A 137,628-nucleotide genomic window follows, 5' to 3' on the forward strand; every position below is an offset into this window, starting at 1 on the left:
TTCGCCCTGCTGTTGTTTATTTGATACTGAAACTAACGTGAAGCAAAACCATCTTCAATGTACTTTATCAAATGCGCTTTTCGTGGATCAATGTGGTATGAAAACAATGAGGGGGGGTGGAGAGAGAGAGAGAGAGAGAGAGAGAGAGAGAGAGAGAGAGAGAGAGAGAGAGAGAGAGAGAGAGAGAGAGAGAGAGAGAGAGCAACACTTAAAAGACCATGACATTGACAATGAAAATTCTTATTTAACGAGGGTAATACTCGTAGACGGTGAGCAGTGATCTGCTTTTTTCTCACAGAGAGAGAGAGAGAGAGAGAGAGAGAGAGAGAGAGAGAGAGAGAGAGAGAGAGAGAGAGAGAGAGAGAGAGAGAGAACAAGAACAAGAACAAGAACAAGAACAATTCTTTATTTTACGAGGGTAATAGAGTAAGCAGTGATCTGCTTTTTTACATCTGGCCCTCGCCCTAAAGAGGGACTAGTCTAAAATTGCTAAAGAATAAGCAAGTAAAGAAAACAAACTACTGCTACATGATTATAATAGAAATGAAAGTAAGAACATATCATCAATTTACATACAATACATTGCTTAAATGAAAAATGTAAGTTCATTTGACATGAGTTAAGAATTATAGAGTAGATTGCACTGACGCAACAACGTTGTAAGTGCCATGCCCATTGACATACACTGCATTCGAAAGAATCAGTGTATATAAAAATAATAATACATTGTTAAAAAGCACCGGTTGTTCGTTTTAACAACCATTCTAGCGACAACAGATGTTTATTTATACTTCATGAGATAAGACGTATATCTGGTCTTAAAAACGTTTGTGCTGCTAGTTTGCCGTAGGATTGTCGGAAGAGTGTTCCAGAGACTGCTACCTGAATAGACTAAACTAGATTTGAATAGGTCAATCCTAGGCAGAGGCATGTTCAGTCTCATCAATTGGCGTGAAGTTTTTAACGTGAATTTGGAAAATATGGTTTGAGGTACACATCCATGAATAATTTTATGCATAAGGGTACCTTTATTATAACTTAGCCTTGCCTTCAGAGGAAGAATGCCTAAGTTCATGTAGTCTAACTCAGATAGGGTTGTTTTCTTTAATAAGACTACTTTAAGCGCTCGTTTATGTAATCTAATTAGTGGTTTGAATGAATTTTCACTTGCCGAGTCCCACAAGGTAGACGCGTAGTCAATAACAGACTGAATATGAGCATTAAAGAATAATTTCCTGGCTTCCAAATTCAGAAAGTGCTTGATTCTAGATAATAGATAGACCTTCTTGGACACTTGTTTAGACAATTGTTCGATGTGGTGTGACCAAGACAGGTTGTTATCAATGGTCACTCCCAAAACTTTATGATGGTCGACTTTTTCAACAAGTTTATTATTAACCGTTAGATCGTGAAATATTGAGGTTATGTTCTGGCGTTTTTGCCTAGTTGTTATAAAGAGAGAGAGAGACACACACACACACACACACACACACCGGGCGTGCACAGCCCCGCCCCCCGCCCCCCCCCCCCCCCCCAAACACACACACACACACCCCCCGACCCTCCTCTCATGCCTTTGTTTTCCTCTGTCATACCTTTCTCAGTTTTGCTGTCATTCTTGTCACGTTTTAATTGCTTCAGTGTTTGTTTCTACGCGTTATTTATTCTGTTTTCTTTTTGCTCTTTGTTTGTTTGTTTCAAAGTGTTGGTTGGTTTATTTTATTTCCCATTTTCGATTATGCAAGTCAGTGTACATGCTTGGGTCTGGTTGACTCGGTAAACTTCACATTTCATTACTTCACTGAGTTAGGCCTACCCCTTATAACCGCAGACAATCCAAACTTGACTGACGATCTGTTCGTAAATTCACTGCACAATCCAACAAGTAGCACCTTGTGACTTTGATGACCGAATTCCTAAAAAGTCTTTCACTAAATGTTCATTCTTATGACGTCAGCAGCCACAGAAATGCAACGGCGGCGCGGGGACCAGAATGTTGATCTGTGACGTCAAGAACCGTCACTCACTTCACCGCAACAACGCTGACCTTCAAATTAACAACCCTGCAAAGTTATCACTGTCACGTATGTCCGCAAAGAAAGAAGAAGGAGAAGGATAGGGAAGGGCGGGGGTTGGGGGCGGGAATTTGTTGCGACGAAACAAAAGTAAGTGACCGAAAGGTACAAACAGTGTCCAGGGGCGGATCACATCATTTTTAAAGGGGGGGGGGGGGGGGTCCAAATTTCTTGTAGGGACAATTCGGCGACGCAAAGCGTTTAGTGTAGGCGACGCGAAGCGTTCGAACCTCCTATGCTCCTCCCCCCCCCCCCCCACCCCACCCCCCCCGGAAAATGTTGATAAAAACAAGGAAAATGGACCAATCTCGTGCAATCTGAGCCAAGAAACTTCCCCAAATACACCTTACAAAAAGGAAATTTAAGAAGACAAATTTAGGATGAAAACAAGAACAATTGACCGATCTGGTGCAACCTGAGCCAACAAATTACCCAACTACTTTCCCAAACCGTGACTTAGAAGACAAAGGCCGACTCCTAGAAGAGTCCGGGGGAATGTCCCCCCGGAAAATGTTGATAAAAATCAAGAAAAATAGAGCAATCTCGTGCAATCTGAGCCATCAGTTTTTCTTGATTTTCAATTTTATTTTAAATTTGTTTAGGCTAGGGGGGATCCGGAAACCCCGAGAGAAAAAACACCTGGATCCGTCCCTGGTGTCAAACTCAAGAAGCTCTAAATCGAATATCTGTCTCTGTGTCTCTCTGTGTCTGCTTGTCTGACTCTCTGTCTGGGTGGTTCGTGGAAGTCGACACAAAAAAGTTATCAATAAGTGCAAACTCAAGAAAGAGCTTCAGATTCTCTCTCTCTCTCTCCCTTCCCGTCCAATAAAATAAGATCACTAGTGACGCGCGTGAATCCCTCTCTCTTCTTTTTTTCATTGACTGACCATTTAATCAAAATGTTTTGAAGTACACTTTACCTTTTTATTTGTAAGTACAGTTATAATGTGTAAAGTTTGCTCTGACCATTTTGTTTTGTTATTATTTATCTGTTCTAAGTTGACCCTAAAAAACCATATATTCTTGCTTATCGTTTACCCTCAATAGTCAAGATTTTGTCTTGTCTTGCCCCCTCTCTCTCTCTCTTCTTGACTGTCACTCTGTCTGGGTAGGTGAATGGGGGGGGGGGGGGTGGACAAAAGGCAGAGGCCGGCCAAAATGTTTAAACTTGTCTCTTTCTCTCGCCCCGACCCTGAATAGTTAAATCACGTAAAACTTACTAGTGATGTGCTCTCTCTCTCTCTCTCTCTCTCTCTCTCACTCTCTCTCTCTCTCTCTCTCTCTCTCTCTCACTCTCTCTCCTCTTTCTCTCTCTCTCTCTCTCTCTCTCTCTCTCTCTCTCTCTCTCTCTCTCTCTCTCTCTCTCTCTCTCTCTCTCTCTCCGTCTTGCATCGTTCATCACGAACAGATCCCAGCGGGTATATCTAAATGGTCAATATTCACAAGATGGTGTTCTAAATTGCGGAGTTCCTCAGGGGTCCATTCTTGGCCCACTTTTATTTAGTATCTTCATAAACGACCTACCTTTGCATATTACGAATAAAAATGTATCTTGTGAGCTTTTTGCTGATGATAGCTCTCTTCACTCATCGTCCAAAAAAATAGTTCAAGTGGAGGCTGACCTTCAGCAGGGAATCAACGACGTTGAACAGTGGTGTAGTAACAACAAAATGACCCTGCATCCCAAAAAATCCAGCAGTATGGTAGTCACATCTAGACAGAAACATCAGAGAGCGCCCCTTCTCCTCAACTTAAAACTGCACTCAGATCCTATAGAACAGGTTTCATCACACAGAGTACTAGGAATTGAAGTTGACCAGGAGCTTAGGTGGAACATACACGTTAAGAATATCTGTAAAAAGCTGTCAAGCAATCTCCATCTCTTATCTAAACTAAAACCCTTTGTAGACAAGGAGGGACTGAAAATGTTTTACGTGGCACACTGTCTATCATATATTAATTATGCCTCCACGGTATGGTGCGGTGCCAGTGAAAATATAATGAAAAAACTAAACTCCTTGCACAGAAGAGGTGCTACGCTTATTGTAACCAATCCTTATCTGTCCACGTCAGAAAAGTTGAAGGTAGCCAATATTCTTCCACTTCAACAGCAGCTTGATTACAACATCTTAATTCTAATGTACAAGGCGCTCAATGAGCTGGCCCCACCATACCTAAATGCATTCTTGACTAAAGCTTCCGAGCGCTATGTGTCAAACAAATCTATATATATATTACCAAGGACTCGCATAGATCTATACAAAACTAGCTTTGCTTTTGTGGGACCTTCACTGTGGAACTCTCTTCCTTCGAATGTACAAACGTGCCGTTCATTGAACGCATTCAAAACCTCCCTCAGGAAACACATACTGAGGTCTTCATAAGTTACGCTGCCGGTATTGTAGCTAGCTTTGTTAATTATAATTATTTTATTACTCTGAAATATTGACTGCTGCATGCCTAAATAATGCTAAATCTACCTGTCTTGGTAGGCTCACTGTGTGCTTGTTGAATGGCACTTAGTTGTGTGTATGTTATTATTAGTATTATATGTGTTCCTCCTTGTGCGTCTGCGTGTGAGTGCGCAAGTGTGATTGCGTAATTAATGTTCCATTCTGTAATTGCTTTATTGATGTTCCATTCATGTATTTTCTACTACTTTTCTCATTTATTATTACTGTATGTTTGATGTTTCTATGATTCTAGTCGGGCGCACGCGTGAATATGTGTTTGTGTGAATGTAAAGGGCACATTGTAAGATTAAGCCTATGGCCTAAAATGTCTACCCTTTATGTGAATAAAATGTTCTAAGTCTAAGTCTAAGTCTCTCTCTCTCTCTCTCTCTCTCTCTCTCTCTCTCTCTCTCTCTCTCTCTCTCTCTCTCTCTCTCTCTCTCTCTCGCGTGGTGCGCGAATCCTTCTGTCTGTCTTTGCCTTCAACTAAAATAAGTTGTGTTATTTTAGTGATGTGTGCATCTTACTAGCCGAAGGTTAAGAAGTAGTAAGTAGGTTATTCTCACAAATAAACCACACTGAAAGGCCGTCTAGGCAAAGTCTCAAAATTCGTGTGATCGCCCCCTAAAATCTGAGCTCGGTGATAACAAACAAACCAACAACAACAACAACAAAAATCAGCAGACTTATGACTCGGATCCACCCCGTTGTCTTTCGGTTGCACTAGTTGCAAAGCCGTCTTGGTGGCAAAGGCACAGCGAGCCTAGCACAGTCCGTCCACTTCCAGTGTAAACGATTCGGCCTCGGCTCACCAATAGTCTCACATCTGGCCAGAATAGCGCTTTTACGCGGGATAAACATTCTGGACACATGATCAAAATCAACAGCCTTGATGCTTTATGTGCAGAATGAATTTTGTTTAAATGAATAACTGAATTACAACAGTGCCATTCGGCGGAATTAATTCACCCCCCCCCCCAAAAAAAAAAAAAAAAAAAAAAAAAAAACCATCTCTGCATATATAGGACGCTGTCAAAATGTTGATATTTTGGTATGCTTCCAAGTGGATGGATAGTCTTATCCCATGGGCAGATTTAAGACAGTGAGCAAAACGGGAGGTAATGGGCCTTTGAGAAAAGAGCAAGTAATTGTCACGAGTTGCTAGTCGTGTTGCAGACGGTCGTGCACGTGCATACTTCGAATCCACCATGATGTCATTTGCGTCACAAAAACACCGGCACTTCTTTTTAAGTCAAGTGACCCGGGGTAGCTTAGGGGCACAAGCACATGATCTTACAAGCCCCCAACCACCATTACCTTCAGTCGACGCGCGGTGATACATATGCCTTTTGACCTTTTCTGCCACTGAATAAACGGGGAGTATCCCGGACTAGAAATAGAATAGGCCTACGGGATTGTTGGACAGCCGTTCAAGGGCAGTTACGATATTTAATACACAACTCAAACCCTTTGGAATGAATTATGAATAAAATACCAAAATTACGAGTTCAGAATTTAAAAAAAAAGTAACTTATTCTTGCCAGGGCCAGACTAGGCTAAGAGGAGAGGGGGGGGGGGGGGGTCGCCAGTGGTGGTCCAGGGGGAGGTTCCCCCTGGCGGCGACAAGGGGCAGAGCCCCTCAGTGTGGGGGTCAGGGGGCGAAGCCCCCTGTAGCTGATGGGTAGGTCATATTCTGAGATAGGAAAATGGTCGCTCCTTGCATGAAACGGCATAAAATAAACAATAATAAAAAATTTGTTAAATAAGTGAGGTAGTCCGGCCCTGCTTGCGATTCCAACCTGTGACCACCGGGTTAGTGGGCAAGTGCTCTACCAGTGAGCCAACCCGGCACAGTTACTGGGGTGAAAATTGAAATTTGAACTTTGAATATTACCGTACACGTGAGTTCTCGAGGCGGAGCATGTGTCGACTCGTCGGTTTCCGAGTTTCTCCGTTCGTATTTGTGAACTGTACGTTCTGTCGATCTCACTGTTCGAGGTAAGTTAAGTTGATAACTAACCCTATACTCCCGTTCACTTGGTATAAGTTTGTAAAGCAATTTCAAGTAGCGTTATACTTTCAAGTGTTACCGACGTTATGTTTTAGCGGTTCGGCTCCGCCGGAAATGCATTGACCAATCGCCGAAACGCGCTGACGTCATAAAAGGATTTCTCTACCAAGAATTCCAAACGGTTTGGGGGATTTTGAAGATTTAGTTCGGGACCGACGACGCTCTATGGTCGGTTTATTATATAGTCTAGAGGGAAGCAAGCGGTTAAAAACGGGCGTCGACAGGGCCAATGAAGGCTGATAGGACCTTGTAGATAATATACCTGTGCCGGTTAGGGGGGAATCAGTACCCTCAAGTGACCAGCAACACAACTGGCAACTCAGTCTTGAACTGCTTGAAACGTAGGTTACCGTCTTTAACAACAAATTATCTTTCCGAATTATGAATTGTGAATTTCTAAAATGAATATTGGGAAAGATTAATCCGAATAAATTACCATTTCCTGGCCTCACCCTACCCCACCTCTGCTGTGTTTTCGTAATATTGCAACCCAAAAATAGAACCATGCATAGCTTTTGGAGTGATTTGAAACAGTGTGATTGGTCGGAGGGCGGTGGGGGGTAGAAAGAGAGCTCGTGATGTCAAGATTTCTACAGCCGCGATACCCTTCCAGATGCGGAGAGACTGGTGCCTGAAAACACACATGTTGTTATATACATCACAACAAACTGAAGCTTTGATGGCTTAAAAATTAATGAATGACTTTGGTCATTAAAAATCTGAAAATTGTAAAAAAAAAAATTTTTTTTTATAAAACGATCCAAATTTACGTTCATCTTATTCTTCATCATTTTCTGATTCCAAAAACATATAAATATCAGTAGGCTTACTCTGCTAACTCGACTCGTTACTCGGCAGTCACGGACTATGATACTGTGACGGACTGACTGTCGGAACTTGATGGCCCGGGTGGCCAGCCCAGTCCGTGCCGTGCGTCCGAGTTGCCCATTCAATCGCAAGTATGTTGCGCTACTTCGCATCGAAATGTTCTGTTTGTAACAAATCGTTCAGTACTCAACCCATCTCGGCGTCCGTACCGAGCATCGGACGTAGTCACTGTAATACAGGCTGATAAGACTCGGGCGAAACTTGACCGGGCCGCTGACTCGAGTGTCGGCAGTTTCGTTCCACTACCGCGGTTCAGTCAAAGCCTAAGTGGATTGACCATCCGGCGACAGACAAAGAGTCTTAGAATTTCAGCAATGGGCCCTCACCAAGACGACGCCGGGACGGGTCGGGTCACTTTGTGCCCCGGACTACCCAGGACTACCCAGGACTACCCCGGACTACAAGAAATGTTTGGACAACAAAGACAGATCTATTGATCTGTGTTTATTTACAAAACCCTTTGTGCCCCAGACTACCCCGGACTACAAGAAATGTTTGGACAATGAAAGACAGATCTATTGTGTGTGTGTGTGTGTGCGCGCGCGCGTGCATGAGTCTGTACTCGTGTGTGTGTGTGTGTGTGTGTGTGTGTGTGTGTCAGTGTGTGTGTGTGTGTGTGCGTGTAAGAAATTGTTTCAATTGTCAGCGTTATGGCGGAACAGCCCCAAAAGCTTTATGGACTCTCTAGATTTTATAATAAAATTCAATTGTTGGATTCCATGAGAATCCCCAACTAAATTAATTAACAGGTTGGGCAATTAACTATCTACCGCACTATTCTGCATGGCTTGTCGATTTCACTGCCTTTGCCACGAGCGGTGGACTGACGAAACTACGAGTATGTTGGTGAAAAAAGCAGTGCGTTTAGTTTCATTCTGTGAGTTCGACAGCTTGATAAAAAACGCTCGCGCTGGACCCGAGTACTCTTCACACACACACACTCTCTCTCCCTTACTCCCTCTCTCTTTCCCTCTCTCTTTCTTACACACACACACACACACACTGACACACACACACACACACACACACACACGAGTACAGACTCATGCACGCGCACGCACACACACACCGTGGCACACACACACACTCACACACAAACAGTAACCGTCTAACACATGTGCACAAAATGACTGAACACACACACACACCGCGCGAGAGAAAAAGACTACAGGGAGGCATGACGTCATGATGAACTTTTGAACGAACTGCGCCCAATAGTTTCCCAGCAATAAGCTGTTAAGTCCAGACAGACAGACAGACAGACAGACAGACAGACAGACACACACAATTAAAGTCTGCTGAGCCCTAGTTTAAGCGTACTCGGGGATAAACACAGATCAATAGATTGTGGCATCACATGATCTGTCTTTGTTGTCCAAACATTTCTTGTAGTCCGGGGTAGTCCGGGGCACAAAGTCTGGGTTTTGTAAATAAACACAGATCAATAGATCTGTCTTTGTAGTCCAAACATTTCTTGTAGTCCGGGGTAGTCCGGGGTAGTCTGGGGCACAAAGGGTTTTGTAAATAAACACAGATCAATAGATCTGTCTTTGTTGTCCAAACATTTCTTGTAGTCCGGGGTAGTCCGGGGCACAAAGTGACCCGACCGCGCCGGGACTCGACTCGGCTCAGTGACGGCGGTGTCCGGTGGGACAGCTACATGATCATAGTAAAATATGTTAGTGTTTTGTTGTTGTTGTGAAGTATCTTTACGACACTTTTGAAAGAAACAAAGCCCATGTGCACGAATCAAAGCGAACAAGGTCTGTACAATACAAGTTTACAGAACAGTGCGTCGACGAACAAAATCGAAAGTTGATTAGCGGAGTACATATTTGATCCAGTACGGAGGAGCCAACATTTAACGCAGAGAACTGCCATAAGGCAATACTCTGGTCCAAATTTCGGTTACCTTTTACTGAAAGAGCAGTGTATGGAGAAGTTCTCATTGAAAATATGCTCTTAAGCCGTTTAATTTAACCAACTACAGCTAAGAAACGTTGGCGAATATCTCCAAACAAGTCGCCGCCATCTTGGGATACGCATGCGCACAAGCCAAAAAACATTTTTCCCAACATGCTTCACTCGCTGATAACCCCACCCAGGCTGTCAAATTGATGTGTGCTGTGTCTATGTCGGCACAACTAGAAGAGTGAACGCTTTGATGAGCAGCCGTGGCGATTCAGTGCTAGGGCGGCCATTTAGTGCCCTTTAGCCCTGGCCTTGCTAGAGTGGGCACAGAGGCTGTGTTATATTCTGTGAGGATACCAGTTGCTGAATTGTTGTGGAGTCCTCCTTCCAAACTGGCAAAAATAGCTACCATTCTGGACAGCATGGGGTGCTTTCGAAAGAAAGAAGACGAGGATGATAAAATGCGGAAAGAAGCAAACAAGCGGATTGAGAAGCAGCTGCAGAAGGATAAACAGTTATACAGGGCAACTCATCGCCTTTTGCTGCTAGGTTAGTATTGCATATGGGTGAATTTAGCGTGTTCCGCGAAGACGTCTTGAGACCTATTTCTCAGCTCAGCCATTAGAGATTATTCTAATATCACTTGCCTAATGAGCTTCCATTCTGTTTTCCTTTTTAAGGTGCTGGGGAATCTGGCAAGTCGACAATCGTGAAACAAATGAAGATATTGCACGTTAATGGATTTGGTGCAGAGTGAGTATTTTTTTATCATTTGTTGTGTTTTGTGGATTTATGCTAGTCACTATGATCAACGGTTGGAATCGGAGAGATCGTATTATGCATGCGTGACTGCGTCCAAATTGTGCTGCGGGGGTAGGCGGGTTTGTTATATGATATGTGTGGGTAGTGTTTATCTCGTTTTTGTTGGTTTTAGATGGAAATTAATATGGGAAATTCTTCTTCTTTTTCAGCGAAAGGAAACAGAAAATCGAAGATATAAAAAGAAACATTCGTGACGCCATTTTGGTAAGTAGACGTACATTTCCATAACCTGTCACCCCTTTCGGTTCACCCAGCCTTTCAAGATGGCGGATATCAAAGTTAGTGGATCCAGTTACCTAGCATAGCCGAAAGGTGTTGTTTTGTCCTTTCTTCACGAAAATTAAGGACACAACTGTTCGTTATGATTATATTCCCGAGTCACAATTTTACTTTGCGCTTAAAATATCCCATGTTGTTTATGTTTGTGGGAATGGTTGCGTGCGCAGCGTTGATTTTCTGCCAGAATGGTAGAGTCTATCTTGGTATGCGTGTGTACACACGCATGCCGGTCAGTGTTGATACGAACATGTTAGTATGTTTTCTCTATGTATGAATTTAGGCGTGTGTATGCAGGCGTGTTTTAATAAATTCTTATCATTGAGTTGATTTTAAACTAAAAGTAAAATAAACAACAGGCTGACACTGACCGTCTGCTTTGTAGGATTTAGCAGAGGGAGTCAACAGTCTCAAAATAGGGGTTATGGGTTGTGGGCATGGGAAAATAAGATTTGTTACCACTGTGATGTGTTGCTGGAACAGGGGAATGCTTTAAATGTACAAGATTGCAGTTTGAAGAGGGCGAACATACTGGATCAAATGGTGTTCACAGACAAGTCAATGTATTGTTATTGATTGGGCATAACTAGAAGACAGTGTGCACATTAACTCTTCATTCATAGAACATAGAAACACATCTGTCTTCCATCATCTGGTGACCTTTTATTATAATACGTAGTTTAGATTCAGACCAACTTCTCTTGTCAATGACAGTGCAGGGGAAGACATTGATATGATTGTCTGTGACTATGAACTTAATGTTCAGAACAGTTTAAATGTTGGCAAGCGATTCACAGAGCGCGGCGTGTTGTGCAGCGCAGTGATTCACAGAGCGCGGCTATTGCTCTCACCAGCGCAGATTGTTGATGTGCTTTATTTTTGTATGGGACTGTGTGGCCGAGTGGTAACGCACATGTTTGCGCTCGGAAGCGAGAGGTTGCGAGTTCGACCCTGGGTCAGGGCGTTAGCAATTTTCTCCCCCCTTTCCTAACCTAGGTGGTGGGTTCAAGTGCTAGTCTTTCGGATGAGACGAAAAACCGAGGTCCCTTCGTGTACACTACATTGGGGTGTGCACGTTAAAGATCCCACGATTGACAAAAGGGTCTTTCCTGGCAAAATTGTATAGGCATAGATAAAAATGTCCACCAAAATACCCGTGTGACTTGGAATAATAGGCCTTGAAAAGTAGGATATGCGCCGAAATGGCTGCGATCTGCTGGCCGATGTGAATGCGTGATGTATTGCGTAAAAAAATTCCATCTCACACGGCATAAATAAATCGCATGGAAAAAAAAAATTAAAAAAAATCCCCGCTCTTAGAACTGTACCCACGGAATACGCGCGATATAAGCCTCATATTGATTGACATGTATGGTTATCAGCAACATTTTGAACAATTGATTGCACCTACCTCTATTATATTATCTCAAGTGAATCTATACACCAGTTAGTTCCAGCGCTTACATGGAACGAAGAAGGAACCCGAAAGAAGGAAAAACAAACACTCGGAAAAAACCAATCTGCGCGTGCATTCAAAATCAACCAGAAAAATCGCGTATAATTTGTGTGCCCGATGTAATCCTAACATTTACACTCTTTCTTTGGACACTCAAAAGCAACTTCAGGGCTGCAAGACTACAAAATTGCACTTTCTGCAGACTGAATATATACGCGTTCAACCGGGGAAAAAAAACCACGAAAAAAAACTATCTGCGCATGCGCGAATTCCAAAATGGCTGCTGAAGCGTTAACTGGTGTGACACCGATTAACAGCAGTTCCGCGGCACTGTACTCGGATACTTGTTTAAAAACGTCATCCTAGTTTAAAAACTCAGCTGCTTTCCATATATAGTAGAAGCCATTGCAATGACATGTAGTGATATGACTGCCAAGTATTCAAGGCCTTAACTTAGGCACGTTTTATATCGGCGCAGCGATATATGGTGAACTCAGTTGAAAGAGTGAGAGAGAGAGAATGGAGCTCTGTTTTTCGTTTTATTGACCGTTTTATTTCTCAAATAGATCAGATAGATGTAGCTGTTGTAAACTTTGCGATTGTGAAGGAAATGTAACAGCAGAATACATCGCGCGTCGTGAATCGCAGCGCGCCTCGTAGGGTCGCGCGTTGTAAATCGCAACGCTGCACAACGCGCCGGTGAATCCACTTGGTTAAATGTTAGTCTTAGTGTGGCTGCTTATTGATGTGGTTACTTGTGCAGTGGTAGTTCCCCTTTTAAGACCACCACAAATATGGGAATATTGGGTCTTAAAATGGAGATCTATACATTTACACAAAATTACAGTGGCTCTGAAGTGAAAACAGAATCCCCCCCCTCCCCCCCAAAAAGCAACAACCCCAATCTAGTTGCATAAGTTGATCTAAAATTAAAAACATTTTGTCAGTCTTCCTGAAACTAAAGATCAACACTTGACAGTAAAACAAACAGCCAACACCAACTTTGACCAAGACAACATGTACTACTACTAGTTAATGCTTTAATAGCCAAAACTCAAAGACTGAGAAGGTACAAGCTCATCTCCGGGAAGCATGCAGCAAACATAGAACCTAATCAACCTATTTAATTGTGAATATGTAATTTCAGAGTAAAAATGGCTAATTTATATATATATGCTAATTTATATTTTTGGATTCTGGAAATGGTAAAGAATAAGATGAAATTATTTTTGAATTGATTCCAAAACCTTTTTTTTTTTTAAAGATTTTTAATGACCAAACTCATTGATTAATTTTTGAGCTTCCAAGATGAAATGCAATCCCATAGTCCTGCTTTCTTCAAAGATAACTTTACCAAAATTTCAATCAATTTGATCTGGAAAAATGAGGGAGTGACAGTGCCACCTCGACTTTCACTAAAAGTAAAAGTGAAAGCCGGGTATGACATTATCAAAGACATTGATCGGGGGAAAAAAGGTCTGGGAAATCACCTGGAAGAATTTGTATGCAGAATTTCATGAAGATCTGTCCAGTAATTCTCGGAATTGCTCTTCACACAGACAAACACGTACAGAGGCACCACCACCCTCCCTTGATTCCCTGTCTATGTTAAAACATTTAGGAGGTGAATGATAGACTTAAAGATTCTTGTTTGATTTTGGGATATGTACAGGGTTTGCCTTACTTGGATTATCATTAGGCCTGCAAATCAGGTCTTAAGGTCAATTCACAATGAATTCAATAGGTGGGTTTTTGACTCACATGCGAAGCAAAAGTGAGTCTATGTACTCACCCGAGTCGTCCGTCCGTCCGTCCGTCCGGACGTCCGGAAAACTTTAACGTTGGATATTTCTTGGACACTATTCAGTCTATCAGTACCAAATTTGGCAAGATGGTGTATGATGACAAGGCCCCAAAAAACATACATAGCATCTTGACCTTGCTTCAAGGTCAAGGTCGCAGGGGCCATAAATGTTGCCTAAAAAACAGCTATTTTTCACATTTTTCCCATTTTCTCTGAAGTTTTTGAGATTCAATACCTCACCTATATATGATATATAGGGCAAAGTAAGCCCCATCTTTTGATACCAGTTTGGTTTACCTTGCTTCAAGGTCAAGGTCACAGGAGCTCTTCAAAGTTGGATTGTATACATATTTTGAAGTGACCTTGACCCTGAACTATGGAAGATAACTGTTTCAAACTTAAAAATTATGTGGGGCACATGTTATGCTTTCATCATGAGACACATTTGGTCACATATGATCAAGGTCAAGGTCACTTTGACCCTTATGAAATGTGACCAAAATAAGGTAGTGAACCACTAAAAGTGACCATATCTCATGGTAGAAAGAGCCAATAAGCACCATTGTACTTCCTATGTCTTGAATTAACAGCTTTGTGTTGCATGACCTTGGATGACCTTGACCTTGGGTCAAGGTCACATGTATTTTGGTAGGAAAAATGTGTAAAGCAGTTCTTAGTGTATGATGTCATTGCTAGGTTTAGGTCAAGCATGTGAGTCGTATGGGCTTTGCCCTTCTTGTTTGTGGTTTTTTTCCCCCCACAAATCACCTTTGAGTTTGACTTATCTCTGCTTGCCAGAAATTAAATGGGTCAACATGACAAGTCATTTTAAGTTTGAGGTTAGGCGGTGCAGCTGTGACTTATGACAGACTGACATCTGGTGTGATATATCTGCTCACAATTAGTGAATTACAAATAAACTTAACGTTATCAATCAAACCACTTTAAGTTAACCCAATGCCCCCTGACAAAAAAATGGCAGGCAGCCTTCTTAATCCTGAGCAAAGGGAAACTACTCCGTACAACATGCACACATACAAAACAAAACAATTCATATAAAATCATAGAGTACTCACATTTATATAGAAGATGGCAGAATAACTCAAGAATACACTATAGTTTCATATGCAAGTATGTTCTGTCCATTTCCGATGTACTAAATGTTGTTTAAAAAAAAAAAATCCAGCAAGTGTTCTTCAAAAACGTCCAACGTGTCAGCCTTACACCAATATATGTTGAAAACTCCCAGAAAAATCCTCCCGAAAGTCCTGTTGTCGAATAACAACACCCAGATCGATGTCAGACTCATCCCCTTTCAAAGTAGAAAACCTTCGAAAGGCGTGTCAGAATCGTCATCTGAGTTCTCCATGAACGAACACCATACTTCCAAACCTTCGTTCAACGCCATTTTGTCAGACAAAAAAATCTCAAACTTTGAAAATTCACAGCTAACACACTATCGCATCGATTCAAACTCTGCAAACGCTAGAATGAAGCAGCCGGAAGGAAGTGCATTAATCACATCCGGTCGCAAGGCCTTATGGGTAAGGCTCAAAGCGAAAGTGAAAGTAGGTGACCTAGTGTTTTGCGGGCCATGCCGGGCGTTTCAGGGATTTCATAGGGCACTTCCGGCGGGCCATGCCGGGCGGTTCAGGGGGCATTGGGTTAAACAATAACCAGGGATGTTGCCAGATTTGATTTTCTTCAGCAATAGTCGATGTTTTGAAATAGCTCAGGATTTTCAAAGGCTGTGGTAGAGTTGCACCCTAAACAGTGAGGCAAGCGAGTTGAAGCTACAGCAAGCTGCTGGACAGCTTAGACACACAGTCACAGCGAACAACTAACTCTGATGTGTATGCTAATTGCTATGCAGTGTGCACTCGATATGCAGCAATGTCGTTAGACGTTGGACATCGGTCATAGTTCGATGAACTGCCTCAAATGTCCAAATCATAAGCTACTCACAAAAAGTTAAGGATCACTTGCACACAAATTCATAACTTTTGCAATAAGAAAGCCAATGCTTTGGTATTTGGCAAACGTTTAATTCAATGCTTTAGTGATAGCGATACAACATTTCCTTCCATTTCGAGCAATCGTTTGGTCTGTACATTTTATCAAAGTGTGTACGTATCGAAATTTAATTTCACAAAGTCGTTGAAATCACAAGACATGGCATTCAGATGCTCCCAAAAGTTCAGTAATGCGTGTTAACCGCCCTGGCTGTTCTGGCACTCGACGCAGCGAGTCCTCATAGAGTTGACCAGGGTGGTGAACATCCTCTGTGGAAGAAGCGCCTGCCACTCAGCCTGCAGCATCTGGTAGAGGTGCTGGACATCCCTGGGAGGGTGGTAGTTGCTCCTCACTTTGCGATCCAACTCATCCCAGAGGTTCTCAATCGGGTTGAGATCGGGACTGCATGCTGGCCACTCCATTGTGGTAGACAGCCTGCGGTCCCATCTGCTGCAGTGTAGGAAGAGCCAGCGGTCGAAGGATCTCATCCCGGTATCGGAGGCCAGTCAGGTTACCCTGTACATGAAACAAGGGTGTTCTGTGGTGAAGGCCGAAGGCCCCCCAGACCATTACAGAACCTCCACCAAAGGCCACCTTTTCTTGGACAGTGGCGTCAATGTAGCGTTCCCCTTGGCGCCTCCAGACCCTCAGTCGGTCGTCGTTGTGGTTCAGGGTGAAGCGTGATTCATCACTGAACAGGACCTGGGACCATTGCTGACGTGTCCACCTCACGTGACGTCTGCAGAAGGCGCGGCGTGCTGCCCTATGGGCTGGAGTTAAGCGTGGCCGTACAGCTGGGCGACGAGAACGGAGGTTAAACCCATGAAGGCGATTCCGTATGATGTTGGTGTTAGTAGCCACCCTCAGCTGCCTTCGAATAATGCTGGAAGAGGCTGTTCTTGTTTGCAAGGCTAGTCGTTCAATGAGACGATCTTCACGTGGAGTTGTCTTCTTTGGTCGCCCAGGTCTGCGTCTTTCCTGGACCCTCTCAGTGGCTGTGAAACGTTGAATCAGTCTGACAATGACCGAGATGGACACGTGAAGTCGCCTGGCCACTTCTCGCTTGGGGACACCATCTTGGAACCATGCAACAGCTCGTCCCCTCTCAAACTCGTTCAATTTTCGTCGTGGAGGCATTGTCAGATAATGCCTAATACTTGTGGTATGTCTTCTCAAATAGCCAAGCAAGTGACAGCATCTCACACATAAACAGCAGTGCTTGCACGTGCATAATGTTTTTTTCCATGTGGCTTGTGCAATGTGTTCGGGCTGAACGGTCCAAAACAAGGTCCTTTTTCGCAAGTTTCCGCTTTTTCTTTTGCTACCAAGCTCAGTAGTAGAGAATCCCGTGCAATTTTCCCACTAACACAACATCGCCCACTTACAGCTGAACAAGAATTCATAACAATTTGGTTTGACTGAGAAATAAATAACAGTAGTGAACTGATTTTATTGAGCACCTGTTTTCTCATAGTGATCCTTAACTTTTTGTGAGTAGTGTATGATTAAGTGTCGGTCAGATGTCCTATCATACTTCATGGAGGGCATACAGAGTTAGATTAAGTTTCGTTTGCATCGGTCCAAACACTTACACAGCATTCCTTTTAGACCACAGAGCTGGGTTACCATGCATTTTGCAACAGTGTACTCGAGAGCATTGACCTTTTTATCATTTAGCAAAATGTTTAAACCACAACACATTTGCAACAAGAGCTGTTCCAGAGCAAAGGCAACTGATAGTGATAGCAGTTTCATTCAGTCACTTTATGTAGCCCGCTGGCATGGAATTGCATTCTCCCAGTAAGGTCATATATTGTACTACGTTGCAAGCGTGTTAACCGCAATTTTTTGATTAGTGCTTTTGTGAACAAGAAACAATTAACAAGTGGCTCTATCCCATCCTTCCCCCCCCCCCCCCCCCCCCCCCCCCCCCTCCCCCTGTTTCGCCGTCGCGATATAACCTTGAACGGTTGAATACGACGTTAAACACCAAATAAAGTAAAGAGAGAGAGAGAGGAAAAAAAAGAGTTGAGTGCTAAAAGTAAAAGTAGGCAAAGGTATTCCCATCCGTTTAACGTTAAGGTTATCTCGGATGTTTTTCAAGCTAGAGCTTCAAAACTTTGCACACTTCTAGGGTTTGATGATCTCCCGACATGACCCCAGTTTGGTCGACCCTTGTCAAAGTTTGGGGGTCACAGCTGAGTCGTGTTCGAATTTTAAAAACCTAACTTTTTCCGAGGTTTTTGTAATTGTAGGTTTGGATTACCTCCAGACATGACACAAATTTGGCCCTTTTGTGTCGAATTGTTAGGTTACACCATAAAAATGTTGCAGAAGATCTATCACTACTAAAATATCCACTGAGCTATCAAGGAAATAAGTCTGCACTTCATCAAAATATTATGTAATTACTAATTGTTTGATGTTACGATTGTTAGGTCACAGCTTAGTGTTAGAGTAATTTAGTCTTGTGATGATAGCATCATTCAATGAATTGTGGAAATGGGGGGGGGGGGGGGGGGATTGTTTTGCTTGAATGATTTGGAACTTAAATTTTTATTTTTTAATTTTAAACTTCATAAACTTTGGGGGGTTCATGACCTCTAGACATAACATAAGTCTAGCTGATCCTGTTCAAATTTCAATGTCACAGTTAGGGTGATAAGTAGGCAATTATCATGTTCTTGAATGGTTTTGGGCCTGTTAGTATTAATTTAATGTATGGCAGTGTTGCGCTTGTCATTTTTGACTCACATGCGAAGCAAAAGTGAGTATGTACTCACCCGAGTCGTCCGTCCGGCCGGCCGGCCGTCCGGAAAACTTTAACGTTGGATATTTCTTGGACACTATTCAGTCTATCAGTACCAAATTTGGCAAGATGGTGTATGATGACAAGGCCCCAAAAAGCATACATAGCATCTTGACCTTGCTTCAAGGTCAAGGTCGCAGGGGCCATAAATGTTGTCTAAAAAACAGCTATTTTTCCCATTTTTCCCATTTTCTCTGAAGTTTTTGAGATTGAATACCTCACCTATATATGATATATAGGGCAAAGTAAGCCCCATCTTTTGATACCAGTTTGGTTTACCTTGCTTCAAGGTCACAGGAGCTCTTCAAAGTTGGATTGTATACATATTTTGAAGTGACCTTGACCCTGAACTATGGAAGATAACTGTTTCAAACTTAAAAATTATGTGGGGCACATGTTATGCTTTCATCATGAAACACATTTGGTCACATATGGTCACTTTGACCCTTATGAAATGTGACCAAAATAACGTAGTGAACCACTAAAAGTGACCATATCTCATGGTAGAAAGAGCCAATAAGCACCATTGTACTTCCTATGTCTTGAATTAACAGCTTTGTGTTGCATGACCTTGGATGACCTTGACCTTGGGTCAAGGTCACATGTATTTTGGTAGGAAAAATGTGTAAAGCAGTTCTTAGTGTATGATGTCATTGCTAGGTTTAGTTATTTGACCTTGACCCTGAAGGTCAAGGTCAAGCATGTGAGTCGTATGAACTTTGCCCTTCTTGTTCAAATAGATTCTTGAGGCATGACTGAAAGCCTGTGCAACAGGAAGTGAGAAGTTCAGTTACTTATAATAATAATAATAATAATAATAATACGAATATTTATAACGCGCACATATCTCACCAACAGGCGACTCAAGACTTATCTCCATGCTAAGTCGGCTATATGACTTACTAGATGAATACCCGCTTCGCCGGGTACGGCTGCGCCGGGAAAAAGTCGAGCCGAATACCCGGCTGTGCCGGGGGCCGGCGCACCGCACGAAGGAAGGGAGATCAACGCGCAAAACACTGGAGAAGAGTAGTGACCTTCTAAAAATAGTATAACGGGAATATGGATTGAGCGTTGTCGACAGTGACCTTCTAAAAATAGAAACGGGAATATGGATTCATGCCACACGAAGGAAGGGAGGTAAACGCTGAAAACACTGGAGAAGATAAGGAAGAGTTACTGGAAATGGATCCAGAGAAAAACCAAAATCGGTTCAGCGCTGCGCGCTGAGAGCACGTGTTGAAATATCTCATCGATGAGGTTGTGTCCGGGATGTAGCTGAATATGGCCTCCAAATTTGAAAAAGATCGATCAAGAACTTTGGCTTGGCTTCGCGGACACACACACACACACACAGACACACACACACACACACACACACACACACACACATACACACACACACACACACACACACACACACACAAGTCGTATATATATATAGATGAGTAAGACCAGAAGTACAGGGTGACACGAAAAAAACAGATCCCACCAAAAGTTTAATATTTTCTGAAATAATCAGCCGATTCTTTTATTTTTTCAGGTGAGCCAAGCTGAAATGATGTTCTAACAGCCCACCAAGTTTGAGCTTCAAGATGTCATGGACAACGGAGCATAAGACATTTATAGTCGAGGCCTATTTTTGGTCGAATTCTATCCACGCTGCTCAACTGGAATTCAAAAGACAGTTTGGACGTAGAGACTTTCCTGTTAAATCAGTTATCTATGGATGGAGGGATAAGTTCAGAGACCATGGGACTGTCAATAACCTCAATAGTAAAAACCCTAACAGGGGATCCCACTCTGGTCGACCTAAATCAGCAAGGACACCGAGGAATATTGATTCAGTCAGAGAGTCTGTTGTGCGCAGCCCGAGCAAATCTGTTCGCCGGCGAAAATAGGCCTCGACTATAAATGTCTTATGCTCCGTTGTCCATGACATCTTGAAGCTCAAACTTGGTGGGCTGTTAGAACATCATTTCAGCTTGGCTCACCTGAAAAAATAAAAGAATCGGCTGATTATTTCAGAAAATATTAAACTTTTGGTGGGATCTGTTTTTTTCGTGTCACCCTGTACATTATAATTAGAAGTAGTCTACCACCATTACATGCTGTCAACGCACCTAATACAACTGGCCATTGGGCTTTTCCCAGAAGCCGATGTTACTAAAAATAAAATGGTTCATTCTGGGAAATCGTTCACTGGAAGTACATGTACTCAATAAATATATATGCATCCCTTAGTTAAGTTCGATTTTCAATACACCAATCAAAACCTTTGGAATGAATTCAAAGGAATAAAATCCAAGAATTACGAGTTCAGAAAATAAAGAAAAATTAGAAAAATTAAAGTTAAACACATATTCTTTCCAATTAAGAAATTCTAACCGGTGACCGCTGGGTAAGAATGGGTTGTTGATCGCTCTACAGATTCTAACCGGTGACCGCTGGGTAAGAATGGGTTGTTGATCGCTCTACAGATTCTAACCGGTGACCGCTGGGTAAGAATGGGTTGTTGATCGCTCTACAGATTCTAACCGGTGACCGCTGGGTAAGAATGGGTTGTTGATCGCTCTACAGATTCTAACCGGTGACCGCTGGGTAAGAATGGGTTGTTGATCGCTCTACAGATTCTAACCGGTGACCGCTGGGTAAGAATGGGTTGTTGATCGCTCTACAGATTCTAACCGGTGACCGCTGGGTAAGAATGGGTTGTTGATCGCTCTACAGATTCTATCCGGTGACCGCTGGGTAAGAATGGGTTGTTGAGCGCTCTACAGATTAATCCAACTCGGCACACAGTTCTGCGGGGTGAAAATAGAAATCTTAACTTCGAATATTACATGAGTTCTTGAGCATGTGTCGACACGTCAGTTTTAAGTTTGTCCGTTTCTATTTGAGATGCATTAACTGATTAAGTGTGATGAGGAAGCTTGCGTGGAGTTCATCGTGATATTGCAGTGTCCACAAGAAACCTGCTTGTTTACGTAAAGATTGCGACATTCTTTTTGGTTTCTTATCCAATTGGAGGCACAAAACAAAGCACTTGCACTCTAGTTACAACCATTTTGCATTCCATCTTTGTACATGGTCAATGCTGAGGTCAAAATTGCAAGGGATATTGTATGTGAATGCACTATCACGGGCTGTCGTTATCCTGCGCCTGTCGTGTGCTTAGTGCTTGCTGTAGGCTGAATTACCTTGATGAAGTGAGAAATTGTTGCACCAGTTATAATTTAAGTAGGTTTATAACTAGTGTTGCTGTGAATTTGAAACATTTTTGTCAGTGCCATATGTTTCATTTTTGCAGACGATAACTGGAGCCATGAGCACTCTGAACCCACCTGTACACCTTGAACATCCAGATGACCAGTTCCGTGTGGACTATATCCAGGATGTCGCCAGTCAGCCGGATTTTGACTACCCACCGGTTAGTTGTGTGATCAGATTTAACTTTTGAGTGGTGTGTGTGACTTTCAAAAGAGAGATGGGTGCATCTTTTAAAAGATGTTCTGCATATTGATATTGGTGGTGGTTGTGTGTGGTGAGTCAGGGACAAATCAAATGAAACTGCAAAGTATGAAGAGAGGAGTCAGCATAACAAATCTGTGTTTGATGTCACAAGCATATGTTTCAGCTCTTTGGTTAGTTTTGTCTGTGTTTGATGTTGATGATGTACTTGAGTGTATACATGACTGCGTGTAAGTGTGTGGCATGGCTTATTTTAGGATTTTTAAGTTGTTGCTTTTAACTGCATGGAAGTGTTTTTTTTAATGTGTATACATGTACTGATGTAGTTCTCTTGAGTTTGCAGGATGTTTGTGTTGGTTTTGTTATTATTGAATACTCCAGCCTGTCTTGAATTGTGCCTCTGCAATACCAATCTATCCTGTGCACTACATGTATTTTTGGCTGTTTTGAGGATTGCACCAGCTCTTGTTTTCAAGGCATAGTTATACTTATAGCCACCTTTTTGCTTGGCTTTCTGGGAGAAGAAAGTCGCATGTGCTTCTGTAGTCATGCAAGGAAGGGGGGGGGGGGGGGGGGGGGATGTGTAAGTTATGTGAGCTACATCATGGTCAGGGAGCATTGGTAACCCCTATTGATCAGGCCAGCACTCCAAGGGGAAAAAAAGTTGGGAGCCGGTTTCAGAAATTAGTGCTAGACCGGCAGTTAAGCGGCCTGTCAGAAGAGCAAGCCCTTTCTTCCGCTGATTTAGCTCTGTGCCACGGCTGCTCGAGTGTGTCATCCACATTGTCAAAGCCACAGCGGTTATTGTGCCTGTGCTGCTTCGATTTTGTAGGCTTTACTCATCGATGCCACCAAGTGGGTTGACCCAACTTACTGCATTCTGGCTCACAGCCATTGAGACTGACCCGTCAGACAGATGTAGGACTTGGTGTACACAATAAGTGTGTGTACCTGTCGGTGATAATAAAACAAACTTAAAAAAAAAAAACACGCATCACAAACTAATCTGAGCCTGTGAGTGCATAACTGTCTATGTAGGCGCACTTGTCCGATGAGACAGACAGTAACATTTTTGAGGATGGATTTACCCCCCGCGGGTTAGGGGGAGTCCCATATTGGTTGGGACGAGAAAGAATTTACCGGATGCTCCCCAGCATGTCGTAAGAGGCCACAAACGGATTCTGTTTCTCCTTTTACCCTTGTTAAGTGTTTCTTGTATAGAATATAAGTCAATTTTTGTACAGATTTTAGTCAAGCAGTATGTAAGAAATGTTAAGTCTTTTGTACTGGAAACTTGCATTCTCCCAGTAAGGTAATACATTGTACTACGTTGCAAGCTCCTGGAGCAAATTTTTGATTCGTGCTTTTGTGAACAAGAAACAATTGACAAGTGGCTCTATCCGATCTCCCCCCTTCCCCCGTCGCGATATAACCTTCGTGGTTGAAAACGACGTAAAACACCAAATAAAGAAAGAGGATGGATTTACACTCATGATGCTTCTTGTAGTGATATTACAGGGAATTCCTGTACATTTTGAAATGATTTGGGCATTGTCTGGCAAAGACTGAAAGAGATATCAACTGCTGTCTCAAACTGTACTACTTTATCAGGCATCCTTCAGTGCACATCCCTCCCCTAGCACCCTCCACCCTCTTAGCGCGCGAGTGTAACAGATGCACACCCAATGCTCAAATCTCTACTTTATATCATAATTATTCTGTTTTTAGCTTTTGAACAATTTGATCTGCTTTAGCCCACCTCCTCACCCCTTCTACTTCGTGCTTGGTTGAAACATGTTTTGTGCAGACAAAGAGACCATGAAGTAATTGATAGCTGATTTTAGTTACGAGTTAGTTATTTTTGTTCAAACACTGTTAGTTATTTTTGTTCAAACACTGTAGTAGAGAGCAAATATATTTTTTGACTTTCAAAACAAACCTCCAATCCTGGTTTTTTTTCTCTTCCTGTTTGTAGGAATTCTACGAGCACACAGAAATTTTGTGGAAAGACAAGGGAGTTCAACAATGCTACGAAAGGGCGAACGAATTCCAGCTCATAGACTGTGCTCAGTAGTAAGTATTAATCTGATGTATAATTTGTATGTGTGTGTTTCTGTCTGTCAGTGCGAATGTTCACATGTGCGCTGATGTTTCTGTCTGTCAGTGCGAATGTTCACATGTGGTCTGATGTCTGTCAGTGCGAATGTTCACATGTGGTCTGATGTTTCTGTCTGTCAGTGCGAATGTTCACATGTGCTCTGATGTTTCTGTCTGTCAGTGCGAATGTTCACATGTGGTCTGATGTTTCTGTCTGTCTGTGCGAATGTTCACATGTGCTCTGATGTCTGTCAGTGTGAATGTTCACATGTGGTCTGATGTTTCTGTCTGTCTGTGCGAATGTTCACATGTGGTCTGATGTTTCTGTCTGTCTGTGCGAATGTTCACATGTGCTCTGATGTCTGTCAGTGCGAATGTTCACATGTGGTCTGATGTTTCTGTCTGTCAGTGCGAATGTTCACATGTGGTCTGATGTTTCTGTGAATCTGTCTGTCTGTGCGAATGTTCACATGTGCTCTGATGTCTGTCAGTGTGAATGTTCACATGTGGTCTGATGTTTCTGTCTGTCTGTGCGAATGTTCACATGTGGTCTGATGTTTCTGTCTGTCTGTGCGAATGTTCACATGTGCTCTGATGTTTCTGTCTGTCAGTGCGAATGTTCACATGTGGTCTGATGTTTCTGTCTGTCTGTGCGAATGTTCACATGTGGTCTGATGTTTCTGTCTGTCAGTGCGAATGTTTCACGTGTGGTCTGATGTTTCTGTCTGTCAGTGCGAATGTTCACATGTGGTCTGATGTTTCTGTCTGTCAGTGCGAATGTTCACATGTGGTCTGATGTTTCTGTCTGTCAGTGCGAATGTTCACATGTGGTCTGATGTTTCTGTCTGTCAGTGCGAATGTTCACATGTGGTCTGATGTTTCTGTCTGTCAGTGCGAATGTTCACATGTGGTCTGATGTTTCTGTCTGTCAGTGCGAATGTTCACATGTGCTCTGATGTTTCTGTCTGTCAGTGCGAATGTTCACATGTGGTCTGATGTTTCTGTCTGTCTGTGCGAATGTTCACATGTGCTCTGATGTTTCTGTCTGTCAGTGCGAATGTTCACATGTGCTCTGATGTCTGTCAGTGCAAATGTTCACATGTGGTCTGATGTTTCTGTCTGTCAGTGCGAATGTTCACATGTGGTCTGATGTTTCTGTCTGTCAGTGCGAATGTTCACATGTGGTCTGATGTTTCTGTCTGTCAGTGCGAATGTTCACATGTGGTCTGATGTTTCTGTCTGTCTGTGCGAATGTTCACATGTGGTCTGATAGATTTTGTCTCTGCATTGTGATGTTTTATTGAAGGTAAACCGAAAAATATGTGGATTTACGCAAGCTTTCAGATGCCATGTGACATGCAGACATTTTGAAAAATAAGTAGACTAGTAAAATTTTGTATTTATCTGCTTTGATGTTTGACTGAGTTCTGATTCAATTTTTCATATTGCTTGTGTGAGTTTTGTATTATCATTATGACTGGTAATAATCATTGCTTTTCCTCTGCCTCTTATTTATGCACACCTTCCCGATCTAATATATGAGCTCAGGATGAAAATGTTATTAGTTACTCCATGACTGAGATTCAGAAACAAGCATTAGTTTTATTTTTTATTTTAATTTTAATTTTTTGTCACTGTTTTTACATTTGACAGTCTGCCAAGGTTCGAGGGATACAATTTAGTGGATGAGATTTGCACTTTATTATAGCTGAAGAGCTACTATCGCTTGTAACTGCACATCATTGTCAGGTGAATAAGGATGAGTGCTGTGTTTGACTTTGATGGATTAGATTCCATTTTTAGCATTGCCACGAATGCATTTTACCTGATTTGATAGGAGCAGCCCAAATCACAGAGCTTCAAGTCAGTCATATCATGTAGCTGAGCTACTGTTATAGGGGAAAGGGGGGGGGGGGGGCAAATCTTGTCATCTGAATTGTACGATCAGTATCCTGAATGAGGTCTGATAGAAATGTCCCTCAATGCGGGGGGACAGTAATATGCCGGCTAATGTGTCCACTTGACAATGCCCGGCCTTGCATTCCTCTCATAGCTGACTGAAGAGACTTTTTGGCAGTCCATATCTTGTAGGGGTCCACGAGGTGTTGTACTGTGGGGGATTAATGTTAGGTGGAGCAAAGCAGTGTGTCTGTCTAAAATGTCTTTTGCTAATCGTATCGTTCGTGGCGTTTTTAGCTTTGCCTGTGTAATACTATGAACTTGTTCAAGCGGTGTGTCACAGTGTGTGTGTTAAATTCGTGGTTTCAATCACATGATCGTTTGAACTTCAGCCTTCTTTTGAAAATCGAAATCACAGCAAACTAAGCCACTGTGTGGGATCTTTGGCCTACTTCCCCGACAGGGAAGAAAGAAATGCAGTATAGAAGGTCCCATTTTCACTTAGTCATTGGCTGCTTTCTTTTCCTGTTGCATTCTCGGTTTCTATTTGAGCTATTTGTGAGGTGGTGGATTTCGGAATGAGCGGGGATGCAGTTGTGTACTTTGGCAATCTGGAGAGAGCACTGTCATAGCTGCCAGCGCAAAAACCAGACCGTTACCTACTCGGTTGTAAGAGCAGTGAGCACGCATAGTATATACAAGTACTGAACTAGTCACGAACAATCGTAAGACACACACACCACCATACCCTTCGCCTGTTCGCCTACCCCCACCTTTCAGCCCCAGTTCCCCGACACACACACACACACACAGACACAGTGCGTTGGAAGTCTGAAGCGGCTTTTGCAAGCTCGATTGCTCCCTTGCCCTCGGTGAACGCTCAGCGGTATGGTGTGGTAGTGGAAGGACTCAACAGCTAAAAATACACGCCGCCCGAAGGCTGCTGCTAAAAATACACCGCTATCAAACAGGATTTTATTAGGCTTTCCAGTTTCGTGGGGGGTGACAAAAGGGGGAAGCCAGAAGTGTGTTCACTGTTAATTGAAGGGGGGTGAAGGTTTGGGGGAGAGAAAATGGGGGGAGGACAATTGTTGGAGGAGAGGGTCTGTTCGGGAAGTAGAGTCGTTTTCCAGCTTTCGAAGCACAGTACGGTGAAAAGTGTTCTCACCAGAATTTTCCCCTTTCGCGAGACAGTTTTTCTTGGCTGTGTTTTGATGTATGTTGTTGTCTACTTACGGGTCTACAGCCGACTGTCAAATGTAAAAATCTCTTGCCGCAGGCTTGGGAGGGGGCGAAACAACTGTCATGCTCATCAAGAGGGCAAGGAAAGAATGCATTATCATTTTGTTTGGACGTGTCGAGGCATAGATATCATATTTCTGTCTAATTGGGCAACTAGACTGTCCAAAGAAAACATCTCAAGGGAAATGCTTGAAGATTCGGGCGTGTACAGATGAATACTTGTGATGTACATATGTCTGTGGATGGGAGCATGTTTTGTTTGCGAAGCTGTCACTGTCGACTGTTTATCGGGCAGTGACAGTGTGGTTGATGTTTAAAAAGAATTAAACAAATTTCGAACAAAGCTACATTTTTATTGTGCCAACACCAAAAATGTACTGCACAGTGTATCCAAGTCATTCTTACATGCATAATTTATACAGTAGTTAAAAAATCAAAATAAAAGGGAAATACAAAGTAACAGAATCCACTTTATGTGGCATGACAGTAACTGACACTGCCGGATGTGTATGTTTGTTCAGACTATGAATAGCAGTATGATTCAGTTAGGTGTCTGACTGATCAGGTAAAACTATTCCCCACTCGAGTTTCTTTAATCATTGAGTTGGGACTGGGAGGTTTGGCACTGGGCCATTGACAATATTATGTAGGGTTGTTCCTGGGTTTCCCTTAGTCTCATTGTATCTGACTCACCGAGTGCATTGTGCCACTGACATCACTCAGACCACATAGGACTGTCATCTGATATTATATATGTTTATGTCACCTGTATGGAAAACAAACAAAAACAACCATTTATGAAACACGCCAGCCACTAGAGCGTCTCCGATTGTCCGAGTTCAAGACATGAAAAACGTGTGCATGCAATTGCAAGGCAAAATGTGTTAGTCTGAAGTCATGGTGTGCACAGATTATGTACACTGACTGTAAAAGGTGGATTATATGGGTGTCTAGTCTAGTCAGGATCAGGAATAAGCATTAGAAGTGTGGTGAGGGAAGGGGGTTGTGGTTGGAAAAGGAAGAGTTAGTTGGTGGTGTGACATGTGAAAATCACCAATTCTTGTGGCACAGTCTGCCAGTTTCTCTCTCTCTCTCAGTCCCTCAGTCTCTCTCTCAGTCCCTCTCTCAGTCCCCCCCCCCCCCCCCCCGGCCCCCCCCCCCCCCCTCATGTTTGCACTGAGGCACACACTCATGGTCTGTGAAGAGAGCAGGGAAGTTTCATGTCGCACATAATTGCTTGCAGTGTTGTTGCCAGCCTCAGAAGACTATACGTTATTTGCGTTTTTGACCAAAATATGACATTTTACACAGATCGAGACAGTCATTGTTCTCCGATGAACAATGAACAATGACTGTCGAGATCTGTGTAAAATGTCATATTTTGGTCAAAAACGCAAATAACATTTATGTATCGATCGAATTCCTTTCAGGTACTGACTTTGTTGTTGTTTTGACGATTGTCGAACGAACACACACACATGCAATCAAACACATAAGCTTCATATTTGGGCGTTTGAGGTTGACCGAAACTTAAAGGAACTACAAAACACACGTCATGTACTGACTTTGTTGTTGTTTTGACGATTGAACGAGCACACACACATGCGATCAAACACATGACGTGTGTGTTTTGTAGTTCCTTTGAAGTTTCGGTCAACCTGAAACGCCCAAATATGAAGTTTTGTAGGCCTCTGACGTCACATGGCTCAAAGAAGGGAAATCCAATGTCCAATCGATACATAATAGGTTATTTGGACCTCCCTTAAAAAAACCAATAGGTCCAAATGTCCTGGCTTTAAAAAAACAATAGGTCAAAATTGTAGCGCCATACCTTTGATACATGCAATGCAAAATAACTTACAGTCTGGAGTTAAATCTATCTTTTTACGCAAAAATGACAAAGCCATTGAACAATGATAACACTTTATTATCTGATTCTCACAGAAATTAGTGTATGGCGCTCCTGACATTCCTGGCCTACCCTTTCCAATACAGTGCCCGGTGTGCGAATGTAGGGATCCTGCCTGATCTTCGCATTACCATGCCGTAGTATATTGATGAACTTTCCACTGTTTGCGCCGTTTTCGGTAAATAGGTACACCGGCTGGATCGGGTATTTCCGTAAACGCAGCCTCGAGTGTCAATGACGACAAACACGGACTCGGCACCGAGTGCATTTTCACTCGTAGCGAACATGAGCATTTCGATCGGGGTTTGTTTTCCGACTTTGCAACTCCCATTCCATTCATTGCAGACCTTGTCCGCCTTGTACGAATATGTAACGGTCAGTTGACCACCAAAACGTAAAAACTATCGGTCAACCGACCGGACAAGACTAGGTCCAATGCGTCAAATCAGAAAGGAATGCGTCAGAGACCGAAGACCGAGGCCTGGCAACAACACTGGCTTGGAGTGGGGAATTTGTTGTATTGTAACAGACTGTCATGATTGCACTGCTACAGACCGTCATGTCATATTTTACCTGAGAGTGGTGCATTTATACTGTGTGAATAGTTTGTCTGGGTAAAAGTACATGACACCTTGATGCAGCTGCACTGTCTGTTTGTAGAGAGCTGTTTTCCTCTGGCAAGAACACTTGAACGATAAGCAGGCAGGTTGATGAGGCAAACATTATGTCCAGGCCTTTCAATTTAATCTTTTTTTTGTATATGACTCAAGTAAAGAATTAAATATGCCAGATGCCGTTCTTAATTGACACTCTTTTAAATGATTACAGAATGGTTGTTTTCAGAATTTAAAAGAGTATGAAGTGTACCTTTAATGGTGAACAGATGGGTTGACGAAAAAGCATAGAATTGGGGTGTGGGGGAGAAAAACCTATGTATATAATTATATATATATATAAGAAAATCTGAAAAGCAGTATCCTAACTAAACAGTGGGTCCATTTTATCAGAACTCATCACTGAACAAGGTTCCGAGTTTTTTTCAACAGCAATTTGAATATTTTCTATTTGTGTACTCTGTTACCTTATATACATGAAGACACAATGTCATCCTCTCCGTAATTTCTCTTGGTCGTCTATTTTTGGCAACAGGAGGTCCATTATGGTTTCATTAGGGGAGTAAGTGTGACACCCCCATTTCTCACTGTCAAGCGTGAGTTGTGAGACGACCTACTTTCACTGAATGGGATGAAATGGAGTCGGATTTGCTACAGCTCAGCTGAGCGAATCTAAATGCCTTATTTTTTACACATGTATATCTGTGTACACTGTTGAACATTAGTCTTTTGCTGTCATTTGCGATATGTTGTGATTCCTTTCTACCGCTAGCAACTACAATTCGGAGTCAACGCACATTTTTCACTTCATATTTTATTAGGCCAAAAAAAAAATAGGTCTGTTTACGGTAACATAGGCCAAAAAAATAGGGTCGGTAGGTCGGGATTTTTATTTTTTTTTATTTTTTTTTTCCAAAAAACCATATTTTTACGTTATTTTGCCAAAAAAAACAAGGATTTTTTTTTTTTTTTTTTTTTCCCCAAATGCCAAAAAAAAGTCTAGGGTCGCGCGAAAAAACTAGGGTCGGTCGGGTTACCGTAAACAGACCTATTTTTTTTTTTGGCCTTATTGCTGCTTGCTCTTGCCTTGTTGTGTTATTGTGTATTATTACGTACAGTTTTGCCCACACCGAACTAGACTTCCGCTGAAGAAGGAGCAGTGTGTTGTTTGTCAGCAGCTGATGCTGAGAGAGCAGAATGATTTGCTTTATAGCATGGATGTACCGCGAGAGGTTGGCGCGGCAGGCACTTCAGAACAGTACATTAGCATGACTAATTTTAGCCTCCGTCTGTGTCGAGTTGCGTATTTTTTAGCAGACAATTTCAGATATATTAAATCGTGAAACAGATGCGCTTCCGCAATGGGCGTACCGTGCAGCGTCGGCCCCGAATCGATCGGAGCCGAGAGTAGTTGTCATTTTGCAGGCCTGCGCACGGTTTGCATTGTACGCCCGGAGCCCATTATCATAAGACATTGACCGCAAAAAGAGAAGTGAAACGGGGGTGTGTGTGAAATGGAAAGCGGGTGGAAGCATTGTAAGGTGGCGGTGGCCGGGCTGTGTGAGAGTTTCGTGAGATGACCCAGCACAGCCCTGACCCAAGCGGGTCAGGCCACGAACCTTTTGGCTGCTGCCGGGCTAAATGTAGAACCTGTGACTCATCCCCGGTGCTAATAATAGCCGCCGGTCTACACATCTTGCACACATTTTAGGCCCGCTGCGCGTGCAGCTCGCTCACACTCACTCACGCTCACACCGACACGCTCACACACGTAGTGTTGCTCCACTTCTGTATCTCAATGCCATGGCTGAGCACGAGAACAGTACATGTTGTGTTTTGCCAGGCTGAGCGAGAGGGAAAGCAGTGTCATTGTTTGCAGTCTGAAACCCTGATGCTAGTCTAGGAAGATAAGTAGGGGGGGGGGGGGGGGGATGCAAGTGCATGCGTCCTCTGGATTGTTGACCCCAAGCCCACCCCAAAGCATCCTACAAAAACACTCACACACAAACGGACAATGCGCATGGATAAAGTGACAACAGGATACTGGCCTTTCACCGGCTTTTGACTGGGGCCTTGAGAATGTTAGAATAGTGAAAAGGGTAGGCCATTTTCCCTGTATCGATTTTTTCATTGAGAAGCAGAAAAGTGGGTCATTGGCTGGGGGAGGGATGCAGCCATAGGATACAGTTGATGTCACCAGGTCAAAGAACATGTTGCCAGTGCCATTCACTTGTTTGGTTGGCTAGTTAGATGTGGTTACCTCACCATGGAATAGCCGCACTTGCAGGTCAACTTGTTCCTTCTGCTTATCTAATATGTCATGAAGGTGCTTGATGCAGATTTTGATTTGTGGTGAGATTGCAAATTGTTTTTATCAACAATTTCATGTGTGCCAGAACAACCTCCCTCCCTCCCCCCCCCCCCCCTCTCTCTCTTTTTGGGGGCATACTTGGCGAACAGCACACATATCTACACAAACACAGGTACTTGGTTTGACTACAGGCACCTGAGTCAACTTTGATTTCAAGGTTTTGACCAACGGTACTCACCTGTTGAATGAAGCAGTGAAACTGTGCAATGAGGGTTTTACAATTCAATTTTGATTGGTAATTATAGAGCACATTAGAATGGAGTATGAGTGGAGCAGGGTGGGTTTATTTATTTTTTTTTTTAGCCCTAGAGACCTTCATGAAATATTCTGATTTTGCTTTGATGAAAAGGATGGTTCCGCAGTTACGGTACAAACATATCCTGTCACAGAGCCATGATTCTAGTAGCATTTAAATCAAAATGAGTTTTCTGTGTGTGTGACAGTGGTTTTTGTTGTGAATACAGCAAGGTAGCCAGTACTCACAACTGAAGACTACAGGGCTGTAGTAGTGGACATTGAATGAGGCGTTGGTCAAAATCAGTGGAGGGTAAGGTTTTTATTTACAAAAAGGCTGAAGTCAAGTGCCCCCCCCCCCCCCTCCTTGGTAGTCAGCTTGTGTTTGGACAGACCCCTTATGCCAGATTAGATAGTGGCCTCCCTGGCTGGGACCCATTGCTTGGCTCTTTTCATGTCCTGTAATAGATATGGGTGAGCTGAGGCACTGGTCACCTTCAAATTGATCACATTTGAGCAGAATGGTAGCTGGCTTGGCCATTTGTACTTTCACTGTGCCAAGCTTACTTACAGAATCACCAGTAATACCACCAGTAACGATAAGGAAAACCGTTTGCTGAAACTTGGTGTGAAATTACTTTGGTATTGAAATAGATCTATTAGAGGAAAACTAGGGGTTAACATGACAGGGTTTGCATTGTCAGCAATGTACCTGTCTCTGCAAAAGGGCACACAGATTTCAAAACCCTTAACTAAGTTATTCTTCTGTCCTGTGAGTTTCGGTGTGTTCTTTGTGACAATAATAGGATTAGGCAGGAAGAATAGTTTTATGTATTTGACAGATCAAGTTTTGTCAAGCGAAATTGTGCTGAACGTACGGGGGAGGGGGGGGATTAATAAGTTGATAAATCATTGTACTACGGATTTCCATGGGCAAAGTCTAATAATGCACAGAAAACCTTTAGGGGAAAGTCTTTGGCTGTTGGTTGCATATGTACTTAATCCTTGATCAGTTTACTATTAATACACTGGCTTTGTTCGTTCTTTGGCAAAGCTGAGCACACCTCATAGTTGTCGTACATGGTTGTGCATGTTAGATTTTACTGTGTACGATGTATCCTTCCCATTTGTTAGGTTTCGTGCAATTTGGTGTAGTGCGGCTGCAATTCAAACTGAAATCTCAGAAAGCTAACAGATTCTTGGCAGGTATCTGATGACTTATTTATGACGTTCAGATACCCAATGTCTGCTTGCAGCTTATGTCTCAATCAATCAATCAATATGAGGCTTATATCGCGCGTATTCCGTGGGTACAGTTCCAAGCGCAGGGATTTATTTTATTTTTAAATTTTTATTTTATGCAATTTATATTGCGCACATAATATAATTCAAGGCGCGGGGATTTATTTATGCCGTGTGAGATGGATTTTTTTTTACACAATACATCACACATTCACATCGGCCAGCAGATCGCAGCCATTTTGGCGCATATCCTACTCTGCAAGAATAAGGCCGAAATCCTGTGTGAGATTGACTAGGTTCACGTAATTTGCTCCTTGGCAAAATCTGGCCCAGTGTTATGCTGTGTTACTTTGTGCGAATCAGAATCAAGCGCCAGTGCCAATGAACGGGTGCCATGTCCCCTTACTCATTCGCTTGAGTGAAGGCACAGCTCCAGGATAAACCCCCAGCCTTCCACACACTCTGTACTCCAGGCTGTCTTCTAGTAATGCTGGCTAATTTTGCCCCAGTGCATAGCTAAATTTAGCCGTGGCCCTTGTTAATTTATGAGTATTGATTGGGAAGGAATGGATGATAGAGCATTAGCAGCATTCAGGCCAGACTGCAAGACAGATTGGTGTCTGTGTAGCTGTGGCTCACTGGCTGCACTGTGTTTCTGCACACTCCCAGGTTTCCCCTATCAATACCGGCTTGTGCAGCCAGCTTAGGCAATTGACTGTCTCTCTCTCTCTCTCTCTCTCTCTCTCTCTCTCTCTCTCTCTCTCCTCTCTCTCTCTCTCTCTCTCTCTCTCTCTCTCTCTCCTCTCTCTCTCTCTCTCTCTCTCTTCTCTCTTCTCTCTTTCTCTCTCTCTTCCCCCCTCTGACTCATCTTTTTTTCTCTCTCTTTCTCTCTCTCTCTGTCTCCCCCCCCCCTCCTCTTTCTCTTTCTCTCTCTTTCTCTCTCTGTGTCTGTGTATCTTTCCTTTCCCTCTCCCTCCCCCATTGTCTTTAACCTTGCTACACGGACACAGATCCTTCTCACTGTTTGTCTGTTACCCACTCTGCTTCATAATTCTTGCTCACCTTCTTTGTCGATGAATTGAAGCATGAACACTTGCGTTGTAAAAGCAGTGAGTCTCTGGCGTTCGCGTCTGTTATACAGCTCAAGCATTGTGAGCTACACAAAGCCCTTTTTGGGGGGAACAGCATCATTTTTGTGTGCGCTCAGGTTTTGTTTCAGTTTTAAAGAAAGGAAGTCTGCATTCATGTTTCTTTTCTACAAAAATTCTCTTGGAAAATGATAGACAGTGTCTGTGAGAGAGATAAAAGGATGGCAGAAGTGGCTTTCAAAATCAGAAGCTTCTTTTTGTTTGTTTGTATGAATGGATTTAAAAAAACATTTGTTTGTTTGTTTTGCTTTTACATTTGTGTTTAGCCTGTGAATGTCTTTTCAATAATTAATGATTGTCATTTGTTTGTTTCAGTTTTTTAGACAGAGTGCACATAGTGAAGCAGCCGGACTACACACCCACAGAGCAGGATATACTGCGGTGTCGAGTATTAACTTCCGGCATTTTTGAAACAAAGTTCACAGTCGATAAAGTTAATTTTCAGTAAGTATTTTTAGTGCCAAAAAGTGTATTTTGTCATGCCTTGCCTGTGAAATCAGACGATAGTGTTGTCTGATTTTCTGCTGTTTCTAATTTTTAAAGAAAGTGTATTAGATGGCATAACATCCTTGTGGGGATGGTCAGGGGTTGGCAGACCAGACTGACCTGTTGACCAGTACGATTTGGGCGTATTTTGTACGCCAAATTATTATCGGTACGCAAATACGCGACACACGCACAAAATACGCATAGGAAAAAGTCTAGAATGCGTTTTCCGGTGTTGGTGTGCTGATTACGGGATGGTACAACTGATACCGATTTCGGTCGAAGGGAGATAACCATGACAGCGAGTCTTTAGCTGTGGAAAGCTTGTTCAGTTGTTGGCACGTGCGATCGTCTGGACAATTGTGGCAAAATGAAGCGGTAAAATGTGCCAGTTTCGGATGACTGTACCAAGTCTAAACAGCAGAAGCAGCAGATTTTTTGGAGAAATATAAAAGAGCCAGGAATTGTGGAGTCTACTATAGGAAAAAGTCATGCACACTGCAAGTATTGTAAATCAGATTTTTCCGTTGCCCATGCTGGGAAATATGACATCGAACGACACTGCAGTTCCAAAACTCACCTGGACAAGGTTGCTGCAAAGAAATCCGCTGAAAGCTGCCATGGAATTATGAAGTTCATTCCCGCAAAGCAAATCCTGCCAGAAGAAAAGGCTGTAGTCCGTGCTGAAGCAATGTTTTCTGAGATGATTGTAAAACTGAACTTGCCACTGTCAACCGCAGATGTTATTTCACGAACTTAATCTTTTCATTATCAATCTGTTTGGAAGACACTGGTTATAATGCTCTAAACTGACAGGTAAATAAAATGTATCCCTGTTGTATTGGAAGGAGTTAAATTGTGAAGGTGTTCACAAGACATGCTATTCTTACACAAACACGTTTGCACCCACGCGTACATTTTCCCTAGCCCATATGGCTTTGCTTGCAAAGTACACCAATTTTTTGAAAAATACACTCAACTTTTTGGGAAAGTACTCTTGCCTCGGGTTTAGGGTAAACAGGTCTGGGTTGAGCAGGATTCCTTCTTGGTTAAGATTAACATACATGTAGCTAAAGGCCAGCGAGGACTCATTATAACTTGCATGTGAGGCAGTCTTTCATAAACAACAGATTCATTACTTATCTGCAACTGTGTTTTAACTTTCTTTTTGTTAATTTGTATTGTCAGTAGCAAAACTTCCAAGTTACGGTATGAGTATGATGATTTTTGGGGAGGAATGATCAGAAGTGGTTTTGCTTTACTTGCTTTAGTTGGGGTTTTTTTTCTTTTTGGGGGGGGGGGGGGATGATGTGATGTGAATCAGAATGATAAGGTTTACATGATGTTCATACATTTGTGCTGCCAAAGGATTCGATTTTGCATTGTCTTGTCTGTTTGAATTTGAGGTTGTGATTCTCTTTGTGTGAAATTTCTAACGGGAAGAGTTTGGCAGGAACGTACATGAAATCAAAAGAAACTTTTATTTATTATTTTATCTGCAATATTGAGAGGGCGTTTTCATTTTTGCCCTTCTGATGTTTGATGCCAACTCTTACCCTTTCTGGCACTAAACCGATTTGTAATGTTTAGAAAATATTGAAAACTGTGTGTTTGTTTCCACAGCATGTTTGACGTGGGTGGTCAGAGGGACGAGAGGAGGAAATGGATACAGTGTTTCAACGATGTGACAGCCATCATCTTTGTCACGGCCTGCAGTGGATACAACCTGGTATTACGAGAAGACGCAAGTCAAAACCGGCTTCGGGAATCCCTAGAACTGTTTCGGAGCATTTGGAACAATAGGTCAGTATCAAAAAGGGGAAGGGGGTTTGAGATGATCCTGGGGGTATTCCAGAGAATAAATGTCTTGTATCACACAGAATTTAAAAGGCATTTAAAAAGAAAAGTGCTTGATCACACACAGTAAAAGATGTTACATCCAGCTGCTCACGTTATTACTATACAGCTTGTAGCTAACACAATAAATTTATATGACTTACTTGACTGTAACCTTCACTGTTTCAGGTGGTTGCGGACGATATCAGTGATTTTATTTCTGAACAAGCAAGACCTGTTGGCAGAGAAGGTGAAAGCAGGCAAGTCCAAGATAGAAGACTACTTTCCAGAGTATGCCCGCTACCAGGTCCCACAGGATGGTAAGTTTTCCGCTGGTCATTGTAGGTACTGTATAATGTTTTGGCACAGAAGTTTATGTTCTCAGTGGGAAAATGTGCACCTTAAAGGAATATGATGAGGAAAAAATCTGTTTGCATTTGTAGTGCATAAAAAAGGCCAAGACTCAAGAGTTAGTTTGAATTTCTTGGATAGGAAATAAGTAATGGAGCCCTGTGGTTGGTTACAATTTTTAGTTACCAATTGTTGTTAGTGAGAGTAAGAGTTGTGAGTGTCGTTTGTCATTATAATATGACCATGTGCTAGGAAGTGATAGTAGTACAGTCAGGGATCGCGCTAGCTTTTTAAAAAACGCGCAAGTCATACGCAACGAAACGAAAAAAACCGCGTCACGGACCAATATTTTTGCGTACTACGAAAACACGTACAGACACAAACAAAACACGCACGAAAGACTTAAAGACACTCCTTACCTAAATACGGCGAGTTTTCCTGTCGAACTCCGCGCACGCCTGTCGAATAACACCCCTGCTGTCTCCAACCTTCGGGCCTTGCGAGTTTGTTTCCCGCTCTAATACGACTAGACACACTTTCCGCCTTTTGGAAGCGCGAGATGGGAGAGCAGCTAATGTCTGTTTCATTATCCGACAAGACATTATCTGGTAATATCCTCATTACGTTCGTTTGCGATACTTGAATGCAAAAAGAAACGGACTTTAGTTTTGACGCGCAGATTTCATGTGTGTCGTCACTTCTCGAGCCCTATAGTCAGTTTCAGGATCGGGTGATTATTAAGTCAGAGCAAAAGCGCTGCGTGAAGACAAGAAAAAGTTACAATATTTTTGCGCATGGCTTACGCGGCGCGGCGAAAAAACCGCGTCAGCAACTTTTAAAATGCGTCAAATACGCAAAAATTGTGCGTAAACGCGATCCCTGTACAGTTGGAGGCAATAGGCACAGGGTGGCAAGTGCAGGAGAGATACAGGGTGACAGATTGAGATTGATGTATTGGTTGATTGATTGTTTGCTTGGTTGATGGGGTGCATGCAGACATGCTGGCTTTGAAGATTGATGTATTGGTTGATTGACTGTGTGGTTGGTTGATGGGGTGCATGCAGACATGCTGGCTTTGAAGATTGATGTATTGGTTGATTGACTGTTTGGTTGGTTGATGGGGTGCATGCAGACATGCTGGCTTTGAAGATTGTTGCTTATTTATGTCTTATTTCTGCTGCATTGGCGTGCACTATCTCTTCAGATCAGTCATCCAAATGTGACGCGCTCGGTCCCTCCCTGTGTTGGTGCGGACAGACCAGCAGGAGCTAAATGCTGTCAAGCCATGGGCAATGTCACGCTGCTCTTTTGCATCACAGCACAGCAACATATAGGTCAGGAATTACCAAATGTTACAGGAGGTGCCAGGGGCACTGAGCGAAAGGTGATATGATGCCTGGACGCAGCCTGCCCTCTCCTTTTCTGCTGGTGTTGATGGCTGGCTTGCAGAGAGTGAAGACAGAGAAAACAAAGAATGATTTAGTTTGCTAACAGCAGTTTGCATTTTCTGTTTCAGCCACAGCAGAGCCAGGAGATGATCCTGAAGTTGTCCGTGCAAAATACTACATCAGGGATGAATTTTTGGTAGGTTTTGCTTCCTCCCTTTGGAATTGTGTTATCTGTTTAAAAGAAAGAACCTGACATTGCTTTCAGAGTTAGGATGAAATTGGTAAAATATCAGCAATCAAATAAGGATACTTTTCAAGGTTGCCGCAGGTTGATGACAGATTTTGTTTTCAATATCTTTGTGCGTGTCTGTGTGTGGGTGAGGAATATGGCTTTGAGCTGATTTACATATCAAATTTGAAAATACCACTCAGAACCAACAAAGAAGGTTGGAGATGTTCACCATTCTTTATGGTTTGTGTGTGTCTTGTAACACTAATGATCTTGTGGTGTGTTTGCAGAGAATCAGCACTGCAAGTGGAGACGGGCGTCACTACTGTTATCCTCACTTTACGTGTGCTGTTGACACAGAGAACATCCGACGGGTGTTCAATGACTGTCGAGATATCATTCAGCGAATGCACCTTCGCCAATACGAGCTACTGTGATGTGCCTGGCCGTGGCGTGACCAGGACAATCTCATGATGTGATGCACCTCTTGCTTCTCCTTGAGTCCATGCGCCTGTTTCACTGCAAGTCAGACTGACAGGCGGCCCCAGCTCTCTCCACCCACCCACGCACAAGCACACACCACCACATGCGTGCAGTCAGACAGATTGCTTGGTCACACGGAGACAGCCATACGGGTCGCCCCTGCGTGTGCATGTGATTATATCATTCAGGCTCAATGGAGAGGAGACGGCTAAATTTCTTTTTCTTCGAACTTTTTGTTGTTGTTGAGACCTCTGCAAGGAGAGTAGGATGGGATGGCCCTTCTCTTCATCCCAACATGACTGATCGTCCTCGGATCATAGTGACTGAGACACTGCTTAACAAAAAGTGTTTTCATAGATTAGTGTGATGAAATGTCTGAGAGGGCGAGAGAAAGAGTGTACAGTGAGTGTGTGTGTGCAAGGGAGCATGGTTTTTGTCTGAAGTGGCAGAAGGATTTGCAAGAGGGTAAAGAAACAGGTGGGGGGGGGGGGGGGGGGTGAGTTGAGAAGCACGCTACATCAAGATCAGAAAAGAACCGAGGCCTCTTTTTGTGTGTGTGCGACATGCTGTTAGAACCGATGCCAAACCTCTCATAACCAGTTCCATCTTGTGTATGTGAGGATTGCTTCTGTAAGCTGTGGCTGTCTGCTTTACTTCTCTGCACGAAGCAATGGATTAACTACATCTGTGACTATTGGATGACAGGAAACTTCAGTTTGTGCGCACATGTAAGCTTACACGTCAGTGTGTATATGAGCATGTATTTGTGGGTGTGCATGCATGCAGGCTTATGTGACTGCAGAAGCATTTTTACGAATGAATGGAAGATGTAATTGTTTTAACTGACAGATGGGAATACTTGGCTCATTTAATGTTTTTTTTCCTTTTTGTTTTTTTTAAATGCTGTGGCGAGGTAGCACTAAAAATGATCAATACAGAAACGAGTATCATTGGCTGTGTAGTGTTGTTCTGTGTACTGTGTACATTATTCAAAACCACATTAATATTTTTGTCAAAGGTACGTTGAATTTTTAGATTTGGTTTTGAAGTGGAACAATTGTGTGAAAACAATCATTTTGACCTGCGCTCATGTCAACTGTCAAAACTTTTCAATGAGAAGCAACAAATAGTCCTAGGTTATCTGCGTGGGCGCTGTTGGAGATGTTGTAAGAGAAGGAACGGCCCATGTGTTTGTGATCTGATGTGTGTCCAAGACTGAGGTGTGCGAACTGTCTTCGGCCTGTCACACTGCGCTGTCTTGTTAGTGTGGCTTGTTGGGGAAAAGTTAGTGCCACAGAGATGGCAAGGACTTGTGTCACTGTACAAATTTATGCAGGAGGTTCATTCAACAGGATATCTGCTTTATATTATCAAACTTGTGTGTGGCAACTCTTCATTGAGAGCGAACAGCAAATCAAATCCAAAAAAGAAAAAAATCAGCTGAATTCTAATCATCACTTCCAACACTGTCTTCTTTTCCAGTCATCCACTTCTCACTTTTTTTCTTTGCCCAGTGCTGAAAATCAGAATATTTTGTTTTGTTTTGTTTATTTAGTTTCTTCCAACATTTCAGACCATTCTGTTCATTTTAATTAATATTGTTTTCAATTCTTCACATACATTTCCTTTTTTTCAGACTTTCACATCCCTGCATATTTATACCCTACACTTATTCATGTAAATTTGTTATATCTGTTAGATGAATATCTTGCAGTACATGACGTATAGGGTACAAAATGAAATATTGCATACTCTGCATACTTTTCAAGTTGTAAAATCAGTTGTAAAGTTGCATTTGTGGAGCGATTGATGTAGTTCTCATTTTGAGAGATGTTAGGTCTTTTGTGCATTTCATGATAAAGCACATACAATATTGATAGTACTGTTGAATAGTTGAAATATGTTACATATATATATCTATATATTTATGTATCAAAGTTTTCATGATTCTGTTTGTAGGTATGCAGTGTATTCTCGCCTAATATAATTATTATAATGAATCTAATTATTCATTACAGTCTTGTATGTTTCTGTCAGAATTGTTCTTGCTTGGATTCTGCCACTTCTTCTTCATTACCGTGATTTTCCTTTTGTTCTGGTTACCCCAACCCAGTTGCTTTTTTGTGTGCATGGTTGAAGAACTGTTTGATTTTGATGTTTCTGATTGCCTGCTTGATATGAAATGAAACGAGGATGTCCGCTATAATGCAGTGTAACCAAGTATTAACAAATTTTGTTTGTTTTTAGTTTTTCATTAGAATTGTTCAAACATGTTATTACGTGTTTTAAAAAAACAAGACTTTTAAGAAATGTCTGAAACAGGTAGAGAAATTTGTTATCTTGCTGTGCGGTCTGTGAAATTTGGAAGGCTTAAGCCATCTCAATATTCGGAATAATAGTCCTTTGATGATGTGTGTACAGAATAAGAGAAAACTTTAAACTCAAGTCGTGATTATTTGGTGTGTTGTGAATGCAAGAGAGATTGCATGCATGTGACTGAACATGCATGGTAGAGAGAACCTCAACCCTCTCATCCTCATTAACACACACAATGGACTCAAAACATCATGCAGTATTGTATCAAGAGAATGAAAGCTTTGTACTACTTTCATCTTTCGGTTTTCAGTGGTTTTGCTGTCTTTTGCAAAAACATGTATTTGGAAAGTGTTTTTAGCTGGATTTTTTTTTCCTCAGAACTATCCCATGTAGTTATTTTTTGTTACAAAAAAGTTACTTGCAGTGTGCGGCATATTAAACTGAATTTAAAGTAAATCAGCGCATATTTTTGGACAAGATTAAGGCAAATTGTTTAATTTTGAGGAAAAGGGCAGCTGTATTTTATTTTTATCTCAATTGTTGAAAATGGGGAAGAGAGAAATCTACAAAACGGAAACTTTTACCATTAGATGTAATAAAAGGAAGATTAGGGGTAAAAGGTATGTACATGATTTTTGTAAGTTGAACAGATTTTTATTTTGTCTTGAAAAATCTTTATATATTCCGATCTGGACTCCTTTTAACTTGTTAATGTTTATTTTCAGTGCGTTTGTATAAATGATGTGTTTGTGGAAAATTAATTACTTTGTTCTTGAGACAAGAAGCACCTGTCATTTTTTGTTAATTATTTGGTATTATGCTGACTGATCTTTCAAGTGACTGTATGTGGTTTTGTTTTTGTTCTGTGTCCAAGGGTTGTTTTTTTTCAAACCATATTTGATATGTACTTTTTTGTATGAATCAGTTCCTCCTATTTATTTTTTGAAACGGTTGTTATAAATGCATTTACAAGTCTGTTCGAATTTCTTGTCTGTAAGGTGAAGTGCTGTCTCCACATTTGTTCCTCGTTTGTTCTGATAGCTCTTTTCATTCAGGAAGTTACTTTCACTTTGTTGCTGCCTTTCACTCCCAGAAAAGCCGCTGTCAGACTCAGAACATGTGAAGAAGACAGTTGAAAAATTAAGTGATATCTATAGCATAACATTTCAACAAACTGGTGTCATGGCCGGCTGTATCGGAGTAGAGGTCCTTACGAGCCAAAATGAAGCTGTACAAATCCTGTTTGCACCAGCGGAAATTACAAACATTCATTCATGAAATTTGGTGTCCTTGCTTGACTAAGGCTAATAACTGGTGGTTAGTATCCCACTGTAAAGGTACTGCATGTACAAGAGAGGATACATCTATCATGGTTTTCACAATTTTTGGGGGAAGGAAGGCAACTTTTAGTTTTTACCTTTAGCCTGCAAATAGATTAGGATTTAGGACAACACTTTTTTTACAATATGTTCTTTCTACTCATCCCTTTTACTTGATATATCAAACTTGCTGGGTGGTAGTCGTAATGAGAATTTCAAAATTGACGACTACATGCCATGGCCTACTACCGTATTTGACGGATTACAAGACGCACCGTTTTATAAGCCGCACCCCTGACTTTTAACAAAAAAATTGGGACGAGCCACGTATAGGCCGCGTCACTATATTAGCCGCCGTCGAAAAAAATATAATCAGATCGTGTCAATCAATCAAAACAACCAGGCAAACGAAAGTACGGTATTTGGCGAAATCGGCTCCGAGAATAAACAAGTGAAACAAAGAAGAAAAGTGAAAAAGTTTGAAGAAAAATATCACACACACAATTTGTAACCAACACACACATGTAGTCCCGCCCAGAATAAGCTTTTTTGGGATGATTTACGAATTTTGCGCACATTTCGAGCAGACGAAAACACAACATGGCGGCTCTCGCTCCTCCAACTATCGCGAGACACAAAAAAACGAAATTTCGCGCGCGCGAGATCCTGATACATCCGGTGTTTCTCTGTACGTTATCTTGTCACGACAACTTGGTGACAAACGAAGATTCGCGAAAGAAAGAGAAAAGCGCCGAGTCTTGAGTAGAGAGCTAATAAAGTACCGGTAATCGCTAATCGAGCGAAATGAAAATCCGCGGCGACTTCCATTAGGTGAATGCTATTCAAGTTTAGGTAACGTATAAGCCGCAATGCAATTTTTTTTGAAAAAAAGTCGCGGCTTGTAGTCCGTCAAATACGGTACTTGAAAACTTGGCTCTCAAATTTGCTTATTAAAAAAAGTTTGGCATGCTCACTTCATGTAAAAATTGATTAGCAAATTCTGTTTTTTTTCATGTGGTTATGGTCTTTTCGTTTTGTGAAACAAAGGTGTAAATGATTGATCAATCCACCAATTATTCAGTCAATTTATCGGTCTCGCTTTCCAAATTTCAACATGTAAATCACAAATCTTTAATGAGTACGTATGGAAGTATTTGAATTTTGCGTTTTGATCCTGTGGCTTTGCTGTTGTTAAAGGATGAAATGAAACGACCAACGGAAAAAAATTTGTGATCAGTACCTAAGGTTTCTTCATGGGAGGTGGGGAAGGGTCTTTCACCTCTTTGGTTCAGATAGTGTAATTGTGCAGCACGAGAAAATAGCCTGCCCTACCCTTCAAAATAACCTTGCTTTAAAAAATGTAACCAGACACTGATGACAAGCTGTTGAGACATTCTTGTGGTCAGCTTCACTAGATGTCAAGAAGTTTTGCTTATTACTCATTTGCTGATGAACAATCTGAATGTTCCTGTCGTTTAGGTGAAATGAAGTCTTTGATTGTTGTGAACAGAATTCCCCCTTGCTTTGGGGGGAAGTGAAAGGCTACTGCATGTTACACATTTCAGGTTACATCCATGTATACATTTGGTTCTTCATTTTAGGCATTTAGGGACGGACACGGGTCAACTGTATGTGCAGACCCAGAGACGGAAGCCATGTCCCACCCCCGTGTCACCGCAATGGCACGTAACAGACCTTGGTCATTCTGCCATAAGTGCAGGTGGCTGAATACACCTAAACACGCAGACACCTGGGTAGCGCGACTCCGTTGCTGCTAGCTTTCCACTGGGAGGAAACGACCCGAATTTCCCAGCGATGGGACAATAAAGTAATGAAAATATAAATGAAATTGAAAATGAAATGAAAAATTTGACAAACTGTTGTGAACAGTAATTTGAAACCTGCTGAGTGAATTACTTTGCAATATGAGTAGAATCGATATCCCCAGTAAATGACAGAGGTGAACATTTTTGGTTTAAGTGGACAAAAAGTGAAGCAGTTGAAAGTTTGCATGTGTTATTTTGTGTGTTTGTGTATGTGCGCTTGGGTGTTTGTAATACCAATTTAAAGACTAGATATTTATTCATTTGTTTTGAAAGCATTCTGTTTATTCGTATATGATAGGTAACATGGTTATTTATTCTTTCCTTTTTGATTGTGAATTGCAGTTATTTATTCTATCTTTTTATATGTGTGAAACATGCATATCAAACTTTTACCAAGAATAATTAAGCTACCATCTAAAATTGCTACATTTTAATGCATATAGATATGTTCTTTTAAAGGCACAATGTCTGCTTCTGTTAAATGCCCTTCTCTCCTCCTCTTCTCATCAACATCAAGAAAATTAGGTAAAGATGAAGCATAGGTGAAAACATGTACAGTACCATGCTTAATGTATCACATTTGAGTGTTGGCGGACATATTTACGTGAAAGTCAGGTTTTAAGAAATTGTAAAGGTGTGGGACTATGAGTAATAGAAAATGTATTGTATGTAGCTTATAAATAGTTCAACTTCATAGAATATTGTACAGGAAGTTGCAGAAAAGGCTCTTCAACACTTCTGAATGTCCTAAGACTTAAATGAAGCTGTTCACATTTTTGTAGCAGTAAGTACCGTATTTGACGGATTACAAAACGCACCGTATTATAAGCCGCACCCCCGACTTTTAACAACAAAATTGGGACGAGCCACGTATAGGCCGCGTCACTATATTAGCTGCCATCGAAAAAAATATAATCAGATCGTGTCAATCAATCAAAACAACCAGGCAAACGAAAGTACGGTATTTGGCGAAATTGGCTCCGAGAATAAACAAGTGAAACAAAGAAGAAAAGTGAAAAAGTTTGAAGAAAAATACCACACACACAATTTGTAACCAACACACACATGTAGTCCCGCCCAGAATAAGCTTTTTGGGGATGATTTACGACTTTTGCGCACATTTCGAGCAGACGAAAACACAACATGGCGGCTCTCGCTCCTCCAACTATCGCGAGACACAAAAAAACCGAAATCTCACGTGCGCGAGATCCTGATACATCCGGTGTTTCTCTGTACGCTATCTTGTCACGACGACTTGGTGACAAACGAAGATTCGCGAAAGAAAGAGAAAAGCGCCGAGTCTTGAGTAGAGAGCTAATAAAGTACCGGTAATCGCTAATCGAGCGAAATGAAAATCCGCGGCGACTTCCATTAGGTGAATGCTATGCAAGTTTAGGTAACGTTTTAGCCGCATCTTTTTATAAGCCGCAATGCGATTTTTTTTGGAAAAAAAGTCGCGGCTTGTAGTCCGTCAAATACGGTAATTATTCCTGGAGATCCAAACAATATTACAAAATATGTCTAATTTTAAAGAAAAGCAGTGTGAATTGTTGGAACGCAGTAGGATTGTTTTCATCTGAAAATTGGCTTTCTGTGTCAAAATTGGCTTTACGAGCAGACTAGCAGGAATATGGCTATGTTGAAAAAAATACTATTTTTGGGTAAAGTGTTTCCTATTTAGAAGCAAGTTCAGATAATGTTAAACTCTAGCGTTGTAAATCCAAAGCTCACAGTCCAGTGCAGTTAATATTTGATACAAGTCACTTTCATCAATGCAAAGAATAATTTTAATGAAATTAATTGACGGAATGAGCTCCCAAATTGCGCATAATTTGGTCATTTGTGTCTTTTTTCCGCCATATTTGTCTCCTTTTGCTTATCACTTTTGTTCTAAAAATGACGGCTCTGATGTAAATCTTCTAAACCCCATGTAAATGAAACGCATCTGTAAAGTCATTCCGTAACTTGAATGGTAATTTAAATGACTTCTGCTTACAAAAGCAATTTCTGCAAATTCAGAGCCTTAGATTTCAGTAGAAAAATGGCCCTGAATTTACAATGCGAAAGTTCAACATAACTGCAAGTTTATTTTGAAATAGGCAGGGAGGAGTGTTCCAAATATATATCTAATATGTGTGTGATGACTTGGAGTTGTAAGAGTTAGATTACTGTGCCTAGTTCAAATTTTTGCAAGCTTTTTTGTTCAGTAAAAACTGTTCGATACTTTTCATTTGCATTTGTTTCCCATACTTGCAAAGTAATTGGCATCAAAACTAACATAGAGTTACAGATTACTGTGCCTAGTTCAAATTTTGCAAGCTTTTTTGTTCAGTAAAAACTGTTCAATACTTTTCATTTGCATTTGTTTCCCATACTTGCAAAGTAATTGGCATCAAAACTAACATGTGTTCCCTTAATGAAGTGATTCGGAATCAGTCCTGTACCTTAACCTCAAAGACAAAGGAATATAAATGACTCTGGGAATAATATAAAATCCTGAAGCTTGATTTGCTTGTGATTACCAAATGTAATTCTTTTGTTGTGATTGTTCGCATTTAAAACAGAAAAATGAAGAAATGTTTTTGGCTTCTTAAAAAAATCTCGGCTTGTTTTCCTCACATTTGTCTTTTTTCTCTTCTTTTTTTAAAGATAGTTGGTACATGTATTTTTAATTTTAGAACATGCTCTTGTGAGTTAGATGATATGAACTACTGGATGTTTTGCTGTTAGATCTTGATGTTCAAAAGGACTTGATTATATACAATGCTAAATTCAGACTAATAAGAGGCTACAAATGCGTTTAAATGTCGGTCTCCTGTTAACTGACTTTTTGTGTCTTCAACTTGAAAGCTGTAAAAGTCGGTGTTTTGAGTGTGTCGCTGGAGAAATATACTGCTACCAAGCATATACATTTACTGTACTGGATTGAATGCTGTATTTCCCTACTAAGAGTTGAGGGGCTGTGCTGATGATAACCCCCACCCCCTCCCCTAAAAATTGTGCTGTGCGTCGTGAACTAATAGAACTGGGTGCCTGAAAGTTGCAAGCGTGTAGTCGACACTTGGCATCTCGTTGGCTTCTCACCTTTACCCAGTGGCTTCATTGTTGTTGGCTCATTTTGTGTGCACCAAGAGAGGTGGTTTCTACAGCCATCAATCCTCTTCTGCTTCATTGATTTACGGTGAAAAACACTACAAGCATTGTGGTCATGAAAAAGTATTTACATGATCTGTCTTTCGCGTCTTTCCTTTTTGTGCATAGTGGGACATGTGTGATGCGTGTCGTATGTGGTTGCGAGTCTCAAGTGTGCGTGTTACGTCTACTCAGTGTCCTCAGTTCAGCGTTGTGCATAGGCTTTCAAGTGCTGTTTGTGTTTTCCTTAATTTCTTCTTTGTTTTGTGTGTACCATGAAAGGTGGTGAACCTGTCTTCAGCATCGTGTGTTTCCCTTATGCACTGATGCATCTTTCTTAGCCTCATGGGCACAAGTCAATTTGTCTGTGGTGTGATCTTTTCTTTTTGTTATGAACTTAATGAGCCCGTTATTTTTAAAGTAATACTGAGTTCAGTGCATCCCATCTGAATATGCGTGAGGTGTCTTTCTCTGTTATCATCATGCACAGTGTTTCTGGCGTGTGGACATTTGGATTGTGCAAACCTGTATACTCATCATCTCATGATTATTTTGTACCATATTCTCTACGTCATACAGATTTCTTGCACACATTTCTCTTTCTGTTTTCATTCAAAGAGAGTGTTACTCTGTACTGTGTGCAAGAGAGTGAGAAAGAAAAAGTGAGAGAGGGAAGGAAAGACTGAGCATGCAAGGAACGAGAGAGTGGGGGAGAGAGAGAAGAATGAATGAACCTAGGAGCATGCCAAAAGAATCTGTTACTTGAACTGCTTTTTTGTATGTCACCTGCTTAGTGCAGTGTGTAAAAAAAGCAGTGTATTTCGGACAGCTCAAAATAACATTCATCGATAGGTTACGTTTTCTTTTTCGTTTCTATTGTATGTTTTTCTATTAACACTTGTTTCCCTAGGCCATGTGTTGAGTGTTGTATGCCAAGACCCAGGTGTAAAACTGCTTCGTTTGCACCACGTCTGGCTGTGACCCATGTCAGTGGTTGATTTGGATCATTATTGACTACAGTCTATATTTAGTGCCTCGTTTCATTACACAATCATTGATTGAGTTGACATGTGACAACGTTACCATTGAAGTTTACTGGGCATCTGTAGACTACAGCTTCTCTAGAGAACATTTTGTTATCTGTCAACGTGTAAATTCTATTCAATCCAGAGAGGATGTAAATGAGTAAAACAATTGTGATTTGGCCGGGGCTGTCACGTTAGCCCCAGTCTCCCTAGTGTCAAGCCCTGAATGGTGTGAGTTCTCTATGACACAAACTTTTCAGCTGGGATTTTCAATAAAAGTTACAGGTGACATTAGCTGAAGACCTTCTCCTTTACTTTTGTTGAGTGCAGAATCTGTGATGTTTGGGTGTAAAAACGTGTGCGTGAGAGAGAGAATTAATGAACAAACAAATAGTTTACTGAGTACACCATCGGCCCATTGCAAAAAGTAAACGGTGGGGTGAGGAAGTGAACATAGAGAGAGGGGGGAACTGAAAGAGAATTTTGTATGCTGTACAGATAGCGACAAAGTTGGAAAGCTTGTTTGTGCATCATCGAGAAACTATTCATGACTGGAGAAGATGTGTACACTGGATGGTAGTGGGGAAGGGAGCGGAGGGGGGGTCTAAATGCAACACAACATCTGCTGAAAAGTAAATTATTATACTTTATTATGGAGATCCAGCAATTAGCAGCTGCTGCTACATATAACCCTTTTCGTGAATATAAGGCACAAATACAACAGATACCAATACATTCCTCAGTATCGACCAGTCCACATGAATCTCTTGATGAATGGACTAACATGAAACCACCTATATGACATGTATTAGATGAAAAGGCACCATTCCATGCGGATTCAAATAATTTGTAAAGCTGTATTGATGTAATAGTTCCATGCATATTCTTTCTTTATTTGGTGTTTAACGTCGTTTTCAACCACGAAGGTTATATCGCGACAGGGAAAGGGGGGAGATGGGATAGAGCCACTTGTCAATTGTTTCTTGTTCACAAAAGCACTAATCAAAAAATTTGCTCCAGGGGCTTGCAACATAGTACAATACTGGGAGAATGCAAGTTTCCAGTACAAAGGAAAACAAAAAAGTTATTCCACTTCCAAAGCAAATACAACAACCTGAACTAAACAAAACAAATCTGGTCCTACAACCTGAAATCTACAATCAGTAAATGAACAGTTTCCAAAACAGTTGTAAACAATTTACATCTGTACAAAAACTAAAACAACACTACATGATCATCCTGATCCAGTAAAATGTCACAACCTCGCTAAATATAAAATAAAATAAAAACAAGACAGAAAGAAAGTGTGTTCACCATATCTTCACAAAACTAAGTAGTTAAGAAGAAATGTTCCCCAGTGTTTGTTCTTCATACTTATTTTATTTGTCCCAATGACCAGAGGGTGGCTGCCAAAAAGCATAGCTATTTTGTTTTTGCTCGACATTGACTCTAGTTGTGCCTGAATGTTGGGTCCAAACATGTTGATGATCACATCAATGATCAAGTTTGTAAAACATGTGGTAAGTTATGCATGCAACTAAAAGGAACTAATTTCACCTGCTATAACTTATCAAACCTAATGTAGTATATTGAATATGCAACTAAAAGGAACTAATTTCACCTGCTCTAACTTACGAAACCTAATGTAATATATTGAATACCATCATGAGTATTGCCGAAGTTGTAATTTGGACCCGAGTTCCAAAAGTACCTCCACATGTACCTCAGCATTTATTTCATTGCACAAAGTTGCCTATGCACTACAGTGGTACCTGTGATGTGTGGCCCCTCCGATGAGAGGACACCTCCCTCAAAAGGACACATTCTGAGGTCCCTTTGTCTATTATCTACGAAAATATACCTGTCATGACAGGCCACCTGCAATGTGGGGCCCCTCCGATGAGAGGACACCTCCCTTAAAAGGACACATTTTGTGGTCCCTTTGTCTATTATCTCGACCAAAATGTACCTGTCATGACAGGCCACCTGCAATGTAGGGACACGTTTAGCTGGTCCCAAGGGCGTCCTTTCATCGCAGGTACCACTGTACAAATACACGCATAACAAAACAAAACAAAAATGATGCGCCATGCTGACAGACAAACAAACTAGAAAAGGAAGAAGAAAACCAACAACATAAAGTGAGGTATTTCAAGCCCGCTACCAACTACAGCCGAACCAAGCTGAACTAGTTCGGCGGCGGCGTCATCAAATCTGGGGATTCCCCTATTTTTGGGTTGCCGCTGTAACGTTCGTGGTTCGCCGATACAATCCTGCAAACATTCGGCGCGTCATCGGCGCACTGACTTTTTATTGGTTGAATATTTTTGTATCTTCATCCTTGAAGAGTGACAATACTGACGGCTATAACGCTGTCAACAGATCACGAGTCTTCTCACGTGATATTTCTTGATCATGTGACCGGTGTCACCGATACATTTCGCCGCTAGTTAGTACACCGAACCAGGCACGGTGTAACCTCCGTCGACCTAGTTCGGCTGTAGTTAGTAGTGGGCTTAAGACTTTCATGAGAATTCAGCTGCAGAAATGAAGGTATGACACCCAAAGGTCAAAGCAGCAGTGCATCACATGAACAGCAAAAGGGGAAGAGCTTCCCACTTCCGCCATAGACCCAGCAGCTATGAAAGCTGACAAAGTTTGGTGTAGTTAAAGCAAAACAATGGAACCCCCTTTTAAGACCTCAACAAATCTGATAAAATCAGGCCTTAAAAAGGAGGAAATGTTAAAATGGAAGTAAATGTGAAGAGGTTATGAAGAGAAAATCTGAGAAAACATGGTCTTAAAAGAGAGGCAGTGTTGAATTGGGGGGGGGGGGGGGGGTGTCTTGATAGGGGGGTTCCACTGTACCTTCCTTCGGTGTACAGGATCATGTACACCACCACAGATCAGTCCAGTCAGATGAGAGTGAGCATCCACTTGGACACACACCGACAATCAACAGCCGGCAGCTTTCTTTGCACACCAGGAACTTTTTGCTGAATTAATTTTGCAGACTGACTGACATAGGCCTCAGTTGCAAAATTATTTCAGCACAAAAAAAAACCCACAAAAATTATGTCAGAAAGCAGCTTGGTTGTAGATATTTGGCATGTGTCCATGTGTAAAAGCCTGACCTTTGTTGCTTGCGTCTAGCCTCTCGCTAAGCGACAGCGAGAGTGTATATGAAAAGGTTTGATGTGTAGCTATGCCAGAATTAAACCCCATTGGTTGATACCGAAAAGGACATCTGCACTGGTCGGTAAACAGCCATGAACAGCCAATTCGGATTGGCAGCTGTGCGGCGGCCATTTTTTCTCGTGTAGCGAACACCTCCAAGGCATGCTTGCCTACTCTCGCCAAATCCAAGCTATCCTCGCGGCGAGAATTGACCAAGAAACGTTACTTCCTCGCCCCACTTGCTAATTCTTGCGTCAAAGAAACGAGGGACTGGGCTGATCTATGGTGGTTTACGTCGCAACAAAGGTACACTTATTTTTTTTTAACAGAATCACAACACGGAATTGAGCAAGATGAATACTTGGTCCATTACACCAACCTAAAAAAACTTGACTGAATACATATATGTACACAGTTTAAAGTAAAAGACTAAAACAGCAAGTACATTCAACGAAAGCAACGAAATAGTCATGACAGTCTGTGTGACTACAAATTAGACAGTTGCAGTTTCTTGCAACTTGAATGCACTTTGCACATGAAACTTAACACCCGTTTTGACAGCAATGAGTAGCACCCATAAAAATCAATGCTTTCCAACAACTAATAATTCAACAAAAAATCTTCACTTATTTGTTAGTGTGGATTCCATAATATCAAAGAAAGAGCTTGCAGAAAAGTTATAAAAAAAAAAATCAGGGGGGGAGGGGGGTCGAAGTAGACACAGGTGTTCATAAACTTGGCCAAAAAATTATTGCAACAAATTTCAAACCCAAATTAAAGCATTAATCCCCGTGTCATTTTATTAATACTTTATATGCCAGAGTTCACTTAACCTTCAGGATCACCATTTGGATTAAATATTTCTTTTACAGGGATCACTTTATATCAGACATCCAGGTTAGAAAAGAGAATAGCGAATGCTCATACAACTCACTTTCGTCTTAGTTATTATATGACGCAGAAATTATCTGGCACTTTGGCTCCGTAAATATTTGAGAAAATGAGAAGTTCCAACTTATTAACCTGAACTTGACCCCCTTGTTACCTTCAAATTTGAACAAGATTAACCAGACTTGGGTCATGTCTATCGATCATCAAACCCTGTAAGCAAGTGAATTTTCAAAGATCTAGCTTCAAAAATTAAAAAAATCAAGACAATTTTCATTTTTGATCAAACCTTGACCTTACTGTGACCTTGACATTTTATGAGGGTCAACAATATTTGGGTCATGGCTAAAGGTCATCAAACTATGGGAGTGCATAAAGTTTAAAAGCTCTGGCTTCAAAAACATCCAAGCATTTTTTTTTTAAAACCCCAAAATGACCCTTGCTGTGACCTTGAAATTTGACTAAGGTGTACCAAGCTTGTGCCATGTCTGGGGGTCATCAACCCCTGAAAGAGTGTGAAGTTTCAAAGCTCTAGTTTCCTAAATCTGTTAGAAATCGATAATTGTCCTCCTTTTTTTTTTAACCCAAACTTGACCTCATTGTGACCTTGACATTTGATGAAGGTCAACAACACTTGCGTCAGGTCCCTAGGTCATCAAAACCTAGCAGTGTGTACATTTATAAAGGTATAGCATAAATAACATCTGAGAAAACCTCAATGTTAATTTCTATAACACCTCTCATTACTCAGACTCTCTTGATTGCTCAGGTGAACCAAAAGCTAATGGGCATACCTAACGCCCTTGTGTTGTGATCCTAATGTGCACCAATTACGTCTTATTATTTAATTCTCATCATTTAAAGTCAATCTCGTAACAAGTGATCTCTTCCATTTTATGAAGATTAAAAAAACCAAAAACAAATCTGGAGTATATATATCTCATCAGCAAACCTTTTCTTTTTGGTGGCTATTCTTCTATTTCTTCAAAAGGTTTAGAAAAACATAGTTCATATCTACAAGGAGCATTCAACTTAACATTTCACAAAAATATTACTTAAAACATGAATCATAAAAGAAACAATTCTTTTTTAAAATCACCTTGATTAAAATGTCAGGTTTGATGAAACAATAACAACAGACTTAATTCTGAATAAAATATAAGACCGTCTTTCCTCATAGTGTGGTGATTAAAACTCCTTTGATTCAAACATCCACTGACAGCAAAAAGATTTTTTTTCAAACTACACACACAAAAAACTAAATTTAAACATACTTACGGAATAAGTAAGTACATACATATACAATGGTAATTACCTGTTTAGCCTAGTAAATTATGCAGCCTAGTATCTTATGCTTTCTTACACAATTAAAAATATACACACGTACATTAGTGCGCACAAAAACACACACAAGTCATGCACGCAAGCACGCACGCACACACACGAACACATTCATGCCAGCACACACACACACACACTGAAGCAGAGTATATGGGTTGGTGGCTGCGTTCAGTGGAAGATCTTTAAGGAAGTCAGTAGAAGACTTGAAGGAAGCCTTTACAGGGTGGTGGCTGCAGTCAGTAGAAGAGTTTGAAGGAAGCCTTTACAGGTTTGTGGCTTCGTTCAGTAGAAGAGTTTGAAGGAAGCCTTACAGGGTGGTGGCTGCAGTCAGCAGAAGAGTTTGAAGGAAGCCTTTACAGAGTGGTGTCAGCAGTCAGTAGAAGAGTTTGAAGGAAGCCTTTACAGAGTGGTGGCTGCAGTCAGTAGAAGAGTTTGAAGGAAGCCTTCACAGAGTGGTGTCTGCAGTCAGCAGAAGAGTTTGAAGGAAGCCTTTACAGGGTGGTGGCTGCAGTCAGTAGAAGAGTTTCAAGGAAGCCTTTACAGAGTGGTGCCTGCAGTCAGTAGAAGAGTTTGAAGGAAGCCTTTACAGGTTTGTGGCTTTGTTCAGTAGAAGAGCTTGAAGGAGTCTTTCTTGATGTCCATCCAAGGCCATCCAGTGTTACGCTTGAGATTCATGGGGACAGGAGGCCTGTGACAGAAACATAGCCTTTTTAACATTCAGTGCGGCACTACTTGTACATTTATTTAATATTTGGTGGTGGTAGGGGGGTGGGGTGGGGTGAGGGAGGGGAGGGAGGGGAGGTGCATATCTGTGTTAGGGTTCTTAACACCTCAGAAGTTGGAGCACTTCTGTCAAATGTTGATATTTGAAATCTTGGCATGCTGCAGCTCCGATGGTATGTGTGCACAACTTCATAGACCGGCACGGTTGGCCTAGTGGTAAGGCGTCCGCCCCGTGATCGGGAGGTCGTGGGTTCGAACCCCGGCCGGGTCATACATAAGACTTTAAAATTGGCAATCTAGTGGCTGCTCCGCCTGGCGTCTGGCATTATGGGGTTAGTGCTAGGACTGGTTGGTCCGGTGTCAGAATAATGTGACTGGGTGAGACATGAAGCCTGTGCTGCGACTTCTGTCTTGTGTGTGGCGCACGTTATATGTCAAAGCAGCACCGCCCTGATATGGCCCTTCGTGGTCGGCTGGGCGTTAAGCAAACAAACAAACAAACAAACAAAAATTCCATGTTGTTCTGGCATTGTGACTTGTGTACACGCACACATCACTTTACAAGTGGGGGAGGGATTGGAAGGGGCGTGGCAATGGCACATGTTTAATTGGTACCATGGTTTCTGTGTTCAAATTTGGATAATCTTTCCTTCCCACAGAAATAAAGTATGTTCCTCTCCAAGCGAAGGATCATCAAACAACAACGAAGAGAAGATACCAGTCTCCAAAGAGAGCTGTAGTGAGCAATGTATCGATTGGAGATTGGATTTCTTTTCTTTGAGTCATGTGACGTCAGAGGCCGACAAAACTTTATAATTTGGCTTTTCAGGTTGACCGAAACTTCAAAGGAACTAAAAAAAAAAAACGTCATGTGTTTGATTGCATGTGTGTGTGCTGTTCAATGTCAAAACAACAACAAAGTCAGTACATGACGTGTGTTTTGTAGTTCCTTTGAAGTTTCGGTCAACCTGAGACGCCCAAATATGAAGCTTATGTGGATTGCATGCATGTGTTTGTGTGCTCGTTCAATCGTCAAAACAACAACAAAGTCATAGTACCTGAAAGGAATTCGATCGATACATAAATGTTATTTGCGTGTTTGACCAAAATATGACATTTTACACAGATCTCGACAGTCATTGTTCACCTCGACCGCTAGCGCGGTCTCGGAGAACAATGACTGTCTCGATCTGTGTAAAATGTCATATTTTGGTCAAACACGCAAATAACGTATAATACGCCTGCAAACAAACAATATATTGGACCCCCCTTTTAAGACCCCCAATTTAAGACCCCTCCCTTTAAAGACGGTGTTTTCTCAGATGTTCTGTTCATAGCTTCTGTAAATCTACACCCATTTTAAGACCCCTCCCTTTAGGGCGGGGATGTAGCTCAGTCGGTAGCGCGCTGGATTTGTATCCAGTTGGCCGCTGTCAGCGTGAGTTCGTCCCCACGTTCGGCGAGAGATTTATTTCTCAGAGTCAACTTTGTGTGCAGACTCTCCTCGGTGTCCGAACACCCCCGTGTGTACACGCAAGCACAAGACCAAGTGCGCACGAAAAAGATCCTGTAATCCATGTCAGAGTTCGGTGGGTTATAGAAACACGAAAATACCCAGCATGCTTCCTCCGAAAAACGGCGTATGGCTGCCTAAATGGCGGGGTAAAAAACCGGTCATACACGTAAAATTCCACTCGTGCAAAAACACGAGTGTACGTGGGAGTTTCAGCCCATGAACGCAGAAGAAGAAGAAGACCCCTCCCTTTAAAGATGGTGTTTTCTCAGATGTTCTGTTCATAGCTTGTGTAAATGTACACCCATTTTAACACTCTCTCCTTTTGTAAGACCCGATTTTCTCAGATTTGTGGAGGTCTTAACTCACTGTCTCCCAGGTCAGATATATCCGTACCCACTCATATGGCTCTATCTGACCAGGTACGGATATATCCGCTCAGACTGTTAGCTTCAGTCGCTTCCTGTAACGTCGATCTGACGCCTGCATTCCACCGTGTTGATACACGGTTACTACACAGTTACTACAATTCTGAGTGACCTGCTGCGGCACAGCTGGTCTCGGCTAAATAAAAACTTGGTCAACATGGGTGGGGTCAACATAGGTGGGGTCAACATAGGTGGGGTCAACATAGGTGGGGTCAACATAGGTGGGGTCAACATAGGTGGGGTCAACATAGGTGGGGTCAACATAGGTGGGGTCAACATAGGTGGGGTCAACATAGGTGGGGTAGAAAGTGTTGAAAGGGAGGTTCCACTGTAGATCATCTCAGTTGACCCACTGCCACACTCACATCTCAGTTGACCCACTGCCACACTCACATCTCAGTTGACCCACTGCCACACTCACATCTCAGTTGACCCACTGCCACACTCACATCTCAGTTGACCCACTGCCACACTCACATCTCAGTTGACCCACTGCCACACTCACATCTCAGTTGACCCACTGCCACACTCACATCTCAGTTGACCCACTGCCACACTCACATCTCAGTTGACCCACTGCCACACTCACATCTCAGTTGACCCACTGCCACTCACATCCCCAAAAGTAAAATACCCATTCTTTGAACTAATACTCAATCAATCAATCAATGAGGCTTATATCGCGCATATTCCGTGGGTACAGTTCTAGGCGCTCTGCAGTGATGCCGTGTGAGATGAAATTTTATACGGCCAGTAGACTGCAGCCATGTCGGCACATATTTACCTTTCACGGCCTTATTCCAAGTCACACGGGTATGGTAGACAATTATTAACTGTGCCTAAGCAATTTTGCCAGGAAAGACCCTTTTGTCAATCGTGGGATCTTTAACGTGCACACCCAATGTAGTATACACGGGGGGTGGTTCGGACACCGAAGAGAGTCTGCACACAAAGTTGACTCTGTGAAATAAATTTCCGCCGAACCTGGGATCGAACTCGCGCTGACAGCGGCCAACTGAATACAAATCCAGCGCGCTACCAACTGAGCTATATCCCCTACTGTTGTAGATGTTTAAAATAAACTGAGAAGAAATGATCAAGATCTTCTTCTTCTTCTTCTGCGTTCGTGGGCTGAAACTCCCACGTACACTCGTGTTTTTTGCACCGCCATTTAGGCAGCCATACGCCGTTTTCGGAGGAAGCATGCAGGGTATTTTCGTGTTTCTATAACCCACCGAACTCTGACATGGATTACAGGATCTTTTTCGTGCGCACTTGGTCTTGTGCTTGCGTGTACACACGGGGGTGTTCGGACACCGAGGAGAGTCTGCACACAAAGTTGACTGAGAAATAAATCTCTCGCCGAACGTGGGGACGAACTCACGCTGACAGCGGCCAACTGGATACAAATCCAGCGCGCTACCGACTGAGCTACATCCCCGCCGATCAAGATCAAATTCCACAGAAAGTGTGCAGCATCAGGCTGCTGTATAAAACACTTCCCTGTGTAACCCCCTGACTGCTTTGCAGTGTAAATAAAGTAAGACAAAAAGCACACACAACAGAAGAAACAAACAAACTCTCCCCTATACTTGTGTGAATATAAGCAAAGTTCACACACACACACACACACACACACACACACACACACACACACACACACACACACACACACACACACACACACACACACACACACCATGTCAAAGTTAACAAAAAAAGCTTGAGAAAACAACTTAGAAGAATGTAACGTATAGAGACCTACAATACAAACACCTGTGTGCTGGAAAGAGTGATGAGTTAAACTGATGAAGGCATCGATTCAGCTATGCAAAATAAATACAATGCACGATTAATAAAGCATGTGAATGTCACGTCCAGCCTTAATTCATCAGAGAGAGAGAGAGAGAGAGAGAGAGAGAGAGAGAGAGAGAGAGAGAGAGAGAGAGAGAGAGAGAGAGAGAGAGAGAGAGAGAGAGAGAGAGAGAGAGAGAAGCTGCAACCAAGAAACAGTGGTTATCTCCCTTACAAATAAGACCTACCATCATCAGGAGTTCCCTCCCATAATGGCTCTGTGTAAAGTAGGGTCTATTCAATTCAATAGTTCTTCCTCGCCCCATCACCCTTCCCTTTCCAATGAACAGAACATTGCCAGATAATAGATGGACAAGCCAAGAGAGCATTGCACTTCTTGCGCCACCCGGAAATGCAAGAAACCTTTTTACCATAGAATTATAGCTCCCGCTACTCTCTAAAACAGGAACAATGCCCCCTAACAAGCCTGGGAACAGAGACAGAGAGAGAATTCTGAATATTTTCAAAGCAGAGGACAGAAAAGCTGATAGGTGAGGTGCCCATGTCCAGTTGATTAAGGCATACAATTTACCATGAAGGGAGATATGAGAAATAAAGAAAGGGAAACATGGCACTGTCAAACCAACCAGATTCTGTGTACAACAGCAACACAACAGCACAGTGCACACACAAAAAAGGGGGAAAAAAAAGTAAGAATAGGACACTCAATGTCAATAAGTAGCAACTCATGAGTTTTGAAAAGTTACCAGAATTTTGTAATGACTTTTTCATTCATTTACTCATGTTTTTGTAAAGCTTTACCATTCACCAACATGGGAAGTTGGCGACCATTGGGAGACATCTTGAAGTCTTTATGGTATGTGCATTATGAGATGACTGTTGGAAACACCAACCAAGTACGCTTTATAGGACTAAAATTAGGTCTAAATTTGACATCACAAGATAGATTCTTGAACCTGCGAATTGTGACAAAGCTTAATGTTTTTTCATTCACTATGTTAGGAGAACATTTTCAAGATACAACGCTTGTTTCATCTTTCGTAGGCACCCACTTCTAGCCATGTTATAAAACAACCCCGACTTCACGCTAAAAAAACCCAATAATGATGATAAAATAAATGACAGTAACATATATCATATGACGGGCACTTGCTTTTCACCTAACGCGTATTGAGTACATATATATATTTAAAGCCACTAAATTTGTTACCAATTTGATTTGATAAAAGCTGCATATAATCTCACTTCGCAATAAAGCTACGTCACCTATATGACGGTAAAGTATATGACAGTAATGTATATGCGAGAATATAAAAAAGATATTTGTTTGTTTGTTTGTTTATTTGTTGCTTAACGTCCAGCCGACTACGCAGAGCCATATGTAAAAAAGATATAAAAAAAAAAAAGATATAAAAAAAAAAAAAAAGATATAAAAAAAAAGACAGTAACGTATATATATTGCATTATCCATTTAACCTAACGCCAGAGCAAGAAGTCACTTGACAACCAAGCCGTTATTTGCCTAGTAGTATGCTTCCCAACGCTTTGTATTGACTAGTGCGGATAGTGCCTGAACTTTTTTTCTCTCTTTTGTTGTTGTTTTGTTTTGCTGTTACTTTTATCAAAGCATTATCATGAGGTTAAGTGAAGGTCACTAATTAAAGAGGAATGGGGAGAAGTAATTGACTCCAGTGCGCACTGAATGAACCACCCCGTACATGAATGCACAAGCACATTAAGTATGAAAACTGCAATCGTCAAACCTCAAACACAAATACAGCACAAGCAAATTCAGAAAGACAAAATGACAACATAGAGAACACACACTCTCTCTATTTCTCTCTCTCACACACACACACACACTTTGTAGATGAATGAAGCTGCTGAACCGAACTGAATTCATCGAAGCAGGCTACTCTATTGCATAGACCAATGTCTATTGTAACTCATCTTCAAATGGAGATAGGTGTGAATAACCGTTTGTGACATCAGAAAAATTATAAACTTCAATCTACCATAATCAAAGTTGCATAATAATACCAGGTCTAGACTTGAGTCTGAATAAAGGTAAGCTAAAGCTTTTTAAAAGCAAATATGTAGGCCTATCTGTGACTCTCTTAGCTGCTAAACTGCAGAGAATGAGTGATAAACTGATTTTTAAACAATCGTAAAAAGTGGAGAAAAAGACAAGACTACATCTAAAATACAATTTCTTTCAAAGAGTTGCATTATACTCAAAGAAAGTTTGAAAATTCCGACATGATGTAGTATGAAGACAATAGTTTTCATTTTTGTAACCTGGTAGCAGATGCCTTTGTAGTAAATCAAATTTAAAAGATTACCTTCACTTCGTTTAACTAGTCGGATTTTGAAGTATGGATATCGCAGCATCTAGCAATGTACCCAAGCTTACTTTGTGAAAAGCACAGGAAACATCAGTTATAGCTGGAGGTGCTTGCGGTATCTACCAAGGTTTTGTAAATGGAAGAGAACGTACCCCGTACAAGAAGCAGGAAAAGGGTGCTGAACACTGACCAAATTGCAGAACGATGAAATCTTACCAGTTACGTGTGAGAATAAGACCTGTGGAGGTGCGGCATTTGCACGCCCCTAAATAAATGAAATGCAAATGTTAGCACAGACTAATTTTTTTAGCCATTTAGTCCTGGAGATAAACAAAATACAGGTGAGGGTTACATTGAGTTACCAGCTAAAATCAAGAATAAATAAAGTAGCAGCTGGACTTGACTACCTGAGTGTTTTGTTTGTACATGTATATCTACAGTAGAACCCCCTTTTAAGACCGTTTTTTGACTTTCTGTTCATAACTTCTGAAAAGTTACCCCCATTTTAAGACTCCCTCCTTTTAAAGACCTCATTTTCTCAAGGTTTTGCAGGTCTTAAAAGGCGGGGGGGGGGGGGGGGGGGGGGTCCACTGTACTATACTTGTTTTTTGTTTTGATTTCTGCCACTTCTGTCAAATCTATGGGCTGAGGGCCTAAGGTCTTTGAATCTGCCTCATCCTCATGTGAACGGTGCCTGTCTGGATTGGTATGCATGCAAATGCAGCGTGCTACATGAGTCTGCATCGTGCATACAGTGTGTAGGATATAGCTGGCTATAGAGGGGGAATAATGCAGTGATAAATATGTGAAGAAAGTCACATGCAAATCGATTATTTTCTCTCCTAGATAAAAATAAAATTCCAAATAAAACACACTAAAACATAGAGGGCCAGATAGCAGCAGTGTAACAGAGAGAGAGCTAGAGAGAGAGAGATAGAGAGAGAGAGAGAGAGAAAGAGAGAGAGAAGAGAGAGAAACAAGGAAAGAGAGTAACAGAGAGAGAGAGAGAGAGAGAGAGAGAGAGAGAGAGAGAGAGAGAGAGAGAGAGAGAGAGAGAGAGAGAGAAAGAAAGAAAGAAAGAAAGAGAAAGAGAGAGCACTGATGCTGACTCAAAACTGAAACACCTTTTTCTGAAAATGTAAACTTTATTTCACAAGGCGAGGATAGGCTTTTCTCTTTACACATTACCATGACACTTGCACTTTGATTGAACATTGAATTCCATTCAGTTAAGTACATGAACAGTTGAGAAATCATTCTGTTTACACATTTGCAGTAACACTTTAATTTGTTTTAAAGTGTTCAGTACAAAAAGTTGCAGCATCAATGAACTCGTTCCATTTTTAGGTTAATAAATTCAACAAATAAACAACACCAACATTCACATGAACAGACAATCACAGATGCAAGTTGAAAACATACTGTAGCAATAATGACCATGACCCTGTGACTGCAGTATTTAAACCATGAACGGCATATGCAAGCTCCTGAATACCGAAATAACAACAATGAAAGGAAAATGAAATGGTGTTGGTGGTAACCAAAATCTGAAGAATTTTATGGTGCTGTGTGTAAGTAATGTACACTTTTGCACTGAACAAGCTTGGCTGACATGAGAAATGTATGTTACATATGACGGAAATTGAAAGGGAATTTTGAAGACTATAGTTAACTTGAAAAAAAGACGAGATAAGGAAAAGAGAGGTTGTTGTGTTTAACTAATAACTTGTCCATGTATGTGTTTAACTAATAACTTGTCCATGTATGTGTTTAACTAATAACTTGTCCATGTATGTGTTTAACTAATAACTTGTCCATGTGTGTGTTTAACTAATAACTTGTCCATGTATGTCTTTAACTAATAACTTGTCCATGTATGTGTTTAACTAATAACTTGTCCATGTATGTCTTTAACTAATAACTTTTCCATGTGTGTGTTTAAACAATCAATAAATCAAAATATGTTCCCTGTGATAAAAATGTATTCCACACAACATCATTCTGGACAGGACAGAGACCATATATCTGCCTTTCCTCTGCTCGACTTCATTAAAAACACAAACAGTGCTTAAGAGTTAAATGCTTGCCTTCAAACACTAGAGTATATGAACATACTGCAATCAAGCCATGCTTATAAGAATTAAAGATTTGCTTTCAAACGCTTGAGCATAGATCCTACCGTTATCATACTGCATTTGAAATCTGTGAAAGGAAAATGACTGTTTCTGCATAAGATGTTTTATTTTTGAACTGAAAGTATGGCACTTGGGATAATTTCAAAATCTCAAAAGTTCACTCTGAAGGGTTGGAGAAGAAACACAGAAATGGTACGACATACTCAAAATTCAACTCGGGAGGGTTGGAGAAGAAACACAGAAATGGTACGACATACTCATAAACCTATAAATTCAACTCGGGAGGGGCATGTGAGAAAACTAAAACCGATATTGCTTGCCTTGTCAGGGAATCCAGTTCACACATAAAACAAGAAGAGCAAACGCTCGATCGAGTCACTTTCGCAGTTCTGAATATTATATGAGGCATCAGATGGACAGGAAGAAATTGCTATTCACAACACAATGAGTCACGTTCACATAAAATTTGAGCCCGGTCACTTTTATAGTTTCCGAGAAAAGCCCAACGTTAAGTTGTGTGTTGCCGAACAGAAAAGGCTAGTTATCTCCCTTGTTTTTCTGATAACGTTCGTAAAAGGCTACAGATGTAAATACTTTGATGTAAAGAATAATCCTACAAAGTTTCAATCACATCCGATGAACTTTGTCAAAGATATAAAATGTCTAATTTTTCCTTTGACGCTGACCTTGAAAAAGGTCAAAGGTCAACGAAACCATCGTTAAAGTGTAGAGGTCATTGGAGGTCACGACTAAACAAAATATGAGCCCGATCGCTTTGATAGTTTCCGAGAAAAGATATAAAATGTCTAATTTTTCCTTTGACGCTGACCTGTGACCTTGAAAAAGGTCAAAGGTCAACGAAACCATCGTTAAAGTGTAGAGGTCATTGGAGGTCACGACTAAACAAAATATGAGCCCGATCGCTTTGATAGTTTCCGAGAAAAGTCCAACGTTAAGGTGGTGTCTACGGCCGGCCGGCCGGACAGACTAACACTGACCGATTACATAGTCACTTTTTCTCAAGTGACTCAACAAAGTAAAGCTGGCCTCTCATCACCAAATGAATTTCAAAACTGCTTCAAGTCATGAATTCATGAAAAATAAGTGCATGACAATTAGTACTAGTTGAATACAATGTGGCATTGAGCACAAAAACATCTTTGGATGAATCATGTTCCTTAAAAAATTACAAATAAAGTCATGTTTCTTATTCTTGTATTCTCTTTTCATGCACCAGCCAGTGTTAATGTGGGTAAAATAATGCAGTTATATCCTACATAAGATGCTCTGAATGACTTTGCCAAATAATCGTAGCAGACTATTTTTTATGCGCATCTACTGTGAATTGAAACATACATATGCAAGATGCTTGTTGGCGATATCACAAACACAGTACACAGTAAAATGCAAAAAAAAAATGGAGAGAAACGTTCAAATTTAGGACAAAAACCTTTGACTTCTGATAACTGTCAGCAATAAATAGCAATCATGCGCTGGATGAAAGATAACTGGGACAATCTTATAATAGGGTCTTCTCATCATACTATCAATCTTAATTAAAAAAAAAAAAAAATTTTTTTTGCCTTACTTAATCACTATCTTGAAGAAGTGCTTGTCCGGTATCCTCCCTTCTCTCTGAGAAAAAAACCCAACAACTGATATGGCAGCTTAACAGCTTGAATGTAACCAAAAAACAAGAAATGTAGATTGTTGGAACGTTTGTTATTGACAAAACAATACATTCACAAATATATCGACCCAACCGTCTTTAAAGTGCACAGACAAACATTGAGTAACGAGAACTTAGCTTGATCGAATGTTTCGGCCACTTGTTGGGAAAGTCCCAAGCGAATGTAACCAACACACAATAATACTACATGTTGGGGAGGGGGATGAACACACATGAGCATGAAGCTACACGGCCAGAGCAAGTGTAAAATAGCATGCAAGAAGAATGTGAAAAGCAGTCCTCGGATTTTGCTGCTGATGCCACATTTGTACTTCATAACTTTTGCCATCACTCTTCGAAACCGTTTCACAAAACTTCAGTAAACACTCCCAGACTTTCTCAACAAGCACTCTCACAAGTCACACTCTACACACAACTGACTGACAATGGGATGTGATAGTTGAGGTCAATCTCACCACCTCAGGGCTGATGTGCACATAGAAGTGTCTAACTGGGTGGGCCAGTCACAGATGGGTGCAAACTGCGTGCAAGAACCGCGACTAGTGCCACACCACCTGTGGCGCTCCCGTGACTGCCTTCCCCTTGTAGTACCTAATAGCGTTGCTGCTGCTGCTGTTGTTGTTGGCGCCCATGCTGCCGTTGGCTGCAAGAGTCCCCGGGGGTTGGTTGTTCTGTGCCACAGCCGCGTGACCCTCTCCCGGTGTGCCGTCCCCTTTCAGCTCCGAGATGCACTTCCAGTTGCCTAGGTAGTTGGCTGAAAACAAGTGACTGTGTGAGATATAGAGAATACTACATGGCTTGCTGTGTCGTACCAGATTTACACGAGTTGTTTTTTTAAATATTGAACTGCGAGCGAAAGCGAGCTGTTCACTATTTGAACAAGAAGGGCAAAGCCCATACGACTCACATGCTTTACACATTTTTCCTACCAAAATACATGTGACCTTGACCCAAGGTCAAGGTCATCCAAGGTCATGCAACACAAAGCTGTTAATTCAAGACATAGGAAGTACAATGGTGCTTATTGGCTCTTTCTACCATGAGATATGGTCACTTTTAGTGGTTCACTACCTTATTTTGGTCACATTTCATAAGGGTCAAAGTGACCTTAACCTTGATCATATGTGACCAAATGTGTCTCATGATGAAAGCATAACATGTGCCCCACATAATTTTTAAGTTTGAAACAGCTATCTTCCATAGTTCAGGGTCAAGGTCACTTCAAAATATGTATACAATCCAACTTTGAAGAGCTCCTGTGACCTTGACCTTGAAGCAAGGTAAACCAAACTGGTATCAAAAGATAGGGCTTACTTTGCCCTATATATCATATATAGGTGAGGTATTCAATCTCAAAAACTTCAGAGAAAATGGGAAAAATGTGAAAAATAGCTGTTTTTTAGGCAACATTTATGGCCCCTGCGACCTTGACATTGAAACAAGGTCAAGATGCTATGTCTGGTTTTTGGGGCCTTGTCATCATACACCATCTTGCCAAATTTGGTACTGATAGACTGAATAGTGTCCAAGAAATATCCAACGTTAAAGTTTTCCGGACGGACGGACGGACGGACGGATGTCCGGACGTCCGGACGGACGGACGGACGGACGACTCGGGTGAGTACATAGACTCACTTTTGCTTCGCATGTGAGTCAAAAAGCAACGAGTGTAAATCTGGTACGACACAGCAAGCCATGTAGTATTCTGTTTATCCTACATACTGTACTTACGTGTATTTTACTGAAAATGTCCTGCATTCGGGGCAGCTAAATTGGAACCTCGATCTCTTCTAAAGCCTCGTGCAATCTATTACGTCAAAGCAAAGAAACGTCACTCTGAAAGTGTGGTGTGACGTGTTAGTTAAAAAAATTCATCGAGGGTAATTAGCGAGCGCAATTGTTTTCTTTCTATAATGACGTTTGTCTCGGTGACTTTGGCATCATGAGCAGTGGAAAACCAGGTCCCTGCCAGACTTGCTTGACATGACCTCATTTACATGATACACACACGTGTGATTTGAACGATTATTATCTCACGGGTGTCTCTCTCACGTATGTAGGATAAACTGCTGTCTCAAATTACAAGGGAATCCTTTTTTTAAGACCCCCCAATTTAAGACTCCCTCCCTCAGCTTTGCGATATATTGAAAACAATTCACAATCATCATCGCTTCCATCACAGCATGGAAACCAGACCGTGTTGAGTGACTGTGTCTTCTAGGATATGCACAGTCGTTCGCATCAGGGAGTGAGATCATTCATCACCCAGATTGTCAATCAGCTGGTACACTGTCTATACCACCACTACAATTACGCATGATCTTGGCACATTCTTCAAAAGAGAGCGAGAGTAATCTTTCCATGTCTCTGATACTTCAGGCAACTGCACACTTTTCATCTGATGAAGCGAGAGAAAAAAACAGAGAAGGGGAAGAGGATCAAAGAGAGAGAGAGAGAGAGAGAGAGAGAGAGAGAGAGAGAGAGAGAGAGAGAGAGAGAGAGAGAGAGAGAGAGAGAGAGAGAGAGAGAGAGAGAGAGAGAGAGAGAGAGAGAGAGAGAGATCAATCAATCAATCAATGAGTCTTATATCGCGCATATTCCGTGGGTACAGTTCTAGGCGCTCTGCAGTGATGCCGTGTGAGATGAAATTTTATACGGCCAGTAGATTGCAGCCATTTTGGCGCATATTTACCTTTCACGGCCTATTATTCCAAGTCACACGGGTATAGGTAGACAATTATTAACTGTGCCTAAGCAATTTTGCCAGGAAAGACCCTTTTGTCAATCGTGGGATCTTTAACGTGCACACCCAATGTAGTATACACGGGGGGAGGTTCGGACACCGAAGAGAGTCTGCACACAAAGTTGACTCTGTGAAAGGCGGAACCTGGGATCGAACTCACGCTGACAGCGGCCAACTGAATACAAATCCAGCGCGCTACCAACTGAGCTATATCCCCGCCCATAAAGAGAGAGAGAAGGAGAGAAAGAAAGAAAGAGAGAGAGAGAGAGAGAGAGAGAGAGAGAGAGAGAGAGAGAGAGAGAGAGAGAGAGAGAGAGAGAGAGAGAGAGAGAGAGAGAGAGAGAGAGAGAGAGAGAGAGAGAGAGAGAGAGAGAGAGACTAAAGAGATAAAAAAAACATCAGACACAATAAAAAGAGAGCCAACCGCAAACCCTCTTCACCCACCTTTCCACATGCGCACACAACCATCGGCCCCAGATGAGACGAGGATGGTCCCTATGACGTTCCAACTGACACGCCAAACCTGCGAGTCGTGACAGTCAAACATCCCCGCTTGTCGGATCTCAAATTTGTTGCCCTGGGGGTTGCTTGCTGGGTCTTTCCTGACAAAATCAAGCAAACCAAACAATTTTCAAATGAATCAGGGCATATAACAATCGTCCTCGTTGACAAATATACTGCACTCTCATTAATATGCTACTTTAAGAAGATGACGACTGAAACTTGAGTATGGGGTATCCGACTTTTTCACAAAACCACAACTGATGAAATTTCGAAGATTCTATTGTGGATGTGTAAACAAATAAACAATCAAACCTGAAAAGCACAAATAGAGAAACAAAACCAAGCAAAAACAGTTACTTTTTACCCACGTGTGGCACTAAAATTAAGCATTAAACAAAAACAAACATGAAATTTAACGTGCAAAAGTAATAAGAAATGTTTAAAACTTTGTTACACCCACGTTAAGCTCTATTTCATTTGTTATTTCTGGCCTCAGCACTCCTTGAACTGACAGAAAAGTTCCCTTTAAAAAGACGATTTCTTTTGTTACAAAGGGTAGATTCCAGCCTGAAGGGAAAACCCCAGAGAGAGAAACCAAATTTGGAACAAGCAGACTGGTCATGCTTCCAAAATTAAGAATGCAAACAAAAAGAAGAAGAAAATAATCTAAAAGCTCAAACAGAAAGAGAAAGTGGAAGAATGGAAAAACCTATCCTAAGTTAACACGAAGACTAAAAGGAACACTTAAAAAGACACAAATTAGAAATAAGCGGGGAAGGCGGGCATCTGACAGATCTGAGATTTTTTTTTTTTTTTAAGGAATCAGCAGCTGCCTGCCTACTGAAGTAATCAGTCATGATAAATGAAGAATTTATGAAAACGTTCTTTCCAAAACCACAAATAACATATATACTGTTCAAAAAAAGAAACGCATAGCTTGTAATATTTGGTTAATTTAGTTATATGGCTACAAGGATATCCACCAAACTGCAGAAAATGTTTATCTGGTCGTCGACCTTTCGTCCATTGCCACAAGTGAGCTCTGCACGTGACGCATGCGTTATCAGTGGCTACAATGTCAAAATTGCTCATTTGGCATGACCACTCGTCATGCTTCAGTGTAATCTCGTGAAACTCGGGGAATATTGAGCTCTCACCATGTCTTCCAAAACCCATAAAAGCGGATTGTTCGCCACAAAGAAATCAGACGACAATTCAGCGACGAAAGATGGCCCGATTGAGCAGAGAAGACCGCCAAATTGCATTGGGTCGTTTACAAGCAGGCCAAAGTCAAAGTGCAATCGCCAGGCACTTCCACGTGTCCCAGAGCACCATCAGTAGACTGTGGGTCAGGTTTCAAGCCACTGGCTCCGTTGCTGACTTGCCATGAGCGGGAAGACCAAGGGCGACAACTGCTGCTCACGACCGCTTCATACGGCTCCGCCACCTCCGGAATCGTTTCCTGTCGGCCTCATCTTCTGTCCAGGCTCTCCCCGGGCCACACCGATTATCGGACCAGACCGTGCGGAACCGCCTGCATGAAGCTGGTTTGAGAGCTCGCAGACCTCACAGAGGAGCTGTCCTCACCCGCCGCCATCGCCAGAACCGAGTGCAGTGGGGCAACCAGCACCTTCGCTGGACCGTCCGGAATCACTGGAGACACATGTGGTTCAGCGACGAGTCCTACTTCCTGCTCCAGCGACATGATGGTCGGAGGAGGGTCTACCGGAGAGTAAACGAACGTTACGCGCCCAACTGTGTGGATGAGGCACTCGTTCATGGTGGTGGAGGCGTCATGGTGTGGGGGGCGATCAATACCGCTGGAAGGAGCACCCTGGTGCATGTCCAAGGGCGCATAACTGCCCAGCGATACGTGGAGGAAATTCTGCGCCCACACGCCCTTCCTCTTCTGGCTGACCAGGATACCATATTCCCGCAGGACAACGCTCGCCCGCACACAGCACGACTCACCACCCAGTTCCTCACCGACCACCATGTCCAGGTGCTTCCCTGGCCATCCATGTCGCCAGACATGAACCCGATAGAACACCTCTAGGATGAATTGGACAGACGTGTGCGCAGGCGAGAAGAAGCGCCGGCAAATCACCGCGATCTATTGCAGGCACTTCAGGAGGAGTGGGACACCATCCCACAGCAAGATATCCGGCATCTGATCCAGTCCATGCCCAGAAGGTGCCGGGCAGTTGTTGCTGCTCAAGGCAGTCACACCCCCTACTGACTTGACAGCCTCGGCACCCAATCGTATTGATTGACTGATTGATTTGAAGATGCAAATGAACTGTGTGTGCATTCAACTGTGTCCATACCAAATTTCAAACAAATAATCTAAATATTGGATTTTCTGTTAATTTTTTCGAAAAATAAAACAAATTTGGCAAGTAGCAACTATGCGTTTCTTTTTTTGAACAGTATATATATATATATGCAAAGGCATGCTCACCTATAAGGTTTGAGGGAGAAAATGTAGAGTTCTTTGGAAGCGACTGCCAGCAGGTGATAGGAGCGCCCCACATTGGGTGCAAACTGGATGTCATGAACTGCGTCAGAGACGACTGATAAAGCCTCCACTTTATTCCATTTTCTGCAAAAACAGTTTACGTGACAATCTATGTGAGGATCTGTCATTGTCAGCTGAACACTTTAAAACTTTGTGACTTTGATTTTGATGAAAATAATACAAAAGATACAGTTCTAAATACAAATTATTCCTTCTTCCAAGGAATAATTTGTATTTAGAACTGTATCTTTTGTATTAGTTTGTATACACAAACAACTACACAAACAAATCAGTTAAGAATAAGATCCACTGCTCAGCCAAACCCAACACTGACTGAAAACAAAAGCTTACAAAGGTGTTTCTTGATAATTACATGCATGCCTTTATATAGATCTATCCACACACACACACAAACATACACAGACGTACATTTGACACACACAAAGTAATAAACACTTCAATACAGCTGAAGAGTGAAGACCATACCTTTGCACCTCGCTGTATTCGTACAACTTGACCTTGGGACCGCCAGAAGGATTTGGATCATCGCTGCCCATTGCTATCAAAGGAGGATGCACTCTGAAATGACACATGTGCGTACAACAGCATTTGCAGCCATCAGCTAAACATTTCTGATCAGACAGCACAAGGGCGGTCCAGATTAGGCCAACACAAAAAAAAGGTCTGTTTACGGTAACATAGGCCAAAAAAATAGGGTCGGTAGGTCAGGATTCCCCCCCCCCCCCCCCCCCCCCCCCCCCCCCCCCCCAAAAAAAAAAAACCATATTTTTACGTTATTTTATTTTTTTTCTTCCAAATGCCAAAAAAAAGTCTAGGGTCGCGCGAAAAAAATAGGGTCGGTCGGGTTACCGTAAACAGACTTTTTTTTTTTTTTTGCCTTACAAGGTCCATATTAAAATAATAATCCACCCCAAATTTGCTTAATCATGTGTTGTTTCACAGTTACACATTTCTGATCAGACAATGGGAGCCCAGATTCCAATTCATAAAAACAAGTCTCACAAATACTCCACAAAGAAACATACACACACTCTTTGAGTAAAAGACCAAATCCATTATAAAAGTATAATCCACCCCAAATTTGTGTTAACCATATGTTGGTAAACAGCACAGCTTTCGGGCAAAAAAAAACTGGACGAAAAGTGAATGTATTCCCGAAACTCCTGAATAATTTCTGTTTGTCTTACATTCAGATAATAAAGTTGTATTGAATTGAATTACCTAGATGTGTTCCAGGTGAGACAGCTACAGCCCATGTGACAGTTGAACTCGTGTTGCAGCGACCAGTTGCTCAGGTTCATCACATCCACTGCCTCGTAGATACGTATGATTCCATCGGCTGAGGATGTAGCCTGCAAAGACATAGCATACACTGTGATTATCTTATAATTGGCACCCAGTCTTAACATTCAGGTATTTTTTACAAATTACCCTCTAAAGATCTTGATTCCTTGGTTCAATCTTCAATTATTGTCGTGTGAAAGGGACACTACATCATCACCCTGTAAAGTGTAATATATATACTAAACAGTGGGCACATGGTTACAGTTTACCTATCAGTATCAACTAAGATTTTTCATTTGTGTATCACTTATTAGGTTTGTTGTGTTAAAGGAAAGTTGCAGTAATTTAATGCAAAGTAAAATTGTTGCTGTGGCATCAAATTGACTGAACACTTCAAAAGCAAACTACACTTGAAATGATCAGTAAATACATATTAATTTGAGTGTTAAAGCCCAGCTTTACTATTTCAAGTGCACAGACCATACTGACATTTACAGAACAATGGATTCAGGCCAGTTATTTCCAGTCACTCACTTTCACATTAACCTTCAACATGCTTCCTGTGTCGTGGATGACCCAGAGCCTAACAAAAGTTTCTGTATATATATATGAGCCAATGTCAAAAGGTGCTGTGGGTACGCTAGGTATTTTATAAGTTCTGTAACTATTTACTGAATGTACACTCAGATGGAACTTTTGGTTTTTCTGAGAGATTAATGAATAAAGATGATCGCAGAGAAAAACCAAAGACTAACTATAAACAGTTAAAATTCTGCTCCTCATTCATTACGCAAATTAGTGCTTTTTAGGGACGTATTTTGACAAGGTGTTTGAGTACTCTCGATAGTTTTAGAAAAAATGCTAATAAGCTTTTTTCTGGGCAGTTGGATTTAAACCAAATGATTGCATGAACCCCAATACATAGTTCTGTGTGTTTTTCTTCCCATTTGTCCGTTTTTTAAAGAAATTGTTAAAGTTTGAAAATTGCGTGTCTAGCGTGACTCTTTGCGTCACAAAAACTCAAACTTTAAAAAAGCTTCCAAAAAATGTTGTTGTTCAACTAGATACACAAAAGAACCAGTTTTGAACAAAAACTGTCGGTGAAAAGGAAAAACAATGAAAATAACCACTATATTTTGAAGTTTGGTACCATTTCTGGCTAATTTAAGCTTTGTCGTCACAATGTCACACTAGACACTTTTTTAGCAAATTTCCTTTTTTTTCCACAAAATTTTTAATTTCTTTCTTTTTTTTGGCTAGCAGTCAGAAGCAAATCAAATGACTGCTTCATAATCACAGTTTTTGAAAAGAAGAAATAAAAAGGAATTGTCATTATTGTGTGACAGAACAATTTGTCGTCACAGGTCACACTAGACACACGACGTCATTTGTCCATCCAAACACAATTTATGTAATTAAAACCACTGTTTTAGAAGATTGATTACGTGCTTTAATTATCGACAAATGCTTGTTCTTCATCACTCTCTTGAGATGACCAGTAAGAAATAATAATGGGCCAGAATTCCCAATCATCTAGGCCGTTTTCTGAACTTCGCGCACGGCGCGCTAGTGTTAAGACCGCGGCCCAAAAAACACAGTCCGGTGCCCAGCGATGCTCGGAATACAAAACAAGTCGCGTAAGGCGAAAATACAATATTTAGTCAAGTAGCTGCCCTTTTTCAGCAAGACCGTATACTCGTAGCATCGTCAGTCCACCGCTCATGGCAAAGGCAGTGAAATTGACAAGAAGAGCGGGGTAGTAGTTGCGCTAACAAGGATAGCACGCTTTTCTGTACCTCTCTTTGTTTTAACTTTCTGAGCGTGTTTTTAATCCAAACATATCATATCTATATGTTTTTGGAATCAGGAACCGACAAGAAATAAGATGAAAGTGTTTTTAAATTGATTTCGAAAAAAAAATTTTGATAATAATTTTTATATATTTAATTTTCAGAGCTTGTTTTTAATCCGAATATAACATATTTATATGTTTTTGGAATCAGCAAATGATGGAGAATAAGATAAACGTAAATTTGGATCGTTTTATAAATTTTTATTTTTTTTTACAATTTTCCGATTTTTAATGACCAAAGTCATAAATTAATTTTTAAGCCACCAAGCTGAAATGCAATACCGAACCCCGGGCTTCGTCGAAGATTACTTGACCAAAATTTCAACCAATTTGGTTGAAAAATGAGGGCGTGACAGTGCCGCCTCAACTTTCACGAAAAGCCGGATATGACGTCATCAAAGACATTTATCAAAAAAATGAAAAAAACGTTCGGGGATTTCATACCCAGGAACTCTCATGTCAAATTTCATAAAGATCGGTCCAGTAGTTTAGTCTGAATCGCTCTACACACACACACAGACACACACACAGACACACGCACATACACCATACCCTCGTTTCGATTCCCCCTCGATGTTAAAATATTTAGTCAAAACTTGACTAAATATAAAAAGGATGAAAAAAAAACCGACCAGGAGTATGCTGCCTACCTGGATAGACAGAACGTATTGAGCAAGGCTTGGAGGGAACACCGGACCGACGAGCGGAGAGCATAATGGATCGCGAGAAAGCAAGACATCGTAAACAGTTGAGCAGGTAATTTACAAATCTGTAGAATCTTCTGTCAAGTCTCCATCTAATCCAGAGTCGAATTAAAAATTGAGTATGCGAATTTGATTACCTTTCAGTGTACAGACTGTAACGAGGACACTCACACACACACACACACACACACACGCACGCACGCACGCACGCACGCACGCACGCACCCATGCACACACGCATGCAAGCACTCACACACACAAGCAAGCACGCACACACACGCACGCACCGATGCACGCATGCATTCAAGCGCGCAAAATGTGTCAGAGTTTGGTAGGTTTAGGAATGTGTTTATGTAAAATTCCTTTTAAAGAAATAAACCGGGAAAAAAACTACCCAATGTTTTGCGCTAAAACCCGTCTCCGAGTTAATAATTTTCAGTTTAAACCGTTTGCTGCAGACCTGCCGTTTCACACCGAGATTATCATTGCATGGACAATTAAAGAACAACAAATATGAGGATACCGATACTCAACATTACAACTCATAATGTGCGGTGTGTGTGTGTGTGTGTGTGTGTGTGTGTGTGTGTGTGTGTGTGTGTGTGTGTGTGTGTGTGTGTGTCCCAGGGCTCGTGCGAAGAAAGAAAAAAAGAAAAACAGCTCTCCGCTAACTGCAGCAAAAAGGAAGAAAACGGCTATTAAAAACATAATTCGTAAAGCGGAGACACCTGCAGACAGGCAGAAGAAGAAAACCAAAGAAAATGCTAAGGTTCGGCAGTGCAAAAGAAGATCTTCCATGACAGATAAACAGAAGAGGGAATTGAACAAAATAAGAATGGACAGATACCACAGAAAACAAGAAAAAGACAATCTGACGAATCTCGTAAGACCAGTGAGCTTTTTGAAGTCAGTAAAAATGGCATTTAATGCCATTTCCAGGAAGCGGGACAAAGAGTCTCTTCAGAAACAAAATTTCATTAAAACGTTACTCAAGCGACAAGCAGTACATCAAGACAGTTGTAGAACTCTCAAGCAACTGTACGTGCGTAAACGTCCGACAGACACAAAAGTGGAGAAATTCTACGACAGGGAATCAATCGATGTGCCTGGAAAGCGTACAGTGTCAAAAGTGTCAATGATCCAGAAGAAAGTTCTGACCAAGAAAGTGGAGGACTTGTTTGAAATGTTCAAATCTGAAAATCCGTTGTACAAAATATCTCTGACCCCTTTTTGCACGGAGGCGCCCAAAACACATCCTGCTGTCTACCAGTCGGACTTTTCTGCAGTGCCTCTGTGAGACATGCACCAACCCAATGTTGAAAGTTGACAAGCTAAACCAGCACTTGTCTGCGATAACTTATTTAATCCGCTTTTATGGAATAACCAATATTTTGTTTATGATGGAAATGTACTGTATTTTGAAGATTGGACATGTCAACAAGAAAGGGTCTTGTTAGCGTATATGATGTTTTACATAGAAAAGAGTTTGTTTCCTATCAGTTCATTTGTGATGTTTTATGAAAATCCCCACAGAGAATTTTGAAATATAACATGGTTCGTGCTGTTGTTGTAAATGTTATTAATAAGATGATGCACGGAAAGGAAGAAATTGATTTGATGGATATCCCCTCTTATCGTGGTAAGAAAGTACACAACGCACAACAGTTTAGAAAAGAATTAGTAAGCATGAAACTTGTTGAACCGTGTGCAATTGGATTTTGGAGGAGGAAATTTAATTATGAAATTGACAAGAAAGATTGGCTGATGAGTTTTGAATCGGTTAAAGAGACAAGGCTACGAGTATTACAATGGAAATTACTTCACAATATTTACCCCACAAATATTATGTTATGTAAAATAAAAGTTGTGGAAGACAATATTTGTTCACACTGTAGTAATAGCATTGACTATATAGAACACTTTTTTTTCTTTGGCCCAGTGGTGCTTGAGTTTTGGAAACAAATTGAATTTTATATTTGGGTACAGTTGGATAAACAGATAAAGTTAACTGTGCATGAAATCATGTTTGGAGTTAAAAATCGAAAAATGCATGCAGCTCTGTTGAAAGAATTAAACTGTATAATTTTGGTTGCTAAAATGTGCACAAGTATTTATAAGAAAACCAAGGCTTCAATGCCTCTTTTTGTTATCTTCGAAAGGCAACTGCAGATCAGAAATATTTATTTTTGATTAAAAAGTTCCAAGACAAATATTTAGTAACTTTTTTTGATAAAAACAATTGTAAATGTTACCTCCACCATCATTACCCCCCTGACCCCCCCCCCCCCCTTTTTCACTCTCTCTCTTTCCCTCTATCTCTCTCTCCTCTCTCTCTCTCTCTGTCTCTCTAAAGATGTCTTTATAATGAATTGTCAGAATGTATTCCAAATGAGTGTGGTCAATTATGTATCTATACATCCGTAGATGCCTTTCATTTGTTTCATGAATTTTAATACTATAGACTTTTTGAGTGGTAAATGTTGAAGGATGAAAGAAAATATATTGTGAGTGGACGGATGCATGTTATTCATTAAAAGCCCCACAATGATGTGCTTGGCAACAAATAAAAAAAAAAGAAATAAAAAAAAGACTCCAACATTACAAACCTTAACTCATTCGAGGCGCAGCTAAATTTCCCCTGTGTTCCCTGCCAACGCGCGATTTAGAGCCATTTTGAAAAAAATATTAAAAATCAACAACACAAGATAACCTTACATACCTTATGTTTTTGCAAAGTTTGAAACTTACTCTTTTAGAAAATATATGAAACATTTGAAAGTACATACCTTTTGTTGTCTTCATATCCACGCAAAATATCCAATTTGAAGCAAAACAAAAAAACTTTCTACGTCATGGGTTCATCATACACAATGTCATGATCGACACTTGCATTGCCCGAATCATCACCCAAATGATCGTCCATTGGCACAAAATCGTCACCAGAATCTAAAATATCATCTCCACTATCATCATCACTGAGGTCAAGATCAGAACCGTACTGAATAACACGTTCTAGCACTCTTTTCAAGTTACTACGTCTCAGCAGAACGATCCGCCATCTTGGAAAAGTCAAAACACGTGGGTCGCACACCGTCAACAAAATTTTTATTAATCCCAACAATTTAAGGGAAGGAACTGTTTACAGTGAATGGTACCACTGTAGACAGATAGAAGTTCATTGCAGGGGTTGTTTCCCTTGGTCAGCAGGACCGTTTACACCGTTAAAAATTCGTGATATCCGTCGGAACTCAAGTGCCGGCACGCAGCCAACGCTAAACACAGATGTCGGAATTCCAGTTCCGACGCGCAGCGAATGAGTTAAAGGCACAGTAAGCCTCCCGTAAACCATCACAGATACTGTCAGGCTTTTACACACAGTACAAACACCCTTCCATGTGAACGCTCACTAAACGGGAACATCCCAGGTGCCCTACGTAAAGAGCGAGCAATTTTTACAGAATTAATTTTGCGGATTGTCTCAGAGACAATCGGACCGTGGTGCGTTTTGGCGCTAGACCTAACATTTAAAATCTAAATAATAAATTGACAGCTTGTTACACAAACATTCTTAAATCATAAAAGAATTCTTTTTTCATCAAGACAAGATCAGTACAATTCGAAATTTTTAAAGTTTGAAAAAAAAAAGCCCGGAAGCAGGGTCACGCAAGGTCGTGGTTCTCGTAGCAGACGACGGTTTATGCCTATCGCCGATTCCTCTAAACAGTCAAAAGCCATCGCTAGAGTTCTTGTGAACCACAGCCGTTTGTTTCGTGCATAGTCAGATAAGCTCACATCGAGTCGCATTCAAATTACTAACTGACGACTACATTGTGAAAAAGGGAAACTGGATCACACGGTTCACGATGGCTCAAACCACGCAAAAATAAATTCTTTGAAAATTGCTCGCTCTTTACGGAGGGCACCTAGGATGTTCTCAAGCGGTGAGTGTTTAAATGAAAGGGTGTTTGTACTGTGTGTAAAAGCCCGACAGTATCTTTGATGGTTTACGGGAGGTTTACTGTGTCTTTAACATTTGACCAGAGTCAACTAGTCTTTCGTCATGTCAGGGCGTTTTCTTGTCCTGGGAATATATTTCATGACCCCACTGTGACCTTGAAATGTGACGCAGGTCTTCCATATTTGTATCATCTATGGGGGACATCAAACCCTGGAAATGTTGAAGTTTCAAAGATGTAGCCCTCAAAACATTCAAAACAATGATACTTTTTACTTTTTGTTCACCTTAGACGGCCTGCTATGACCTTGATATTTGACAAGGGAGAACCAAACTCGCATCATATTTGGATATCATCAAAACATAGAAGTATGGGAAGTTTAAACGCTTTTGCTACAAAGCATTTTGAGAAAATTCCAAATTATTCCCTTTTTGACCCGAAGACAACCCCACCGTGACCTTGACATTTGACAAAGGTCACCCATATTTATATCATGTGTGTAGGCTATCAAACTCTGGAAATTTGTGAAGTTTCAAAGATGTAGCCCCAAAAACATAAAAAAACAATGATACATTTTTTTCTCCTCATTAAGACAGACCTGCTATGACCTTGCTATTTCACAAGAGTAAACCAAATTGAGCATCAGGATTGGATATTATCTCAACAAAGAAGTGTGTGACGTTTAAAAGCTGTTGCTTTAAAACTTTTCGAGAAAATACCAATTTATCACTTTCTGACCCAATACGACCCCGCCGTGACCTTGAAATGTGACGAAGGTCAACTACTCTCTCACCGTGTCTGGAGGTCATACAATCATACAAGTATGTGAAGTTTCAAAGCTTTGACTTCAACAATATCTGAGAAAACCTCAAATTAAAGAACTTTTGTATGGAGCACATACCGTTTGTGACTGTGATAGCAATAAATGAATTCATGCTAACATACAGATTTTATGCGCTTTTACCTTGATTATATTTAATCTACACCCCAATACTCATATGTGAGCTCAGTAGAAATGAAAGTTCTAGAAAAAAAATGGAAAAAATCAGGTTTATGTCCTTACATTCCACAAGAGACACTCGTCAAGCCTCAACTTAACGGCCAAATAACACAGCCGTTGTGAAAGATTTTCCCTTTTCTCCTTTAGAAACTATATACTGAATGTGTTAAGCAACTCAAAACACCAGTCATTTTACTTTGGGTGTACTTTGATTTTCGAAGCTGTCAGACAGCACCTTTTGACATTGGCTCATATATCTAAAAATAGTAAAACTATTGAGAGTTTTTGATTGAGACTTCATGTAAAACCATAGTACCTTTCTATCAACCACTTTTTAAAGGATTATCTGTTAAAAAACAAATAAAGGATGACGTCATTTTAACTGCACAATCCGAATGCGACCAATATTGAAATAAAGATGGTATTTTGCGTTGTTTATCCCTATTCGGATGGCGTTGGTAGTGTACGACCGATACTCATCAAAGCTCCAGGAAAAAGTTTATCCCTATTCAAATTGCGTGGGTCATGTACAACCCATACCTTTTACGTTGAATTCTTCTTTAGAAAGTATGGGTTGTACACGACCCACATCATCAGGATTGTATAGTCCGAAGCTTGATATATATACAGGGATGTCGTTAGGTGTCGGACATCGGACATAGACCGATTGACAGGCTCAAATGTCCGATTCACATGGCCGCTTGGCGGTCAGATGTCCTATCGTTTTGAAATGAGCGCTGTCATTGTCCGATAAGAACTCCATGCCTTCGGACAGCGTGATATTCAATATTTTCCGTTCAAGATACGCATTTTCAAAAAGCAATAGAGCACTCTCGCGTACAGGTGCACTGAAGTTGCGTAGTGCTGATCTTGCGTTTTCGGGAATTCCGAACCGTTTGCGATATGAGCCGTTCGGGTAAACCCCGTCTGCAGCACACTTAAGTTAGGTAGGAGTACTGGAGACAACTCCAGCTGACTATTAAGTCTTGCGTCTGCTTTCGGTTTCAGTTCGATACATTTTGACGAAGCGCATTGAATTATGCCACCGAAATAAAACTAAAGCCTGCCAAAGATCAACAAAAGCTGACGATCTTTGGCATTTCAACGGCATCCTGTGCTACGTTTGAGTCAAAAACAGGTGAAAACACGAAGAGCGTCATTCTTGAAAATGACAGTGCCAATGACAGTGTCGCCGCTGAAACTGAGACAACCACGGAAAAAGAAGTTTTGTCTTTTGTACAGGACATGGTGTCGGCACGACAGGAAATTCGTAGAAACGGCCCTTTAACTATTCATGGCTGACTCTGCTTGGTTAGACCTTGACAGCAAAAAGACCATACTGCTTTGTCGAATCTGTGTTGAACCGGACTATTTTTTCTTTCTCTCAGTATTTCATTTTCTAGTCACATCATGCAGTTTGTGAGACAATCATAAAAAGAGTGCTGAAGGTTTTCGTTGCTTTTTAGATGTTTGTTTATTTTTGTGTGTGTCCTATTTGGAATTAAATTAATAAAACAATGTATGCACAAATGTTTGGTGTATATATATTCTATATATGTGTGTGTTAAAGCATGTGTTTATTGTGTGTGTGTGCACATGATTTTGGAACCATTCCAAGGACAATGTTTTGCACAAAATTATGATGTCCTATTGAAATTTCTGAAAGTGGTCAAATCTCCTATTGATTCTGAAGAGCTCAGGACATTTGTCCTATAAGTGTGAATTTGTAACAACATCCCTGTATATAATATATTCAAAGTGTGAACATTTTGAATATGTCACAAGCTGGTCAACGGTCAAGTGAGCCAAAGAATTTTTTATGTGCCAGCCAAGAGCAGAAGGGAGAGACTCGTCGTTGAAAATGAGGGACCCAATCCTTCACCACAAAGGTTTTTCAAGACAAGTTAATCCTTACCAACTGGAGACCCATGTGTTTTGGAGCAAACTTGACGTCTGTGACGGAGGTTCTGCTGTCCACCAGACTGGTGCGTTTCAGCCAATGGTTCTGGCCCGCCTCCTTCTCCCAAACAGCGGCTGTGCGGTCAAAGGAACAAGTGGCCAGCACCTGACCAAACTCTGGGTGTGCCCACGTCACCCTCCATACTGACCCGCTGTGTGTCTGCAAAATACAGCACCATGATTATTATGCATACATGTGACAACTGACATCAAGTTGATTAACACACAGACAGACAATGCTCACAGTCACATTTCACAATGGAAGAAAACACTTAAACAGGTTATGTAGGTCCTTCTACGTTCACATGCTCCGAGGAATCAAGTTAGTGTGCAACGTCTTGGTCTTCAGCTAGCCAAGCTCTAACGACATGTAGTCTCGATGATGACTGGTTTTCAGTGTTGATCTTAAAGATTCACTTTCAGGCCAACATATTGACTAAAATTTTGATATATAATTACTCCACGGGACTTTTTTTTGTTTTTGGAGAGTATCGCTGAGCACTGTGAGTTAGTAACCAGTGCAGTTTCACTATCAGGGCTGGTAACCAGCGCAGAAAACTCACCTTCCAGCTGGCAGTACAATGCCATGTTCCATCATCCCCCTGCTCCCATACCTGCAATCAAATTATTTAATTAGTAATGTGAAAAAAAGGTTAAAATAATCATATTGCATTGAATAGGCTACTTGTTTAAAACAAATGCTGCATTTCGTTCATCGCTGTCAAATCTTCTTGGGGTTAAATATGCTTTATGAACCTGACTGCAAAAACTTCCTCACACACAAAAAAGGGTGATACTGGTACTGCTACTGTGCTGTGTCTTATACAGTATGAATGCATGTGTCCTCCTACCCAAATCAAGCTAGACATGTAAATTGTTATGAATGGTGAATTCATAGATCTCTATCGTCTCACTTTTTGTAGTCCAAGAGTGGAGAACTGCTTTATGAGTACATACATTTTCAAGCAAGATTATTAGCTTTGAATTGAGTGGGTGGCTAATACTCTACAGAAGTGTCAAGAACACGTCACATGTGATGTGTTGTGCTTCACCTTTACTGTCTGATCACTGGAACACGTCGCCATACGACGTCCGTGAAAATCATACGAAACATCGTGGATCAAATCTTTGTGGTCCACTGCAATGGACTTTGCAACAAACATTGTGAATGTCGGTGCTACTTTCAATCAGCACAAACACCTTCAGTCTACTACTTGCACTAGTCAGAACAACACGAGCGCCATTTCAGTTTCCTGCAGTGTGTGGGTGGCAAGAAGTAAGCCTATCAGTCATTGGTTGCATGTTATCCATTTCCACCAATCACACATTGGATAGCTCACACACTGTGTTTTGGGGAGCTTTTATTGTTTGTAAATATCTGACTAAGCTATTCACGTGTCATACACAGTTCTATGAAAAGAAACTAACTCCAGACAGGTTCTTGTTGTGATTAAACAAATAGTTAGACTAATTTGTCAATCCAAAATTATGGTCAGTATTTTGCACTCTTGTCTTGGGTGCTTTCTTCTGTGAGACAGAATCCAGGTTTTTAATCCGGAACAAGGGCTTTCTAAACAACATGGGGGTCCAAGATGCTCTTTCATTGAGCTGAACGAGAAAATCACATTTGGACGTCTTGCAGACCCAAACGAATCGGTAGGAGCACTAGAAACGTGTATAAGTAAATAATGTATAGGATACTTATACCTGTGAAATGCATGATTACTGGCACACATCTGACAACTTGATCAAACAGGCCAGTGGCAGTGGATTGATTACAATTTACACCCCCACCCCCTCCTTCTGTTGGCTTCTTCTGATTATTGATTCTTTGGGGCACTTGATGATCGGTTGCTTTTTATATTTGTTTTTATTTGCTCAGGAATTAATTTCAGTCGTAAAGGTGTAGATTATACGTTTCAGGGATTTGAAGGATGCTGCAAAATCATGAAGATTTAGATGGGCAGCAGTATATAATATAAAAACTATTGTCATCATTTTCACAGTTTTCATTCACAAACACCTGGGAAATAAATCTCATGTTCCCCATGCAATAAATCGAGGTGGTGAATGGGTTTGAGCTTTCAGGTGAAACGTGGATTGTCAAAGTAAAAGCCAATCAGGCTGATTGTTTGATGTGTGGAACCATCGCGGCTTTGGATTTGTGTTTCCGAGGACAACGATTGTAAGCATTCACTCTCAAAGACCCAATCAATGTTGATAATTACCGCGGCGACTCATGGTCAATTTGCAACTTATCTCTGTAATTTAGTGTAATCGCAAAATCCACAACGAAAAGTCATAAACACTTAAAAAGAAAAGAAATATGCTCAACACTTACTGAACTCACACGTATGATCGCAGCTCTGTACATTTTCAGACTGGAAGAAAAGCGTCAACAAGCTACAAGGTTGACGTGTTATCTCGAGCTACTGTGACGATGCTTTGTGGCCCGGAGTTGGATTCTAAAAATTCGTCTCTCTGTGGGTTATTGTGCATTTTGTTGCACAACCAAAATGATGACAAAAACGATGTTTGGTGGCTTGTCGTCAGACCAGCATTTTGTTGTTGGTCCTCGGGGAGCATATCGCCTTTTGTCTCATATTTATCAACCGCGGCCTTCGGCCTTGGTCGATAAAGATGAAACAAAAGACGATATGGTCCCCTTGGACCAACAAAAAAGCTGGTCTGTCAACAAGCCACCAAACATCTTATAATATTCTCAATTTTATGTACTGCTTACTTTGTATTGTGTGTGCGTTACTTAGTTTAATAAGTATTTTGATAATGTAAGTTCATTGATTTGTTCTCAATGAGAACTTTTTCTTAAGATTATATGACTTGCGGTCATAACTCATTGTTTCAGATCCCAATGATGCCAACAACCCGGTTCCACCCTTACCATGGGCAAAACATACGCTTATCGAATGATGACATGGTGGCATACCGTGAAACCAGCTTCGCACATGCCTTAGTCTTCAGTGAGAAACCGCTGCTGCCAGGGGAAATATTTCTGTTGGAGATTGAAAAAACAGAGCGCGGATGGAGCGGCCATTTGAGAGTGGGTCTGACACAGCTGTGCCTGGCAGACCACTTTGAGCTGCCGCAGTATGCTCTGCCTGATCTCGCCAACATGGGACGATCGTGGATCTCTGCTGTCACCAAAACTCACAATCGCATGTTTACCAGCAATAATCAGACTAGCCAGGAGGATCCAAGTTCCCATGAAACTGTGCTAGGCTCAACAGATGTGATATTGACACCACGTGGTAAAGTTCACCGCAGTATGCTTCAACCTTCATGCCGTGCTGCATACAGAGAGAGGAATGTGCGTGACCGGCTAGGGCCCAGAGACGGGCCGGGGATTGGTGGTGGCGGTGATGGTTTTACTCAGGACAGCATATTGCCCACAGACGTTGGTAGTCGCATTGGTATTATGTTCAAAGTGACAAATAATGAGGCGAGGATGCACTTCATTTTCAATGGTGAGGACCAAGGACCTTCCGATGATGTGATTCCCTATCGCAAGGGCCCCCTCTTTGCTGTGGTGGATGTCTATGGTACCACCAAGCAAGTCCGCATAGTGCAACTGTACGGAGGTGAGTATGTGTACATATCTATAATAAACATCAACAAAATTGTTTCAAGTTTTCTTTTCAATTTAAGTTCTGCAAACTCTTATGATCTGTAACGCTGCATGCAGTTTTGTACACAGGAAAGATCCTGTAATCCATGTCAGAGTTCAGTGGGTTATAGATACACGAAATTACCCAGCATGCCCGAAAGCGGCATATGGCTGCCTGAATGGCAGGGTAAAAACGGTCATACACATAAAAACCCACTCCTGCAAAAACATGAGTGGACGTGGGATATTTACTAATTTAGCCCATGAAAGAAGAAGAAGAACTGTGTACAAATGCAGCTAAAATATTTCAATTATTTGAAGAAGAGAAGTTGCTTAGACTGGTGACACTGAGTTTATTATGAAATTTGTATGGTTCTTGAACCACCCGTAGACAGGACATGTTATTATTATTATTTTTTCAAATGACTCAAAATAGTAACAGATAGATGATGTGTGATTGCTGAACAGAAAGGTCCTTTGAACAAATATATAAGTACCTTTTTAGTATTTTTTTGGGAAGGTGATTTCTGACTTTGAACCAGAAGCATGAGCTGTTTTGTCAAACTAAAACGGCTGGCCAAGATTAGATTTGTTATCATACTCATGTCATAGTCATGGATTATATATGTGTTTGTTACTCCTCAATCCAGTTAAATGAGTTGGAATGAATATTGTAATGGTTTGTTACTAGTGTTTGTCTATATACAAGTACTAGTACTAGTGAAAACTATGTAAATCAAGTTTTTTAATTTTCTTTTTTAATTTCTTTTAAGTATTTAAGGCAATGTAAGTTTGTAACCGGATTTATGTCGGCAAAAATGTAATCTGATTTCTGTTTTTGTGTGTTGCAGTTACCACACTTCAGAATGCCTGCCGAGATCGAATTTTGCAGTTGATTGCAAAGAAAGACATTTCATCGCTGCCTTTGCCAAAGAAAATTCTTCAGTTTCTTAGCTATGAAATTGAGTTATAGCACTGACTTTACACACAAATGTGTGGCCCGTGCTTTGTTTTCAAGTTTTACTGTGTATGGTTTTACTTTTAAAGTATTCATGTGCTTCTGTGTGTGCTTGGGTGTGCTTGTCTGCAAAATGATTTGTGCATGATGATGAACTTGATTTTTTCGTGTTATTGTGTTCCGCATCCTAATAATACACGTATTTAGAGTTATCTGCTATTATCTCCCATGACGAGAAAAGGAAGGGGTATACACACATACCTCCTGCCAATAATTCATGGGGTACCAGCTTTCTAAGTTGTTACATGTAGAATAATATTGACAAAAATCCACTGTATGTAGTGAATTAAAGAAATGTTCCATGCTTCTGTTGACCACCTATTTATAATGTATTGTAATGCTTGTAGAATTGGCACAGGAGGCATGGTTTGCATTGTGTTTAAAACTTTAAAATTAAATTAATTCATGCCTCTTCAGCACGACTGTTTTAGACTTTTACTTGTTCAAACCTATTAATTAAGCGTTTCTACATTTTTATACAGTGGACCCCCCAATTTAAGACCCCCCAATTTAAGACTCCCTCCCTTTTAAGACCTTGTTTTCTCAGATTTTCTGTTCATAACCTCTATAAATTAACCCCGCTTTTATTTTTAAGACTCCCCCTTTTGAAAAGAGTACAAGTACTGGTGTTCTTGTAGCCATGTTGACACATTTGACGATTTTTACATTTAGTCAAGTTTTGACTAAATGTTTTAACATCGAGGGGGAATCGAAACGAGGGTCGTGGTGTATGTGTGTGTGCGTGCGTGCGTGCGTGTGTGTAGAGCGATTCAGACCAAACTACTGGACCGATCTTTATAAAAGTTTACATGAGAGTTCCTGGGATTGATATCCCCGAACGTTTTTTTCTTTTTTTTGGATAAATGTCTTTGATGACGTCATATCCGGCTTTTCGTGAAAGTTGAGGCGGCACTGTCACGCTCTCATTTTTCAACCAAATTGGTTGAAATTTTGGTCAAGTAATCTTCGACGAAGCCCGGACTTCGGTATTGCATTTCAGCTTGGTGGCTTAAAAATTAATTAATGACTTTGGTCATTAAAAATCTAAAAATTGTAAAAAAAAAATATTTTTTATAAAACGATTTAAATTTACGTTCATCTTATTCTCCATCATTTGCTGATTCCAAAAACATATAAATATGTTATATTTGGATTAAAAACAAGCTCTGAAAATTAAATATATAAAAATTATGATCAAAATTAAATTTTCAAAATCAATTTAAAAACACTTTTATCTTATTCCTTGTCGGTTCCTGATTCCAAAAACATATAGATATGATATGTTTGGATAAAAAACACGCTCAGAAAGTTAAAACGAACTGAGGTACAGAAAAGCGTGCTATCCTTCTCAGCGCAAGTACTACCCTGCTCTTCTTGTCAATTTCACTGCCTTTGCCGTGCGCAGTGGACTGACGATGCTACGAGTATACGGTCTTGCTGCGTTGCATTGCGTCTGATTTTATCCTGTGAGTTCGACAGCTACTTGACTAAATGTTGTATTTTCGCCTTACGCGACTTGTTGGCACTGGCTTCTATGGAGATTTAAATGTACAACTCTTTGCTAGTGTTCACCTCAGAGATGCGCAGGGACATACACTAGAGGCCATAAGAGAGAGAGAGACAGAGAGAGAGAGAGAGACAGAGAGAGAGAGAGAGAGAGACAGAGAGAGAGAGAGAGAGAGAGAGAGAGAGAGAGACAGAGAGAGAGAGAGAGAGAGAGAGAGAACTCGAACTCAAACTCGAAAACTTTATTACCGAGGGATGATAGCATTAGGTCCATATGGTCCTTTCTTACAGCTAGTCCCTACTATAATACACACATGAAACACTGTATAAATTAACCCCCCTTTTATTTTTAAGACTCCCCCTTTTGAAAAGAGTACAAGTACTGGTGTTCTTGTAGCCATGTTGATTGTTAGAGAGAGAGAGACAGAGAGAGAGAGAGCTAGCTTTATTACTGTATTGAGGGTAACACCAACAGATAAGCAAGAATATGTATCATATTTCGGCTTTTTTAATTATTTTTTTTATACATCCAGCCCTCTCCCAAGATGGGTCAACCAGAAAAAAAACCACCACATTCATTATAAATGATAGCAAACTTGACAAATTATGAAATTATGACTATAGATATAAAGGTGAAGTGTACTTCACAACATTTAGATTACATGAAAGAGGGGGGGGGGGGGGGGCTACTTGTTTATGTACATTTTTTAGATTGTTAGAATTATTTTATGTGCAGTGTATGATATGTACTAATGTAGTGAGCAGTATAACTCATACTTTTATAACATGAAATATGTACATATCTAATCAATTATGTTTGCATAATCAGTCTTCATTTAAGCTGCTACTGCTAGTCAAATGATTTATGATAGGGCATGATGGCCAGTTAAACCCTGTTTAGAACATGGTTGCATTTCAACAAATACTCTTGAAAATGAAAATGAAATTTAGGACATGGTTGCATGTCATCAAATACTCTTGTAATTAACCAATGTATGCAGTCCTGAAAAGTGAAATATGTACATATAATGTGTGAATAATCAGACACAATTGTTCAGATCAGCAGAAGAGCTCATTTGATGTTAACTGTCAGTAAACCAGTATTGATGTTTTCAACTTCATTCTCATGATAAACAAACATCTTTTTCAGTTTGAAATCACTTGGGGGGGGGGGGGGGGGGGGGGGGGGGAAATACATACGATTTTTTTAAAAAGGCAAAAAGGCGTGTGATATTTTCTTTCTTTTTCGTGAATGAAACTAAAGTGATCATTGATCAGTGCTCAGTGATCTCTAATGTCGCGATCATTATTCTCTCTCTTTTTTTCCCCGAGACTGAGCGTCATAAAAAAGGCAAAAAAGCGTGCGATCTTTTCATTATTTCCCGTGAATAAATCTATTAAAAGCGATCACGAACATTATTCTCTCTCTTTTTGGCAAACAGAGCACGAGCCAACCAATCTTTCAGTCTGATTCAAGAGGAAACAATGTCGAAACGAAAACGCCAAGATCGGACAGCCGAGGAAAAGCTAGAACGATTTTTTTTAAGTCGTTTTCTCTAACATCGGTTAATATGACCAGCCGCTTATTATGACCATTTTATCCCGGTCCCAAAGTGGTCATATTAACCGGCGACCACTGTATTTCAGTGACAGGCAAGGCATGCTGAGTGTAGTCACATGTAGACACATATAGCGATTGCATACACAGCAGCATGCATATAAGCTGTCCCATTTAAAGGGAGGAATATTTCAAACAGTGATAAGCTCAGAGAAAATTGGTCCAAATAAAATGAAGCATGTTAACAACAGTGTCCGTTTATGTCCAGATCTTGTGCAATGTTGGAATTGATAGTACGCGGGTTACTCCAGTTAAAATTAAACTAGGCACTGGCCTCAGACAGGGTCATTTTAACTTAACTCTGATTAAATGATTACTGGACTATTGATGTGCTGCATTTTTCATTAGTGTACACCGCTTTTACTTTTAGTTACGTAATTCACTAAGTGTGAGTCTGCACGGTCACCTTGTTCCAAATTACAGTGAGCTCTTATCTTTTTACCATTTTCCAGGTCTTCAGCCTATACGGAGTATGACTTTATCTTCTGTCAATCAATCAAACAGTTTATTTACCAAATGCAAAGCACAGGCTTTTGTTATGGTGTATGCATCCAAACTTCACACTCCTTCCACACGCATATTATATCATAATAATAAATATGTACAGATAAAGTGTTCAATTTCACTGGGCCTATGTACATGTGTACACCAACCAGACAGTTCAAAACGGACTGGTTGTCACTGTTAGCTGAGGTGTTTTTTTTTGACTAGCATTATGTGGTTGAGTGTAATGTTTTAGCACATTCTTCAGTAGAATGGCTGTTCTGCCACAGTCTGTGCACTTCTTACCGCTGTGTAAGTTTCACAATACATGTACATGAACATGCACTGCTCATAACTCGTTGAGTAGTTATTTCATGTACATTGGTACTTGTGATGTTAGGCCCCTCTGATAAAAGGACACCTCCCATGAAAGGACACCTGCAGGAAACCCCTTGTCTATAAGTATAATCTTGACCAAGCTATATATATATATATACCTGTCATAACAGGCTGTGACCTGCAATTCAGAGACATTTTTAGCTAGTGCCAAGGATGTTCTTTCATCACAGGTACCACTCTACACTAAGCTGCTTATACAGGTGACTTTTTGTATATATGTTCAAATGTCAGAACATGTTCAAAACTCGAAGGAAAAGCTTTGAAGTTAATCCCCATTCATTTTGATTTCTTTTCTCCATAAATTTGATTTTGCACACAAACTTACTGAGTTTTTATTTGCAACCTGCCAAAACAGGGATAGAATGTTAGAAGACTGGGCTGTTGCATTTGAAAGTCATAATCAACACTCATACGAACTGTGATGATGGTTAGTGTAGATCCAGTTGTCGTGTTTAGTTTTAATGTGTTGGTAAAAGCCATAAATATGTATGCTACCAGTTTTAGAATCTTTATTTTATTTTTATCTTGTTGTTATTTTATTTTTTATGGCGGGTGGCATTAAGACATCCTTGACTGACAGTCACAGAGACACACATTATGTTGAACACACACACACACACACACACACACACACACACACACACACACACACAAACAGACTTTTTTTTAAATAACTGGTTTGTCAAGGGGAAAGCTTGTTTTAGCTCAATGAGTGTGTTAAAGGAGATTGATGAGAGTATTCAGATTTACTGGTGTGAGCATTCTTTTGTTATGCGTAATTTGCATGTTCAAGTTTGTCAGTAATAAAGTTTACCTGACTACCCTATGTGATTTTGTCAGAAGGTACAATAGAGTAGCCTGCTTCACTGAATTCCGTTCGGTTCAGCAGGCTCATTATCTAAAAAGTGTGTGTGTGTGTGTGTGTGTGTGTGTGTGTGTGTGTGTGTGTGTGCATGCTCTGTGTGGTGTGTGTGTGTAAAAAGCGATTCCCAGAAAAGTACTTGGGCGATCTTCATAAAACTTTACATACAAACTCTTCCAGATTCCATCCCCAGATGTTTTTTCATTTGTTTTTCTTTGACTCAATCCGGACTGTAGAATTGCATTTCAGCTCGCAAGCTTAAACAATAATTAATTCATATGTTCAAGATAATAAAAATGTACTCATCAGAAAACAGCAACATGAACAAATGAACACACGGACTACTTTTGGTTTTGTCTTCGTCAGCAAAAAAACCAAAAAACCCAATAAACTTAAAAGAAGAGAAGACGGAGACAGAAAAGTAAGAGATTGAGCACAGAAGAATACAGACAGTCTAATTAACGTAACGTAACCTAAAAAAAACCCTGTGTTTATGAAGAAATTGATATCATGTATAAAGATGGACAATCTGCTTAAAAAACTCAGACAGATTTGTGTTGGGTTATTGTTACTGAGTTAACAAGAGGCGAAGCCTTCAAGGCTCACGTAAGAAATAGACAAACAGTAACACAAACTCAATCACTCCGTCACACATACACACCCACACACACAGTAAGCTTAGGTGACACTGTGCAAGAAAGAGAGACACTAGATCTAGATCTGTCTGTCTGCATGTAGCCTACTTTCAGGGACACGACTGCCAAATAGTCTCGGCCCGCTCAAAATAACAATGACCGAGACCACACACACCACGCGAGAGAGAAAGACTACAGGGAGGAATGCCGTCATGATGCATTAATTGACGTCAAACACTTTTGACCGTGACGTAATCTTATGCGAGCTTTATCCATAGTCTTGGATAACCACTCACACATAGACTCGGAAATGTTAAAGTTTCTACCACAGACATACACACGCACAAACACACACACACACGCACACACACACGCACAAACGCACAGACAGACAAAGTTACGATCGCATAGGCTACACTTCGTGAGCCAAAGGCTACACTTCGTGAGCCAAAAATGAGCAATAAAGATTTCCAGAGAGTTACAATTATCTAGGTGTGCAGTGAGTGAGTTCAGGAACCTATATTTATAATAAAGGTCTGGGCGGGGATGTAGCTCAGTCGGTAGCGCGCTGGATTTGTATCCAGTTGGCCGCTGTCAGCGTGAGTTCGTCCCCACGTTCGGCGAGAGATTTATTTCTCAGTGTCAACTTTGTGTGCAGACTCTCCTCGGTGTCCGAACACCCCCGTGTGTACACGCAAGCACAAGACCAAGTGCGCACAAAAAAGATCCTGTAATCCATGTCAGAGTTAGGTGGGTTATAGAAACACGAAAATACCCAGCATGCTTCCTCCGAAAACGGCGTATGGCTACCCAGGGACCTATATTTGGATAGGTCTATGAACTGCCTAAATGGCGGGGTAAAAAACTGGTCATACACGTAAAATTCCACTCGTGCAAAAAACACGAGTGTACGTGGGAGTTTCAGCCCCACGAACGCAGAAGAAGAAGATAATAAAGGTCTATGCCTATGGTTACTTTTATTGGAATTTTCTTGGAGTGATATTTGCATCAGACTCAGAGACCTACATACTGGTATGTCTCCGATTCTTCACAGCCCTATAACCTTGTCAAAAAGGAAAAGAGAAAGAAGAAAATGAGCAAATAACTTAAATGTCAATGAAAAACTGTTCCTTTCGAAGATATTAGGGATAGGTATAACTTGGCGATGAGCGCAACATAAACATTTTATTCTGCAAAGGTTTGGTAAAAAGACACCGGAAATGATGAAAAGTTGTGATTGCCCACGAGGCCTCTAGCAGAAGAACGGAGTTGTTGACGACGATTTCATCAACTCAAGATGTGCAGTGTGCAGGAGGAAGCCATTCCTCAGCAACTGAATCAGTAAGAATACATTGATTTCAAGTCTGAAGTCAAGTCATGGTCCTGCCATACCGTACAGAAGTCTTTCGATTCTATGCGATGTACGTGTTCTTTTCATTTGTCGATTTGACAACACCTCTTTCTCTCTCTCTCTCTCTCTCTCTCTCTCTCTCTCTCTCTCTCTCTCTCTCTCTCTCTCTCTCTCTCTCTCTCTCTCTCTCTGCCACAACCCTCGTAAAATAAAATTTGATTTGATTTGATTTGATCTGATCTCTCTCTGGTTATCGCTCACACACATACACACGAGAGATCTTAAAACAGGTTAACTGCAAGCATACAAGATAAGAAGGATCACATAAACGAATGAAATAAAGATCTACGCCTTCATGTTGATAATTTTGTTGGACCTGATTAATGTTGTTCTAATTTTCAGACTGACAGGGAAGCTACAATGTGTTAAGTGTCGCAGAGATGTTCCAGTGGTTGTCACACGTGTCAATGATGCCTTTTGTCAGTAAGTACACCAGGCGTTTCATTGGCATTTACTTGAGTGAATTAAGCAGACATTTCAGTGGTTTCAGTATAGGCAGCTTTTAGTCACTAAAATCTGATGACATTTGTTGAGTGGTTTGACATATATATATATATATATATACATATAACATCAGAAGTTGTGAAAGAAACAATTGAAAGTCAGAAGAGACTTTCTTCTGAGATTTGTTAAAATCTCTTAGCAGAGCAAAAGAGAGAGGAAAAAAAAAAAATATCAATCAATATGAAGCTTATATAGCGCGTATTCCGTGGGTACAGTTCTAAGCGCTTGTCGAAGAGTTGTCAACACAGGACTAACAAAGAACAGGGTTCATACGCTCCTTGAATCTCCTTGAATCTCCTTGAATTTTCAACCCCCCTTTTCAAGGACCTTGAATCTCCTTGAATTTGGAGAAAATGGTCATTCTTGTGTTTAACCTCCTTGAACCTCCTTGAATTCTGAAGTGCAGGCAAAAAAAAAAAATGTTAATATTAAAGTTTTTCAGCAATTTATATCGATTGTGTGCGTGTTGTGTGCAAGTCGTGTGTCGTCTGCCATCGTGCGAAGGGAAGTTGAAACCGATTACTTCCCCTTCATCCGGGTAGCTTTTAGCGCCATTTCTGAAGAAGCAGAGTGTCGATTCATTGTGACAGCGTTTCAAGCCATCGCCGGTCGAAAATCGTAGTCATGCCGGGTGGAAAGTGCTTTTAAAAATTTTTGAATTTAAAAAAGTAAATAAATGTTTTTGTTTTACTTTACGTTTCTGGTTTGAGCTTTGAATGCATGGTTGATGAAAGTTTTTCCACGTGAACACCTATGCAATTTGACCTCCTTGAACTCCTTGAAAACTCCTTGAATACTCCTTGAATTTCACTGTCAGGTGTCTGTATGAACCCTGAAGAAACTAACATCTACAGACGGACACGAACCCTATCACACACTAGCAAACCCTGATAAACATACAACAAACAACTGTTTAACAACAATATACACATCAATAGCTGGGTCCAAACAAAATAATATTAAGCACAAAGAAAACACCTCTCACAGAGCACAGCACAAGAATGTCTTTTGGGGCACAACACATCACGTCGAACATGAAAGTCGCAGCCAGCTACGGGAAGAACTGAGTCTTCAACCTACTCTTGAACGCGTCAAGAGAGGGGCTCTGGCGAAGCTCAAGCGGCAGGGAGTTCCAGACGGAGGGGCCCGCGGAGGGAAATGCACACTGACCAGCAGATGCGAGTTTCGAGCGAGGGATGTGAAGGCGGAGTGGGTCAGCAGCAGAACGAAGGGGACGGTCGGAGGGCTGGGTGTACTATATAACCCTTGAACATGAAAATGATGAATTAAATATCCTGAACAAGTATACTTATATATTTATTTATAAATGCAGACCAAACGAAAACAAAATGTTGAACAATATTGATGGGACGATTATGGGCCTTACGGCCTACACAATATGTCCCCACAAACTAAACTAACAGTTTAGAATATTGACAAATTTATTATGGCCTGTTTCACTTTCAAGAACTTTCAAAGTTGCGTGATGATTTCTTTGTAATTCTTGAAGGCATCAACACTGAATGAATTAAGTTTATCAATTTGGATTGTGTCTTTTGAGTGTAACTGACCCGTTCACAGGTGTGTACATGTCTCTTTCTTCTTTTGTAAAAAAATTGTCAGGAATTGACCGTGCTATTTTTTCCTACCTTATCAGGGACTGTTTCCTGGTGTATGCTGTGCATAAATTCCGGTCAGCCATTGGCAAGTCGAAAGTGATTGTTCCCAAAGAGCATGTGCTGGTGGCGTATTCTGGGGGCCCTGCTTCTTCTGCCTTGCTCCACTTTCTTCAGGAGGTATGTACATGTAGCAACAGTTTACATCACATTATAGAATACAGAAGACTTTATTGCTCAGTGAAACCATGAATTTGTCTTAATCTTGTGGTTTAAAAAACAAAAAGGCTTTCACCCATTCAATCTGTAACACACACAAACTTGATAAATGTATGATACCCGTAGTATAGCTCTGAGTGATTTTTCTTGTGTATGAAAATTTGCATCTGAAGCTGTAGTTTTAGTACCGTAAACTTCGTTGTAAGCGCCCACCCCCCTTATGCACCAATTTTGATTGAAGGTTGGGAGTGGGCGTTAACTTGGTCCTATATACCTGCGCAGGATCAGATCCTCGTGAGAAATAGCAGTATTTGATCACTTGAAATAAAAACATTTCTATGTTTCTGTGCAAAAAAATGTCTACCCTCTTTCTCTGTGACACATGTGTTTGTGTGTGTGCCAGTGCCTTGCCAGAATAGAACCTGGAAAAAACATGGTTTTTGAACAAATGCACATGTCTCAAGTGAAAACTGAACATGATGACTCAAAATCTGCTTAAGTTTAACTGGCATTAGAAGCGCGTGTGTGTAAACAGAAATCACAAAATGAAGTACGATATCTGTAGTCAGTTCATTTTCTCTGATCAAAGTCATCTAGGGGGAGTATGGTGTGTGTCAAACACAGGGTATTCAAACAACGGTTCATTCATTCGATCTTTATAAATCTTCCAAGGTCAAAATGTGCAATATCAAATGAGTCTCCCAAATCTTCGTCAGCTTTTGGCATGGCTATCCAGAGACTGCAGTGGCAAAGTATGAAATTAACGGCATGACTGCAACGCAGCATCCTGTCATTATTCACCCGAATAATATACATGTCCGTATTGCATGCAGACGTTAAAAAACGATAAGAAAAATTATTGCGTTTTTACGGGTCACATGACGAAACGGTAACCAGTGGTCAAACATGCACCCTATATCAATTGATATATCGCAGGAAGTCGTCATAGCCAAGTGATATCTCGCAGGAAGTGACTAATCACTTATGGGCGCCGTCTTTAGACGGTCACTTCAAAAACAGTGGAGCGAGATATTTCCTATAAACATTCTTTGACGAAGAATTGAGTACACGCTAAAGTTCAAGATTACCCAACAAGCGAAAAGGCAAATCGTCAAAAAAGAGAAAAGCATGCCCAATCTTTTTTACGCAGTCATGTGTCCTAGAAATTGGATCTGAAGCCTTACCGACGGGGGTTGCATTGAATGGCAATTTAGCAGAAAAACAACAAGAGACACAAGCAGCAGACACTGTAAGAACTGGATAACTTTGACTACAATTTGAAAGAGATTTCACGATAACAAGATAGAAGAAGCAAAAGTGTCTGCAGGCACAATGGTTTACACCGCACCAGCCCTGAGATTAAAACGTAACTGACCTGACGACTCGATGAAGAAAACAGATGGAATGAAAGGGAGAGAGACTGGAAGAGGTCACATTCACTGTGCATAATTCCTACCTGGATCATTGCGACTCGCGCATTGTTAACATAATCGCAAGTCTTTCAGCAGGGACAGTTCTGTGAAAGTAAAAGACAATTCTCTGAAATTCTGATCACTTCAATGTCCATGTTCAGTGAAAACGACCATCTGAGTTGTCGAGAAAAAGTTCTGAAACACGTCACGTTCCAAATCAAAAGATGACATTCTATTCTCTTGCGTCACTATTCTTGGTTTACGGTACCATTCGGCGGCTTTGCTACGAGTATGCCATAGTCTTGGTTGGCCGAGACCTTGAGGTGATCCAGAGAAGACTCCTTAGCAGCTACCGACGGGAGGTTTACGGAAGAGCCTGTCTTGTTTATTTTGAAAAAGGATGCGTATGAAACTGTCCAAAACAAAACGCAATAAATTCGTTATCGTTAGATGTGGCTGTGATATCCACATGTATCAGTCACAATGTCTCAAAAGGCGGAAACATCAGATCTCGGCTTACGCTTCGATCTGATATGATTCCTCCTTTCTCGACATTGTGACTGATAAATGTGAATATCACAGCCACATCTAACGATAACTACCAACAATATTTTTGTTACACCGTTAGTCCAAATGTGGGGGGTACTGCCGGTTTACTAAGTACAGTACAGTGGAACCCCCATTGTAAGACTCCCTCCCTTTAAGACTCCCTCCCTTGTAAGACCTTGTTTTCTGAGACTTACTGTTCATAACCTCTGTAAATTTATCAATATGAGGCTTATATCGCGCGTATTCGGCGTGGGTACAGTTCTAAGCGTAGGGATTTTATTTTTTTTTTAATTTTTATTTTATGCAATTTATATTGCGCACATATTCAAGGCACAGGAATTTATTTATGCCGTGTGAGATGGAATTTTTTTACACAATACATCACGCATTCACATCGGCCAGCAGATCGCAGCCATTTCGGCGCATATCCTACTTTTCACGGCCTATTATTCCAAGTCACATGGGTATTTTGGTGGACATTTTTATCTCTGCCTATACAATTTTGCCAGGAAAGACCCTTTTGTCAATCGTGGGATCTTTAACGTGCACACCCCAATGTAGTGTACATTTACCCCCATTTTAATTAAGACTCCCTCCTTTTTAAGACTCAATTTTCTCAGATTATTGGAGGTCTTAAAAGGGGGGTTCCACTGTACCCTATACACAGTTTTTGCTCAATACAGGGCGCTTACAAGGTAGTTTACGGTAGTGCATTGTTAATGTCGTATATTTTGGCTGTCACAATCACATGTTAGTTTCTGTTTTGTTCCAGGGGAAAAAGGAAGGCAAGCTGAGGTTCACAGTCACTGTAGTTCACATTGACGGTGAGACCTTACTCACATTTCTTTTATTCAGGTCGCTTTAAACGCAAGGCTCATGGCTTCCGCACGTTTTCGTTCCAACAACATTATGGATAGTTCCTTAGTATAGAGTCTGTGGATGTGAGATGTGCATGATGTGTTGTTTGAATCTGACAGTGATTGTATGATTTTTGTATACATGTACGTATTGTTGTCACGCGCTTTGAACTTCTGATAAGGCGCTTTATAAATGCCCGTTATTATTATTATTATTATTATCGCTCACAGTTAAGATGACACATGACATATCTAGGTAACATTGACATGATTTGCGTTATCTGCTCTTCTTCTTGTGAATGTTAGCCAAAGTGAGTTGGGTACAATTAAGTTCCTGAGCTCTGTTCGGATACGTTTGACAAGTTTTTTGATCAACATTTAAACCTGGATGTTCCTGGATGTTATGTTATTTTGTGTGTAAATAGCTGTTGCAGAATGTAGTGGTGCACCAATTCCGAAAATAACTCTGTCGGGTTTGTATGGGTTGTAAAAGAGTTAATGCCCTTGCTTTTTACTCGAACAAGCATTGGAGGGGCCAATCACTAGCGAGGGGTGTGTCGGAAACACGTGGACAGGAGCTTGTGCGAAGTTATTTGTTAGAGGAAAAGCAAGGGCATTCACTCTTTCACAACCTGTACAAACACGATGGAGTAATTTCCCAAAATTGTATTATAGTACAGTGTATGGATAGTTATGTGCAACCAGACAATAATCAGATTTATGGTTGCTTGTATTTCAGAACTTGCTCTGGTATCAGTGTCAGACAAAGAGAGACAAGAGAAAGTGCAAGAAGTTGTGGAGATAGTACAGCAGAGAGGATTCCCCTTGCTTTTGACCAGCTTAGAATGTGTGAGTATAAATTTGTGTGACAACTCATTAGACCCTATCGATATTCCAAGCTCTCACAAACTTTGAAACATAGCAAAGCATGTGGTACAGCTATCTCTCGATGGTCAAGTTCTCGCCACTTTCGAAGCATAACAAAGAGCATGTCTCACGAATATATCCCATGCTCAGATTCTGAAATGGTTAGCCATCTTACCAACTTTTTCCATTGATTGCCATGAAAAGAAAGACGTCATTCATTTTGCTCACTGTTTGTTCCACAGGCCATGGACATGGTGAAACCGGAGGCAGGAGAGTCCAGCCAAGCTCCAGAGATGTGCAAAGAAGTTACATCAGAGAAAGAAGTCGATGCCCTTGCAAACCCTGACAAGGGAGACAAGCTGAAGAAATTGCTTGATTCTCTCCCTTCCATATCAGCAAAGGAAGAGTTCATCAGAGTGTTGAGGTTAGTGGGATTACTTTTTGTGAGTTTGAGGAAACAGCTTTTTTAATTGTGACAGTACATGTAAATGCTTGAAGCATGCAATTTGTTGAATAATAAATATAACAATCTTTTAGCTAAACCTGAAATAACTTAATCTTTCTTTTGCATCGGCCAAAAAAGATCTCTCAACCAGATTGGCAGTTAATTAAACTTAACCCCTTCACTGCCACAGTATAACAGCATTTTGGTATTGCTGTGTGCCAGGGCAAAATTTTGCTTTCTTCGGTAGGTTCACTAATCTGTTCACTGCTCGATCATTTATTGAGATATCTCTTAGATCTTTGGCATGTGTTTTGCTTATACCCTTGGCTATTATAGGATGACATGATCATTGGACTTTGTTTGTGATTGTTATAGTAAAAATTGATATAATGACCATTTTTGTCAAAAATTACAGTTTCCGGACTTACACACACACACTGCAGCACGTAAAACCACACAAAACACTGCTAAAACTGGTGTCAAACATCAGGTACTCACATTACAGCCCATAAAAGTATTCTTTTGTGTGGTAATCCATAAATCACTTCTTGTAGAGCTTCCAGAACACTGTATCGCTTGAAAACAGGTCTACGAGTTGAGGTCCGACTTTCGCCCGCCATTGGCCCGCCATTGTGAATGGCGGCTGAATGCTATAGTCAGTTCTAAATTTGTAACACAGTTTTCAACACGTGGTAGTAACTTATCCGAACGGTCTATGGGAAAGAACTGTGTTTAGAACCCCTACAAGTACTTGGACAGTGGTTACCTCCCATTTAGTTTTCAGAAATGTCCTGAAATGTTGTTGACACAAATCCCACGTACGAGATACGGTTATGGGCGTACGACAAACCGAAAATGACCACGTATTACATACGGGGTGGGCAGTGAAGGGGTTAATGAGAAACAAAGGTTGTAGCTATATGCACTGCCCCCCCAATTCAAAGCTCTCAGTGCTTTGTAGTGTCTGTGCAAGACTTTCACCTTGTCTTTGTGGCTGTACGTAGTCTGTCTCAAGAATGTCCTAAGAACACAGCTGTTGAACTTGATCATTTTCAGTAGCACCAATCTAAATGCAGTGCCACAGCTTATTAGACAACCAAATCTAATACAGTGCCACAGCTTATTAGACAACCAAATCTAATGCAGTGCCACAGCTTATTAGACAACCAAATCTAATACAGTGCCACAGCTTATTAGACAACCAAATCTAATACAGTGCCACAGCTTATTAGACAACCAAATCTAATAGTGCCACAGCTTATTAGACAACCAAATCTAATACAGTGCCACAGCTTATTAGACAACCAAATCTAATACAGTGCCACAGCTTATTAGACAACCAAATCTAATACAGTGCCACAGCTTATTAGACAACCAAATTTAATACAGTGCCACAGCTTATTAGACAACCAAATCTAATACAGTGCCACAGCTTATTAGACAACCAAATCTAATACAGTGCCACAGCTTATTAGACAACCAAATCTAATACAGTGCCACAGCTTATTAGACAACCAAATCTAATACAGTGGAACCCCCCTTTTAAAACCTCCAACAATCTGACAAAACCAGGTCTTAAAAAGGAGGGAGCCTTAAAATCGGGGTAAGTTATTAACTAAAAGTCTCAGAAAACCAGGTCTTAAAAAGGAGGGAGCCTTAAAATTGGGGTAAGTTATTAACTAAAAGTCTCAGAAAACCAGGTCTTAAAAAGGAGGGAGCCTTAAAATTTGGGTAAGTTATGAACTAAAAGTCTCAGAAAACAGGGTTTTGAAAGGGATGGAGTCTTAAATCAGGGGTTCCACTGTGAATGTAATTGTTTATGTTTGCAGGAACCAGGTGTTGTTGGGAGTGGCTCGTGAGCGAGGCTTCACCAAGGTGGTGGTGGGCGACACGGCGACAGCACTGTCGGTGAGGATCATGACGGACATGGCCAAGGGAAAAGGATCTCAGGTGTCTTTTGATACAGTAAGTTTTCTTGGCTAGCCCTGGGAGGGCAAAGGATCTCAGGTGTCTTTTGATACAGTAAGTTTTCTTGGCAAGCTGTGAGAGGGCAAAGGATCTCAGGTGTCTTTTGATACAGTAAGTTTTCTTGGCTGCAAGTGAAAAAATGAATACAAAAACAAGAAAGGTATGTTATTGGAATGTTAAATTTGTTACAACTTTTATATTTTATATGCTGGAAGTGGCAGGGAAAAGTTACATTGTATCTCTAGGCAGGAACCAGCAACACAAACAATTGATTGATATGGGTTTATTTGAGATTGATATGGGTTTATTTGAGATTGATATGGGTTTATTTGAGATTGATATGGGTTTATTTGAGATTGAAATCAGACTTTTAAGTCCTGGAAATTATTCAGAGAACAATGCCCAATATATGTCATGATGTGACAGTGTATTAGGGATAACATAGAACTTCAAGCTGCATTTCTGGCATTTTTAAAGCTCAAGAGATTATTCTTGAGATTGTACGTAGTGTTGTTCCCTGAGCTCGGTCTTCGGTCATTCATGCATACTTTTTTGATCTGACACACATTGTTCTGACCCCAGGTCGGTTGCATGTCTGACTGCTTTGACAAGTGGGACACATTCTGACACAACAATATTTTGCGATCAGGACATTTTGACCGATAAATATTTCGATGAATGTTACCCTCTGTGATTAAGAGTAAGTTTGCCAGACATTGTCCAAGTATGAGCCGCCACGCCTGTCTCAGTGTCTGACTGCTGTTGTTGTTGTGTGCAGACTATCGGGGACAAGAGGTATGGGGACGTCATGGTGGTTAGACCCATCAGGTAGGTACACTGGTAATGGTGTGTGTATTGTAATGTGGGTGTGTGTATTGTAATGTGGGTGTGTGTATTGTAATGTGGGTGTGTGTATTGTAATGTGGGTGTGTGTATTGTAATGTGGGGGTGTGTGTTGTAATGTGGGTGTGTGTATTGTAATGTGGGTTTGTGCATTGTAATGTGGGTGTGTGTATTGTAATGTGGGTGTGTGCATTGTAATGTGGGTGTGTGTATTGTAATGTGGGTGTGTGTATTGTAATGTGGGTGTGTATTGTAATGTGTGTGTGTGTATTGTAATGTGGGTGTGTGTATTGTAATGTGGGTGTGTGTATTGTAATGTGGGTGTGTGTGTTGTAATGTGGGTGTGTGTATTGTAATGTGGGTGTGTGTGTGTGTTGAAATGTGGGTGTGTGTATTGTAATGTGGGTGTGTGTGTTGTAATGTGGGTGTGTGTATTGTAATGTGGGTGTGTGTGTGTTGTAATGTGGGTGTGTGTATTGTAATGTGGGTGTGTGTATTGTAATGTGTGTGTGTGTATTGTAATGTGGGTATGTGTGTTGTAATGTGGGTGTGTGTGTTGGTGTGTGTGTGTATGTGTGTGTTTTGATGTATTGTAATTTGTATTGTGGGTGGGTGTGTCATTGCGTGTGTGTATCAGTGTGTGTGTGTGTGTGAGCGCCCTGTGATGAGAGCAGACATACTGGTAGCGGCACTTTTGAATTTTTTTGAACAAAGTCAGCGTGAGTTGCTCAGTCTATATGCCTGTCTGTTTTCTTCTAGATTTGTCACATCATTGCATTTATTTCTTCAGAGATCTGAACATGAAGGAAGTAGAAGCCTACAACAGACTGCAGAATGTGGAATCAATCTCCATACCGCACATTGCAGATCAGGTCAGTGATACTACTCACAGGCACATACGAGTGTGTTTTTGTGTGCGTTCATGTGTGCATGCATTTGTGTGTGTGTGCGTTAGTGTTACTCATGTCAGCTTGAGATAATGTAGCGAATAACAGTGTGACAACCAGTGAAACTGAGTCTGTTTTGTGTTTCAGTGGCACAAAAGCAACAGCATAGAACAGCTGACAGCCCATTTCATCCACGGTCTGCAGGAAAACTTCCCCTCCACTGTGCCCAACATCGTCAGGTAAAAGGGAAAGATCCTGTACTCTGTGTCACAGTTTGGTGTGTTCTTGAAACATGCTCCCGAAACCGGCGTGTCGGGGTAAAGACAGTCATACACGTAGAAGAAGAATGATCTGTGTCACCATAAAAAGAAATGTGATAGGTTACAGTGTTTTTAAAAAAACAATTTTTGAATAGACAAGTCCATGGTTGACGTGTGTCTTCTATGTGCTCCAACAATTACTGGATTACACAATTTGTTACGCGAGTTTCAAAAAATGTCATTTCCTTATTGATTAAGTGATTTATTAACATTTTGCTTCAATTATCACTTTCCTTTTTTTCAGGACTAGTGACAAGCTGGGCCACCAGGATATAGAGAGTCTACCAGAGAAATGTTCTTTGTGTGAGGTGAGCATGAGATCATTTGGATACAACTTACAGCACTCAGTCTTACTACACTCATGCTACAATGTTGCATAGAAATTTAAGGTGGTAATAATAATGAAATGTTGAAATAAAGACATTAAAAATGATGTTAAAATGAGTGTAAGACATTCAATTATTTTTTTATTTTTTCAACCAGCTTTTTTTGTATCTTGGGACATTTTTAAGCTTGTGAACAGTGTTTATGTCAAGGTTGATCAACAGTGTTTATGTCAAGGTTGATCAACAGTGTTTATGTCAAGGTTGATCAACAGTGTTTATGTCAAGGTTGATCAACAGTGTTTATGTCAAGGTTGATCAACAGTGTTGTGGTCATTATCTTCAAAGACCTGTCATTGTATTATTTTGTTGTTGTTGTACAGTCTCCGCTGGACACAGATGTTGGGGAAGCATCTGCCCTTCGAGCAGTGGAGGTGTGCGAGCGCTTGTTACAGAAAGACGGTGCTTCACGCTCACAGTCACAGGCAGCACAGAGTTCTGATTGCACACAGCATGACAGGTGAATGCCCCTTTAATATTCTTTTCTTTGTTGATGATATGGTTACCTATTCAAATAGACAATTTTCGGAAATAACTCTGTCAGGATTTGCAAGAGTTACGCCCCTTACCTTGGACAAATACGAAACACGTGGTCGACCAGTTAAAACTATGTTCACAGCGAATAACTGACTCCGATGTGTATGTTATACAGTGTCCAATCGAAATGATGCCCTTGTATTTGGAATATCTGCACATCGGAGCCACGATTCAATTAATGATGTGCAGCGATTGCTAAGCATGGGTGTTAGTTTCCCATGCTGCCGTGACCTTGACCTCAAGCAAAACTCAAGTGACCATAGGCAAAACACATTGTCAGCTATCACTCGGGGCAAGGAATCTGTCATTGCTGAGACAAATCGTAAACACAGATGTGTATATTTTCGAAAAAGACATAATTTTTATGGTCATATCGACTGGACACTGTATAGCATACGTATCGGAGTCAGTTACTCGCTGCGATCGTTGTTTTAACTGGTCAACTGCGTGTTTCCTGTTTGTCTGAGGAAAAGAGTACAACTCCTCCACAACGCTTGTAAATCCCAAAAGTTATTACTGGAAAACGTATATTTTGTGTGTGTGTATGAGACTGGAGAGTGTGTAACTGTCGGGTAGCAACTCTGGCAATGTTTAGTTATGTGTGTTTTAGGGAGCTGGGGAGGAAGAGGGGGAATTTTACCTCTGATTTGGTAATCAATGGATTTCTAGCTTTTATTCTGTATTCATGTTTTACAGTTGTGAATGTGTGGGGTTTGTGTTTGTATGTTGTGTGAATATAAACAGTACCCTATATGTTGATTTTGTTTGCAAACAGGGTGGCAGCTGATAATATGAAGGCATCTCTGTGCTATGGATGCCGTCTCACAGTGAAGGGCTTGGTAAGTGTGTACCTCTTTCATAGTGTATACTGGTTTTGATCAGTTTGGTGATATTTTCAATAGACGTTTTCCAGAAATAACTCTTGTCAGGATTTTCAGCGGTCTGAAAGAGTATAATAGCCCCTTTACCTGGGACAAGCTTTTCACAGTCCCTGATAGGCTTGGTACCTGTGGGACAAGCTTTTCACAGTCCCTGATAGGCTTGGGACCTGTGGGACAGGAACCATCTTCTTCTTCTTCTCGTTTGTTTTCATGAAGCGTTGGATACATGGTGCAGCAGTTAGGCACCACATGGGTCCTGCACCTCCGCTTTTGGCCAAGGATGTTATCTGGGGTCCCTCCCCCAGATGGACTGCCTGCCAAGGTTGTTGAGCTGGGTCTGCCCACCGATGAGTAGGACACATGGGCCCCTCACTTGGTTTAGCCCGCCAGCAGAAGCGGTGTACCGGGGTGTGGCCACTGTTGTCCCTCACAGCTTTCTTGGAGCCAGAAGTGAGAGTTGAGTGCTGAGTGAGGACCAGTGTTCCCGTCCATCCCCACAGGGGGAGCTGCTGCCAGGTTTACAAAGGTGCTACCTCTCCTCAGACACCCCATTCACCTCGGACAGGAACCATCATCAACAAGCTTGTCACAACATCCAGAGCATGTTCCACGCTCCTATCTGGCTTTACTCCTGCGATCAGGACGAACAACTAACTCAGATGTGTATGCTGTGCAGCGTGCACTAAATATGACACCATTTTCTTTAAGAAAAATATGAACATCGTAGCCAGGAATCGCCACCGATGGCTTTCTGATCACTGAAAGTGTTCGTTAGGCACGTGTGTTTTCCTAAACTCACGTGACCTCAAGCCAAACACACGTGACCTTGATCAAAACACATTGCAAGCAATTACTGTGTGCCAGCGATCATTTCCGCAGCATCAGAGTTAGCTGTTGGTCCCGATTGCAGGCGTAAAGCTGTTCGGAAGTGTGGAACCAGCTCCAGATAGTGTAAAAAGCTTGTCCAAGATAAAGGAGTAAAGCCGATGGGAAGTGTGGAACCAGCTCCAGATAGTGTAAAAAGCTTGTCCAAGATAAAGGAGTAAAGCCGATGGGAAGTGTGGAACTAGCTCCAGATAGTGTAAAAAGCTTGTCCAAGATAAAGGAGTACAGCCGATGGGAAGTGTGGAACCAGCTCCAGATAGTGTAAAAAGCTTGTCCAAGATAAAGGAGTAAAGCCGATGGGAAGTGTGGAACCAGCTCCAGATATTGTAAAAAGCTTGTCCAAGATAAAGGAGTAAAGCCGATGGGAAGTGTGGAACCAGCTCCAGATATTGTAAAAAGCTTGTCCAAGATAAAGGGGTAAAGCCGATGGGAAGTGTGGAACCAGCTCCAGATAGTGTAAAAAGCTTGTCCAAGATAAAGGAGTAAAGCCGATGGGCAGTGTGGAACCAGCTCCAGATATTGTAAAAAGCTTGTCCAAGATAAAGGGGTAAAGCCGATGGGAAGTGTGGAACCAGCTCCAGATATTGTAAAAAGCTTGTCCAAGATAAAGGAGTACAGCCGATGGGAAGTGTGGAACCAGCTCCAGATATTGTAAAAAGCTTGTCCAAGATAAAGGAGTAAAGCCGATGGGAAGTGTGGAACCAGCTCCAGATAGTGTCAAAAGCTTGTCCAAGATAAAGGGGTAAAGCCGATGGGAAGTGTGGAACCAGCTCCAGATAGTGTCAAAAGCTTGTCCAAGATAAAGGGGCTCTTACTCTTCCAGGCCGCTAAAATTCGTGAAAGAGTATTTTAGAAAATTGTCTATTGAGGCAATAATTTAAGAAATTCCAGTAAACATGTGATATTGTCTTGAATAATGCACAGCATCCTTTTTGCTTTTGAGCTTGTAGATATCAAGCATTGTTTAAAATAGTTTGTTCCTAAAGCCTGCAATAATAAAGTAAAAACTTGAACCACTTGATGGGCTGTCGGGGTGACAACATACAGTCCTGTTGACATTAAACTGAAAGTGAAATCAGATGTACACTGGATCTTGTATTGTACATCAGCATGTGTAGGATTATAAAGATGTGCATCCAACAACAAAATGGCTTATTAAACAATTTTTTTTCTTACATTAATTTTGAGAGTGAAACTTGGGTTGTGCAGTGCATGGGTTTCGGTGTGTTGTAGTAATTGTCAACAGACTATCTTTGTGTTGTAGTAATTGTAAACAGACTATCTTTGTGTTGTAGTAACTGTAAACAGACTATCTTTGTGTTGTAGTAACTGTAAACAGACTATCTTTGTGTTGTAGTAATTGTAAACAGACTATCTTTGTGTTGTAGTAATTGTAAACAGACTATCTTTGAACTTATTTTACAGAGAGATGTCTCGCTGCTGCCAACACATGTTGTCCAGAAGTCGCAGAGTCGCTGCCTCTCACGTGACGAGATGCGTGCTCAGATTTCCGAGTTTCTCTTGGATGATGAGAATGGAGACACCCCGAACTCCTGACAACATGAAATCCATAGGACAATGAAAAGAAACACAATCATTAACAAATGTAACAAAATCATCATCAATAATCATTGAAATAAACATAATTACTCTTTGAAAAGTCCTATCTGCAGAGACCATTCTGTGATGCCTTTGATGCGTCATGTTTACTTTTAAGGCCAGGCTTTTTACATCGTTTATGTGTGTGCAATGCACACTTGTCTTTCTTCTTTGAGGATATTAAAAAAATAAAAATAAAAATAAAAAACAACAACACATGAAAGCATAAGCATTTTTGTTACCTCTGCTGACATCTGATATTTGCTGCCCTACATGCCAAACGGCATAGTGGGTGGTGAGTAAGTAAGTGACATCTGAAAACAAGTGAAATCACTGGTTGATTTTGAACACTTCTGCAATAGATATGTGTTCTCAAGAACCACTGCAATGTCTGGCATCACAGCCTTATATTGGGGCTTATGGCATCAACGGCGACAGAAGGATGCTCATATTACTTGAAGATCAGTGGCGGCTACTGCATCACACCAGGCAGGTCAGTTTAATTAATGAGATATGATACCGATACAATACATGCACAGCCTAGCAGTGACCTTACAAGAAACTTTCTACTGCTGATACGAAAAAGTCAGAGAGAAACAAACATAAGAAGTGACTGAATTATTTTGTGACGCCACTGTTTCAATGTTTCTCTTTTGATGTCAGAAATGTCACTTTGGAAGTGAGGATAAAAAAGAGATGTCTTGGTTTCTTTAGTCGATGTCATATCTCTTTTCTTCCTGTTCTTTGATTGATTTTACGCGAACAAGCCACATTTGAATATATACCGAGCAACAAAAGAAACGCGAAAAAATTCGTCATTGGTTGATTGACAAAATCTCCAACAATTATAGAGTTAGAATTATTAAACCACAAAAGTTTGATGAAGGCATGTTTGACCTTGCTTTTGTGTGATTATTTTGATGCTGTGACTGTTTTAACACACACACAAGGAGGTTTCCCGTGAAACACATAATGCGCGCTCGCAGCACGTGCAAGTGGAGCAGGAGAAATGTGATGTGTGAGATGTGTTCACTAATGCATTAGCAACCAAAAGAGACCATGGCACGCTTGCTGCCAGTCTCACTTTTGAAACAGCCAGGATGCCAAGATTGACACCACCAAAATGCCAGGTCGATTTAAAGCTGGGGATGATCCAGAAGCGCTGGCATGTGCTTTAAACGTGCGTATGTCAACAGTCTAATCACCTTCAGCAATGTTCTGGTGACATTGGAAGCACTGCAGTTATGCAACGGGGTGGATTTTTCGCATTACCCCAATAAGACAAGATCGCAATTTCCTGCCACAACGTCTTCGAGATCGATTCAATACAGCCACTGACACTACCAGGAACATCATTGGAAGCCACCAGTGTCCGATCAGTGGCCAGAGAGCGCGATGAAGACTGACTGAGCTAGACCTCCAAAACTTGATAAACGTTAAACCTGCTTGTCCCGTGTGTTGAAACAGTCGCAGCACACAACAGCTAGGTCAAACATGCCTTCATCAAACTTTTGTGGTTTGATAATTCTAACTCTATAATTGTTCGAGATTTTGTCAATCAAACATTGCAGAATTTGTTCGCGTTTCTTTTGTTGCTCGGTATATGTAGTTGCGTATAACAGTTTCTTCAAGGAAGTTTTTCTGTCTTTTGTGTTTTTTGATAGCTTTTTTGTCAATTTGGTTTTAGAAGCAGGGATCTGGTCGCCTGTTTGTTTAAAAAAAATGTTTTCTTTTGTTTCAGAAATGTATCTTGCATCCACACTGATGTCAGTCAGTATCTTTGGCTTCATACACATTTGCTTTTGAAATAAATCTTGTAATAAACTTTTTTATTTAACTTTTGGGCTGTATTTTCTGATTTTGAGAGAGAGAGAGAGAGTGTGTGTGTGTGTGTGTGTGTGCATGAGATATGCATGTTCTCAAACTTAACTAAAGAAGTGTAAATGAAAATTTGGACACTGCAAAATGTTGGTTTGAAAAGGCAGGAATATGAAGAAAATGTGTTTTGTTCAGAATTACACTAAAATCATATATTTGTTTTATATAAAAAAAAGTCACTCCCCTCTCTCTCACATACATACACACACGAAAACACAAAATGCATACTGAAAGACATTTCTTTTTTATTGAAGTTTGAACAGCATGTGGTGAGGGGAGTTAACTGTCCCTGTGAGAGACAAATGTGAATGGACAGAGTTGCTTCCCCATCCACCAGACCAGGGTACAACAGCGTGACTTGACGGATTGATCAAGTGAGTTCAGAAGGAATAACAACACTGATACGCAGACAGAATCTGTTCACCTGTCTCAGCGAAAAGACAAAAATCATCACTATAGGTAACAACGACAAGTTTTATCCCTGTTTGTTCACGACTGAAACAACTCCTGTCAAAGGAAAAAATACACGTCCCAGAACAGCCCAACTTCATTCTCTGTTACAAACCAAAAAAGTGCAAGCAAGAGCCGTTCTGAACCTTCCCAAAGGCGTCTCAAATCTGTTAAAAGACACAGTCGGATACAGTTCTACCAAGCACAAACAGCGAAGACTCTCCATGGAGTCGAACAGCGACAGAAAACATATCACAAGATGCTGAACAGTATAAGCACATAATGTCAAAGGTTGATTTTTCTCTCACAGAAAGAACAAAAAATATCATTGCCTGCAATTAGTTTACATCGTTAAAAGCTCTCTGTTTCTGTATCTGGAGAAAGCAGAAAGTAAAGCAACACATAATAATACATCTGGTAAGCGTAGTTTGGCAGGACAAATAAAGTTATGCACTTTGATTAGAGGGGGGAAGAAAAACTAACATTTCTGGCCAAGCTGCTGAAATGCTGGACAAATATTACCATCATGATTTGTTTCTACTTGCATGATAGAATGTTTCTACTTCATGATTATTTTCCCTGTGTCGATAATTCATGATGTTCAGAAGTAGCTTACCAAAGAAATTTTACATAAAACTTCAGTTATATTTTTAAAAAAAAGAAGAAAAAAAAGAGTAGATAAACAGACAATAACAGCAAAAAATCGTGTTTTTGTCTTTCAATTAATACTACATGCATCACAGCCCATTGTGGATGTTGTACTGTTATTTGGGGCAAGGATAGGTCATTCAGAATGTCTGCTGAGTATGATGTTTTCTGCTGCTAAATAAATAAATAAATAAATAAATAAAACCCCTTTTGGTTGATTAAAACAGACAATGAACACTTTGGAACACATCACAGTGTAACTGCCAAACTACAGAATGCTTCTGTTTGTCAAACGAAAAAGGGCACTCTTGCTACAAGCATTCAAATACAATGCTGCAGTGTTGGTTTACTTCCATTTGAATCTTACAAATGTACAACTGTATAGGGACCTCTGTGAGACAGTGATAAGAGAGCAGTGTACAAGACGGTCACTTTTCACAACTATTGGTTCTTCATGATACAGTCATTCCTCTCTTCAAGACCTCACAAAATCTGACAAATTTGGGTTTTCAAAGTGCGGGTCCGCTGGACAAAATGTCTTCAGCAATTAAGACTATACGAGTGAGTGTAAATCAAAATATCAGGAAAAACAATCGTGGATTTGTCAAAACAAACAATGCAGTGTCCTTGGCCCTTCTTTGCACAATTCCATTGAAACAAGTAAACAAGAAGAGCAAACGCTCGATCGAGTCACTTTCGCAGTTCTGAATATTATATGAGGCATCAGATGGACAGGAAGAAATTGCTATTCACAACACAATGAGTCACGTTCACATAAAATTTGAGCCCGGTCACTTTTATAGTTTCCGAGAAAAGCCCAACGTTAAGTTGTGTGTTGCCGAACAGAAAAGGCTAGTTATCTCCCTTGTTTTTCTGATAACGTTCGTAAAAGGCTACAGATGTAAATACTTTGATGTAAAGAATAATCCTACAAAGTTTCAATCACATCCGATGAACTTTGTCAAAGATATAAAATGTCTAATTTTTCCTTTGACGCTGACCTGTGACCTTGAAAAAGGTCAAAGGTCAACGAAACCATCGTTAAAGTGTAGAGGTCATTGGAGGTCACGACTAAACAAAATATGAGCCCGATCGCTTTGATAGTTTCCGAGAAAAGTCCAACGTTAAGGTGGTGTCTACGGACGGCCGGCCGGACAGACTAACACTGACCGATTACAGAGAGTCACTTTTTCTCAAGTGACTCAAAAATGGTTAAAATATATCAAAAGAGTAAAATTAACTTCTTAGTATACATTCGTTTACCATTACTGGAAGGAAAGGGTGCTTGACATTTTGTTTAGAACATCCATCGAAGAGCCATTCAAGTGCTTTCTAAAAGTCGAATTCCAATCTGAGCAAAAGAAACATTCATAATGAGTCTCATTAAACGTAATTAGTTTTTAAATCTCTCAGCGATGTTCGTACCTCAAGCGCTGCAATCGGAAGTGCTCTTTTATATGAAAAACCAATAATGGTACTCTTCCGTTGTCAAGCGATAATGTAAACATTCAACTCGCTAGTAGCAACAAACATTGCGTAGCTTAGTTCGTCACTTTGCCGTTTTGTAAAACATTCAAAATAATGAAAATTAACCAAAAGAAAATACCACATGAAAATTTCTGACGTGTGCAAAAATGCACATTAACAGACCACAATGCATAGTCAAACTTACTGAGTAATTCATGCCTCTTATATCTCTCCTTACCTGAATTAAGCCTGACACGAATCCCTGAATCACTACATACTTGGAACTGCCGGGAGTTCTGAAATTGCTGTAACAGTGTGGCAGGTGTGTTTCATTCTCTGTGAATATTTTATCAATCAAATTCATTTACACATGAAGCTCTGAGTGAAAACTCTAACAGATGACGTTTTGAACACAAAGCCTTGAATCATGTTACAACATTTTCTCCATCTATAACATCAAAATAAACTGAGTTTAACATGCCCACAGGAAGAACAAAATAAAAACAATTAAAAAAAGCAACTGGGCACAAGTTAATTTGGATTCCCCACAATGAAGAAAGTTGTGTTAACTAAAACGGCCCAGCTAAAACAAAATGTTAGTATAAAAAAATAAAAAATAAAAATAAAAATAAAAAACCCCAGTGCAAATGCTCAGTTTAGTGGTTTTCTCTAAACACAAAAACACTATTGGGGCTAGCTTTTGTTCCAAACCAATAAGCCTTAAATGTGTACATGTATTTATTTTCTTGATGGAAATTTAAAACTACTAATTTCAGCCACAGAAACATAATAATACACTGATAGCCTGACCATATCAACACAATATTTCCTATTAATTATAGGAAGCAATTTATTTTAGTGAAGCAAGACAAGTCACTCAATACCGTGACGTGAGTGAAATCAAATATAATTGAACACTTTCATGTCATGAATATCATTTTTGATATACTGTCTTCCTTTTCTGTTCAAAGGAAGTGTTTAATCTGATAACTTCAGTTGGAATTAAAAAATAAACGCAGTATTCAATCACTTCACAAGAACTGCCTGCAGTTCTGTTTTTTTCGGATTTTACTTTTTATCTTAAATGTTACTATCCACATTCCCACTCGTTTCTTCATTTACAAAAATGAAAACAAAAGAAACCTTTCTGAAAGGAACACAGCACTTTTCCAAAATAATTGCTAAAGAAAGATGTCCACACTTATTAACATCAGCACACTATTAAAATACATCTAAAATTAAAGGTGAACCTTAAAGTTATACCCGACGGCTTGGCAAAAAAATACATTGTAAAAAAAGTATGCGATTCAGATAACAAAACATTAAAACCATATTTGCATGAAAAGTATGGGACCGTCTTCACAAAGCGGTGGTTGTCAATAGATTAATGTCACTAAAAAAAGAAATAAATAAAAGAAGTATTTTAAACTGGTAAACTGAGAAAAGGATTTTGGGAGACTGTGTTCGGTAAAGAATGGTTGTCAATAGACTCACTTAAAAATTTTTTTTTCAAAAGTTTACAAAGTTTTTAACTGGTAGTGGTAAACTGAGAAAAAGATTTTGTCCAAAATGTCAGATAATTATATGAAATGCATTACCCTTGTAATAGTACGACGGACGCACATACAGGATTTTACTTTACAGCTCTCTCATGGCATGTCACACTTGCATTCCTTAAGGGCAGAATATACCTGGGCAGTTTCAGCGGCACAGACGACGCACTGCATATTATTGATGCTGCGATAGGGATTATGACGAGTACTTGGCCTGTTTTCCTTTCACGCAAAGTGTAGCGGGCTGGGATAATCTGCAGTGCGTCGTCTGTCCTGCTGAAGTTACATAGGTGAGCGCCGGGCCTTATCTAACAGAGCGTGCAATTCATGACAGGCAATGTCGACAAAGGAAACGTCTTCTTTGTTCATGAGCTGAAACTCCCACGTTCACTCATGTGTTGTACATGGATTTTTACGTGTATGACGGTTTGTACCCCGCCATTCAGGCAGCCACACGCCGATTCCAGGGGAAGACAAAGGAAACAAAACCACTGATTTAAAATGTGTGCTTGTATGTGACGAATTAGAGGCCCATATATTACGATTTCATTCATCATGATATCAAATCTGCATGAAGAATACCTCCACGCCATTGTGTCTCTTGAATGATACACCATATGTATTACATTTTCTCCTGGTGCTGTGTCTTTGGGGGGGGGGGGGGGGGGTATGAAACACCCCTGGAAAGCAGAAGACATGACCCTTTGGTCTGTAAAACTTTATCTGTTCATACACGAACTACTGTACGGCAAAACGTCTTGTGTTGCTTGTATCCTTTTTTTTATACACTCTGATCAATGATTCCATCCCAAGCATTACTGAAAAAAGAAAAAAAAAGAAAAAAAAGATAACACCCCACAACCTTCTCTCTCTCTCTCTCTCTCTCTCTCTCTCTCTCTCTCTCTCTCTCTCTCTCTCTCTCTCTCTCTCTCTCTCTCTCTTCTCTTTCTCTCTCTCTCTCTCTCTCTCTCTCTCTCTCTCTCTCTCTCTCTCTCTCTCTCTCTCTCTCTCTCTCTCTCTCTCTCTCTCCTTCCCTAAACCTCTCTTATTCTCACAAAAGCAAATGTCAGTGACTGAGCCACGAATTGTCTGTAATTGAATCTTCTTCTCGTTGGCTCCTTCTGGATATCCTGTCAATGAATCTAATAACAGAAACATTTCTTTCTGTGCTTTTCACCTGCAGTAAGTTAGAGCAGGAACACTATCATAACACAACCGGCACGGTGGCCTCGGGGTAAGGCGTCCGCCCCGTGATCGGGAGGTTGTGGGTTCGAACCCCGGCCGGGTCATACCTAAGACTTTAAAATTGGCAATCTAGTGGCTGCTCCGCCTGGCGTCTGGCATTATGGGGTTAGTGCTAGGACTGGTTGGTCTGGTGTCAGAATAATGTGACTGGGTGAGACATGAAGCCTGTGCTGCGACTTCTGTCTTGTGTGTGGCGCACGTTATATGTCAAAGCAGCACTGCCCTGATATGGCCCTTCGTGGTCGGCTGGGCGTTAAGCAAACAAACAAACAAAACTATCATAACACGCAGAATGATGACAACAATTCAGAAAATAAATGTACTTGTAATATAATGCTTACAACTATAAAGGCAAAACCCAATAATAGAAAAAAGGAGACAATCTGACCTGAATGCTGACAAGACTGAACAGTAAACTGACCGGAATAAAACAAAACCCAAACTAACTGTGAAACTCACAAACTCAGTATATTCAAGACATGTATATTCAATGTCTAAATCCCAAATATGTGTATCGGTAAAACTTAAGGGAGGGCTGTTGGTGGAAGGAACCGGATAAACGAATTCTAACCCTTTCCAGCTTTTGTTATTTTGTGTTGCCATTTCTACACTGAACACAGTAATTACACAGGACCATGCATTTTCTACACGCTGGCATAATCATGCCAGTCCTTGCTGGTTCATATTCACATCCATGTATCGTGTAAATCCAAAAACAAAGAGACTGCCAACGTTCCAAAATTCAGAATCAAAAAACAAGAAAGGTAGGTTGTTGGAACGTTTGTTATTGACAAAACAATACATTCACAGATATTTCGACCCAACGACCTACAACAACAACCTACCTTTCTTGTTTCTTGATTATGTATCGTGAAATCACCATATTTCCCCAAAATGTACACAAAACTAGTGCATTATCTTTCATTATAAATTGCATCTCCTCAAAATAAGAGACGAAACTCAAGTAAAGTACATGTATCAAATGTCTGTAGCTTCCAGAGCGTGAACAAAAAAATGACCTAGCATCTTAAAAAAAGTGTAATTCTAATAAATCACATAAATCTTCTTGAGTGAGGGCAACACTTTTTTGTGCTTTAGCAACATACAAGTTTATAGCGCGTGGCAAAAAGAAACAATTTTAAAATGTATGCTTTCTAATGACATACATGTACAAACAAAATTTTATGTTTATACCTGATCAAGTATTAACCACTTCTTGAGACACTTTGCACAACAACAATTTCATGACAATTACACAGACAATTTTCTTCACCATTAATATTGATCTAGTCAAGGCTTTAAAACTTGTGCCACAAAATGTCAACCAGAATGCTTTATGATGCCTTATTAATGAATGTCTGCTCAGAATACTTTAGCGGATGCTTAAAATGGGAAACATAAACATGAAAGGAAAATATTAGAAGAAAACCTGCAATTTGTGTTGTTTTGCTGGTCTATTTTGTAATTTGTATGGCAACATTACATTAAAATGAAAAAGACAATGTGATACGATTGTAGTTTTTTTGAGAAAAAGGTCCGTGAGTTTTATCAGTACGAAGGAAAACAATTGTATCTTCGGTGCTGGAAGATGTTTAGCAGCAAAAGAAAGCAATTAACTTGAATTTTGGCAACTAAGAGTACTGTTCGAAATTTCTCAGCAGTAAGTTTTTATACCTGTAAACTGCTACCAATACCATCCTTCGTGCCGTAACGTTTTTGTTTTGATTTTCCAGTTTATCAAGTTATAAAGTAATGAACACATAGTTATGTCTGTTGAACTGAAATAGTTATGTTATTTAACTGAAATAGTAATGTTATTGAACTGAAATTGTCATGTCAGTTGAAATTTGAAAGATAGTATCTTTTCGTTTTATTTTATTTTCAACCCATTCTTAATGAAAGCATACCAGTCCTTGAATAACCAGGGACAAGTACGGAAAGTGTGCTGCTTAATAAAATAAATGGCAGCAAACCTTGTTCAGCTAAAATAATTAGAAATATAGACAAAACAATCATTCGCACGTTCTTCCCTTTTACAAAACAATCATGGTGTAGTGATTACCAAATGTAAAAGAAACAAAAATTAATATCAGACATTGTGTTGTACTCTTAGATGTTCCACGGACACACAAGCTTTAAAACACTTCCACCTTCTCCAAAACAATCTAAAAAAAGAAGACAAAAAAACCATCTGATTTTTAAAAACTGAGATTTGTTAAATACTGTTAAATGAAATCTTGGTACATCTCAATTCAAAATTAGAAGAAAAAGAGGAATACCCCCCCAAAAAAAGTGTCAAGTTTGTTAATTTTGGACGAGGCAGAAGTGTAGGCAATCTCTCTCACTGCCCTGCAGAAATGTATCAAAAATTGATAATGGGGACATTTTCCCATCGATAAATATCACTGTACTAACTAGAGTGTGTCGAAAAAGGGAGATGCATAGCATATTTTTTTTCTAGTTTCAAAGTAGAAATAAAACTAAAGCTTGCAAATGCTGAATTTTCAATTTAATAATGCAAGCAGCGTGTGTAATCCATAAAGCTCAAAATCATGCGGAAAATAACAAACCCACATTTCTAAACCCCATTTTGTAAATAGAAATGTGCAAACTAGGTACGTACCCTTCATCTCGTCTCCTATTGCTGCACATTTTGAAGCGGCACTGTGTCGGTAAACATCCTGGTTTACATCGACCAACGAGTGATTAAAATCTTAATGTCATTTTAAAAATGGACACAGTCTGATTGTCAACCGTTCAACCGTTGACAACAAACTTAAAAATTCAACAAGCAGCGGGCGAACCGTTGGTGTGCTCTTTAAAACAGATCTCTACAATCACATCACAAGACGCACATATATAATCATTATTTAATATATCTTTTAAGTTCTATACATCAGAGTATGGCAGAGTGGGTTAGGTCGAGTTAAAAATAATTAAAAGGGATATGATATGTAGATTTTAAAACATAGACTCTCATATCACGCAGCTGTGTTCTTGTTTTTGCTGTATTTGCACATGAAGCAAATGATATCAACACAATATAAAGCACTTTGTCTACTGCTTCCATCTCTGGTCACGCTTGGCCACTCTCTGCGATCACATTCTCACGAGTTTCTGTTCATGTTATTTTGTTGCCTGCCCTGTCTTACCCCGTCAGACAACACACAAATCCTTCACATCTGTCTTTCCACTCTTAGCTTTTGCTCTCTCCAATCACATTTCACCAGTTTCTGTTCATTTTGTTTTTCTGTTTGACCTGTCTTAACACGTAAGACAATACACAAATCCTTCGGTACTGTCCGTCACCTCGTAGCTTTTGCAGCTGAAAGAGTGCAGTTCCTGATGTCATTCTCTGGTGGGTCTGTGTGTTTCTTTTGGATTCAAACTCATCCCTGTTGTCTTTCAAGTTCCAAGAAAAATGAAAAACAAATCCAACAGCAACCTCCGAGGCAACTTAGAAATTTGCCTGTTCAGTCTGCTTATGACAAAGAGTCTTCGTTTACCTGGTAAATGTTGAGAATACACCTGTCCTGTGTTCACAGAGTAACTACACTGTTCAGTCGTTCTGACTGGGGTCTGAATGCTGCTTTTCCAGCTCCGTCTTTTCTTTCTCCGCGTCCGATTCGGGTGCTGACCATCGTCTTTTACGTGACGACTCGGAGTCATGTGACGACGAGCCGTCATCATCGGGCGAATGCTCCGAGCTGGCCTGACCTTCGGCACTGTGTCCGTGGGTCAAAGGTCGAGACGCTCCGTTCCCTTTGGACATGTCCATACTCCCACCACCACCGTTTGTCCCGGTGTTCGTATCACCCCCGCCGCTCCCATTGAGGCCGTTGCCCTGAACTTGCCCATGACCTTGGCCCATGTCCTTGAGGCCTGGACTCCTTTTGGAGTCATGTCCTTCTCGTGAATGCGAGTCTTTGCTAGACTCCCCCTGTAGCCTGGAGGAGGAGGACGACGATTCTGACTGTTGCTGCTGCTGCTGTTGTTGTTGCTGCTGCTGCTGTTGTTGTTGCTGCTGGCTGACGATCTCTGCAGCCTTCAAGGAGACGTCTTTGTGGGTGAGTGAGATGCAGACGTCGCCCACGGTCAGTTTGTGGCACTCCAGGCCGTAGCGCTGTAGCGTGCGTTCCGTGGAGCATGATGACCAGCCCTGGCCGAACACGAAGAACGGGTGTTCCACGGTGGCTTCCACAGTCACCTGAACAGAGAAAATACAACAATAGAGAAATGAACAACAGACGTCATAGATACACCACAATACAGCTTTTGTTGTTGTTTATGAGTGTATCACAAAACTGCCTTATCCCATTGGCACATGCTTTCTCTCTCCCCCCCCCCCCCCCCCCTGTCTGCCACACGGTGTGCAATCCCACGCTAGAAAATAATTTTTAACCTTGAAAGTAAAATCACTTTAACAGCATATGATGCAGAGCACAGCCAGTATCCAATCAATACTGAAACTGCTATGTCTTGCAATGTGACAATTATTTAGGGCTGAAGAAAACAAAGAGCCTCCCCCCCCCCCCCCCCCACAATAAAACCCCAACAAACCCACCCAACAACACCCAACCAAACAACAAACAAAACTAAACAAGACAACTACCCCCCCCCCCCCCCCCAGTACTGATGATATATATATATATATATATATATATTATATATATGTATATCTATTATGCTGAAATGTACTTTCTCTAGACCATGGCTATTGTAATATGAGGATCATGATCATCTTGCTCAGGTATATTATTCATACATTGAAATCAGTTTCATCACCACCACATTTCATCCTGTCTATTACAAGAACAACATGCACTTTGTTGATCAACAGAAATGTAGAGCAATCAGAATGCAAATGTGTGCCCTTGCTACCATTCTGATGTCACATCTAATATGGGCATAGAGGAGAAATAAAACCAAACATAGTTAAGTTGCCTTACAGCACATAACTACTGATGTGTTATTGTGAACAGACCAGGGATGCAAGAGCAGAGAATTATAGGTCATCTGTACTGTTAAAAGTTTGCGCTGAAAAACAAATTCAAGTTTCCCAGCTTCCGATTACCTTAGTTTTAAAGACCGACACTTAACTTAGGTAATTCATAAAACAGCAAACGCAACTTGATACCACCACGAGAATAACGGATCTAGATTAGAAGCCATAAAAGAGGAAAGAGAGACAATGAAACAGCAGAGTGACTGCCAGTGTAGAGCAAGGCAGTAATTAAGGACTTCAGACAACGAAGAGTCCTGGCGTATCGCCCCTAACAAAGCCTCCAATCACGTCATACGACGTATCAACCTCAAGACCACGTGTTCTAAATCAGAATCATAGAGAGTATTTTTAACAGCCAGAAGCGAGACTGTAAAGCCAGGCGGAACAATGCCCCGTTTTTTACGCTAATCGCCGCGCTCCTTTATTGTGTGCATACGACGTAAATGATCAGCAGCGCCGGGGAAGAAGTGGAATGACGTACGCGCTCATCACGTCTGCACAAAAGCGCCGGCCCTGTGCCGCATATAGCTGCAGTAGTAGAGTACTTTGCCGCGGGTCGTCAATGGCTGTGAAGATGAATGGCGGAGCGGTGCGTCAATGACGTGTGGTGTGGCTGAGCTGCGTCCCATACCTCCACCGCCATGGTGACTCCCGCGTCACCGCTGCGTATATATGGACCCTGATGACGCCACTGCTGCACGCACCTTATTGATTTCACACCCCTCCCTGCTCCTCCCCTCTCTCTCTGATTCCATTCTGCTCTGTGAGCTGAGCTATTTCTGGCCTGCACTGGCTGGTGCCACTGGACTAAATAAGGCTCTATACTGTGGAACCTGCTGTGTGGGCTTGATGGACTAGATACACTATACTGTGCAACCCGCTGTGGCTGTGAGGGCCTGATGGACGAGATAAGACACTAAACTGTGGAACCCGCTGTCAGGGCTTGATGGACTAGATAAGACACTAGACTGTGGAACCCGCTGTCAGGGCTTGATGGACTAGATAAGACACTAGACTATGGAACCAGCTGTGAGGGCTTGATGGACTAGATAAGACACTAGACTGTGGAACCAGCTGTAAGGGCTTGATGGACTAGATAAGACACTAGACTGTGGAACCAGCTGTAAGGGCTTGATGGACTAGATAAGACACTAGACTATGGAACCAGCTGTAAGGGCTTGATGGACTAGATAAGACACTAGACTGTGGAACCTGTTGTGAGGGCGTGATGGACTAGATAAGATGCTAGACTGTGCAACCTGCTGTGAGGGCTTGATGGACTAGATAAGACGCTAGACTGTGCAACCTGCTGTGAGGGCTTGATGGACTAGGTGGAACCTGTTGTGAGGGCTTGATGGACTAGATAAGACACTAGACTGCAACCTGCTGTGAGGGCTTGATGGACTAGATAAGACGCTAGACTGTGCAACCTGCTGTGAGGGCTTGATGGACTAGATTAGACGCTAGACTGTGCAACATGCTGTGAGGGCTTGATGGACTAGATAGGACACTAGACTGTGGAACCTGCTGAGAGGGATTGATGGACTAGATATGGCTCTATACTGTGGAACCCGCTGTAAGGGCTTGATGGACTAGATAAGACGCTATACTGTGGAACCTGCTGTAAGGGCTTGATGGACTAGATAAGACGCTATACTGTGCTACCTGCTCTGTAAGGGCTAGATGGACTAGATAATTCACTATACTATGGAACCCGCTGTGAGGGTGTGATGGACTAGATAAGACACTGTACTGTGGAATTTGCTTTGAGGGCTTGATAGACAATCAATAAAAATCCTGCTCAAACACAGAATATCACTGGAAGCTTAGTCACAGGATGAAGCTGGTATAAGGAATCTCTGCTGACAAAAGCTGTCTGGCAAATCAGAAAGCAGTGTGTCCATTAATACAGCCTGCATTGTACACCAGTGCAACAGGTTTTACTGTACTGCTGACACTGGAACAAAGACAGAGGAACCTGTTACAAAGGAATAGGTAACTGTTTCATCCGTCCTTCAGGAACAAACAGCTGTTTGACAACGATCTGAATGCATTGTAAAATGAGAAATTGAAGGCGATCCCCAGCAAGCTACTTAAATCATCTCCCTTACTTATGTAACAGCCCCACCCTGGTTGCTAACCCTTGATAATTACAATTTACATGTATAGTCCTTAAAAAGGAAATAAGCCTTGTAGGTGACAAGGAAGTGGACGGATTGCTGAAGAACTGCGATATCATTTTACACCGAAACAAAACTGACCCCTCAGCTAGATTTGCTGGAATAAGACTTTATGTCCACCAAAGGCTTCACAGTGAGCCAATCAATAAGGGCATGTCGTGTGTTAGTGCAGATGCTGTTAGCCCTAGGTCCAATCACGGAGAAGAAACCATGACAATGCAGAACGTAGCCACACCAACGCCACCACAGCCACCACCAGAGAATCGTCGTGGTGACCAGGCTGCACTGCACCACCGGCGGAAGACAGCAAGCCACAAGAACTTTCACCGCTCAAGGAGCGCAATGGGCTGGACAGAGTGGAGTAGGCTGCCGCGGGGCTGGGTGGTGGTGGAACCATTATTTCTGGGTCAACCCGAGGCTTGATGGGATTGTGTAGGCGGCAGCCGGCGAAACCAATGGACACACAAGGCTTCCAGGAATAGCACGCCGCGTCCATTACACGAGGCCGCTGTGATTTCTAACAGAGTTACGGGACAAGTTCAAAATAACTCCCGCTGATTATCTTGTAATTAATCAGCCCACTAGCTGTGCTTTGGGAGGCGGGATTCTTGTGACCTGATGGACTTGTAATTACTGTCCAACCTTTCATGTTTCAGCAGCATTATTGCCAGCTGATTTAAAATGAATTAGATAAGAAACTTTTAAAACAGAGACAGCATAAAAAAAACCACTGCTTTGTGACTGAAGAAACCTGTATACCTACATTTCCTACTGTTTTTACTCCTTTTTGTTCTTGTAAAAAAAAAATTCTAAATCAAAATGAAAGGAACACTATTTTTTGAAAGATCCCATTCACACACAAATTCAAGAAAACTGTTTTTTTCTCTGACTCAGCGTTCCGGCCAATAAAAAAAACACATGTGCCTGGGAAAAATCAATTTTAATCAAAAATGAATAAAATAATTTTCTTTTCAATATTGCACCTGATAAATTATCCATCTGTCTGATTTTGTGCAACAAAATTGTGCTTTTATGTTAATGACTCAAGTTAGGGAGGGTCTTGCGAGATTGTCATATTTAGTGGATGTGTCATTATCACTACTGTAACGGTGCACTGAGGAAAAATTCACAAAGAGCGCTGCTAGCTGTGTCCAAACCAGGGCAAGAGGCAGCCATAAAAGTTCCCTTTCAAAGTCGAAAAGAAATTAAGTCTTGAAAAAAACAACACTAGAATGCGTAGGTCTTTTTTCAAAGAAAACTTACTGTAATGTGGGATAGTTTGTGTGTGTTTGTGTGTGCATGTGTGTGTGTGTGTGTGTGTGTGTGTGTGTGTGTGTGTGTGTGTGTGTGTGTGTGTATGTTTTGTGTGTATGTTTTGTACAAAGCCTTTTCGTTAATTATTTTTCTTCTTCCTTGTTCTTTTTTTACTCCAGTGACTAAGTGAGAAGGATATGTGTGGGTGGGCTCAGTGACTGAGTGAGAAGGATATGTGTGGGTGGGCTCAGTGACTGAGTGAGAAGGATATGTGTGGGTGGGCTCAGTGACTGAGTGAGAAGGATATGTGTGGGTGGGCTCAGTGACTGAGTGAGAAGGATATGATTGTGTGGGTGGGCTCAGTGAAAGCAATTGTTCAACCATCAGGAGTTAATACCAGGGAGTTAACATCAGGAATTAACATCAGAGAGTTAATACCAGGGAGTTAACATCAGAGAGTTAACCCAGAGTGGTACAAAAAAAGTCAGGGATGAAGAGAACATCTTGACCTAATAAACCTGAACACCAAAATCGATGTACTTGTTGCATACAAATATTTATGCCTTGTTTTTCCATTGTGGAAATGTAATCATAAACTATTCATGCCTTGTTTTTCACTGTGGGAATTGTGGGAACAACTGAACACAAAACAAAATCAACAGTGACATGTATTTGTCTTATCATCTTGAAAGAAATTTCCTTTATTTATTTTCTCTATATCTCCCTCTCTCTCTTTTTACATTTAGTCAAGTTTTGACTAAATGTTTTAACATAGAGGGGGGAATCGAGACGAGGGTCGTGGTGTATGTGTGTGTGTGTAGAGCGATTCAGAGTAAACTACTGGACTGATCTTTATGACATTTTTCATGAGAGTTCCTAGGTATGATATCCCAGACGTTTTTTTCATTTTTTTGATAAATGTCTTTGATGACGTCATATCGGGCATTTTGTAAAAGTTGAGGCCTCACCCTCATTTTTCAATAAAAATGGATTGAAATTTTGGCCAAGCAATCTTCAACGAAGGCCGGACTTTGGTATTGCATTTCAGCTTGGAGGCTTAAAAATTAATTAATGACTTTGGTCATTAAAAATCTGAAAATTGTAATTAAAATTATTTTTTTACAAAATGATTCAAAATTACGTTTATTGTATTCTTCATCATTTTCTGATTCCAAAAACATATAAATATGTTATATTCGGATTAAAAACAAGCTCTGAAAATTAAAAATATAAAAATTATGATTAAAATTAAATTTCCAAAATCGATTTAAAAACAATTTCATCTTATTCCTTGTCCGTTCCTGATTCAAAAAACATATAGATATGATATGTTTGGATTAAAAACACGTCCAGAGAGTTAAAAAGAATAGAGATATAGAAAAGCGTGCTATCCTCCTCAGTGCAACCGCTACCGCACTTTTCTGGATTGTTAATTTCACTGCCTTTGCCTTGGACAGACGATGCTACGAGTGTACGGTCTTGCGGAAAAAATGTAATGCGTTCAGTTTCATTCTGTGAGTTTGACTGGGCTTGACTAAATGTTGTATTTTCGCCTTACGCGACTTGTTTTTTTTTAGTTATGTGTTTAGAACATAGATAGAAAATTAGAGCTATGTGAACATCACTTTCAAAATTCCAATCTGAATTCAATTGTTTATTTAAATTGTTATGAATCAGAATGGGTTTTTTGTATGGACAATTAAAATGAATATCACTGTCTACAGTCATATTTGTTGGGTGGTTTTTAATTTTTTTTCTTCTCCCCCATCATATTCTTTTTCAGATGGTTTTAGGTGACAAACTTTTTAAAATCTTAACACGGAAAAGCCATCTGTAATCAAAGAGAGTATTAAAAAAGTTACATTCAGGGGTAGGACTCTCTTGTGATGAAAAACGAGGAAAATCTTTTTTTCTTGGGAGGTTTGCCCAAAATTTTGATAAATGGTACATTAAACTCTGTGCAATCTGGTGCATTCTGAGACTAAAATTCAACTTGTTTGGATCAGGATAAAAAGACATTCTCCTCACCCCCCCCCCCCCTAAAAAAAACCCAAAAAAACAACCAAACAAAAAACCCACTTTCACACAACAATGGTAACATTGTAATGGTGCATGCTAACGTAATATACAAGGTATCCATAATCCAATACTGGCAATAGTATGATCCAAGTGACGCCCCAATGCATTGAAGCTCAAAATGACTATTAGTTATCAGGAGTTTTCAGTCGGCACAATGTAACTCTCAAGCCTCCAGTGTTCTGTTCCATCTGCACTTATCTCCATATCATTCAGTCAACAAGTTATAGATACTGTGATGAAATGGGACGCGGAAAAATAGATTACTCCAGCGGAATTTGTAAGTTGTGTCCGCGGAAATCCGCGGATTCGCGGAAAAGTCCCACCCCTGTGATTAAGAGCCACTTTTGTTATCTCGTGGATATGCTCTATCAATTATTACCATCACACGGATATGCCCTATCAATTATTACCATCACACGGATATGCCCTATCAATTATTACCATCACACGGATATGCCCTATCAATTATTACCATCACACGGATATGCCCTATCAATTATTACCATCACGCGGATATGCCCTATCAATTATTACCATCACACGGATATGTCCTATCAATTATTACCATAACGCGGATATGCCCTATCAATTAGTACCATCACGCGGATATGCCCTATCAATTATTACCATCACACGGATATGCCCTATCAATTATTACCATCATGCGGATATGCCCTATCAATTATTACCATCACGCGGATATGCCCTATCAATTATTACCATTACACGGATATGCTCTATCAATTATTACCATCACGCGGATATGCCCTATCAATTATTACCATCACGCGGATATGCCCTATCAATTATTACCATCACGTGGATATGCCCTATCAATTATTACCAATACCATCACGCGGATATGCCCTATCAATTATTACCATTACACGCAGCTGCAGCGATCTAATTGTAAATAAGGTCTTCCTTTAAAAAAACAAAAACAGATTTCCACTGTAAAGGCTAACAAGTCGCGTAAGGCGAAAATACAATATTTAGTCAAGTAGCTGTCGAACTCACAGAATGAAACGCAATGCCATTTTACTCGTAGCAGTGTCAGGCCACCGCTCATGGCAAAGGCAGTGAAATTGACAAGAAGAGCGGGGTAGTAGTTGCGCTAAGAAGGATAGCACGCTTTTCTGTACCTCTCTTTGTTTTAACTTTCTGAGCGTGTTTTTAATCCAAACATATCATATCTATATGTTTTTGGAATCAGGAACCGACAAGGAATAAGATGAAAGTGTTTTTAAATTGATTTGGACAATTTAATTTTGATAATAATTTTTATATATTTAATTTTCAGAGCTTGTTTTTAATCCGAATATAACATATTTATATGTTTTTGGAATCAGCAAATGATGGAGAATAAGATAAACGTAAATTTGGATCGTTTTATAAATTTTTATTTTTTTTTTACAATTTTCAGATTTTTAATGACCAAAGTCATTAATTAATTTTTAAGCCACCAAGCTGAAATGCAATACAGAACCCCGGGCTTCGTCGAAGATTACTTGACCAAAATTTCAACCAATTTGGTTGAAAAATGAGGGCGTGACAGTGCCGCCTCAACTTTCACGAAAAGCCGGATATGACGTCATCAAAGACATTTATCAAAAAAATGAAAAAAACGTTCGGGGATTTCATACCCAGGAACTCTCATGTCAAATTTCATAAAGATCGGTCCAGTAGTTTAGTCTGAATCGCTCTACACACACACACACACACACAGACACACACACACACAGACACACGCACATACACCACGACCCTCGTTTCGATTCCCCCTCGATGTTAAAATATTTAGTCAAAACTTGACTAAATATAAAAATGAAAATGAAGTGGTTCCCAACCAAACCTATTTTTTCCTCCTGATCCAAAACTTCTTTGGGACCAAACAACCCTAATTTCTGGGGCCTTGGCGCCAGAAACAAAAGTACATATTTTGTGTGTGTGCCTATCCACGGGTCAGATGAGGCCAGATCGATGGGAGCCGGGCCGACAGGATGAAGAAGGGCGTGCAGTAGGGGAGGGGGGGTTGGGGGTGGCGGCGGTGGAGGTGGGCCACATCGCACGGGCTTGTTTGGCCAAACTTGTCAATGGCACGCGATCCGTTCCGCGAGGATGATCAATTTTTCATCCCTCATGGAAAACTGGTCTGGATGGAACCCCGTCTCATGGGTCGCTGCCCCCATACACCCCCCCCCTCCCCCTCTCTCACCTGTGCCTCCCTGCCCTGTACTTGTATCTGTTCACTCCTTAACCTCCCCCCCCCCCCACCCTCTCTTGATCCAGTCTCGGACTCTCAAGTTCCATCCGCCTCCAACAACCCCACCCCATACCAATTCCTCTATCACCGAGTTCTTTACCCCTCATGACGAATGCTACTTGTGTGTGTATGTGTGTGTGTGCGTGTGTGTGTGTGTGTGTGTGTGTTTGTCACTGTGTGTGTGTGTGTGTGAGAGAGAGAGAGAGAGAGAGAGAGAAAGAGAGAGAGAAAGAGAGAGAGAAAGAGAGAGAGAGAGAGAGAGAGGCAGAGAGAGAGAGGCAGAGAGAGAGAGAGAGTGACAGAGGACAAAGTGCTGAGTTTGCAGTTTCCCGTTATTGCCTTGTCCCCAGTGAGCGCGATCTGTGTTATGCGAGGTGAGACTGGGGCGACTGGAGGCTTTTGTCACCTTTCTGCCGAGGTGAGAAACTAACGAGGGGCCGGGAACCGACCCCCCTCGCCTGCCATCGATTTGTGCACACTATCGCCAGCTGGAGGGGAGGGGTGTGTGTGTAAGAGAGAGAGAACTCAGAACTTTATTACTTAGCCTAATCTTCCAACCTGTCCTTGGAACATATGCAAAGAATGCAAAGAATATGAGAGAGAGAGAGAGAGAGAGAGAGAGAGAGAGAGAGAGCGAGCCGCTCCGCATGACGAAATTTCTTCCATGGGAAATTAATATTCATGATAGCAATGAAAGAAAAGGCAGCGGCTGCGTGGTTGAATAAACGAACAATTCGGACAAACCTTGAAAATATTACTCACACGCTTTTTATCTAAAAGTATTTAAGCACACAACACAGTATAATCAGGTAAAACGGCTCTGTCACTGAAATAATGAAAGTCTTTTCTGAACGTCTCACCCCTTTCTCTTGATAGTTGATTCATTTCCGTTGTTTTTGACTTGGTTTTTTTCTTCTTATTTTCCCCCCTTTTCTTCTCACCAATCGTCTACTCCGGGCTGCATCAGAAACGCACACACAGACCTTCGAGAGATACTAACTCTTCAGCTAACATTTTGAAAATCAAAAGACTGACTCAGTGACTGAATACTTTGGTATAGATCTGTTACCGCCTCTTTTACGCGGGTACATTGAAAACATGTTCTTGTTTTCCATGCATCCCGTGACCCCCACCTCACCTCTACCCAGTTGTACAAGAGTACTGCGATATATTCAACTACACCGTTTGCTCCAAAGCACTACCGTACTTACTCAGTTACTATCACTTCTCTCTGCCTATATATACGAGCAAGCTGTTCCTTGACAAACAAACAAACAAACAAACAAAAACCCACACAACTCACAAAACCGATCACGTGGGATTATTCTGACAAAATAACACTGCAACGTGCAGTCAAGCTCCCGCTTTGCTTCTTTTGACCACAACAGTGAAAAACAAAAGGTTCAACTGAAGGTCAATGGTTAAAACAGAAGAAGGGGGCCGGGAAAGATAGATATATAGATAGATAGAAAGAAAGAAAGAAAGAAAGAAAGAAAGAAAGAAACCGCTTTTACAAATTTTCATAAATCTGAAAAAATCAGGTCTTAAAAAGGATGGAGTCTTATAAAATGGAGACAAATGTACAGCGGTTATGAAGAGAAAGGACCAAGTCTTCAATTACGGGGTCTTAAAAGAGAGGTTCCACTGTAGTCAACACCATATCCAATCCTATCACATTGTCCAAACCCACCTGCACGCGGTGCTCGCCGACAGAGAAGCCGAGGGTGGCGGTGCCGAGCTCCACGTGCTCCTCGATGCGCACCACAGTGGACGAGTCTACCTTGAGGTCGGCCGACACCTGCGCACTGTTGACAAAGTCCTCCGTCTGGAGGTCCTCCACGCGCTTCAGGTCGCCGTTGGCCAGCTGGATGATGGAGCCCTTGACGAAGTGCGGCGGGTAGTGCAGGTGGGGTGGCAGGTTCGAGCCTCCGCCGGGGGAGGGGGCAGCGGAGGAGGACAGGTGGGCGGTGGTGGTGGAGGAGGGGGAGGAGGTGGTGTGGTTGAGGGTGGTAGTGGTGCTATGCTGGTGGTGGTGCGTGTAGTGTTGTTGTTGGTGTTGTTGTTGGTGTTGTTGTTGTTGGTGTGGGGCGGTGCTGGTGGGGGGAGGCCCGGGGCCCAGGGCGTGGGGGGCCAGGAAGACGTGGGGGTCGGGAGGGGAGGAGGAGAGGGAGAGGGAGGCACTGGCCCCCATGGACTGCGTCATGTACTTAGTTCTCTTGCTGGCCACGCCCCCCAGCCCCTCCTCCTCCCCCTTCACGCTCTGGGACCGCCCCTTGCCAGGGTAGCCCTCCCCCAGCGGGATGTCCGGGGGGCGGGTCAGGATGCGGTGTTTCATGCTGCCCTCCTTGCCGCTGGGCACTTTGTGGAAGGGGTCTCGGGGGTCACCCTTGACCTCCTTCAGCATAACCCCCGCCCCGATAGACCCCCGATAGTGCAGTCCCTGGGAGTGCTGCAGGAGTCCCTTGTCGTCACTGGGAGCGTCTGGGGAGCGCTCCCGACCCTGCTGCTGCTGCTGCTGAAGCAAGGCTTCACGCTCTCTGAGGGTAAAGGAGGAGGGTCCGGAAGGGCTGTGGGCGGCGGGGCCGGGAGAGCCGCTGGCGGATATAGAGCGGTGTGAGTACTGGCCCATGTTGCCTGGCAGGTAGGGGGCTGGCCGCGACTGGCCTTGACCCGGCGGGCTGGCGTGACCCCCGTGCTGCACGTGACTCCCCATGGAGGCCAGGACGGCGGAGTACGACTCGATGTGCGGGAAGCGGGACTGAGCCACCAGGGCCGGGCTGTAGGGGTGCGGGCTGGAGGGCGGGTACTGCGAGAAGAAGGCCCCGGGGTAGGGCGCCATGGTGGCGAGGGGGGAGGACTGTCCGTGCACGGTGTAGAGCGAGGAGTAGGGCCCCATGGCGGCGGAGGAGGCCGAGCTGTTGGCTGCACTAACCGCCCCGAACTGAGCCCCGGAGGCCACAAGGCGCGACACGGGCTCCCCGTGCGTCAAGCTGCCCCGGAACACACCCAGCCCGCCACTGGACGCGCCGGCTGACAACATGCTGTGGTGCTGCTCGCCCGAGCTGCTGGTGCTGGTGCTTGTGGCTGGTGCTGCCTGACTTTGGTTGTGACCTGACCCAGTTCCGGGACGCCCACTGTGCATTCCCTCTGAGGCAGGCGATGCAGGCGACAGCGGTGAGGGCGAGGTTTGTTGCTGCTGTTGTTGTTGTTGCTGATGCTGTTGCTGGTGATGGTGGAGCTGAGTTGCTATACCTGAGGACGAAGAGGACTGAGTGAAGACGTGAGCTTGCTGCACCGCCACCTCTGCCAAGCTGGCCAAGTGATGGTGCCGCTGCTGACTGTTGCTGCTGTGACTGATACTGTTACTGCCGTTACTGTCCCCACCGGCACCGCTCGTCACAGCGGCCGGTAGCAAGATAGCGGAGGAAGTCAAGACCTTGTGCCCGCTGAGCTCAAAGCCATTGAGAGAGGCTGCTGTGTGCACCACCGTGCTGCCCGGGGGCAGGCTCACCACCTCCCTCAGCAAGGTCGGGGCCGCCAACAGGCGATGACTTTGACCCTGACCCTCATCCTGCTTGAGGCCGGCAACACCCACACCAACGTCGGCTGCCTGCACAGCGACCACGGCTCCTGCCGCCCCTCGCGCGTCCTCTCCGGCCGAGGTGACGAAGGTGGCGCGAGCTAGCAGGTGCTGGTTAGAGGCGAGGAAGGTCTCGGGCACGATCAACGCGAACTGAACATCCTTGCCGCCCGGTAGCTGCGCCTTGCTCCACGCGTGGTCCGGGATGGCCTGGAGAGATTGGTGTTGTTGTTGTTGCTGCTGCTGGTGATGATGGTGTTGGTGCTGTAGTTGGTTGTGGTGGGTGCTGGCCTGGGCGGGGTGCTGCGCATCGTCAGCCGGAGGGGAGGAGCACGGGAGGGTCTCTGTGCACAGCAACGAGTCTCCCTCGATACCTGCACAAACAGCGGAATAGACAATGTTTCTTGTGAAAAGTGTAGGTGAACGAACATTCTTTTAATGAGAATAAAGTGATGCAGCCAACTATAAACAATCTCTGAACAAACTTGGAAATAAACACAATGATAGACTTGTAACCGAAATGACAATGCTTTTTGGATTTCGGTTTGATGACGTCATGACAAACCGAAATCTGCCGCCGCGGCCATTCTCTTTCTCAAGCTAGGGTTGTAAAGGCGTGAGCTGTAACGTGCTATGCGTTCATCACAAGGGATTGTATGAATTGACGAGACACCGCTATTAGGATGACGAGCCAGTAACGACGACGACGACGATGGAGAAGAAGCAGAAGAGAATTTCTTACATACACCTTGACCTACACACTTACGTGCGATGCTGAGCGATAGCAGACAAAATACTGTAACTGAACGGATGGATTTGGCAAAATACACACACACGAAAAAACCCAAATGCTGACACCTAAAGGGGTTGAGGACACCCCGTACCCAACACAAATTGGTGGTGGGATAAATAAAAATAAAAAATAAAAAAAAACCAACAACCGGCAAGTTACATCATGAATCAAAGATCGAAAACTCATTCATTCATTCACACATTGGTTCATTCACCCAGGCAGGAGAGTGTACACACGCGGCAACAAACTGTCTCACTGACCACAGAATAACACCCCCTTAAGCCATTGGGGGTATTATTCCATAAGGCACACGACTAATCCCATTGAACGCAAGCAGTCATGTTACAGCTTAACATGGTGTTCAACGTAGCCCGGTCACCATTCACATCACTTTGCAATGATTGAACGAGAGCTTAGCCACGGAATTCCATTCACAATTTTATCAATTCAAAGAAGATTTAATCAGAAATTTCCGTAGTCCATGAAAGTCCCCGGAAGTGCATGAATACTTATAAAACTACATGTTTTACTATCGCAATGTTTAATCAGTTACCACAAAATATTAAAAAAAAAAAAAATCCATTTAATCATCAAGACAGACAGAAAGGACTACGTTGACCAAGACGCTGGTCGTACATCCGGAATGAAATATGTTGTAGGTTAGTGTCTGTAAGGCCAAAAAAAAAAAAGGTCTGTTTACGGTAACATAGGCCAAAAAAATAGGGTCGGTAGGTCGGGATTTTTTTTTTTTTTCCCCCAAAAAAACCATATTTTTACGTTATTTTGCCAAAAAAACAAGATGTTTTTTTTTCTCCCCCAAATGCCAAAAAAAAAAGTCTAGGGTCGCGCGAAAAAACTAGGGTCGGTCGGGTTACCGTAAACAGACCTATTTTTGTTGTTGGCCTAATCCGTTTAATTTACCATTTGGCAAAGTCAAATCAAAATCAAATGCACTGTTTACACGTATGCTGCACACAATGCACTGGACACGCCCGTACACAACGACAACCATTTGATCATGTGCTGCGTGTGAAAGACAACATGCTTCGTGTGAAAGACAACATGCTTCGTGTGTCTGCATGTTTAGTTATTGTTTTCTACACTCGATGATTAATTTACAATCACTTTATTAATTAATTATTTATTTGTGTATGCTTAATTTGTGAAGCACTTAGAACTATTTTAGTATTTTGCAGTATATGTGTCCTCGTTATTATTGTTAATAATTCGATTAATTGCAGATATACTTGGTCTCTCCTTTTTTTTCTTCTTTTTTGTTTAATCGTGTTTTATTCATTTTCTTTGATACAACAACAAACAATAACAACATTAAGAACGTTAACAAGCAGACTGCTTATGTACACGTTCTAAAATGATAATCAATACACATTCAGATAACAGTGCAATATTGTGCAATATGCAGAGACCGAAGAAACACATTTAGGCACAACAAAAAAATAGGTCTGTTTACGGTAACATAGGCCAAAAAAATAGGGTCGGTAGGTCGGGATTTTTTTTCTTCCAAAAAACCATATTTTTACGTTATTTTGCAAAAAAACCAAAAGATTTTTTTTTTTTTTTCCCAAATGCCAAAAAAAAAGTCTAGGGTCGCGCGAAAAAAATAGGGTCGGTCGGGTTACTGTAAACAGACGATTTTTTTTGGCCTTATTAAATCCAACGAATAAAATCAATTTAATAAATGATTAATATATAAATGAATCTAATAAAAGGAAGTGTCATACTGCATTTCTAAATATAATTAAACTATATATATAATCAGTAAAGCTCTGCGTACTTAAACAAAATACTTCGTCGTGACGCATACTAATAATACTTCGACCATCACATTTAAATGTCCAATAATAACATCAATAAATAATACTCGCTGGACATATCTATTTAAAGAAAAATTAAATCTTATCATTGCCCATGGGGTAATTTTTGTGAGAAAAACAAATTTCATAATTATATGTATCATTGGAGAAGATTACCGATTTAAAACTAACAGCTTTCATATTACGTGACTACCATCTCATAGGGGTTTATTATATATAAGCATCCTGATAAAATTAAGCACCAATCAAGCACGCTTATAATTGTTTATATCGATCGTCTTGTTCTAATTAAACAATATATCCGGCATGCCTTCAGGTTGTCATATTAAATTGTCTTATGGCTGATGCAATTTGTGAAAAGCAACACGTTTATTGACTCAGTCCTTTCAACAAGAAGGCAACACGTGTCTTTCATCCAGAATATATTCTTTCAACGGCAAAACTTAGTTATTTTAAGGAAGTTGCAGCTATTCCGACAAGAAATCAATTCCGGCACATTTACCCGATTACTATTTAATCATTCAATTGTTTGTTTAAACTGAACTCATTTTCAAATGTATTCTGTATACATGTACGTTTTCTGTTTTGTTTTTAGTGTTCTTCTTTCGTCTAATGCTGATCATACAGGCAACTGACGCATAGGTCATCACGTACACGAGAGAGAGAGAGAGAGAGAGAGAGAGAGAGAGAGAGAGAGAGAGAGAGAGAGAGAGAGAGAGAGAGAGAGAGAGAGAGAGAGAGAGAGAGAGAGAGAGAGAAAAAAAGGAGAGAAGAGACAGAGAGAAAGAGAGAGAGACAGAGAGAAGAGACAGAGAGAAAGAAAGAGAGAGAGAGAGGGAGAGAGAGAGAAAGAGAGAGAGAGAAAGAGAGAGAGAGTATTGTATCCATGGTAACGTTAGCTGGAGGCGGCCTTTAACTATTCATTTATTACGTGATTTAATCACGTACAAGAAAACCAACACGTCGGTCAAACTGTGAACCACAGTAACAATTAAAAAAGTCCTAGACAACCCTCCCACCGAAACTGTCAAATACAGAAAGCTTCGTGACTTATTTTTCACACATTACAACATGAATTATAGTTCTTGTTGACAGCAACATGGTCTAAAGATAAATAAAAGCGACTGGAAATAACGCGTGAAAGCAGGAAATGGACACTGTGTTTTTCTTATGCTTAGCTCAAAGCTCTTAATTTTTATACCAGGATCCAGTTGTGAAAATGTGTGAAATATTTGTTGACAATTGATATCTGTGTCCAACAGTCCCCAACTTGCACCACTACAGAAATTCAAGACATGTCTTAAATCAGTTAACAAGTAAAGAATTATATATCAATAAATGAATAAATAAATAAATACACGAATTCACAATTAAATTACAAAAAAAGTTGTAATCAATCAACCAATGTTAGTGAACGTTAACCAGCTCTTATAACTAAAGCATATAATCTGAAAGAAACAAAAATAACGTTCACCAACGATACTCTCAATATTGATAATGTCTGATTCAATTCTGTAACTCTACACATAAGTAATGTTTACAAAATCTGTGACACATGTACAGATTTTGTCAAACATGCGAAGTTGCATCACACTTGGAGAACATGCTGTAATTAGTTATCATTTCAAGGAAACTCAAGGTACTCTTCTCAACGGGAAAGTCAGCAAATTACACATGCTGTACGTCAGCACAGGACATGGTTGTTATCTTGTCGTGACAAAACAAAAGTCTCTCAGGATAATCTCATTCCAACCATGACACCATGATAATTATCTGTGACCAAAATAGGAACGACTGCATGTACGAGACACTGACACTGACATGTACGAGAGAGAGAGAGAGAGAGAGAGAGAGAGAGAGAGAGAGAGAGAGAGAGAGAGAGAGAGAGAGAGAGAGAGAGAGAGAGAGAGAGAGAGATTGATTGATTGATTAAACTTTATTACAGAAGGATGGAGATTTTAGGCGTTGCCTAGTCTTACAATCTGTCCTTGCTAACTAACATGAATACAAAACAGACATGAAAACATTATAAGAGCAAAAGAGGTTGACAGCAAAAATATTCGTACATATGATAATAAATGGCATTTAGAGAGAGAGAGAGAGAGAGAGAGAGAGAGAGAGAGAGAGAGAGAGAGAGAGAGAGAGAGAGAGAGAGAGAGAGAGAGAGAGAGAGATAGAGATTTTAACCTATATGAACAGTTACGAGACAGAGAACCAACAGTAAATATAAACTAGGTATCATTTAAACATAAATATGGGATGGTTTTAAAGGTAAATACTACATAACGGGAATACGGCATTGTGGAATCACTAAATATCAAGTTTATTTTCATCACGCCAAAACGATGTAAAAAGATGAAACACTGTGAAGTTCAACATTTCACAAGTCTTTTCAATCAAAACGTGTTAACTTTAAATTGAAGTCTAAAATCATTGAAACGATTAGTAGTTGTATTACAGTTGTCTTCTCTCCAAAGCCTACCAGTGGCCACTCAGGTTCCTTCTATTCCTCTTATGGCACTTTGCACACGCACTCACACACCCAATCACACATACACACACACACACACACACACACTCACACGCACGCACGCACGCACGCAAACACACACACACACACGAATCAGACAGATAAGGACTTTTATATGGTTTCACCTGCTGGCAGATGTGCATAATCAGCATGAAAAATCAAACTGATAATTAATAATTTTGTTCTCGTTAGCAGAAAATATAGCAAGGTGCAGAGTCCTAAATTAGGTCAAGAAGCCCCCCAGAGAATGGTGGTAATCACGTTCTAGTTTAATAATCGTCTGTGCTGGACTCTGCAGGACTCGTTAATAGACTGCTTGCGCTGCATATTTCCTACTTGACGATACATCTGTGTCCCTGTGTCTGTTTTATCGTTTTGGATGGACTTGTGTATTTTTTTTTATAGTTGAGATGTCTCTTTATTCGCTGACCCCTTTCTGCTGACCCCTTTCTGCTGACCCCCGTACGCTTGAAGTAACGCGTCAAGTATGTTGCAGTCTACTCATTCATTAGTACAGTAGAACCCCCTTTTAAGACCCCCCAAACACCTCAGAAAATCAGGTTTTCAAAAGGAGGGAGCCTTAAAATGGGCATACATTTACAGAGGTAATGCAAACAAATCTTTAAAAAAACAAAACAAGGTCTTAAAATTAATGGAGGAGGTCTTTACCTGGGGGGTTCCACTATATTCAAAGAGAAGGAGAAGGAGGGGGAGAAGGAGGGGGAGAAGGAGGGGGAGAAGGAGGGG

General features: G+C 41.2%; 5 protein-coding genes across 10 annotated transcripts; 3 read left to right on the top strand and 2 right to left on the bottom strand.

Moving 5' to 3' along the window:
• The first annotated feature begins 9,588 nt into the window (after positions 1-9,588).
• LOC138959829 (guanine nucleotide-binding protein G(s) subunit alpha) lies at positions 9,589-49,490 on the top strand. Its single transcript, XM_070331465.1, has 10 exons — positions 9,589-9,947; positions 10,079-10,151; positions 10,370-10,424; positions 21,889-22,008; positions 24,025-24,122; positions 35,121-35,249; positions 36,915-37,094; positions 37,317-37,447; positions 38,995-39,062; positions 39,386-49,490. The coding sequence occupies exons 1-10, from the start codon at positions 9,821-9,823 to the stop codon at positions 39,530-39,532; spliced, it is 1,128 nt and encodes a 375-aa protein (XP_070187566.1). The 5' UTR covers positions 9,589-9,820; the 3' UTR covers positions 39,533-49,490.
• A 332-nt stretch (positions 49,491-49,822) lies between these two features.
• Positions 49,823-83,053, bottom strand: LOC138959809 (nucleoporin SEH1-like). 5 transcript variants are annotated; one of them, XR_011453802.1, is made up of 10 exons: positions 82,845-83,053; positions 82,356-82,406; positions 81,749-81,952; positions 72,259-72,389; positions 71,503-71,595; positions 70,960-71,100; positions 68,439-68,596; positions 65,843-66,005; positions 51,166-55,290; positions 49,823-51,057 (listed from the first exon to the last, which is right to left on the bottom strand). XR_011453802.1 is itself a non-coding variant. In XM_070331454.1 (10 exons), exons 1-9 carry the CDS (start codon positions 82,953-82,955, stop codon positions 61,646-61,648), a joined length of 1,098 nt encoding a protein of 365 aa, XP_070187555.1. In that variant the 5' UTR covers positions 82,956-83,053; the 3' UTR covers positions 49,823-55,290; positions 61,643-61,645. The 5 variants fall into 5 exon arrangements, 2 of the variants coding, with proteins under 2 accessions (XP_070187555.1, XP_070187534.1); XR_011453803.1 differs by having other exon boundaries at positions 49,823-50,753; positions 50,818-55,290; XM_070331454.1 differs by adding an exon at positions 61,643-61,691 and having other exon boundaries at positions 49,823-55,290.
• A 105-nt stretch (positions 83,054-83,158) lies between these two features.
• Positions 83,159-88,609, top strand: LOC138959850 (neuralized-like protein 2). Its single transcript, XM_070331497.1, has 3 exons — positions 83,159-83,448; positions 84,659-85,391; positions 86,269-88,609. Exons 2-3 carry the CDS (start codon positions 84,665-84,667, stop codon positions 86,388-86,390), a joined length of 849 nt encoding a protein of 282 aa, XP_070187598.1. The 5' UTR covers positions 83,159-83,448; positions 84,659-84,664; the 3' UTR covers positions 86,391-88,609.
• A 4,535-nt stretch (positions 88,610-93,144) lies between these two features.
• Positions 93,145-109,958, top strand: LOC138959837 (cytoplasmic tRNA 2-thiolation protein 2-A-like). Of its 2 annotated transcripts, none has more exons than XM_070331477.1 (15): positions 93,145-93,279; positions 93,692-93,772; positions 95,511-95,649; positions 98,422-98,473; positions 99,246-99,355; positions 99,616-99,797; positions 101,648-101,783; positions 102,565-102,614; positions 103,420-103,501; positions 103,664-103,755; positions 104,081-104,144; positions 104,543-104,679; positions 105,532-105,595; positions 107,948-108,614; positions 109,863-109,958. In XM_070331477.1, exons 1-14 carry the CDS (start codon positions 93,236-93,238, stop codon positions 108,077-108,079), a joined length of 1,365 nt encoding a protein of 454 aa, XP_070187578.1. In that variant the 5' UTR covers positions 93,145-93,235; the 3' UTR covers positions 108,080-108,614; positions 109,863-109,958. The 2 variants fall into 2 exon arrangements, with proteins under 2 accessions (XP_070187578.1, XP_070187587.1); XM_070331486.1 differs by having other exon boundaries at positions 93,214-93,359.
• A 269-nt stretch (positions 109,959-110,227) lies between these two features.
• LOC138978519 (ataxin-1-like) lies at positions 110,228-132,310 on the bottom strand. The gene is made up of 3 exons (XM_070351601.1): positions 132,289-132,310; positions 129,834-132,097; positions 110,228-119,569 (listed from the first exon to the last, which is right to left on the bottom strand). The coding sequence occupies exons 1-3, from the start codon at positions 132,308-132,310 to the stop codon at positions 118,922-118,924; spliced, it is 2,934 nt and encodes a 977-aa protein (XP_070207702.1). The 3' UTR covers positions 110,228-118,921.
• Between the last annotated feature and the right edge of the window lie 5,318 nt (positions 132,311-137,628).

Source organism: Littorina saxatilis, linkage group LG1 (genome assembly GCF_037325665.1).
Source record: "Littorina saxatilis isolate snail1 linkage group LG1, US_GU_Lsax_2.0, whole genome shotgun sequence".
NCBI classification, from domain to species: domain Eukaryota; kingdom Metazoa; phylum Mollusca; class Gastropoda; order Littorinimorpha; family Littorinidae; genus Littorina; species Littorina saxatilis.

Coding starts and splice junctions, on each gene's coding strand:
- LOC138959850 (XM_070331497.1), top strand. CDS start 84,665: ATGATGCCAACAACCCGGTTCCACCCTTACCATGGGCAAAACATACGC. Junction 85,392..86,268: donor CATAGTGCAACTGTACGGAG/GTGAGTATGTGT, acceptor TGTGTGTTGCAG/TTACCACACTTCAGAATGCC.
- LOC138959829 (XM_070331465.1), top strand. CDS start 9,821: ATGGGGTGCTTTCGAAAGAAAGAAGACGAGGATGATAAAATGCGGAAA. Junction 24,123..35,120: donor CTCATAGACTGTGCTCAGTA/GTAAGTATTAAT, acceptor TGTTTGTTTCAG/TTTTTTAGACAGAGTGCACA. Junction 35,250..36,914: donor GTCGATAAAGTTAATTTTCA/GTAAGTATTTTT, acceptor TTGTTTCCACAG/CATGTTTGACGTGGGTGGTC.
- LOC138959809 (XM_070331433.1), bottom strand. CDS start 82,955: ATGTTTGTTGCAAAGTCCATTGCAGTGGACCACAAAGATTTGATCCAC. Junction 81,953..82,355: donor ATTGTACTGCCAGCTGGAAG/GTGAGTTTTCTG, acceptor TGTATTTTGCAG/ACACACAGCGGGTCAGTATG. Junction 68,597..70,959: donor TTCTCCCTCAAACCTTATAG/GTGAGCATGCCT, acceptor TGATTTTGTCAG/GAAAGACCCAGCAAGCAACC.
- LOC138978519 (XM_070351601.1), bottom strand. CDS start 132,310: ATGGCCGCGGCGGCAGATTTCG. Junction 132,098..132,288: donor GGCCGCGGCGGCAGATTTCG/GTTTGTCATGAC, acceptor CTGTTTGTGCAG/GTATCGAGGGAGACTCGTTG. Junction 119,570..129,833: donor TCGGCGAGCACCGCGTGCAG/GTGGGTTTGGAC, acceptor TTCTCTGTTCAG/GTGACTGTGGAAGCCACCGT.
- LOC138959837 (XM_070331477.1), top strand. CDS start 93,236: ATGTGCAGTGTGCAGGAGGAAGCCATTCCTCAGCAACTGAATCA. Junction 101,784..102,564: donor CTCAGGTGTCTTTTGATACA/GTAAGTTTTCTT, acceptor TGTTGTGTGCAG/ACTATCGGGGACAAGAGGTA. Junction 104,145..104,542: donor AGAAATGTTCTTTGTGTGAG/GTGAGCATGAGA, acceptor GTTGTTGTACAG/TCTCCGCTGGACACAGATGT.